The sequence below is a fragment of the Orcinus orca genome, chromosome 8 (genome assembly GCF_937001465.1).
Source record: "Orcinus orca chromosome 8, mOrcOrc1.1, whole genome shotgun sequence".
Taxonomy (NCBI): domain Eukaryota; kingdom Metazoa; phylum Chordata; class Mammalia; order Artiodactyla; family Delphinidae; genus Orcinus; species Orcinus orca.
In genome coordinates, this window is record NC_064566.1 from 85,330,334 (window position 1) to 85,455,546 (window position 125,213).

Consider the following 125,213-nt stretch of genomic DNA (forward strand, 5'->3'; position numbering starts at 1 on the left):
GATTTGAATAGGTACTTCACCAAAGAAGATACCAAGTGGCAGATAAGCATGTTAAAGATCTTCAATATCATAAGTCATTTAGGAAATGCAAACTAAAATCACAATGAGATGCTATTCACTATACATCCCCTAGAATTAAAACATTTGACAACACAAGGTGACATAAACCAAGTGGAGCTACTTAAGTTCATTGCTGGTGGAAATGCAAAATGGTACAGCCACTTTAGAAAAACAGATTCTTATAAACATTTGCTAAAATGACCATATTATCCAAGGCGATCTACAGATTCAGTGCAATCCCTACTGAATGACCAATGGCATTTTTCACAGTACTGGACCAAAAATTCTTTAAAGTTGTATGAAAACACAAATAGCCAAAATAATCTTGAGAACAGAGCTGGAGGAATCAGACTCCCTGACTTCAGACTATACTACAAATCTACAGTAATCAAAGCAGTATGGTACTGGCACAAAAAAAGAAATGTAGATCAATGGAACATGATAGAAAGCCCGGAAATAAACCCAGGCACATATGGTCAATTCATCTACAACAAAGGAGGCAAGAATATACAGTGGAGAAAAGGCAGTCTCTTCGATAACTGGTGCTGGGAAAACTGGACAGCTACATGTGAAGGAATGAAATTAGAACAGTCTCTAACACCAAATATAAAAATAAACTCAAACTGGATTAAAGACCTAAATGTAAGACCGGATAATATAAAACACCTAGAAGAAAACATAAGCAGAACACTCTTTGCTATAAATTGCAGCAATATTTTTTTGGATCCGTCTCCTAGAGTAATGGAAACAAAGCAAAAATAAACAAATGAGACCCAATTAAACTTAAAAGCTTTTGCACAGCAAAGGAAATCCTAACCGAAATGAAAAGACAACCTACAGAGTGGGAGAAGATATTTGCAAACATTGTAACTGACAATTTCCAAACTATATAAACAACTTATACAGCTCAATATAAAAAAAAACCCAATCAAAAAAAATGGGCAGAAGACCTACATAGACATTTCTCCAAAGAAGACATAAGGATGGCCAACAGGCACATGAAAAGATGCTCAACATTGCTACTTATTAGACAAATGCAAATCAAAGTCAAATAGGTATCACTTCACACCAGTCAGAATGGCCGTCATCAAAAAGTCTACAAATAACGAATGCTGAAGAGGGTGTGGAGAAAAGGAAGCCCTCCTACACCATTGGTGGGAATGTAAACTGGTACAGCCACTATGGAGAACAGTATGGAGGTTCCTTAAAAAACTTATTATAGAACTACCATATGACCCAGCAATCCCACTGCTGGGCATATATCTAAAGAAAACCATGGTTTGAAAGGATACTGCACCCCATTGTTCATTGCAGCACTGTTTTCAATAACCAAGACATGGAAGCAACCTAAATGTCCATCAACAGAGGAATGGATAAAGAAGATGTGATACATATATACAGTGGAATACTAGCCATAAAAAAGACAAAATAATGCCATTTGTGGCAACATGGATGGACCTATCATATTAAGTGAAATAAGTCAGACAGAAATAAATATTATGATATCACTTATATGTGAATTTTAAAATGACACAGATGAAATTATTTCCAAAACAGAAAGAGACTCAGACTTAGAAAACAAATTTATTTATTTACCAAAGGGGAAGGGGGAGGGATAAATTAGGAATTTGGGATTAACAGATACACACTACTACATATAAAATACACAACAGGGATCTACTGTATAGTACAGGAAACTATATTCAACATCTTGTAATAAACTATGGAAAAAGATCTGAAAATATATATATATATATATATATATATATATATCTGAATCACTTTGATGTACACCTGAAACGTAAAGCAAGTATAGTTCAATAAATAAATAGATATTTAAACATATTGTTTACCTCAGCAATTCCACTCTGAGTTATTTCCCAAGAGAAATGAAAATACGTATCCCCATAAAGACTTGTACATGAATGTTCATAGCAGCTTTATCCACAATGATCCCAAGCTGGAAAAAAACAATTGTCCATCAACCTGCTGAATGTTTAAAGAAATTGTGGTATAGCCATGTAATGGAACATTAGCCATTCTAAAAGCAATGAACTACTGAAATATGCAACAAGAATGAATTTCAAAAGCATAATTCTAAAGAAGCAAGACCAAGAAAGACTACATATAGTATCATTCCATTTATGTGACATTTTAGAAAAGGCAGAATTGTAGTGATTGAAAGGAGATCAGTCCCAGGGGAATGGCATGGGATGGGTGGATTGACTGCAAAGATGTACAGTTTGGGGGTGATGGAAATGCATGATACCTTGATTGTGGTGAAAACTGCATAACTATATATATATATATATATATATATATATATATATATATATATTTGTCAAACTGAGTACTTACAATAGGTGAATGTATATGTAAATTATATGAATAAATCTGATTTTTTTTCTTAAATATACATTAGGTCTCTGCTGAATTTTTTATGCTTGGGAGTATAAGCCTCTGGTCTGTTAGGATTGTAGACAGTTACAGTGTGATAAGTGTGATGATGGTTAGTAGTAGAGGGTTTTTATGGGAAGGTACAGTAATTCAGACTTGGAGGGTATGGTAGGCTTTGTTCCTTGACCTAACAGTCATCTCCAGTTTTCTATTCTTCCCACTGTGGAAGCTAAGAGAGAGATTTTTGCTTTTCTGGCTCCTTTAGCTAATGGTGCCCCTGTAACCCAGTTTTGTTCAAAGATGCCTAAGCTGAATGGCACCAGGGATTCTAGTAAGGCTTTTGCATTCTAATAAAAGGAGAACTTGCTACACTGCCCTTTTTCTTTTTTTAATGGAGAAAGGGCTCTGCCTGATAGAAATGCACAAATAAAGAATGCTTCAAATAAAGAAGAAAAACAATCAGACTGAGGGTTTTTTTTGCACCTAAGTATAATATTTTTATTTAAGTATGATTGTTAGAATACTACAGTTTCACAGAATACCGGGAATAATTTCTACATTTTCCATGGCTACTGTATTCAGTCTGATGTTCTATTTCTGTTTAATCCTCCTTACTTTTAATTGGCCTAGATTCTGTGCCAAGAATATACAAGTCATTCCAGCCAGAATAAACTATCTCTGATGGAATCAGGGCTTGAAGGGTTAAAGCTCAGAAAAGAAATTATAGTTTATAATTTTATATTTTTATATTTTTATATAGTTATAATTATATTCCATAAGTGGAATCAGGCCTTAGTCTAGTAAAAGTTGGTCCTTCATAAATATTGTCAAATGAAGTAACTTCTTGTGTTCCCATTTCCTCTTCCAATATATCTTTATAGTCATATTTTTTTTTCCTGTGCTTGCTCAAACCTGAAACCTAGAGAGGAATGACAAATATTTAGAAAGATGCAAGATATGACAGGATATAGACTTATTCAATATGCTACTGCATTCCAGGTAAGGTCTATTCCACATTCCTTCTCACCACTCTTAGAGCAGATATCTTTATATCCTATTTAACCGAAACTGAAATAAATGTCCCAAATTCTGAGGTCATCCTACTTTTCACTACCATATTTTATTGTCCATCTTTACAAAAGGTTCTGTAGGATCTGGGTTTGGGGTTTGACCTACTACTAGCTAGCTCTGTAATTTTTTTTTTTTTTTTTGCTAGCTCTGTAATTTGAAGCAAGTTATTTAACCTTTGTCTCAATGTCCTCATCTATAAAGGGGGTAGATGGGGATAATAATAGCACATGCCTCAGCATATTTTTGTGAGAACTAAGTGTGATGGTGCATGTAAAGAACTTGGCATTTAGTTAGTACTCCACAATTAACTATTAGCTAACAGTTCTTTATTCACAAATGAAGAGAAGCCATTTCTGTCCCTAGAGCTAAAGTTTCCAAATTCTGGATTTGATTTCCTCATGCTTCTTGAAGAAGTGGCACACATTCCCTCCTCTTTTCAATGCCAGCATCTTCAATATATCACCTTGTACTGCCTTCAGTTATGATGCAGATCTCCATTACTTAAAATAATTTTCACTTGCTCTTATGCTCCTTCCAATTACCATGCTGTATCTTTCCTTCTTTTCACAATAATCTTTTAGCTCAGTAATTTATATTATCTGCTTCCATTTTTGTACTTGTCATTCCTTTCAAGTACAAAATTCCTGCCATTGAGACTCTACTATGTTCTACACATTGGGAACTCAGTAGCAAACAAAACAAATAACTTCCTGCCCTCAAGTGACGACAGTTGCCTAAACCTGTTCTCCAGAAGGCCATCAACTGCATTAAACCCCTGAAGTGGAAACCACAGTGTGTTTGAGGACCAGGCTAGATGCCAGTGATGCCAGGTTGTGAGCCAGGGGGAGAGAGTGGGACATGATAAGGGTGGAAAGCTAGACCAGCCTCCAATAAAGATGTTAAAAAAAAAAAAAAAAAAAAAAAAAAGAGTATGGGTTCTAGAGCTACCTAGTCTCAATTCAAATCCTGGCCCTCACAGTAACTGACCTTGAGCAAGTAACTTGGCATCTCTTTGCTTGTCTGTAAAATGTAGGTAATAGAACCTGTCTCGTTGGGTTGTTCTGAAGATCAAATGAATCAATTTTATAAAACACTCTAAGACAGCACTTCCACATGGTAATTGCTAAAGAAGAGTTTGTTAAATAAGTGTTTTGTTTTAATTATGCTGATTTAAATTTGTAGATCACTGTCTGTTGTGTGGGGAATGGACTGGAGGAGTATAAGTTTAGAGACCATTGCAGAAGCTGCAGAGGGATGATGGCAACTTGACTGTGGTGGTGGCAATGAGTTGGAAATAAGTGGATAGGTTCAAGCTAATAATAGTTAACATTTATAGAGTATATACTATGTGCCAAGCACTATTCTATGCTCTTTACATATATTATCTCTTATTACCTCACAACAATATATGAGCTAGGTACTATTGTTATTTTCATTTTATAGATGAGGAAACTGACCAAGTAACTGGCCCAAGATCATACAGACAGTAAACAGTAGAGCCCAAAATCAAAACCAGGCAGTTATGAATCAGCACTCCATAATTATAACCTCTTTGTGTTACTGCCAATCACAGATGACAGTGGGACAGAACTCATACACTCAGATTATATGAAAACTATAATTAGGCTTTGGCTATGTTAGAATTATTGGTACTTCTGGAATAGCATTTATTTTGCCAAGTGAAGTTTGCTCATTAAAAATTATTACTGAGGGCTTCCCTGGTGGCGCAGTGGTTGAGAGTCCGCCTGCCGATGCAGGGGACAAGGGTTCGTGCCCCGGTCCGGGAGGATCCCGCATGCCGCGGAGCGGCTGGGCCCATGAGCCATGGCCGCTGAGCCTGCGCGTCCGGAGCCTGTGCTCCGCAACGGGAGAGGCCACAGCAGTGAGAGGCCCGCATACCGGAAAAAAAAAAAATTACTGAAACATGATATGCAACATTTTAAAAGGAGAATTCATTTTTTTAAAAAAAACATGTTATCCAACTCTAAATAAAATAGAAAATTTCCTTCTATTCCCAAATAACAATTTTATGTATAAAGGCAAAAATGACTTGGCAAATTTATTTATGTCTATATACTGTGCAGAGTGCTAAAGTGTTTGTTAGGTGCTTAGAAATGTGTACATGTCTGGAAAGTATTGTTTTTGTTTATAAGAATTTCCCATTATTGCTAAAAAAAACACCTACTTTTGAAGTTAGCTGAAGAGTTGCTTGTAGCAATTTCCTTCCAGTTGGCAATGTACCTAAGCACATTACATAGACATTCATTAAATTAAATTGATTTATTAGTAAGTAATAAATTGATTCATTAGTACATACTTAGACTACTTCTAAAATTCTACTTTATCTATGAAATCTTAGATTAATGGTGACAAATTCACTAGTCCAAATGTTTAATTTCATTTTTTTTTTTTTTTTTTTTAAGTATGAGGGCCTCTCACTGTTGTGGCCTCTCCCATTGCGGAGCACAGGCTCTGGACGCGCAGGCTCAGCGGCCATGGCTCACGGGCCCAGCCGCTCCGCGGCACGTGGGTGGGATCTTCCTGGACCGGGGCACAAACCCATGTCCCCTGCATCGCCAAGCCCAAATGTTTAATTTCTTGACTTTCCCACCTCCAAGTAGCTCTCATGCACCTAAGGCAACCCATAGGACAAGGAGTTGGAGGAGTTATGAAAATGGTGCCTACCATCTACCACGTTGGTGCCCTTTGGCCTCCCACCAGCACATGTCTCCTCATTTTATCCCGTTCCATTCCTGCTAGATCATATCCTCAACTGAGTGACAACTAAGATGTTAGTTAACTTCTAAATTAAAAGTACGAATGGAAAACTCTGAGAGGAAAAAAGTCATGGGAAAACTACAGCAACAAAACCTTCTCCTTGGTTCTGGATTGCCAGACCTACTGTCTCTGACGTATACATTTAAATCATTTGGTTTATGATCTTATTAGAGAAATGGTGCTGTCTTTGCTGTGTCCAGTAAACATGAGATCATATTCAAGCAGGGTACATGCAGTTGCCATTTCAGTTCCCTAAACAGAGACTGAAATAGGGAGACAGATGTAGCCCGAGAAGAGGTAGATAGGGAAGGACAAGTATGATGAACTAAGAAGATGAGAGAAAGCTCCGAGGCCCAGGTTTCCTGTGACTTATTGCATCACATTTTGGTCTCTGTATCCCCCTTTCCCAAGCCTCCTTTCTTACAACTGTACCCAAGAAATCAGGTAAGGAGTTGATCACAGCAGGTGCTAAAATGAAGCTGGCTGAGAAAGGAAGAGGAGGATTAAAATTGTCATGTAATTCAGAAAACACTGATTTTCATTTGAATTATTTTACTTTTGTTAACTTTGTATTCCTGAATTTTTTTGTTATGAGAAGGTATATATTATGCAATGGTGTTTAATTGTAATAAAATACTGTGTCTAAGTCAGCTCGTTCTTGTTACTGCTACCTCTTGTTACTCCAAGAACTTTATTCTGTGGCCTTAAATGAGATAGTGCTGGGTCACTGTTAAGTGAAAAGATGCAAGATAATAGCAGGTGGTTTAAACCCTTTCCAGGACCTCTTAGTTGACAGTTCAATCTGGCTTAACCTTAAATTTAGGCAGACTTTGTGCTTTCAGTGGTTGCTCAGGAGCACTATGAATAGTGGGTGTCAATAATTCTGCTTCCTTAGATTCATATACTGAAAGATTTTCATTCCACCTTCAAGTTACCAAGATAAAGGACCTTTGATCAATTGTATGCTAAACCCTGACAGTCTGGGGCAAAAACTTATGCCATATTTAAGGTTGATCACTGACCCTGCTTTACCTGAGATCAGGATATGAATTTATTCAATTGTTAAAAAAGAACTTCTCATCAGGGACATGACAGCAGTAGCCAATGAGAAATCAAAGCTTTACAAATAGAAGCAACAATCTGATTATAGCCTTATCATGCTGTTTATATAATAGAGCTGATCTAAGAAATTTTTGAAATTTTTTTTTAGATACTAGCAAAGTAAAGTATATGTGGACTCTACCGTGGATCCCTCAGGAGTATCAATTTAATACCTTAATGGCCTGGGGAAAGTCCCTAGCCAGAGTGGCAACATAACTACCTGTCTTAGAAATCAAAGGGGCAGCTTCAGACATAGAAACTACCCACTGAGAGCTCTCACCAACAGGGTTAATAGAACGTCAGGAAATTATTTAAGATACCCCAGCTGCTGATGACTTAATGGGTTATGTTAAATTTCACATGCAGTTTGAAAAATATGAAGATCCTAGAAGAGGAACATCCATCTCGCTAGAGAATACACCCCTGAAAATGCATCAGGCTGAATGCCAGCAGTAGGCAGAGTAGCCACTATGTGGCATTGTAGGTGACTCAGTAACAGCAATGCAGGCATTGCTTTATGTTCTAAGCACCTACAGCAATGTATCTCTGGATACTACAGAATCTGCAACAGTACTCATCAGTGTCCTTGAGTCCAAGAGTGAAGTTGGCTCTATCCAATCCATTCTTCAAAATTATAATAATATTGTACTCAATTGATATTGTTGCCCTGTGCATCTGAAGTTGTACATGGTTTCTTCCCAGGAGAGCATCCATCTGTCATAACAAGGGGCTAGCACAAAAGCCTTTGGGAAGAAACTGGTTTGTATCATTCAATATCAGTGTTCAACACATGTATGTCATTCTAATGGTCCAACTATCAAAAACTGTTTATAGATTTTGAAGGATACTCTCCAAGGAATTAGTGGCTACCAATTCTTCTGAAGGGAAAAATGACTTTGAAATTCTCATCAAATAAGGTATTATAAAGCCAGTTACAAATATCTAGACAACTACAAAGATCTAAGAGGGAAGTAGACTGTGGAGACCATAAATACACTGGGAAGAAGGTGCTGTCCTAATGTCTGCTCTCAGCTAGGGGAAGGTCTTTGCAAATTCTTGTCTTGCCTGAGATAATCAGTAGGCTGTGGTCAGTAATACTACTGAAATATTCCCAAATAATCATGCTGGATTCCATTTGAAATTTTTGTTGTCTAGAGATCAGTAGAAAAACTTGCTTTCTAACAATTCCAAGTGGGTGCCAAATTATGCTCAAGTCAGAGAACGAACTGATAGAGGTTGTACATAATTTGGAAACATGAGGTATCTGCATTTTTTATTTATTTATTTTATTTTTATTTATTTATTTACATCTTTATTGGAGTACAATTGCTTTACAATGTTGTGTTAGTTTCTGCTGTATAACAAAGTGAACCAGCTATATGTATACATATATCCTCATATCCCCTCCCTCTTGCACCTCCCTCCCACTCTCCCTATCCCCCCCTCAGGTGGTCACAAAGCACCTAGGTGATCTCCCTGTGCTACGCAGCTGCTTCCCACTAGCTATCTATTTTACATTTGGTAGTGTATATATGTCCATGCCACTCTCTCACTTCGTCCCAGCTTACCCTTCCCCCTCCCCGTATCCTCAAGTCCATTCTCTACGTCTGCGTCTTTATTTCTGTCCTGCCCCTAGGTTCATCAGAACCATTTTTTTAGATTCCATATATATGTGTTAGCATACAGTATTTGTTTTTCTCTTTCTGACTTACTTCACTCATATGACAGACTCTAGGTCCATCCACCTCACTGCAAATAACTCGATTTTGTATCTTTTTATGTCTAATATTCCATTGTATATATGTGCCACATCTTCTTTATCCATTCATCTGTCAATGGACACTTAGGTTGGTTCCAGGTCCTGGCTATTGTAAATAGTGCTGCAATAAACATTGGGGTACATGTTTCTTTTTTGAATTACGGTTTTCTCAGTAGTGGGATTGATGGGTCATATGGTTGTTCTATTTTCAGTTTTTTAAGGAACCTCCATACTGTTCTCCATAGTGGCTGTATCAATTTACATTCCCACCAACAGTGCAAGAGGGTTCCCTTTTCTCCACACCCTCTCCAGCATTTATTGTTTGTAGATTTTTTGGTGATGGCCATTCTGACCAGTGTGAGATGTTACCTCATTGTGGTTTTGATTTGCATTTCTCTAATAATTAGTGATGTTGAGCATCCTTTCATGTGTTTGTTGGCAATCTGTATATCTTCGTTGGAGAAATGTCTATTTAGGTCTCACCATATCAAAGCTAGATGTATTTATCCCATTACATATAGAGTATATGATACCAAAAAACCACTTCAAGTTTTCCTGGTTTATTCTGTTTTTATCCTTTTCTCCATGAAGGGAAGCCATTAGGAATCTTCTTCACCTACCAGAGAAGGGTGTTAGGGGATGATAGTGGGGAAAGTCTTGTGTAGACTGAGATGCTCATTTATTTCTTCCCTTTGAACTGAATTGTTTTATTCTTTTGTATTCCAGTAGTGATAGAATATAGGTTACTGGGTGTGGATTATTTTGTAATCTTTCACTGAAGCTAGCTGGCCCTTTGCTGAATTAGCCAACTGTATAAGGCAAAGGCAGAGCAGGATTTCAAAAGCTTTCCTGAGAGAATTCTCTATCCTGCCCTCATAAGCTCATTCAAAATGGACCTCCCCTACCTCTCTCTCCTTTCTTTACCATCTTAGGAAAGGAAAAAGTACAGCATTATGACTCCTTTCTTTGGATGTCATTTCTTGCATCATTATTACCATCTGTATGTATTCAGTGCCTCAGAAACCACAAATGTACTGTCTATAAGGAATCCCAGTACTATGCTCTGGACAAGATATTGGGGTTATTGAGTCATAAAATCTTTTCACTATTTATTAAAAAAATATTTTAGCACATCTACTATGGGTGATTAGCTCTTTATTCCTTCTTATCTTTCTTTTTTATTTTTATTTTAATTTATTCTTCCCATAATTATCTTTTTTTCTATTATTCTTATTTTCTCATTTTCCTTTTTTCTTAGTCATTCTTTCCCTTTTTTCTTTGTTTCTCTTATCTTTCCTTTTCTCATTGTTCTCTACTTCCTCTGGCCTCTTTTTTCTGGTCTATTTTTCAATGGTGGTCAACCTAATTTTTCCTATTTCATGTTTTTATCTCCCTCTTCCAAATGTCTTCCTTTTTCTTATGTTTCTTTACTTACACCATCTTTGTTTTATTTTTCCTTCCTCTTCATCCATGCAGTATTCACATTCTTTATTGTAGCTGAGTAAATAGTGAATATTTTTAAAGCTTTATTGAGATATAATTCACATCCCATAAAATTTGCCCATTTAAAGTGTACAATTCAATGGCTTTTTAGTGTATTCACAGAGTTGTGCATCCATCACCACAATCAATTTTAGGACATTTCATTACTCCAAAAAGAAACTTCATACCCCTTAGCCATCACTTCCCAATCCCCACAAATCTCTAAGCCCTAGGCAACCACTAATCTACTTTCTGTCTCCATATAATTTGCCTATTCTGGACATTTCATATAAATGGAGCCATACAATATGTGGTCCTTTGTTATTGGCTTCGTTTACTAAGAAGGTTCATCAGTGTTGTAGCACGATCAGCATTTCTTTTTATTGCCAAATAATATTCCATTGTATGGATATATCACATTTTAATCATCAGCTGATGAATAGATTGTTTTTAATTCTTTGTTATTATGAATAATGATATTATGAATATTCATGTACAAGTTTTTATGGACATGTGTTTTCATTTCTCTTGTGTATATACTGAGGAGTAGAAATGCTGGCTTGTATGGCAACTCTATGTTTAACCATTTGAGGAACTGCTGGATTGTTTTCCAAAATGGCTATACCATTGTACATTCCCACTAGCAGTATATAAAGGCTCCAATTTCACCACATCCTTGCCAACACTGGTACTATATGTCTTTTTAATTATAGCTATCTTTGTGGGTATGAAATAGGATCTTATTGTGGTTTTGATTTGCATTGCCCTGATGACTATATGAAGTATTTTAAAATTTCCATCACACAAAATAGCCTAAAAATGTTTTTCAAGGGCCGAAGTATGTCACTGAAAAATTATAATTTTTTAATGTCCCACACAGGAAGATTGGTGAATACAGGCTGAGGAAATTCTTTATATTATTAATTTCATGTTCTTAGCCTTGTTTCTATATCCCAAAGTAAGAAGTAAAGCAGACTTAGACTAAGGCATAAGAATAAAGTCTGTTAATAAAGAACACCCAAATATATTTTTTTTTCTACTTTTAGATCATCCCTTTTTTATCTTTCTCCCTCATTTCCTCTTATTTTCTTTCTAGACAGATAATAAATATTCAAGTTGTTTTTTTGAAGATTCAACATGGGAGTAGGAAATATTAGAAAGAAAAATATCTGATGTCTGCCCTCGCTCCCCAAGAATAGCAACATGTACTTACTCATCAAAGTTGAGTGTGTTTGTCCAGTTCAGCACTTCATCCACTTCCCATTCCATCACAGAATCTATTCCACCATCTTCGATAGCTCTTATTAGCCCTTTTGTTGCTGTGTGAATTAAACCTAGAGTTTCATGATTTGTTGACTTACCCTCCAGGTTTCCTGTGTAGTACCTACATAGAGGAAAGGAAGGGAGATATAAATCCTTTGAAATATGTGACTGCTAGTGGATGCAGTTAATCTGTATTATTGCTGTGAAACTATTTACAAAGTAAACCAAGTTTTCATCCAATTTAATTCAAATACTGCTAAGCCAAGTTGTATGTGATGGCATCGTCTGGAAAAAACAAAAGAACTTAATCGGCCACACTAACCAGAGAAGCCTCATTTCAAAATCACCTCTCAGTAAGTTGTACTGTTGTGATACAAAGAAAAGCTAAGTATTAAATCACTGAATCATAGAATTATAGAGTCAAAGGATCTTGGAGATAACTACCCCAATTGTTTCATAGGTGATGCAATAAATCCTGGAAGAGTAACCTTTACAAAGTCATGTGGCTAATGGCAGATAGGATGCAAGAAGGGAAGGGGAAAAAGGAATGAGAGTAAGAGGTAAAAGGAAGAGTGATATTAACATCTTCTTTTGTGTCAGGTACTTTTTATACATAATTTTTAATTCTCTTTAAAAAGATAGCTTTTTAGTTTTTTTGTCACAGTTATTTTTATTCCCATTTTATGAATGAGAAAATTGAGACTTGGAAAAGTTAAGAAATTGTTCAAGATCATGTAAGTAGTAAACATGTATACATCAGAACCAGTATTCAAATCTGACTCCAAGTCCAGACTCCTTTGGCACACTGTTCTATCTTATATTAATCTGAGCACATAAATGAATGCACCCACCAAACATGAGCTAAGTAGAGAGAAGTTAGTACCAGGAATATTAAAATATACTGGGGTTTTTGGTTTGTTTGTTTGTTTTCCATTTTAAGGTCTACATTGGTATTCCTTTCTAAAGGTTAACCTATTCTGAAATTTTGTATTAATTTATTAATTTGACACTCATTTATTGGAAGTGGCTTAGAGGTGGTGTAGAACAAGGACTGGTATCAAACTACCTGGCTTTGAATCTTGCTTCTGTAATTTACTAGCTATATAATCTTTGCCAAATAAGCTAGCCTTTCTGGGCATGTGTCCTCTTCCTTCAAATGGTGATCATAATACTACCACCTCTGCCTATGTTATCTTCTAGGAGTTTTATGGTTTTAGATCTTACATTTAGGTCTTCAATCCATTTTGAGTTCATTTTTGTGTATGGCATAAGGAAATGTTCTAATCTCATTCTTTTACTTGGAGCTGTCCAGTTTTCCCAGCACCACTTATTGAAAAGACTGTCTTTTCTCCATTGTACATTCTTGTCTCCTTTGTTGTGGGTTAATTGACTGTAAGTGTGTGGGTTTATTTCTGGGCACTCTATTCTGTTCCATCCATCTATGTGTCTGTTTTTGTGCTAGTACCATACTGTTTTGATTACTGTAGATTTGTAGTATAGTTTGAAGTCTGGGAGAGTGATACCTACAGCTCTGTTCTTCTTTCTCAAGATTGCTTTGGCAGTTAGGGGTCTTTTGTGGTTCCATATAAATTTAGGATTATTTGTCCTAGTTCTGGGGAAAATGTCTTGGGTATTTTGATAGAGATTGCATTAAATCTGTAGATTGCTTTGGGTAGTATGGTCACTTTAACAATACTAATTCTTCCAATCCAAGAACATGGTATATATTTCCATTTTTTTGGTATCATTTTCAAATTCCTTCATCAGTGTTTTACAGTTTTTAGAGTATAGGTCTTCACCTCCTTGGTTAAGTTTATCTCTAGGTATTTTATTCTTTTTGATGCAGTTTTATATTAGTTATAGCAGGTGTTTTGGATATGTCTCCTAAGGTAAAAGAAATAAAGTCAAAAATAAACAAATGGGGGCTTCCCTGGTGGTGCACTGGTTGAAAGTCCACCTGCCGATACAGGGGGCACGAGTTCGTGCCCCGGACTGGGAGGATCCCACATGCCGTGGAGTGGCTGGGTCCATGAGCCATGGCCACTGAGCCTGCGTGTCCAGAGCCTGTGCTCTGCAACGGGAGAGGCCACAGCAGTGAGAGGCCCACATAACGCAAAAAATAAAAATAAAAAAATAAAAAATAAATAAACAAATGGGACTTAATTAAACTTAAAATCTTTCCACAGCAAAGAAAACTATCAACAAAATGAAAAGGCAACCTACTGAATGGGAGAAAATATTTGCAAATGATATGACTGATAAGGGATTAATATCCAAAATATATAAACAGCTCATACAACTCAATATCAAAAAAACAAACAATGCAACTTAAAAAAAGAACAGAAGATCTGAATAGACATTCTTCCAAAGAAGACATACAGGTGGCTAACAGGCACATGAAAAGATGCTCAACATCGCTAATCATTCAAGAAATACAAATCAAAACCACGATGAGATATCACCTCACACCTGTCAGAATGTTGATCAAAAAGTCTACAAATAACAAATTTTGGTGAGGATGTGGAGAAAAGGGAACACTTGTACAAATGTAAACTGATGCAGCCACTATGGAAAACAATATAGAGGTTCCTCAGAAAACTAAAAATAGAACTACGATATGATCCAGCAATTCCACTGCTGGGTATATATAATCCAAGTAAAATGAAAACTCTAATTTGAAAAGATACATGCATCCCAATGTTCATAGCAGGGTTATTTACAATAGCCAAGATATGGAAGCAACTTAAGTGTCCAAAGTGAGAGAGTGGCATGGACATATATACATTACCAAACATAAAATAAATAGCTAGTGGGAAGCAGCCGCATAGCACAGGGAGATCAGCTCGGTGGTTTGTGACCACCTAGAGGGGTGGGATAGGGAGGGTGGGAGCGAGGGAGATGCAAGAGGGAAGAGATATGGGAACATATGTATATGTATAACTGATTCACTTTATTATAAAGCAGAAACTAACACACCATTGTAAAGCAATTGTACTCCAATAAAGATGTTAAAAAAACCAAACAAACAAATGAATGGATAAAGAAGATGTGGTATATATATATATATATATATATATATATATATATACAATGCAATATTAGCCATAAAAAAGAATGAAATTCAACTGTTTGCAAAAAGATGAATGGACCTAGAGAGTATTATGCTAAGTGAAATAAGTCAGACAGAGAAAGACAAATACTCTATGTTATCACTTATATGTGGAATCTAAAAACTAAAACAAGTGAATGTATATAACAAAAGAGAAACAGACCCACAGATATAGAGAACAAACTAGTAGGTTACCAGTGAGGAGAGGGAAGGGGGAGGGGCAACGTAGGGGTAGGGGATTAAGAGAGACAAACTACTATGTATAAAATAGATAAGCAACAAGGATATATCGTACAGCACAGGAAAATATAGCCATTGTTTTATAATAACATTAAATGGAGTATAATCTTTAAAAATATTGAATCACTATGTTGTACACTTGAAACTAATATAATATTGTAAATCAATTATACTTCAAAAAAATCCACTACTTCCTCCTAGCTTTCTTGAGAGGTTTAGAAGTGTAAATCCCTGTAAAGCATTTAGGACAAAGACTAGCACATAGTAAACATTCAATAAAAGAAGGCTTATATAATCCTGTGGCAAGAAATAGGACAGTGACAAGATATGTCCCTGCACTCATGAAGTTTCTGCTTTGTCAGACTTTAAATGGATATAATCCATGAGATTAAAAAAAAAGGAACAGCATCCAGGTTTCCAGCTCTAATCTTAGGTGTTTGTATATTTGGGAAGGTAAAACACGGAGGAATTCATAAAAAATGCATTCACCCCCAGCCTTCCAGCATTTTTGATTTCTAAATGCATTTTTGTTGTGGCATGAGAATTAATTAATAAATCTGGGCCACTGGGTACCATCATTCGTTCATTCATTCATTTAAAACATGGGTGTCTATTATGTTCAGGGAATAGAGAATATCTATTTTTGCTCTCATACTTTGCTGAAAGAGAATTATAAAACTTATTTCAATAATGTAATTCTGTTTTGAACTCTTTAAAAATTAGTCACTATTGAGTGGTCTATAATAGTCATAAAACAAGTTAGCAAGTACGAACAGAATTTCAAATACAATAGTGATCAGAAATAAAGATCGCTTTATAATACTCATAACTTGTTTTATAAATAGAGTGGTATTTTAAAAAGAAAACAAATACAATACAAAATTTGACTATAAATAATATTGCAATATATTCACTTTAAAATGTTCTCATATTTTTTCTAAACTAAAAAATTTAATGTTTAAATTTTTAAATTAAACTTTTTCTAAATATCATGACAGGGAGAGAAGTTTAAATGCAAAGACCTAGTAAGAACCAAGGTTGAAATTGGAAATGAGGTCAAGGAGAGCTAAGATCTGTAGGTACACAGGAAAGGAACAGATGTGAAAATCAGAATTCTTTTAGTAAGACAGAGGTTAAAAAAAATCAAGGTTTTGTTGATTTTGTTAACTGTTGATTCTCAGCAACAGTCAAATGGAAGGGTTTAAATGCCATCAATTACGAAAGCACACAAAGTAAAATTTCTCATTCATCCCCTGCAACCTTACAAAAAGGAAATGACACTCAGCCATAAGGATTAATGCATTCATTCATTCAGCAAGCAAGCAACATATATTCATTAAGCATCTACTGTGTCTGAGGCCCAGTGCTAATTAAGAAATAGAACAGAATCTCTGTTCTTTAGGCACTAAAAGTCCTAGTGGAGATGGCAGACAAATATACAGATAATTGCAAAAACATGACAATTGAGTATATAGAAGATCTATGGGGCACATCAAAAGGAAGTGCTTAACTATGTCTAGGTATGTCAGGGAAGGCTTCAGAAGGAGATATTTGAGCCAAGTATCAAAAGATGAAGATCTTGTTGCCATGTAGCTGGAGCCAGAAAAGAGCAACCTAAGGATAAAGAATATCATGTGGGATGTAGGTGATGGGGATTCCCTAACATGTTTCAGGTAAGGAAATGATTTATGTTTTAAAAAATCACCTCTGTCTTTATAGAGAGATGGAGAAGATATTAGAGACAAAGAGACCAATTAGGGCTTCCCTGCTGGCGCAGTGGTTGGGAGTCCGCCTGCCGATGTGGGGGACACGGGTTCGTGCCCCGGTCTGGGAGGGTCCCATGTGCCGCGGAGCGGCTGGGCCCGTGGGCCATGGCTGCTGGGCCTGTGCGTCCGGAGCCTGTGCTCCGTGACGGGAGAGGCCACAGCAGTGAGAGGCCCGCGTATCGCAAAAAAAAAAAAAAAAAAAAAAGAGACCAATTAGAAGGACTTGGCAGGTGAAGTAGAGTTGAGAATGATGAGATGCTACAGTGGGGAGTGAGAGAAATGTCAGACTTGGGAGATACTTTGGAAGCACAGTTAATAGAACCTAATGACAGATTACACGTAAGAGCTTATGAAAGGTAAGAAGGCTAGGACAACATCTACATTTCTGGCTTGGATGACTAGATAAGCTGAGGCCAGGAGGAATACTGAAAGGAAACCACTTTTATGATGCGAAAGATAAGAAATTCAGTTTTGGACCTGTTGAGTTTGAGATGGAAATGGCCATATAATTAGAAATACAGAGCTCAGTTATGGATGAGGATTGTTTTGAGAATAAATAAACATAGGAAAGAGAGAAGAAATAAAAAAGATTATTATTCATGTGCATTGGCTTATTACTAGATGGCTCCCAGCTGGTGCTATACCTGAGCTTCAGCAAGTCTTACCACCATTCTGTCAAAGCCAGCTGTTTCTAGGTAACGATGAGTGTATTTTGTTGTTCTGAGCCCATTACCACAATTCCTTTGCTGTACATGGGTCTCCTGGTTGTAGATAATGTTGTATGTAATAAAATGATGATGGATAAGGCATTCTATAATGAATGGTATTGCCATCCCTGTAACCCTGGCCACTTTGGGCAATCACTGAGTAGTGGCGGAAAATGCTGACATCCACGGGATGCATCATCTTATCCATCTGACTACTGACAGCTTTTTGCCTTATCTAAGCCCTTTGGAGGACATTCACAAGGACGCCAATATATTTAGTGCCCATTCTGAGTATATCTCTCCCCAGACCTAATCACGTTTTCCAACTTATTTCCAAGTCCCCAATCAGCTGAGAAACTTTTAGCTACTGCCCACAGTCAATAAGATCCCAACCCCCCTTGTATATGAAGTTGAGCTTCCTCCAGTTGTGCTCACTGGGAGAATATCCTTTCACCATTTTCTGGGCCAATTGAGGGATTGTAATCTAGTGACTATCTGGTTTTGGATGTTGCCAGCATCCTGTGCAGATCCACAGTGAATTAGACCTAATATACTCTCCCTCTGTTAACATGTCACAAGTGACTCCTCATGAAGCCAGAAGTATGGAGATGAACAGGAGTCAATGTAGCATAAGTAGGTGTTGAAGAAGTCTGGGCGACCTGCCCATACAGCTTACCTTTGGGCTTCTGGACCTTCTCAGACCCATTCTCATATATATACATCTACTTTATACTGAAATAATGCTGTATACTCTGTTTTACGGTTCAATGGATTAGATAAAATCCGGGTCAGTTCATAATCACATAGCACTTGGTATCCTACTGACAAGCTTCCAGTCTCTACCAGGACCCAGTAGCAAGCCTGGAACAAATTTTCAAATAATTTTTGACAGAGACGGGCACTACCTTCCTCCTAAACCCTAGAGGTGTGTGCTATGATCTTCCTATTAGGGCTCTTTAGAAGCTCCATACAGTTTTTCACTGTCTGCCAGAGACATTTCCAATACTGTTGGGACTGCTGGGCTATAAAGCCCAAGTGGTAGGGCAGCTTGACCACATTGTGAACCTGCTATCATGTTTTTTCTTACACCATGTCCCACTGGCACCTGCTAGCCTTATTAATTACCTAGTAAATGGGTTGGAGCAGCATGCTCAAATGTGGTATATTTTACCTCCCAAATCCAGAGAGTGTTGTGTGTCTTCAAGGTGCAAGGTACAGAATCTTGTCTCTCACTTTAGAAAGGATATCCCAAAATGTTTATAAGGTTCATCTATGTGACAGACCCTTAACTTTTTGCCGAGTTTATCTCCCTCCTTCTAGTGTGTATTTGTCCTGTTAAGTCATCTAGGGAGTTGTCATTTTCTACTCACCATGGTCAATCAGTATAAGGTCACCAGCGTAAAGGACAGGCATGATGTCTTATGGGAACTGAGATACCATGCCCCTGGGGACAAGAGCAAGAAAGCTGACATAGCTCTGAGAGAAAGATGTAAAGATACACTCTGTTATTTCCATGTAAATGCAAACTCTTCTCTTTTTGTTTACTGATCAGGATGGGAAAGAACACATTTGCCAGGTCAAAAGCAGTCTAACAGATGCTAGGGACAGTGTTGATTTGCTCCATTAAAGAAACCACATCTGGAGGAATCTTAGCTGCAATTTGTGTCACCACCTGACTTCTACCACTTCAAAGTTCCATTATTCCCAGTGAACTAAAGGAACCAATTCCATCACAATTTCCCCCACTGTCATCTTCAGTCTATAACCACCACAAATTCATCAAGAATTCTGCTGCTCCCCTAATTTCTTAATAACCTGATGAAGAGGATATCCTCTGGGTCGAACTGCGGTTATAGCCAGTGGGTGGCTAAACATATTGCACATAATAGGAACAAACATATGCATTCCCCAAGCCTTCAGAAATCCTTTTCTACAGTATACTAGAGAAGTTCAGGCATTTTGTAACTGTAGAGCTTTGGTTGAATTCAGGCTTTGATGAGCCACACTAACAGACCAAGCACCATTTCTGTTGTTGTTTTGGTTTGGTTTGGTTTTTTTTTGGCTGCACTGTGCTGCTTGCAGGATCTTAGTTCCCTGACCAGGGATAGAACCCATGCCCCCTGTGGTGGAAGCTCAGAGTCCTAACCACTGGATCTCCAGGGAAGTCCTTAAGCACCATTTATTTCTGGATACTCAAGCTAGCACATTAAATCCCTAATCTCAGGTGAGTGTGGCCATATCAATAAATTCAGCTCAATCAACTTCTGAACACCTTAGAATCCACATTCACACATGCTTCTGAGCTCCTGGCAATACGGATTGGTAAATTCTCGAAACTCTTTTGGTTTATAAATGTCATCTCCTCCTGGAGTAGATCTTGTTCCTCTCTGTCTGGACTGTCCTGAGATACGTCTCAGTGTGGACTGGAGGCATTGAGGAAATGGTTGTGGGGAAATCCTAAGGAGAATCAGCATAAGTGTGTGGGGCAACTGAGCCAGGTGCAGTCATTGAAAGGCCTTTATGCAGAGAAGGGCTGGTTTCCTCAAAACAGGGAGGAGGGTTTCCTCCATCAGCAGGAGAGTTTGAAGGCTCAAGGTTCTCAGCTTTGTCTATGTCTGCCCAAATATCCCCATCCCAGTTCTCAGCGTTCCACTTCTTCCCCACTAATGTCCTTAGCTAGCTTAGTGCACAAGACCTGTCTAGGTCTTTTGATTGCACTGCAAGCACTATGACTTTGTGACCTTTCAACTTGCCCTTGGATTGCCTCCAACTCACCCTGCAACCACAGGAGATGAAGGATTACTCCATAGAGATCTTCTGATTGTCTGATCATGTTCTTAAATTTTTTTTTTTAAACTTAGTGAGGTATAAGTGATATACAGTAGACTGTATTTAAGCTGTACAATTTGAACAGTTTTGACATAAGTATACACCTGTGAACCAATCACTATAATAAAAAAAACAAACAAATCCATCACCCCCCAAAGTTCCTTGTGCTACTTTGTTATCCTTCCCTCCCTCCTTTCCCCCACCCTCATCTCCAGACAATTACTCATCTGCTTTGTGTCATTCTAGATTTCTTTGTATTTTCTAGAATTTTATGTAAATGAAATCATATAATATGTACTCTTTCTTGACTGGTTGCTTTCATTCAGCATCATTATTTTGAGATTCATCCATGTTGTTATGTATGAACAATTCCTTCCTTTGTACTGCTGAGTAGTATTCCTTTGTATAGATATATCACAATTTGTTTATCCATCGACATTTGGGTTGATGGGTTGATGGGTTGTTTCTGGTTTTGGGCTATTAGGAATAAAGCAGCTATCAACTTGCATTACAACCTTTCTGTAGACATGTTTTTATTTCTCTTGGGTAAATATCTGAGTAGAATGGCTGGATTTAATAGTAGATGTGTGTAACTTGTAAAATTAAAAAAAACCTGTCAAACTGTTTTCCAAAGTGTGTGTACCAGTTTGCATTTGCTCCATATCCATGCCAATAATTGCTATGACAGACTGTTTTAGCCATTCTAGTGGTTGTGCAGTGGTATCTCATTACAGTTTTGTTTTGCACTTTCCTAATGACTAATGATGATAGTCATTAGTTCACTTGTGCTTTTTTGCTATCTGTATATTCATTGGTAGAGTGTTCAGATCTTTTGCCCATTTTAAAATTAGGTTGTATTCTTATCATTGAATTTTGAGGGTTTTTTTTACATATTCTAAATACAAGAATTTTACCATGTACATATTTTGCAAATGTTCTCTTCCTGTCTGTGACTTGCATTTTTATTTTTGCAAAAGTGTTTTCAGGAGAGCAAAAGCTTTTAACTTTGATGAAGTGCAATTTAACAATTTTTTCTTTTATACTTCATGCGTTCTGTGTCCTATTTAAGAAATCTTTGCCAAGTCACTAAGTGCCAAAGTCACTAAGATTTTCTTGTTTGCTTACTTTTGGATATTTTATGGTGTTAACTCTGATTTTTTTAAGGTCTCATAAAGTGTTTTTATTTTATGATATTTTTCAGATATATACATACTTTTCACATTATTTTCCATTATAGGTTATTATAAGATATTGAATATAGTTCCCTATATTATACAGTAAATCCTTGTTGCTTATCTATTTAATGTATACGAGTTTGTATCTGTTAATCCCATTTCCTAAATTATCCCTCTCCACACTTTCCCCTTTGGTAATCATAAGTTTGTTTTCTATGTCTGTAATTCTGATTCTGTTTTGTATATAGTTTCATTTGTATTATTTTTAGATGCCACATATAAGGGATATCATGTAATATTTGTCTTTTCTCTGTCTGACTTATTTCACTTAGTATGATATTCTCTAGGTCTATCCATGTTACTGCAAATGGCATTATTTTATTCTTTCTTATGGCTAATATTCCATTATATATGTATGTGTATATATATATATATATATATATATATATATATATATATATATATATATACACATCTTCTTAAACCAATCATCTGTTGATGGGCTTGGGTTGTTTCCATACCCTGGCTATTGTAAATAGTGGTGCTATGAACATTGGGGTACATGTATCTTTTCAAATTAATGTTTCTGTCTTTGCTGGATATATGCTCAGGAATGGGATTGCTGGATCATATGGTAGCTCCTTTTTAGTTTAAGGAACCTCCATACTGTTTTCCATAGTGGCTGTACCAATTTACATTCCCACCAACAGTGTAGAGGGTTTCCTTTTCTCCACACCCTCTCCAGCATCTATTATTTGTAGACTTTTTGGTGATTGCCATCCTGAAAGGTGTGAGGTGATACCTCATTGTGGTTTTGATTTGCATTTCTCTAATAATTAGCGATGTTGAGCATCTTTTCATGTGTCTGTTGGTCATCTGTATGTCTTCTTTGGAGAAATGTCTATTTAAGTCTTCTGCCCACTTTTTGACTGGGTTGTTTGTTTTTTTGATATTGAGTTGTATGCACTATGGTGTTAATTCTTATATTTAGATCTATGATCTTTTCCAGATGAATTTTATATATGATGCGAGATAAGGATCAAGATTCATTTCTCTGCATTTGAGTATCCAATTTGTTGAAAAGAATATCCTTTTCTGGGCTTCCCTGGTGGCGCAGTGGTTGGGAGTCCGCCTGCCGATGCAGGGGACACGGGTTCGTGCCCCGGTCCGGGAAGATCCCACATGGTGCAGAGCGGCTAGGCCTGTGAGCCATGGCCGCTGAGCCTGCGCGTCCGGAGCCTGTGCTCCACAGCGGGAGAGGCCACAACAGTGAGAGGCCCGCGTACTGCAAAATAAAATAAAATAAAATAAAGAATATCCTTTTCCAATTAAATTGCTGTGGCACCTGTGTTGAAACTCAATTAACAATATGTGTGTGGGTCTATTTCTCAACTGTCTATTCTGTTCCATTGATCTGTATGTCTATCTTAATGCCAATACCACAATGTCTTTTTTAAAAATAAATTATTTATTTTATTTATTTTTAGTTTTGGCTGTGTTGGGTCTTCGTTGCTGCACACGGGCTTTCTTTAGTTGCGGCGAACGGGGGCTACTCTTGTGGTGCACGGGCTTCTCATTGTGGTGGCTTCTCTTGTTACAGAGCACGGGCTCTAGGCGTGCAGTCTCAGTAGTTTTGGCACACAGGCTTAGTTTCTCCATGGCATACGGGATCTTCCTGGGCCAGGGGTCGAACCCATGTCCCATGCATTGACAGGCAAATTCGTAAACACTTCTCCACCAGGGACCCCCCACAGGGTCTTGATTACAGTGGCTTTATAATAAGTCTTAACATGAGGTAATGTAAATTCTCCAAATTTTTTTCCAAAATTATTTTGATTATTCTAGTTCCCTTGTATTTACATACAAATTTTCAAATCAACTTGTCAAATTCCACATAAAACCCTGCTGGAAATTTTGATTGTGATTACATTGACTGTATACATCAATTTGGAGAGAACTGACATCTTAACAATATTGAGTCTTCTGCTCCATTAATATCTTATGGCTATTTGTTTATTAAGTCTTCTCTAAGTTTTATCAGCAATATTTATTACTTTTCAGTGTACAGGTCATGTAGATTTTCCCCTCAATTTAGGCCTAGGTATTTCATATTTTCTGATGCTACTGTAAATGTTTTTGTTGTTTGTTGCAATGCAACTGGTTTCTGTACCTCACAGCCTTGATAAACTCACCTATTAGTTCCAGTAGCTTTTTAGTAGATTCCTTCGAATTCTGTACTTAGATGATCATGTCAACTGTGAACAAGGACTGTTTTAGTTCTTCCTTTCCAACCTCAGTGTCTCCCCCACCACTCTACCCTGCCACCCTTATTGCACTGACTAGGACTTCAATGCAATGTTGTAAAGAAGTGGTGAGTGCAGACATCCTTGCCTTGTTCCTGATCTTAGAGAGAAAGCATTCAGCCATTCACCATTAAGTATCATGTTGGATGCAGGCTTTTTATAGATGCCCTTCATCAAGTTGAGGAGGCTCTTATCTATTTCTAGTTTGCCAAGAGTTTTCATTACAAATGGTAATTTTGTAAGTAATTTCTCTGCATCTTTTGAGATGATCATATCCAGTTTTGTTTTTCAAGTCTGTTAATATGGTGGATTGCATTGATTGATTTCCAAATGTTAAACCAATATTGTATTCCTGGGATAAACTCCATTTGTTTATAATGTTATTTATTATCATGTATCTATGTTCATGAGAGATATTGGTTGTTATTTTCTTGTAATATCTTTTTTTCTCATAAGCCTTGAGTGGTTTTATATCCAATAACACTTGCCTCATAGAAAATGCTATAAATATTCCTGTAAGTACTTCTTTAGCTGCATCCCCCAATTTTAATATGTTGTATTTTCATTTTTTATTAAATCAAAAAAAAAAAAAAAAGTAAGTGTAGGGACTTCCCTGGTGGCGTAGTGGATAAGACGCTGCGTTCCCAATGCAGGGAGACTGCGTTCTATCCCTGGTTGGGGAACTAGATCCCACATTCATGCCACAACTAAGGAGCCCATGTGCCACAACTAAGACCCAGTGCAGCCAAATAAATAAATATTTTAAAAAAAGAGATTAAAGTAGTAGGAAGAAAAGTTCTTTATACTGCTGGTCCGTTCATGGTGATAGAACTCAGCTTTTGTCTGTCTGAAATGTTTTCTTCCATTTTTTTTTCATCTTTATTGGAGTACAATTGCTTTACAATGGTGTGTTAGTTTCTGCTTTATAACAAAGTGAATCAGTTATACATATATATATGTTCCCATATCTCTTCCCTCTTGCATCTCCCTCCCTCCCACCCTCCCTATCCCACCCCTCCAGGTGGTCACAAAGCACTGAGCTGATCTCCCTCTGCTATGCGGCTGCTTCCCACTAGCAATCTAATCTATGTTTGGTAGTGTATATATGTCCATGCCACTCTCTCACTTTGTCACAGCTTACCCTTCCCCCTCCCCATATCCTCAAGTCCATTCTCTAGTAGGTCTGTGTCTTTATTCTGGTCTTACCCCTAGGTACTTTATGACATTTTTTTTCCTTAGATTCCATATATATGTGTTAGCATACGGTATTTATCTTTCTCTTTTTGACTTACTTCACTCTGTATGACAGAGTCTAGGTCCATACACCTCACTACAAATAACTCAATTTCGTTTCTTTTTATGGCTGAGTTGTATATATGTGCCATTGTATATATGTGCCATGTCTTCTTTATCCATTCATTGGGTGATGGACACTTAGGTTGTTTCCATGTCTTGGCTATTGTAAATAGAGCTGCAATGAACATTTTGGTACATGACTCTTTTTGAATTATGGTTTTCTCAGGGTATATGCTCACTAGTGGGATTGCTGGGTCGTATGATAGTTCTATTTGTAGTTTTTTAAGGAACCTCCATACTGTTCTCCATAGTGGCTGTACCAATTCATATTCCCATCAGCAGTGCAAGAGTGTACCCTTTTCTCCACATCCTCTCCAGCATTTATTGTTTCTAGATTTTTTACTGATGGCCATTCTGACTGGTATGAGATGATATTTCATTGTAGTTTTGATTTGCATTTCTCTAATGATTAATGATGTTGAGCATTCTTTCATGTGTTTGTTGGCAATCTGTATATCTTCTTTGGAGAAATGTCTATTTAGGTCTTCTGCCCACTTTTGGATTGGGTTGTTTGTTTTTTTGTTATTGAGCTGCATGAGCTGCTTGTAAATTTTGGAGATTAATCTTTGGCAATTTTTTCATTTGCAAATATTTTCTCCCATTCTGAGGGCTGTCTTTTGGTCTTGTTTATGGTTTCCCTTGCTGTGCAAAAGCTTTGAAGTTTCATTAGGTCCAATTTGTTTATTTTTGCTTTTATTTCCATTTCTCTACGAGATGGGTCAAAAAGTATCTTGCTGTGATTTATGTCATAGAGTGTTTTGCTTATGTTTTCCTCTAAGAGTTTGATAGTTTCTGGCCTTACATTTAGGTCTAATCCATTTTGAACTTATTTTTGTGTATGGTGTTAGGGAATGTTCTAATCTCATACTTTTACATGTACCTGTCCAGTTTTCCCAGCACCACTTATTGAAGAGGCTGTCCTTTCTCCACTATACATTCCTGCCTCCTTTATCAAAGATAAGGTGACCATATGTGCGTGGGTTTATCTCTGGGCTTTCTATCCTGTTCCATTGATCTATCTTTCTGTTTTTGTGGCAGTACCATACTGTCTTGATTACTGTAGCTTTGTAGTATAGTCTGAAGTCAGGGAGCCTGAGTCCTCCAGCTCCGTTTTTCATTCTCAAGACTGCTTTGGCTATTCAGGGTCTTTTGTGTTTCCATACAAATTGTGAAATTTTTTGTTCTAGTTCTGTGAAAAATGCCAGTGGTAGTTTGATAGGGATTGCATTGAATCTGTAGATTGCTTTGGGTAGTAGAGTCATTTTCACAATGTTGATTCTTCCAATCCAAGAACATGGTATATCTCTCCATCTATTTGTATCATCTTTAATTTCTTTCATCAGTGTCTTATAATTTTCTGCATACAGGTCTTTTGTCTCCTTAGGTAGGTTTATTCCTAGATATTTTATTCTTTTTGTTACAGTGGTAAATGGGAGTGTTTTCTTGATTTCACTTTCAGATTTTTCATCATTAGTGTATAGGAATACCAGAGATTTCTGTGCATTAATTTTGTATCCTGCTACTTTACCAAATTCATTGATTAGCTCTAGTAGTTTTCTGGTAGCATCTTTAGGATTCTCTAGGTATGGTATCATGTCATCTGCAAACAGTGACAGCTTTACTTCTTCTTTTCCGATTTGGATCCCTTTTATTTCCTTTTCTTCTCTGATTATTGTGGCTAAAACTTCCAAAACTATGTTGAATAAGAGTGGTGAGGGACTTCCCTGGTGGTGCAGTTGTTGAGAGTCCCCCTGCCAATGCAGGGGACATGGGTTCTTGCCCCAGTCCAGAAAGATCCCACATGCCGCGGAGTGGCTGAGCCCATGCGCCATGGCCACTGAGCCTGAGCGTCCAGAGCCTGTGCTCCGCAGCGGGAGAGGCCACGACAGTGAGAGGCCCGTGTATCGCAAAAAATATATATATATAGAGAGAGAGAGTGGTGAGAGTGGGCAACCTTCTCTTGTTCCTGATCTTAGTGGAAATGCTTTCAGTTTTTCACCGTTGAGGACAATGTTGGCTGTGGGTTTGTCATATATGGCCTTTATTATGTTGAAGAAAGTTCTCTCTGCCTGCTTTCTGCAGGATTTTTATCATAAATGGGTGTTGAATTTTGTTGAAAGCTTGCTCTGAATCTATTGAGACAATCATATGGTTTTTTCCTTCAATTTGTTAATATTGTTTATCACATTGATTGATTTGTATATATTGAAGAATCCTTGCATTCCTGGAATAAACCCCACTTGATCATGGTGTATGATCCTTTTAATGTGCTGTTGGATTCTGTTTGGTAATATTTTGTTGAGGATTTTTGCAACTATGTTCATCAGTGATATTGGCCTGTAGTTTTCTTTCTTTGTGACATCCTTGTCTGGTTTTGGTATCAAGGTGATGGTGGCCTCATAGAATGAGTTTGGGAGTGTTGCTCCCTCTGCTATATTTTGGAAGAGTTTGAGAAAGATAGGTGTTAGCTCTTCTCTAAATGCTTGATAGAATTCGCCTGTGAAGCCATCTGGTCCTGGGCTTTTGTGTGTTGGAAGATTTTTAATCACAGTTTCAATTTCAGTGCTTGTGATTGGTCTGTTCATATTTTCTATTTCTTCCTGGTTCAGTCTCGGCAGTTGTGCATTTCTAAGAATTTGTCCATTTCTTCCAGTTTGTCCATTTTATTGGCATAGAGTAGCTTGTAGTAATCTCTCATGATCCTTTATATTTCTGCAGTGTCAGTTGTTAGTTCTCCTTTTTCATTTCTAATTCTGTTGATTTGAGTCTTCTCCCTTTTTTTCTTGATGAGTCTGGCTAATGGTTTTTCAATTTTGTTTATCTTCTCAAAGAACCAGGGTTTAGTTTTATTGATCTTTGCTATCGTTTCCTTCATTTCTTTTTCAATTATTTCTGATCTGATCTTTATGATTTCTTTCCTTCTGCTAACTTTGGGGTGTTTTTGTTCTTCTTTATCTAATTGCTTTAGGTGCAAGTTTAGGTTGTTTATTCGAGATATTTCCTGTTTCTTAAGGTAGGATTGTATTGCTATAAACTTCCCTCTTAGAACTGCTTTTGCTGCATCCCATAGGTATTGGGTCATCGTGTCTCCATTGTCATTTGTTTCTAGGTATTTTTTGATTTCCCCTTTGATTTCTGCAGTGATCACTTCCTTATTAAGTAGTGCATTGTTTAGCCTCCATGTGTTTGTATTTTGTTACAAATCTTTTCCTGTAATTGATATCTATTCTCATAGTGTTGTGGTTGGAAAAGATACTTGATACAATTTCAGTTTTCTTAAATTTACCAAGGCTTGATTTTTGACCCAAGATATGATCTATCCTGGAGAATGTTCCATGAGCACTTGAGAAAAATGTGTATTCTGTTGTTTTGGGATGGTATGTCCTATAAATATCAAATATCAAACAAGTCCATCTTGTTTAATGTATCATTTAAAGCTTGTGTTTCCTTATTTATTTTCATTTTGGATGATCTGTCTATTGGTGAAAGTGGGGTGTTAAAGTCCCCTACTATGAATGTGTAACTGTCGATTTCCCTTTTATGGCTGTTAGTATTTGCCTTATGTATTGAGGTGCTCCTATGTTGGGTGCATAAATATTTACAATTGTTATATCTTCTTCATGGATCGATCCCTTGATCAATTTGTAGTGTCCTTCTTTGTCTCTTCTAATAGTCTTTATTTTAAAGTCTATTTTGTCTGATATGAGAATTGCTATGCCAGCTTTCTTTTGGTTTCCACTTGCATGGAATATCTTCTTCCCTCCCCTCACTTTCAGTCTGTATGTGTCCCTAGGTCTGAAGTGGGTCTCTTGTAGACAGCATATATATGGGTCTTGTTTTTTTATCCATTCAGCCAGTCTGTATCTTTTGGTGGGAGCATTTAATCCATTTACATTTAAGGTAATTATCGATATGTATGTTCCTATTCCCATTTTCTTAATTGTTTTGGGTTTGTTATTGTAGGTCTTTTCCTTCTCTTGTGTTTCTTGCCTAGAGATGTTCCTTTAGCATTTGTTGTAAAGCTGGTTTGGTGGTGCTGAACTCTCTCACCTTTTGCTTGTCTGTAAAGGTTTTAATTTCTCCATCAAATCTGAATGAGATCCTTGCTGGGTAGAGTAATCTTGGTTGTAGGTTTTTCTCCTTCATCACGTTAAGTATGTCCTCCCAGTCCCTTCTGGCTTGCAGAGTTTCTGCTGAAAGATCAGCTGTTAACCTTATGGGGATTCCCTTGTGTGTTATATGTTGTTTTTCTCTTGCTGCTTTTAATATGTTTTCTTTGTATTTAATTTTTGACAGTTTGATTAATATGTGTCTTGGTGTGTTTCTCCTTGGATTTATCCTGTATGGGACTCTCTGTGCTTCCTGGACTTGATTAACTATTTCCTTTCCCATATTAGGGAAGTTTTCAACTATAATCTCTTCAAATATTTTCTCAGTCCCTTTCTTTTTCTCTTCTTCTTCTGGGACCCCTATAATTCGAATGTTCATTCGTTTAATGTTTTCCCAGAGGTCTCTGAGACTGTCCTCAGTTCTTTTCATTCTTTTTTCTTTATTCTGCTCTGCAGTAGTTATTTCCACTATTTTATCTTCCAGGTCACTTATCCGTTCTTCTGCCTCAGTTATTCTGCTATTGATCCCTTCTAGAGTATTTTTAATTTCACTTATTGTGTTGTTCATCGTCGCTTGTTTCCTCTTTAGTTCTTCTAGGTCCTTGTTAAATGTTTTTTGCATTTTCTCTATTCTCTTTCCAAGATTTTGGATCACCTTTACTATCATTTTTCTGAATTCTTTTTCAGGTAGACTGCCTATTTCCTCTTCATTTGTTAGGTCTGGTGGGTTTTATCTTGCTACTTCACCTGCTGTGTGTTTTTCTGTCTTGTCATTTTGCTTATCTTACTGTGTTTGGGGTCTCCTTTTTGCAGGCTGCAGGTTCATAGTTCCCGTTGTTTTTGGTGTCTGTTTCCAGTGGCTAAATTTGGTTCAGTGAGTTGTGTAGGCTTCCTGGTGGAGGAGACTAGTGCCTGTGTTCTGGTGGATGATGCTTGATCTTGTCTTTCTGGTGGGCAGGTCCATGTCTGATGGTGTGTTTTGGGGTGTCTGTGGCCTTATTATGATTTTAGGCAGCCTCTCTGCTAATGGGTGGGGTTGTGTTCCTGTCTTGCTAGTTGTTTGGCATAGCGTGTCCAAGCACCGTAGCTTGCTGGTCGTTGACTGAAGCTGGGTGTTGGTGTTGAGATGGAGATCTCTGGGAGATTTTTGCCATTTGATATTATGTGGAGCTGGGAGGTCTCTTGTGGACCAGTGTCCTGAAGTTGGCTCTCCCACCTCAGAGGCACAGCACTGACTCCTGGCTTCAGCACCAAGAGCCTTTCATCCACATGGCTCAGAATAAAAGGGAGAAAAAGCAGAAAGAAAGAAAGAAGGAGGATAAAATAAAGTAAGAGAAAATAAAATAGTTATTAAAATAAAAATTAAGAAATAATTATTAAGAAAAATTTTTTTTAAAAAGTAAAAACAAAACAAAACAAAGTGGATGGACAGAACCCTAGGACAAATGGTGAAAGCAAAGCTATACAGACAAAATCTCACACAGAAGCATACACATACACAGTCAGAAAAAGAGGAAAAGGGGAAAAAACAATATATCTTGCTCTCAAAGTCCACTTCCTCAATTTGGGATGATTCGCTGTCTATTCATGTATTCCACAGATGCAGGGTACATCAAGTTGATTGTGGAGCTTTAATCCACTGCTCCTGAGGCTGCTTGGAAAAATTTCCCTTCTATTCTTCACATAGCATCCGGGCCTCAGCTCTGGATTTGGCCCCGCCTCTGCGTGTAGGTCACCAGAGGGCGTCTGTTCTTCGCTCAGAAAGAATGGGGTTAAAGGAGCCACTGATTCGGGGGCTGTGGCTCACTCAGGCCACGGGGAGGAAGGCCCATGGAGTGCGCGGCGAGCTTGCGGCGGCAGAGGCCAGCAGGACATTGCACCAGCCTGAGGCACACCGTGTGTTCTCCAGGGGAACTTGTGCCTGGATCCCCGGACACTGGCAGTGGCAGGCTGCACAGGCTTCCCAGAAGGGGGGTGTGGATAGTGACTTGTGCTCGTACAGAGGCTTCTTGGTGGTGGCAGCAGCAGCCTTAGCGTCTCATGCCTGTCTCTGGGGTCTGCACTGTTAGCCGCAGCTCGCATCCACCTCTGGAACTCCTTTAAGCAGCGCTCTTAATCCCCTCTCCCCACGCACCAGGAAACAAAGAGGGAAGAAAAAGTCTCTTGCCTCTTCGGCAGGTCCAGACTTTCCCCCAGACTCCGTCCCGGCTAGCCGTGGTGCACTAACCCCTTCAGGCTGTGTTCACGCAGCCAGTCCTCTCCCTGCACTCCGACCAAAGCCCGAGCCTCAGCTCCCAGCCCCCAGCCACCCCGGCGGTTGAGCATACAAGCCTCTCGGGCTGGTGAGTGCCGGTCGGCAGCGATCCTCTGTACAGGAATCTCTCTGCTTTGCCCTCCGCACCCTGTTGCTGCGCTCTCCTCCGAGGCTTTGAAGCTTCCCCCCTCCACCACCCGCAGTCTCCGCCTGTGAAGGGGCTTCCTAGTGTGTGGAAACCTTTCCTCCTTCACAGCTCCCTCCCGCTGGTGCGGGTCCAGTCCCTATTCTTTTGTCTCTGTTTATTCTTTTTTCATTTGCCCTACCCAGGTACGTGGGGAGTTTCTTGCCTTTTGGGAGGTCTGAGGTCTTCTGCCAGCGTTCAGTGGGTGTTCTGTAGGAGTTGTTCCACGTGTAGATGTATTTCTGATGTATGTTTGGGGAGGAAGGTGATCTCTGCATTTTACTCTTCCGCAGTCTTCCCCCTCGTGTCTCTCCATTTTTATTTTTAAAAGATATTTTTGGTGAGTTAGCTGATATTATTTTTTCTTCTCAGGGATATATTTTCCTGCTTCTTTGAGTGCCTGGTAATCGATTACTATATGGTAGACATTGTAAATTTTATAGATTTTGACCACTTGAGTATATTGTGTTCCTTTAAATATTTGGGGGCTTTGTTCTTATACATTGTCAAGTAAACTTGGAAACAATTTGATTCTTTTGAGACTTGCTTCTAAGATTTGTTAGATGGGTCCAGAATGACTTTTAGTGTAATCTGTACAAGTCAGTTTCTTTAGGGGAGAAAGAAAGGTTGAGAATGGTATAGAGTGGGTCTAGTGGGTCATATTAAATTTATCTCATATATAAGAGTAAATGCTGATTTTCATATCTCATGTTCCAAAAGATTATGATTTCCTTGTGGTCAAAGAGAACCTGTCTTTTCCCGTTTATATCCCAGAAATTAACAGTGTCTAGCAGGCATTTATTATGTATTTGCTTTCTATGTATTTTAAAAAATATACTGTAATATTTCATCTTATTTTTAAAGTAACATGTAGTTACTTTAGTAGTGATAGCAGTCTAAAAAATGACTGTATACTTCTTTAGTAAGTCTAAGTATTTCATCAACTTACATTTGCTGCATCCATTCTATTTTTCTAATTTTTCTTTTCTTTTCTATATCTTGCCTTCTCTTTAATTTAGAGAAATGGAATTCACTTTCCTTTTTGTCTCCCACCATTACATTTTCAGTAGACTTCCAAAACTATTGAGAAATGAAAAATGAATACACAAAATATTGGATTACTGATTATGAAGTTATCTGACTATAGAAAAGAACTTCTATGTGTTCAGTAGGAATATGCCAAGATAGAAATAGAGGAGAGGATAGACCCTTTTAAGATATTTCTAATTAAGTGAATGGCACATTGAACCTTAAGAGGCATATGCCATAGGAAAATTAGTGTACTGAGGTACTATTTAATAAGTATTTGTTGAATGAATAAATGAATAGACATATTCTAAGAGTGTTTTAGTTTCTCATAAGAACAGATCTGACCAGTAGGTGCTATTGACTTTTGAAGACTCTAATCCTCAAGGAATATGGGCACACTCAAAGAATACAGAAATCTCACCATTGTGTCCCAAGACTTTGTGGTTTCTCCTGTTTGACACTTTATACTGATTGCCTGTTTTCCTATTTCCAATTCATTCTTCCTCCCTCACCACATACACATTAAATAACAAAGAGGAAAGTTTGTTACCCCCCACAGCACTCTGAACTTGCCTCTATTAAATCACATATTCACTGCACTGTACTGAAATATCCTGTTTACTTGACTTTCTCCTTAATTAAAAGCAAACTACTTGAGAGGAAGGACTATTCTTATGTACTATTGCTTCCCAAGCATCTAGTACAATGCCTGACATCTGGTTGGTATGCAATAAAGTTTGTTGAATGAATGAATGAATTCACACTTTGATCATTTTCACTTTTCATACTTAGTATATTCAGTATACTACATTCTACAATCTGTATACCAGAGACTGAGGATTTGAATGAAGATACTTGCAGCTATATAAACAAATATCCAGAGCTATAGAACCAGATAATGTTAACTTTAAAAATATAAGCTTACAAATATCCTTAGATAGAAATTATTTCCACAAAAAGATTAAACATGGTTGTCTATAGAAAAGTCCTAGAATCACATATATGCATTAGGAACTATATATATTTAAAATCATTCTGTTCATATGAGCACATGTTAAATTTTCCAACATCATGAAAACCCAAATGATCTCCCACTAGTGTCGGCTGTTACAAGCTCTATAGAGAAAATGGCATATTATTCTCAAGAACCCTCACCACTTGTTCAAGGATTAATATAGAATCAACAACATCTTCAGATTTGCTTTGTTATAAAGATGGGTAATAGCTGAATGCCACAGAGTATCTAAAGATAGCCTAGATTCAAAGATGACTATTAAAAGTAGAAGTAAATGTAAAAAAAAAAAAGATATATTGCTGTATCTTGAAGTATATTAGTAACCACAGAATAGTTAAGTAAATTTTATCAGTTAAATTAGTAGGATTCATTATTTTTAAAAATAATCTAAAAATTAATTTTCAGAAAGACAGATAGGTTTGTAAGCACATAATATTCAAAATTATTAATGTTTATCTTTTCTTACTTTATCAGAAACAGGCCTCCAGCCATTGTTCTCTGTACGACGATACCAGCCACTATAATCCTCTTCCTGAAGATTATCACTTTTAATATGAGATGTATGTTTTGCTGGAAGTTTTGTGTAATCTCTAGGGCTATTAGCACACAGATCTTCAATATGTCTGTGAGTGAAAATTTTATAGTATATTTCAGGTGGAAATTTAACCTATAGTTGGAAAAGTTCAAAGGACCATTTCAATTTAATTAGAAAAATGGTTTATGTTTTTTAAAATTACATCTTTTAAATTTCATGTAAATGTGCTTTAAAAGTACTAAGTAAGAATTTATCCATACTTACACCACCTAATCTGAATCGTACATTAATGCCAGCAGCAGCATCTAGAAGTTCTGCCTATAAAAAAAAAATTAGTCTTCAACATTCTGTATATATCAGTTCACAACTTCTCACTCTATAATGTTAAACAGTTGTTGAATATTGATTATTTATGAAATAGATGAAGTGAATAAACTTCAAATAGTTAATTTTAAATCAGAAAGTATCTTAGGATTTATTTTCTTATAGACACTCAATAAGTAAAACAGCTTACATTATAACTGGGAAAATGATACCAAACTATGTTTCCTTTCTATGTAATGTAAAAGTGTAAAAGTCAGGTGATTTGTTAGTCATAAAACAGAAGTTTTAAAAAAATTCCTCAAATATATGATTTTCATATTAAATATCTTCCAGGTAAATTCAGAGAAAAAAATGTGACTGGTGAATCTGAGTTAAACAACAGATGACCTTTCCTAGCTAGCTTTTATTAAATCAAAAATCCATGTTTAAATTTTGTAAGAATTGTATATAATTGGTCTTCTAAATTTTAGTGCCCCACACCAAATGGAAAGTAGAGAAAAAATTATTGGTTCCCAACCTGTCTCCTGATTATACTGAGTTAGATGAGAAAACAGATGTTACCCTAAATTGTTCAGCCTGAAAGACAACATTAGTTTTGCATAATTTTCTCCTGGCTAAAAATTACACACACACACACACACACACACACACACACACACACACACACACACACACACACACAACTCACGGTCCCTGACTTATGATGGTTTGACTTACAATTTTTCATTTTTATGATGGTGCAAAAGTGGTACATATTCAGTAGAAACCATACTACTAATTTTGAATTTTGATCTTTCCCCAGGCTAGTGATACACTGTATGATACTCACTCTGTCCTGTGATGCTGGGTAGCAGCAATGAGAGAGACAGAGAACACAAAATACTAATATCAGAAATGAAAGACGGGTCATCACTACTGATTCCGTGGACACTAAAATGATAATGAACAAATATTGTGAATAATGCTATGCTCACAAATTTGATAACCTAAGTAAAATGGATTGATTCCTTGAAAGATAAAACCTACCAAACCTCACATAAGGAGAAATAGACAATATGAATAGATTGATAGCTATTAAAGAAATTTAATGAATAATTCACCTTTCAAAGTAGAAAACACCAGACCCAGATTTGTCCACTGGTTAATTCTATCAAACATTTAAGGAAGACAGCATAGTGGAAATCACCCAAGCTGAACAGAGAAAAGAAAAAAGAATTTTAAAAATGAGGATAGCTTAGGAGACTTCTAGGACAACATGAAGCATACTAACATTTGCATTATAGGGGGTCCCAGAAGGAGAAAAAAGAGAGAAACCAGCAGAGAATTTATTTAAGGAAGTAATATTTGAAAACTTCCCTAACCTGGAGGAGGAAACAGTCATCCAGGTCCAGGAAGCATAGAGAGTCCAAAACAAGATAAACCCCAAGAGGTCCACAACAAGACACATTATAACTAAAATAGAAAAAATTAAGGATAAAAGAGAATCTTAAAAACAGCAAGGGAAAACCCACTAGTTACATGCAAGGGAACTCCCATAAGACTATCAGCTGACTTTTCAGCAGAAAATTTGCAGGCCATAAGGGTGTGGCAGAATATATTCAAAGTAATAAATGGAAAAAAACCTACAACCAAAATTACTCCACCTGGCAAGGCTATCATTCAGATTTGAAGTAGGTATAGAGGTTACAGACAAGCAAAGGTAAAAGAGCTCAGCACCACTAAACCAACTTTACAAGAAATGTTAGAGGGACTTCTCTAAGTGGAAAAGAAAAGACCACAACCAAAAATATAAAAATTATGAAAGGAAAAATCCAAACACACAGTAAAGCTAGTAGATCAACCATGTATAAATGCACAATAAAGGTAGTAGATCAACCATGTATATAAGACAAAAGTAGTAAAATATCTAAATTCACAATAAGGAGTTAAGGGATTCAAAAAACAAAAAGATGTAAAATATATCAAAACCATGAAACATGGTGGCAGAAGTACAAATGCAGGTTTGTTAGAATGCTTTCAAACTTAAGGGATCTTCAAATTAAAAAAACATACATGTAGACACACACACCTCATGGTAATCACAAACCAAAAACCTATAATAGATACACACACAAAAAAGGAGAAAGAAAGCCAAAAAAACATAAAGATAGCCATCAAATCACAAAGGAGGAGGGCAAAAGAAGAAAGGAAAAAAAAAAGAACTTCAAAAACTACCAGAAAACAGTGAACAAATGGTAATAAATATATATTTATCAATAATTACTTTAGGGACTTCCCTGGTGGTCCAGTGGTAAACAATCTGCCTTACAATGCAGGGGACTCTGGTTCGATCCCTGGTCAGGGAACTAAGATCCCACATGCCATGGGGCAACTAAGCATGCATGCCAAAACTACTGAGCTCATGCACCTCAACTAGAGAGCCTGCGTGCCACAAACTACAAAGCCCATGCACTCTGGAGCCCATGCATCACAGCTAGAAAAGAGAAAACTCTCACGCTACAACTAGAGAGAAACCCACATGCCTCAACGAAGATCCCACATGCTGCAACTAAGACCTGACTCAGCCAAAAAATAAAATTTTTTAAAATTTTAAAAATAATTACTTTAAATGTAAATGGAATATTACTCAGCCATAAAAAGAATGAAATTGGGTCATTTATAGAGATGTGGATGGGCCTAGAGTCTGTCATACAGAGTGAAGTAAGTCAGAAAGAGAAAAACAAATATTGTATATTAACACATATATGTGGAATCTAAAAAAATGGTACAGATGAACCTCTTTGTAGGGCAGCAATAGAGATGCAGACGTAGAGAATGGGCAGGTGGACATGGTGGGGAAGGGGAGGGTGGGATGAATTGGGAGATTAGGATTGACATATATACACTACTATGTGTAAAATAGCTAGCTAGTGGGAACCTGTTATCTTTCCCTGTTATAGCATGAGGAGGTCAGCTCAGTGCTCTGTGATGACCTAGATGGGTTGGATGGGGGGTGGGTGGGAAGGAGGTCCAAGAGGGAGGGCTATACATATAGCTGATTCACCTCGGTGTACAGCAGAAAATAACACAACATTGTAAAGCAGTTATACTTCAATTTAAAAAAATCTGTATAGGAGAGGAAATTTCCACCTCAAAGGTGGGGTAGTCCACAAACATAGGAAGATGCACAGAAGTTGGGCAGTAAAAAGTGGGAAAATAAAATGCCCACCTGTGAGAAAAAAAATATATATATATGGACACAGATATACACAACTCATGGTAATCACAAACCAAAAATAATATATACACACACAAAAAAAGGAGAAAGGAACCCAAAATAACATAACGATAGCCATCAAGTCACAAGGGAAGAGAGCAAAAGAAGAAAGGAGCGAAAAAGAACTACAAAAGCAAACAGCAAACGATGAACAAATGGTAATAAATACATATTTATTAATAATTACTTTAAATGTAAATAGACTAAATGCTCCAATTGAAAGATATATGGTGGCTGAATGGATACAAAAACAAGACTCTACAAGAGACCCACTTCAGATCTAGGGACACATACAGACTGAAAGTGAGGAGATGGAAAAGGTATTCCATTCAAATGGAAATCAAAAGAAAGCCAGGTAGCAATACTTAGACTAAATAGACTTTAAAACAAGGACTGTAACAAGAGACAAGGAAGGACAGTGCATAATGATGAAGAGATCCATCCAAAAAGAAGATAAAACAATTGTAGGAACACTTAAATATATAAAGCAAATAATAACAGACATAAAGGGAGAAATTGACAGTAACACAGTAACAGTAGGGGACTTTAACACCCCATTTACATCAAAGATAGATCATCCAGACAGAAGATCAATATGAAAACACTGACCTTAAATGACACATTAAACCAGATGGAGTTAATAGATACATAGAGTACATTCCATCCAAAAGTAGCTGAATACACATTCTTTTCAAGTGCATGTGGAACGTTCTCCAGGATAGATCACATGCTAGGCCACAAAACAATTGTCAATAAATTTAATAAGATTGAAATCATATCAAACATCTTTCCAATCACAACATTATGAGAAAAAACTGCAAAAAACACAAACATGGGAAGGCTAAAGAATATGCTACTAAACAACTAATGGATCAGTGAAGAAATCAAAGAGGAAATCAAAAAAATACCTAGAGACAAATGAGAATGAAAACACAATGACCCAAAACCTATGGGACACAGCAAAAGCAGCTCTAAGAGGGAAATTTATAGAGGTACAATCCTTCCCTAGAACATGAGAAAAATCTCAAACAATCTAACCTTACATCTAAAAGAACTAGAAAAAGAAGAACAAAACCCGAAGTTAATAGAAGGAAAGAAATCATAAAGATCAGAGAAGAAATTAATGAAATAAAGACCAAAAAATAAAAACATGAAAGATTAATGAAACTAAGAGGTGGTTCTTTGAAAAGATAAACAAAATTGATAAAACTTTATCCAGATTCATCAAGAAAAAAAGAGAAAGGGCTCAAATATATAAAATCAGAAATGAAAGAAGTTACAACTGATACCACTGAAACACAAAGGCTCATAAGAGATTACTACAAACAACTATGCACCAATAATATGGACAACTTAGAAGAAATAAATTCCCAGAAACATACAGTATCCCAAGAATGAATCAGGAAGAAATAGAAAATATGTACAGACCAATTACCAGTGATGAAATTGAATCAGTAATTTAAAAACCCCCAACAAACAAAAGTTCAGGGCCAGACAGCTTCACAGGTGAATTCTGCCAAACAGTTAGAGAAAGGTTATCTTTGATCATTCTCAAACTACTCCAAAATGAAAGAGAAGAGGATAGAATGCTTCCAAACTCATTCTATGAAGCCAATATCATTCTGATACTTAAACCAAACAAAGACACCACATAAAAAGAAAATTACAGGCCAATATCATTGATGAATACAGATGCAAAAATCCTCAACAAAATATTAGCAAACTGAATTCAACAATACATTAAAAGTATCATATATAATAGCTGTGTGACTTTGGGAAAATCATATAACCTCTTTATGTCTCGGTTTTATCAGCTGGAAAATAGTAATATCTAGCCCATAGATATTGCTTGGTGATAAATAAATGAGATAATGTCTGTGTGAAGCAATGGCACATAGTAGATACTCAGTAAAAAAAACAAAAAAGTATCATATACAATGATCAAGTGGAATTTATCCCAGGGATTCAAGAATAATTCAATACCTATGAATCAATCAATGTGATACACCACAGTGATATATTGGAGAATAAAATTCACATGATTATCTCAATAGATGCAGAAAAACTTTTGAAAAATTCAAATCAATTTATGATAGAAAAAATCTCAACAGAGTGGGTATAGAGGGAACATACCTCTACATAATAAAGGCCATATATGAAAAACTTACAGCCAATATCATACTCAACGGTGAAAAGCTGAAAGCATTTCCTCTAAGATCAGGAACAGGATAAGGATGCCCACTCTCACCACTTTCATTCAACATAGTATTGGAAGTCCTAGACGCAGCAATCAGATGAGAAAAAGAAATAATCCAAATTGGAAAGGAAGAAGTAAAACTTTCACTGTTTGTGGATGACATGATACTATACATAAAAAGTCCTAAAGACACCACCAAAAAACTATGAAAGCTAATTAAGGAATTAAGTAAATTTTCAGGATATAAAAATAATGTACAGAAATCTTTTGGGCTTCTATACACTAACAATGAACTATCAGAAAGAAAAATTAAGGAAACAATCCTACTTACAATTATACCAAAAAGCACAAAATATGTAGGATAAAATCTAACCAAGGAAGTAAAAGACCTGTACTTGGAAAACTATAAGACACTGATTTAAGAAACTGAATATGACACACATAAAAAATAGAAAGATATATTCTGCTCATGGAATTAATATTTCTAAAATGGGGAATTCCCTGGTGGTCCAGTGGTTAGGACTCAGTGCTTTCACTGCCAAAGGAACAGGTTCAATCCCTGGTCAGGGAACAAAGATCCCACAAGCTACGCACCCCCCCCCCAAAAAAATGGCCATATTATCCAAAGCAATCTACAGACTCAGTGCAATCTCTATCAAAATACCAATGGCATTTTTCACAGAACAAGCACAAATAATTTAAAAATGTGTATGGAAACACAAATGACCCTGAACAGTCAAAGCAATCTTGAGAAAAAAGAACAAAGCTGGGGGAATCATCCTCCCTGACTTCAGACTATACTACAAAGCTACAGTAATCAAAATAGTATGGTAGAGGCACAAAAACAGAGACATAGATCAATGGAACAGAATAGAGATCCCAGAAATAAATCCATGCACCTTTGGTCAATTAATCTATGACAAAGGAGTCAAGAACAAACAATGGAGAAAAGACAGTCCCTTCAATAAACGGTGCTGGGAAAACTGGACAGCCACATGTAAAATAATGAAATAAGAACATTCTCTAACACCATATACAAAAATAAAATGGATTAAAGACCTAAATGTAAGACCAAATACTATAAAACTCCTAGAGGAAAACATAGGCAGAACACTCTTTGACATAAATTGTAGCAGTATTTTTTTTTTGATCTGTCTCCTACAGCAAAGGAAACAAAAGCAAAAATAAATGGGACCTAGTTAAACTTAAAAGCTTTTGCACAGCAAAAGAAACCGTCAACAAAACAAAAAGACAATCTATGGAAGAAAATATTTGCAAATGATATGACTGAAAAAAGATATATCCAAAATATATACAGAGCTCATAAAACTCAAACAAGCAACCTAATTAAAAAGTGGGTATTTCCCCCACTTTTGGAAAATGAATAGACATTTTTCCAAAGACATACAGGTGGCTACCAGTCACATGAAAAGATGCTCAACACCGCTAGTCATTAGAGAAATGCAAATCAAATCCACAATGAGATATCATCTCACACCTGTCAGAATTGTTATCATCAAAAAGAACACAAATAACAAATGTTGGCAAGGCTGTGGAGAGAAGCAAACCCTTGCTCACTGTTGGTGGAATGTAAATTGGTACAGCTAATGTGGAAAACAGGATGGAAGTTTCTCAAAAAATTAAAAATAGAACTGCCATATGACCCAGCAATTCCACTCCTGAGTACATATCCAAAAAAACGAAAAACACTAGATTGAAAATATACATGCACCCCAATGTTCACAGCAGGATTATTTACAATAGCCAAGATATGGAAGCAACATGTATCCATCAACAGATGAATGAACAAAGAATATGTTTATATGTATATATACACAATAGAATCCTCAGCAGCCATTAAAAAATGCAATTTTTCCATTTGTAAAAACATGAATGGACCTAGAGAGTATTATGTTAAGTGAAATAAGTCAGACATAGAAAGACAAATACTCTATATTATCACTTATATGTGGAATCTAAAAAATAAAACAAATAAATGTATATAATAAAACAGAAACAGGTCCACAGATATAGGGAACAAACTAGTGATTACCAGTGAGGAGAGGTAAGGGGGAGGGGAAATATGGAGGAGGGGACTAAGTGGTACAAACTATTATGTACGAAATAAGCTTCAAAGATATATAGTACAACACAAGGAATATAGCCAACATTTAATAGTACCTATAAAAGGAGTATAACCTTTAAAAATTGTGAATCACTCTGTTGTACACCTGTAACTTGTATAACATTGTACATCACCTATACTTCAATTAAGGGAAAAAAAAACCCCATAATGTACCACCTCATACCTGTCAAAATGGCTTTTGTCAAAAAGATAACAAATAACAAGTGTTGGAGAGAATGTGGAGAAAAAAGTAACCCTTATGCACTATTGTTGGGAATGTAAATTGGTGCAGCCACTGTAGAAAACAGAATGGAGATTTCAAAAAATTAAAAATGGAATTAACATACGATCCAGTAATTCCACTACTAGGTATTAATCTGAAAAAATTAAAATACTAATTAGAAAAGATACATGCACCCCTATGTTCATTACAGCATTATTTATAATAGCCAAGATATGGAAGCAACCTAAGTGCCCATGATTAGGTGAATGGATAAAGAAGATGTGGTACATATATACAATGGAATATTACTCAGCCATAAAAAGAAGGAAATCTTGCAATTTGCAACAACATGGATGAATGTAGAGGATATTATGCTAAGTGAAACAAGTCAGACAGAAAGACAAATACTGTATCATTTCATTTATATGTGGAATCTAAAAAAAACACAAATGAACAAATAGAACAGAACAGAAAGAGAGTTGCAGATACAGAGAACAAATGAGTTGCTGCCAGAAGGGAGGGAGGTGGGAGAAGAGAGAATAGGTGAGGGAGATAAAGAGGTACAAAATTCCAGCTGCAAAATAAATGAGTCACACGTGTGAAATGTACAGTGTGGGCAAAATAATCAATAATTATGTAATATCTTTGTATAGTGATATCAAATCTACACTTAGGCTTCCCTGGTGGCACAGTGGTTAAGAATCCGCCTGCCAATGCAGGGGACATGGGTTTGAGCCTTGGTCCGGGAAGACCCCACATGCCATGGAGCAACTAAGCCCGTGCGCCACAACTACTGAGCCTGCACTCTAGAGCCCACGAGCCACGAATACTGAAGCCCACACACCTAGAGCCCATGCTCCATAACAAGAGAAACCACCACAATGAGAAGCCCGCACAACACAACCAAGACCCAACACAGCCATAAATAAATAAATCTATCTACACTTATAGTGGTGATCATTTTGAAATGTGTAGACATATTGAATCACTATATTGTGTAACAGGAAGTAACACAGTGTTGTAGGTCAATTATAATAAAATACAAACTCACAGAAAAAGAGATCAGATTTGCGGTTACCAGAGGCTGGGGGAGGGGGAGGGGGAGCTGGATGAAGGCAGAGAAAAGGTACAAACTTCCAGTTATAAGGTAAATAAATACTAGAGATGTAATGTAAAACATGATAAATATAATTAACACTGCTGTATATTATATATGATAGTTAAGAGAGCAAATCTTAAGAGTTCTCATTACAAGGAAAAAATACTTTTTTTCTATTTCTTTAGCTCTGTATCTGTATGAGAGGATGGATGTTCTTTAAACTTATTGTGGTAATCATTTCATCATGTATGTAAGGCAAAATCATTATACTGTACACATCATACAGTGCTGTATGAGAATTATATCTCAATAAAATTAGAAGAAAAAAAAGAACTACCATAAAATCCAGCAATACCCAAAGAAAATAAAAACACTAATTCAAAAAGATATTTGCCAACCCTATGTTCATTACAGAATTATTTACAATAGCCAAGATATGGAAACAACCTAAGTGTCCATGCATAGATGAATGGATAAAGAAGATGTGGTAATGGAATATTAGCCATAAAAAGAATGAATTCTTGCCGTTTTTAACAATATGGGTGGGTCTAGAGGGTATTATGCTAAGTTAAATAAGATAGAGAAAGACAAATAATGTATGATTTTACTTACATCTGGAATCTGAAAAACAAAACAAACGAACAAACCTAATAAAATAGAAACAGACTCATAGATACAGAGAACAAACTGGTGGTTGCCAGAGAGGATGAGGGGGTGGAGGGATGAGCAAAATAGGTGAGGGAAATTAAGAAGTACAAACTTCCAGTTATTAAATAAATAAGTCAGGGGATATAATGTACAACATAGGGAATATAGTCAATAATTTTAATAATTTTGTATGGTGACAAATGGTAACTAGACTTATCATGGTGATCATTTTGTAGTGTATAAAATATGGAATCACTGTGTTGCACTATGTTGCACACCCAAAACTAATAAACTAATATAAGTCAATTATACTTCAATTTAAAAAAATTGATGAGGAATAACTCCAAGTTAAGGCAAGTAGAAAAGGAACAGAAGGAGGGGACTTCATGGTGTTTCTTCTGTTTCTGTACAATTTTATTTTTGAAAAGAAGTCCCCAAGAAAAACCTTCAGCAAACTAGAATAGACAGGAACTTCCTCAACTTGATAAAGAACATCTACAAGAAACTTACAGATATCATACTTAATGGTGAGAAACTAGTCCCCTGACTATTCCTACTCAGCATCATACTGGAATCCTAGATAATTCAGTAAGATAAGAAAAGAAATGTGCAAAAATTGAGAACAGAAATAAGAAACTATCTTTGTTCACAGATAACATGAGTGTTTATATAAAATATCTCAGTGAACCAACAAAGAAACTCCTGGAACTAATAAGCAATTATAATAATGTTGGAGGATACAATGTTAACATAACAAAAGTCAACTGTGTACACCGGCAATGGACAATTGGAATTTGAAATTAAAAGCACAATGCTATTTACATTAGTGCCACAAAAGTAAAATACTTAGGTATAGATCTAAGAAAATATGTAAAAGTCTATATGAGGAAAACTACAACACTGTGATGAAAGAAATAAAAGAAGATCTAAATGAAAGAAGAGTTAGTCCATATACCTGGATAGGAAGACTCAATATTGTCAAGATGTCCATTCTTCCCAACTTGATTTACAGATTCAATGAAATCCCAATCAAATTCCCAGAAAGTTATTTTGTAGGAATGGACAAACCGATTTTAAATTTTACATGTAAAGGTAAAAGACCTAAAATAGTCAACATAATATTGAAGGAGAAGAACAAAGTTGGTGTTGTGACACTACCCAACTCGAGACTTTTTATTAAGCTGTAATAATCAAGACAGTGTAGGGGCTTCCCTGGTGGTGCACTGGTTAAGAATCCACCTGCCAATGCAGGGGACACGGGTTCGAGCCCTGGTCCAGGATGATCCCACATGCCGCGGAGCAGCTAAGCCTGTGAGCCACAACTACTGAGCCCGTGTGACACAACTACTGAAGCCCAAGTGCCTAAAGCCCATGCTCTACAACAAGATAAGCCACCATGAGGAGAAGCCTGTGCACCACACAAAGAGTAGCCCCACTCACTGCAATTACAGAAATCCCATGTGCAGCAACGAAGATCCAACACAGCCAAAAATAAATAAATAAATAGATAAATAAGTAAATAAATAAATTAAAAAGACAGTGTGGTATGGGTGAAAGAATAAATAAAAAGGCCATTGTAACAGAAGAAAGAGCCAGGAAATAGGCTCCCACATAAATATAGTTAACATATCATTGACAAAAGGGCAAAGGCAATTCAATGGAGAAAGGATGGTCTTTAATAAATGGTGATGGAACAAATGAACATCCCATGCAAAATTTAAGAAAAATGAATCTAGACACAAATTTTACACTTTCACAAAAATAAACTGAAATTGGTTCATAGATCTAAATGTAAAATTCAAAAATACAGACCTCCTGGAAGATAACATAGGAGTAAATCTAGGTGACCTTGGGTTTGTTGATGATTTTTAGATACAAAATCAAAAGCATAACTCATGAAGAAAAAATAATGGAAAGGATGGACTTCATTAAAATTAATGTTCTGTGATGAACACTGCTAAGAGAATGAAAAGAGAAGTCTCAGAAGGAAAAAAAATCTTTGCTGAATACACATCTGTTAAAAGACTGCTATCCAGAATATAGAAAGAACCCTTAAAACTAAACAATAAGAAGATGGACAGCTTAATTTAAAAAATGGGCAAAGATATGAAAAGCTACCTCACCAAAGAAGATAGAGAGATAGCCAATTAACAAATGAAAATATGTTCAACATATATGTCAAAAGGAAGGTGTAGATTAAAACATGAGATACCTCTAAATAATATGAGAATGGCTAACATCTAAACACTGACAACATCAAATGTTAGTTAGACTATGGAGCAATAGGAACTCTCATTCATTGCTGGTTGGAATGCAAAATGGTATAATTACTTTGGAAGATAGCTTGGCAGTTTCTTACAAAACTAAACATAGTCTTACCATATAATCCAGCAAAAGAGAATTTAAAAGTACAACAGCAAGAATATATGTCAGAAAGGGTAAAGGGATATAAGTACATTGTCTGGGAAGAGATAAAAATGCCAATCTTTATATGATTTTCATAATTCAAATATGCATGTTGCAATATCTTGTATAAGCATAAAAGAATGATAATAGAGAGGGGAAGTTTTAAGAATAAAAATAATAAGCCCAAAACAAGGCAGAGTATATATAAGTCCCAAAATATCAGTAAGTACATTAAATGTGAATACATTAAGTGCTCCAACAAAAGACACAGAGCATCATACTGGATAAAACTATTAACTAGCAATATACTGCCTAAGAAAGACACAGATAAAATATGGAGATTCACAATGTTGAAAGTAAAATAATGGGAAAAATACAACATACAAGCAATAATGAAAAATAGTGGTGTGGCTACATTAGTTTCAGAGATTTTGGACCATAAGACAAAGAGTATTACTAGAGATAAAGTGAGACACTTCAAAGTAATATAACGTTCAATTGACAAGAAAGATATAATGATCCAAAATTGGTTTTCAGTTAACACACAGCCTCAAATTATACAAACTACCAGAAAAATACACAAATCTTTGATGATAGAGGGGGATTTTATTTTATATAAATTGGAGTATTGTTGATTTACAATGTTGTGTTAGTTTAAGGTGTACAGTAAAGTGAATCAATTATCATATACATATATACACTATTTTTATATTCTTTTCCCATATAGATCATTAGAATACTGAATAGAATTCCCTATGCTATGCCATATGTCCTTATTAGTTATCTATTTTATATATAGTAGTGTGTATTTGTCAATCCCAATTTCCCAGTTTATCTGTCCCCCTGCCCCTTTCCTCCCTACTAACCATAAGTTTGTTTTCTGCATATGTGACTCTATTTCTGTTTTAGAAATGAGTTCTTTTGTGCCATACTTTTTAGATTCCACATATAAATGATAACATATGATATTTGTCTTTGTCTGACTTACTACACTCAGAATGACAATCTCTAGGTCCATCGATGTTGCTGCAAATGGCATTATTTCATTCTTTTTTATGGCTGAGTAATATTCCATTATATATATGAACCACATCTTCTTTATCCATCCCTCTGTCAATGGACATTTAGGTTGCTTCCATATCTTGGCTATTGTAAATAGTGCTGCAATGAAAACTGGGGTGCATGTATCTTTTAAAATTATGTTTTTCTCCAGACATATGTCTAGGAGTCCAATTGCTGGATCATTTTACCATAGTTCTATATTTAGTTTTTTAAGGAACCTCCATACTCTTCTCCACAACGGTTGTACCACTTTACATTCCACCAACAGTGTAGGATTGTTCCCTTCTCTCCACACCCTCTCCAGCATTTACTCTTTATAGATTTTTTGATGATGGCCATTCTGACTGGTGTGTGAGGTGATACCTCATTGTAGTATTGATTTGCATTTCTCTAATAATTGGTGATGCTGAGCATTTTTCATGTGGTTTTTGGCCATCTGTATGTCTTCTTTGGAGAAATGTCTGTTTTGACCTTCTGCCCATTTTTCAGTTGGGTTGTTAGTTTTTTTTGATATAGAGCTACATGAGCTGTTTGTATACTTTGGAGATTAACCCCATGTCAATCACATCGTCTGCAAATATTTTCTCCCATTCTCTGTGTTGTCTTTCTGCTTTGTTTATGGTTTCCTTTGTTGTGCAAAAGCATTTAAGTTTAATTAGGTCCCATTTGTATATTTTTGTTTTTATTTTTCTTACTCAAGGTGGTGGATTAAAAAAGATATTGCTGCGATTTATCTCAGAGAGTGTTCTGCCTGTGTGTTACTCTAGGAGTTTTATAGTGTCCAGCCTTACATTTAGGTCTTTGATCCATTTTGAGTTTATTTTATTGTATGGTGTTAGAGAGTGTTCTGGTTTCATTCTTTTACATGTAGCTGTCCAGTTTTCCCAGCACCACTTGTTGAAGAGACTGTCTTTTCTCTATTGTGTATTCTTGCCTCCTTTGTCATGGATTAATTGACCATAGGTGCATGGGTTTATCTCTGGACTTTCTCTATCCTGTTCCATTGATCTACATTTCTGTTTTTGTGCCAGTACCATACTGTTTTGATTACTGTAGCTTTGTAGGATAGTATGAAGTCAGGGAGCCTGATGCTTCCAGCTCTGTTTTTCTTTCTCAAGATTGCTTTGGCTATTTGGGGTCTTTTGTGTTTCCATACAAATTGTAAAATTTTTTGTCCTAACTCTGTGAAAAATGCCATCAGTAATTTGATAGGGATTGTATTGAATCTGTAGATTGCTTTGGGTAGTATAGTCACTTGCACAATACTGATTCTTCCAATCCAAAAACATGATATATCTCTGCATCTGTTTGTGTCATCTTTGATTTCTTTCATCAGCACCTTATAGTTTTTGAGTAGAGATCTTTTGCCTCCTTGGGTAGGTTTATTCCATAGGTATTTCATTATTTTTGATGTGATGGTAAGTGGGATTGTTTCCTTAATTTCTCTTTCTGATCTTTTGTTGTTAGTGTATAGGAATGCAAGTATTCTGTGTATTAATTTTGTACCCTGCAACTTTACCAAGTTCATTAATGAGCTCTAGTAGTTTTCTGGTAGCATCTCTAGGATTTTCTATGTATAGTATCATATCATCTGCAAACAGTGATAGTTTTACTTCTTCTTTTCCAATTTGGATTCCTTTTATTTCTTTTTCTTTTCTGATTGCCATGGCTAGACCTTCCAAAAACTATGTTGAATAAAAGTGGCAACAGTGGACATCCTTGTCTTGTTCCTGATCTTAAAGGAAATGCTTTCCATTTTACACCATTGAGAATGATGTTTGCTGTGGGTTTGTCGTATATGGCCTTTGTTATGTTGAGGTAGGTTCCCTCTATGCCCACTTTCTGGACAGTTTTTACCATAAATGGGTGTTGAATTTTGTCAAAAGCTTTTCCTGCTTCTATTGAGATGATCATATGATTTTTATTCTTTAGTTTGTTGATGTGGTGTATCACACTGATTGATTTGTGGATATTGAAAAATCCTTGCATCTCTGGGATAAATCTCACTTGATCATGGTGTATGATCCTTTTACTGTATTGTTGGATTTGGTTTGCTACTATTTTGTTGAGGATTTTTACACCTATGTTCATCAGTGATGGTGGCCTGTAATTTTCTTTTTTGTGTTGTACCTTTGTCTGGTTTTGGTATCAGGGTGAGTGATGGTGGCCTCATAGAATGAGCTTGGGAGTGTTCCTCTTCAGCAATTTCCTGGAAGAGTTTCAGAAAGATAGGCATTAACTCTTCTCTAAATGTTTGATAGAATATGCCTGTGAATCCATCTGGCCCTGGACTTTTGCTTGTTGGAAGTTTTAAAATCACAGTTTCGATATCAGTACTTGTGATTGGCCTGTTCATATTTCCTGGATCAGTCTTGGAAGGTTGAGACTTCTGGCCTGGCCCAACCACCAGGTGTAGGTGGCCACAAAGTCCACAGCAGCTAAAGCTAGACCTGCCTTGGCTGCAGGAGCACTCATCTGTTCTGATGTTCTGGAGATGCTGAGTTTACAAAGCCAGTCATGGGGGTGTAAATCCATGGTTTGCACAGCCGTGATGAGAGATTTCAGCACTTCTACCTTAGTTGCATGGCCCCTGGCACTCAGCTGTAATTTCAGTCCCACCACTGCATGTGAGCCACCTACAGGCATCTGCTTCCACAGCTGCCCTGGAGCACAGGAGCCCCCCACCCCCAATGGGGAGGAGGTACAGAGGAGGAGGTAGACAGGGGGCATGAGAGCCCACTCTGGTGGACACAGGATGGGAGCCCTTCCTAGTGCCCCAGGAGGCAGGAGCTGGTGCATGGGGAGATAGGCTGTAATTACTGTCCCACACTTTGTGCATCACTCAACAATGGAGCTTCTCTTCTATGGTGGCTGGGTTTATAATGGGAGATTTTAATGCACTTCTCTCAGTAACTGATAGTACAAGTAAGCAAAAATAATCAGTAAGCATATAAAAGGTCTGATCAATATAATTCACAAATTTGGTCTAATTGACATCTATGAACTGTGTTCAACAACTGCAGAATACATCTACTTTTCAAATACAGATACAATATTGCAAAAATAGATTACTAACAGAGGATTGAAAATCACAGTGTGACTAAGATAAAGATTGATTTCACAAAAGATAATAATTTCCAGATGTTTACAACTTTAAAAATGCAATTCTAAATTACCAGAAGAAATAAAAGTAGAAATTAAAAAATATTTTGTATTGAATTTGATGATGAAAATATGATATATCAAAATGTATATGCTAAAAACATACTGAAAATCAATAAATTTGGCTTCCTACTCAAAAAGTTGGAAAACAACAGCAAATACAATTCAAAGAAAATAAAAAGAAGGAAATAATTAACAGCAGAAAATGAAGAAGGAAATTCAATGAACAATAGAATGGAATGACAAAGCTCAAAGCTGGTTTCTTGGAAAGACTAATAAAAGTGGGAAACCCTGGGCTTCCCTGGTGGCGCAGTGGTTGAGAGTCCGCCTGCTGATGCAGGGGATGCTGGTTCGTGCCCCGGTCCAGGAAGATCCCACATGCCGTGAAGCAGCTGGGCCCGTGAGCCATGGCCGCTGAGCCTGCGCGTTCGGAGCCTGTGCTCCACAGCAGGAGAGGCCACAAGAGTGAGAGGCCCACGTACAGCAAAAAAAAAAAAAAAAAAAAAAAAAAAAGTGGGAAACCCTAGTAAGACTGGTCAAGAAAGAGAATATACAAATAATCAAAATCAGGAATTAAATAGAAACTACTATTGATTCTAAGATCATAAGATTAGAAAGATCATAAGAGAATATTAAGAACAACTTAATGCAAATACATTTGAAAGTTTAGATGAAATGGAACGCTTCCTAGAAAAATGCAGCTTATCAAAACTAGCACAACAATAAATACAAAATATGAGTAGACCTATAACTATAAACTGAATTTGTAATTTAAGATTTTCTCACAAAGAAAATTCTGGCACAGATGGCTTGACTGGTAAATCCTTCCCAACATTTAAGGAAGAAATAACACTTAGTGTTAAAAAAAAAAAGAAACCATTTCCTCCAAGATAAGGAACAAGACAAGGTTGCCCAATCTCACAACTATTATTCAGCATAGTTTTGGAAGTTTTAGCCACAGCAATCAGAGAAGAAAAAGAAATAAAAGGAATCCAAATCGTAAAAGAGGAAGTAAATCTGTCACTGTTTGCAGATGACATGATACTATACATAGAGAATCCTAAAGATGTTAACAGAAAACTACTAGAGCTAATCAATGAAACTGGTAAAGTAGCAGGATACAAAATTAGTGCACAGAAAGCTCCTGCATGCCTATACATCAATGATGAAAAATCTAAAAGAGAAATTAAGGAAACACCCCCATTTACCACTGCAACAAAAAGAATAAAATACCTAGCAATAAACCTACCTAAGGAAACAAAAGACCTGTATGCAGAAAACTATAAAACACTGATGAAAGAAATTAAAGATGATACAAGCAGATGGAAAGATATACCATGTTCTTGGATTGGAAGAATCAACATTGTGAAAATGACTATATGACCCAAAGCAATCTACAGATTCAATACAATACCTATCAAACTACCAACGGCATTTTTCATAGAACTAGAGCAAAAAATTTCACATTTTGTATGGAAACACAGAAGACCCTGAACAGCCAAAGCAATCTTGAGAAAGAAAAACACAGCTGGAGGAATTAGGCTCCCAGACTTCAGACTATACTACAAACCTAGAGTAATCAAGACAGCATGGCACTAGCACAAAAACAGAAATAGATATCAGTGGAACAGGATAGAAAGCCCAAAGATAAACCCACACACATATGGTCACCTTATCTTTGATAAAGGAGGTAAGAATATACAATGGAGACAAGACAGCCTCTTCAATAAGTGGTGCTGGGAAAACTAAACAGCTACATGTAAAAGGATGAAACTAGAACACTCCCTAACACCATAAACAAAAACTCAAAATGGATTAGACACCTAAATGTAAGACCAGACACTATAAAACTCTTAGAGGAAAACATAGGAAAAATACTCTTTGGCATAAATCACAGCAAGATCCTTTTTGACCCACCTCCTAGAGAGTTGGAAATAAAACCAAAAATAAACAAATGGGACCTAATGAAACTTAAAAGCTTTTGCACAGCAAAGGAAAACATGAACAAGATGAAAAAACTCTCAGAATGGGAGAAAATATTTGGAAATGAAGCAACTGACAAAGGATTAATCTCCAAAATTTACAAGCAGCTCATGAAGCACAATATCAAAAAACAAACAACCCAATCCAAAAATGGGCAGAAGACTTAACTAGACATTTCTCCAAAGAAGATATACAGATTGCCAACAAACACATGAAAGGATGCTCAACATCACTAATTATTAGAGAAATGCAAATCAAAATTACAATGAGGTATCACTTCACACCAGTCAGAATGGCCATCATCAAAAAATCTACAAACAATAAATGCTGGAGAGGGTGTGGAGAAAAGGGAACCCTCTTGCACTGTTGGTGGGAATGTAAATTGATACAGCCACTATGGAGAACCATATGGATGCTCCTTAAAAAACTAAAAATAGAACTATCATATGACCCAGCAATCCCACTACTGGGCATATACACTGAGAAAACCATAATTCAAAAAGAGTCATGTACCAAAATGCTCATTGCAGCTCTATTACAATAGCCAGGAAATGGAAGCAACCTAAGTGTCCGTTGACAGATGAATGGATAAAGATGTGGCACATATATACAATGGAATATTACTCAGCCATAAAAAGAAATGAAATTGTGTTATTTGTAGTGAGGTGGATGGACCTAGAATCTGTCATACAGAGTGAAGTAAGTCAGAAAGAGAAAAACAAATGCCATATGCTAACATATATATATGGAATCTAAAAAAAAAAAGGTTCTGAAGAACCTAGGGGCAGGACAGGAATAAAGACACAGATGTAGAGAATGGACTTGAGGATAGGGGGAGGGAGAACAATAAGCTGGGATGAAGTGAGAGAGTGGCATGGACATATATACACTACCAAATGTAAAATAGATAGCTAGTGCAAAGCAGCCGCATAGCACAGGTACATCAGCTCGGTGCTTTGTGACCAGCTAGAGGGGTGGGTTAGGGAGGGTTGGAGGAAGGCGCAAGAGGGAGGAGGTATGGGGTTATATGTATATGTATATACATATGTATATGTATATGTACATATGTATATGTATATGTATATGTATAGCTGATTCACTTTGTTATAAAGCAGAAACTAACACACCATTGTAAAGCAATTATACTCCAATAAAGGTGTTTAAAAAAAAAGAAAGAAAAGTAATGAAGAAGTAACATTTCCCCACTTTTGCAGGATTCCAACCAAATTTGATACCAAAATCTCACAGAGAAAATACAAGAATGTAAATCACATGGTCTGCATGAATATAGGTGCAAAAATTTAAGCAAAATAAAAGCAAAGTAAATTCAGTGATATTTACAAAGGACTTATCCTCTTGTTCTTAATATTATGATCAAAATGTGTGTATTTAGGAATGCTAAGTGGGTTTAACACTCAAATAAAAGAAATATGATATCTCAATTAAAGCAGAAAAATGTCTCAAAATTTAACATCCATTCTTGGAATGAAAGTAAAAGAAACAAAACTCTTTTAGTCCAATAAGAATAAAAGGAAACTTTCTTAATCGGATAAAAGCTGTTTTTAAAATAAAAAGCCTATAGCATGTGTTATATTTAATGATGAAATATTGAGCCCTTTCCCTTTGAAGTCAGGAATGAGATAGTGGTTGCCATTTCTACTCACCAATTAACTTAAGGTGCTATTAGTGCAGAAGGGCAAGAAAATGAAATAAAATTTATAACTTTTGGAAAAGGAAAAATAAAACTAATTATGTGAGGATGATATGCTTGTTTATGGAGAAAATCCAAAAGAATATATGTACAAATTATTAGAATTAATAAATAAGCATAACAATGTGTTTGGGGAGAAAGTCAATAAACAAAATTTATCATCTTCCTATATACCAGCAGCACAAATTGGAAAATAAATGTCTTCAAATTACCATTTATAGGAGCATGAAAAAGCAAGATATAAATCAAAGAAAAGATGTACAAGTCCTCTGTGCAGAAATTACAGAAGAGCTAACTAATGTTGCAGGTTGGGTTTTCTGAAAGGAGATGCTGATATGAAGTTTGGGCACTATGTGTTTATTAGGGATCACCACCTGTGAAAGGAAGGGGAAGGAAGAACTTGAACTGCAATACAGGCCCCACAAAGCCTTGGCCAATCTTGCAGGGAACTCTAGAATGAATATTGCCCAATCTCAGTCTGGTTTTATATCCACTTCCCCACCCCCACTCCCACACATTACTCACTCACTAGGTACAGACTGTCCTGGAAGCAGCTGACTGATTTAGGGTGATGCAGTTCTCTGCAGGAGACACTGGAGGTTGTCTGCTGATCACACTCCCTCCAACTGTGTAATAAGTCTTCTTATGAAGAGGAATCTGGGTGGCATATCTCCATATTTTCACACATATTCATGTATTGGAGTCTCAATATTGTTAAGATGTCAGTTTTCCTAAAATTGTTCTAAATATTCAATGCAATCCCAATAAAAATTCCAATAGATTTTTAAACATTTTTTAAAAATTGTGGTGAAACACACACAACTTAAATGTATCATTAGTGACATTTAGTACATTCACAATATTGTACTGACACTATTTCTAGAACATTTTCATCACTCCAAAAGGAAAACCTATACCAATTAAGCAGTCATTACCCATTCCCTCTCCCCACTAGCCCTTGGCAATCACTAATTGCTTTTTATCTTTTTTAAACAATATATATTTTCTATTTGTTTAGACATCCCCATGTATCTTCCTCCTCAGCCTCACCTTTTCCAGGATATGACTTTAAAGGTTGGAAGGTGGCCCAGCCCTGGGACTGCATGGAAGCAGATGAAACAAAGGCAAGCCTCTGCACAGGTTCCTCAAGGAACTGGCAGACAGGTCAAAATACACAAAAACTATTTTTGAGAAAAATGTCTGTATTTCACACCATGGCCCCAGCAAGCCACACCAGGAATGTGAACCTTTGTGGAATACTACTCAGCCATAAAAAATGAAATAATGCCATTTGCAGCAACATGGATGCACCTAGAGATTATCATATAAGTGTAGTCAGTCAGATAGATAGAGCCAAATATCATATGATATCACTTATTTGTGGAATCTAATAAAAAATCATACAAATGAACTTAGTTACAAAAAAGAAACATATTCACAGATCTCGAAATCAAACTTATGCATACCAAATGGGAAACATGCAGGGAAGTGATAAATTGGGAGATTGATATTAACATATACACACTACTGTATATGAGGTAACTAATAAGGACCTACTGTATAGCACAGGGAGCTCTACTCAATATTCTGTGGTGACCTACTTGGGGAAGGAATCCAAAAAAGAATAGATAAGTATATATATATATATGTGTGTGTATATACATATATATATACACACACACACATATATATGTAACTGAATTACTTTGCTGTACACCTGAAACTAACACAACACTGTAAATCAACTATACTTCAATAAAAATTAAAAAAAAATACAAAGGTAGAAATTAGACCAATGGAACAGAAACAGACAGATTCAGAAACAGACCCATATGTAAATTGTTACTTCATTTATGATAAAATGGCACTGCAGAATGGTGTATAATGGAGTGGATGTCTATATGGAAGAATATGAAAGTTGACTTCTCCCTCACACCATACACAAAAATTAATCCCAGTTGGATTGTAGATCTAAGTATGAAAGGCAAGTCAGTAAAGTTTATATAATATAAGAGTATTTTCATGACCTTGGGGTTGAGGTAGTTTATAAAAAAGCACCAATAATACAGAAAAAGATTGATAAATTGGACTACATTAAAATTAAGAACTTTGTTCATCAAACAATAGTCATGCTTCAAAATATTAACCTAGGAGCTGGGGAAAGTGGATAAAGTTGTAGATGAAAAAAATTGGCCATGAAATGCTAATTCTTGAAGCTGGGTGTGGAGTATATGGTGGCTTATTACTTTATTCTTTCCAGTTTTGTATATGTTTAAAATTTTAAATTAAAAAAATCATTGGAGGGACTTCCCTGGTGGTCCAACGGCTAAGACTCTGCACTCCCAATGCAGGGGACCTGGGTTCAATCCCTGGTCAGGGAACTAGATCCCACATGCATGCCACAACTAAGAGTTCACATGCTGCAAGTAAAGATCCTGCATGCTGCAACTAAATAGCCCCCATCCTGCAACTAAAGAGCCTGCATGCAGCAACGGAGATCCTGCACACGGCAACTAAGACCCAATGCAGCCTAAAGAAATACATAAATATTTTAAAAAATCATTGGAAAGACTTTATTCAGATAGTACAAGTCAAATCATTGAGTGAAAAATATCTGTAACACAGATAACTGAAAAAGGGCTTGTATAAAGAGTACATAAAGAACAGATAAAAATCAGTAAGAATAAGAGAGACAATACAGGTATAAAAGGCATGAAAAAAAAAAAGCTGTCAGAAGTTCATCGAATTTGGTAGAGGGAGAGCTGAGCTGTTCAGTGTGGTAGTAGCTATTTAAAGCAACAAGCAGAAAAGGAAAGAATGCCTTGACTTTGAAGGTAACAAACAGGAGTCTAAAGAGCCTAAAACCAGAGGAAGCAAAAACTCCCCTTTCAGGAGGATGTTGTCTCACTGTTGAGGGAATCCTTTACAAAGGCTCTGGCAGTTTTATGTGTATGTATGTGTTTGTGGGGGTGGTGGGGGGAGGGGAGAAATTGAGAGGGGAGGGTCAGAGTAAGCTGACTCGGAGTAAGGAAAGTGTCTTCAAGGTTTCCTGCATAAGGAGGTCTCATCAGAGATGCCTGAAGACTTCTGGCCATGGCCGCAGATGAAGAGACCTTGGAGGGGGACCTTCAAGATGGTGGAGGAGTAAGACGTGGAGATCACCTTCCTCCCCACAAATACATCAAAGATACATCTACATGTGGAACAGCTCTTACAGAACACCTACTGAACGCTGGCAGAAGACCTCAGACTTCCCAAAAGGCAAGAAACTCCCCACGTACCTGGGTAGGGCAAAAGAAAAAAGAAAAAACAGAGACAAAACAGTAGGGATGGGACCTGCACTTCTGGGAGGGAGCTGTGAAGGAGGAAAGGTTTCCACACACTAGGAAGCCCCTTCACTGGCAGAGACGGGGTGTGTGTGTGTGTCGGGGGGGGTAGTTTCAGAGCCATGGAGGAGAGTGCAGCAACAGGGGTGCAGAGGGAAGAGCAGAGAGATTCGCACAGAGGATCGGTGCCGACCAGCACTCACCAGCCTGAGAGGCTTGTCTGCTCACCTGCCGGGGCGGGCGGGGGCTGGGAGCTGAGGCTTGGGCTTCGGAGGTCAGATTCCAGGGAGAGGACTGGGGTTGGCTGTGTGAACACAGCCTGAAGGGGGCTCGTGCGCCACAGCTAGCTGGGAGGGAGTCTGGGAAAATGTCTGGACCTGCCGAAGAGGCAAGAAACCATGGTTTCGGGGTGCACGAGGAGAGAGGATTCAGATCACTACCTAAATGAGCTTCAGAGAGAGGCGCAAGCGTGGCTATCAGTGTGGATGCCAGAGACGGGCATGAAATGCTAAGGCTGCTGCTGTAGCCACAAAGAAGCCTGTGTGCAAGCACAGATCACTATCCACATCTTCCCCTCCTGGGAGCCTGTGCAGCCTGCCACTGCCAGGGTCCTGTGATCCAGGGACAACTTCCCCAGAAGAACACAGAGCATACCTCATGCTGTTGCAAAGTCATGCCAGCCTTTGCCACCGCAGGCTTGTCCTGCATTCCATACCCCTCCCTCCCCCAGGCCTGAGTGAGCCAGGGCCCCCTAATCAGACCTTCCTTTAACCCCATCCTGTCTGGGTGGGAAACAGACACCCTCAGGCGACCTACATGCAGACGCAGGACCAAATCCAAAGCTGAACCCCAGGATCTGTGTGAACAAAGAAGAGAAATGGAAATTTCTCACAGCAGCCTCAGGACCTGCAGATTAAATCTCCACAATCAGCTTGATGTACCCTGCATCTGTAGAATGCCTGAAGAGATAACAAATCATCCCAAAATTGAGGTGGTGGACTTTGGGAGCAACTGTAAACTTAGGGTTTACTTTCTGCATCTAATTTGTTTCTGGTTTTATGTTTATCTTAGTTTAGTATTTAGAGCTTATTATTATTGGTAGATTTGTTTATTGATTTGATTGCTCTCTTCTTTATATATATATATATGTATATATATTTTTCCTTTTCTCTTTTTTGTGAGTGTCTATGTGTGTGCTTCTTTGTTATATTGTCTGTATAGCTTTGCTTTTACCATTTGTCCTAGGCTTCTGTCAGGTTTTTTTTTTTGGTAGTTTTAGCACTTGTTATCATTGGTGGATTTGTTTTTTGGTTTGGTTGCTCTCTTCTTTCTTTCTTTCCTTCTTTTATTTTTATTACTTATTTTTTATTTTTAATAATTTTTTATTTTATAAAAATAAAATTAATAAAAATAAATAAATTTATTTTTATTCATCTTTTTCTTTCTTTGTTTCTTTCTTTCTTTCTTCCTTTCTTGTTTGCTTGCTTCTTGCTTTCTTGCTTTTTCCTCCCTTTACTTCTGAGCCGTGTGTCTGACAGAGTCTTGGTGCTCCAGCTGGGTGTCAGGCATGAGCCTCTGAGGTGGGAGAGGCGAGTTCAGGACATTGGTCCACCAGAGACCTCCCAGCCCCATGTAATATCAAACGGCCAACCACCCCTACCCCTCGCCGAGATCTCCATCCCAATGCTAAGACCCAGCTCCACTCAATGACCAGCAAGCTACAGTGCTGGACAACGTATGCCAAAAAACTAGCAAGACAAGAACAGAGTCCCACCCATTAGCAGAGAGGCTGCCTAAAATCATAAGTTTATATACACTCCAAAACACACCACCATATGTGGTCCTGCCCACCAAAAAGACAAGATACAGCCTCATCCACCAGAACACAGCCACTACTCCCCTCCACCAGGAAGCCTACACAACCCACTGAAACAAACTTAGCCACTGGGGGCAGACACCAAAAACAACAGGGACTATGAACATGCAGCCTGCAAAAAGGAGACCCCAAACACAGTAAGATAAGCAAAATAAGAAGACATAGAAAAACACAGCAGATGAAGGAACAAAATAAAAACCCACCAGACCAAACAAATGAAGAGGAAATAGGCAGTCTACCTGAAAAATAATTCAGAGTAATGATAGTAAAGATGACCCAAAATCTTGCAAATAGAATGGAGAAAATAAAAGAAACATTTAACAAGGACCTAGAAGAACTAAAGGGCAAACAAACAATGATGAACAACAAAATAAATGAAATTAAAAATTCTCAAGAAGGAATCAATAGCAGAATAACTGAGGCAGAAGAACAGATAAGTGACATGGAAGAAAAAAGAGTGGAAATAACTACCATAGAGCAGAATAAAGAAAAAAGAATGAAAAGAACTGAGGACAGTCTCAGAGACCTCTCAGACAACATTAAATGCACCAACATTTGAATTATAGGGGTCCCAGAAGAAGAAGAGGAAAAGAAAGGGAATGAGAAAATATTTGAAGAGATTATAGTTGAAAACTTCCCTAATATAGGAAAGGAAATAGTTAATCAAGTCCAGGAAGCACAGAGAGTCTTATACAGGATAAATCCAAGGAGAAACATGCCAAGACACATATTAATCAACCTATCAAAAATTAAATGCAAAGAAAAATTATTAACAGCAGCAAGGGAAAAGCAACAAATATCATACAAGGGAATCCCCATAAGGTTAACAGCTGATCTTTCAGCAGAAACTCTGCTGAAATCCAGAAGGGAAAGGCAGCACATATTTAAAGTGATGAAAGAGGAAGAACTACAACCAAGATTACTCTGCCCAGCAAGGACCTCATTCAGATTCGAAGGAGAAAATAAAACCTTCACAGACAAGCAAAAACTAAGAGGATTCAGCACCACAAAACCAGCTTTAGAACAAATGCTAAAGGAACTTCTCTCAGCAGGAAACACAAGATAAGGAAAAGACCTACAATAACAAACCCCAAACAATTAAGAAAATGGTAATAGATAATCAATAATTGGTAATAGATATCAATAGATATCTATTAGATATAATAAATAATCAAAATGGTAATAGATAATCAATGGTAATACATATCAATAATTACCTTAAATGTAAATGGATTAAATGCTCCAACCAAAAGACATAGACTAGCTGAATGGATACAAAAACAAGACCCATATATATGCTGTCTAGAAGAGACCCACTTCAGACCTAGGGACACATACAGAATGAAAGTAAGGGGATGGAAAAAGATTTCCATGCAAATGGAAATCAGAAGAAAGATGGAGTAGCAATTTTCATATCAGACAAAATAGACTTTAAAATAAAGACTATTACAAGAGACAAAGAAGGACACTACATAATGATTAAGGGATCAATCCAAGAAGAAGATATAACAATGGTAAATATTTATGCACCCATCATAGGAGCACTTCAATACATAAGGCAAATGCTAACAGCCATAAAAGGGGAAATCAACAGTAATACAATCATAGTAGGGGACTTTAACACTCCACTTTCACCAATGGACAGATCATCTAAAATGAAAATAAATAGGAAACACATGCTTTAAATGATACTTTAAACACAATGGACTTAATTAATATTTATAGGACATTCCATCCAAAAACAACAGATTACACTTTCTTCTCAAGTGTTCATGGAACATTCTCCAGGATAGATCATATCTTGGGTCACAGATCAAGCCTTGGTGAATTTAAGAAAATTGAAATCGTATCTTTCCTGATCACAATACTATAAGACTGGATATCAATTACAGGAAAAAATCTGTTAAAAAATACAAACACATGGAGGCTAAACAATACACTACTAAATAGCCAGGAGATCACTGAAGAAAAAGAGGAAATCAAAAAATACCTAGAAACAAATGACAATGAAAACATGATGACCCAAAACCTATGGGATGTAGCAAAAGCAGTTTTAAGAGGGAAGTTTATAGCAATACAATCCTACATCAAGAAATAAGAAACATCTCAAACAACCTAACCTTACACTCAAAGCAATTAGAGAAAGAAGAACAAAAAATCCCCAAAGTTAGCAGAAGGAAAGAAATCATAAAGGTCAGATCAGTAATAAATGAAAAAGAAATGAAGAAAACAATAGCAAAGATCAATAAAACTAAAAGCTTGTTCTTTGAGAAGATCAACAAAATTGATAAATGATTAGCCAGACTTATCAAGAAAAAAAGGGAGAAGACTGAAATCAATAGAATTAGAAATGAAAAAGGAGAAGTAACAACTGACACTGCAGAAATACAAAGGATCATGAGAGATTACTACAAGCAACTGTATGCCAATAAATTGGACAACATGGAAGAAATGGACAAATTCTTAGAAAAGCACAACCTTCCGAGACTGAAGCAGGAAGAAATAGAAAATATAAACAGACCAATCACAAGCACTGAAATTGAAACTGTGATTAAAAATCTTCCAACACACAAAAGCCCAGGACCAGATGGCTTCACAGGGGAATTCTATCAAACATTTATTGAACAGCTAACACCTATTATTCTCAAACCCTTCCAAGATATACCAAAGGGAGGAACACTCCCAAACTCATTCTATGAGGCCATCATCACCCTGATACCAAAGGCATACAAAGATGTTACAAAAAAAAAGAAAACTACAGGCCAATATCACTGGTGAACAAAATGCAAATGTCCTCAACAAAATACTAGCAAACAGAATCCAGAAGCACATTAAAAGGATCATACACTGTGATCAAGTTGGGTTTATCCCAGGAGTGCAAGAATTCTTCAATTACACAAATCAATCAGTGTGATACTCAATATTAACAAATTGAATGATAAAAAACCATATGATCATCTCAATAGATGCAGAAAAAGCTTTTGACAAAATTCAACACCCATTTATGATAAAAACCCTCCATAAAGTTGGCATAGAGGGAACTTACCTCAACATAATAAAGGCCATATATGACAAACCCACAGCCAACATCGTCCTCAAAGGTGAAAAACTGAAACCATTCCCACTAAGATCAGGAACAAGACAAGGTTGCCCACTCTCACCACTCTTATTCAGCATAGTTTTGGAATTTTTAGCCTCAGCAATCAGAGAAGAAAAAGAAATAAAAGGAAACCAAATCAGAAAAGAAGAAGTAAAACTGTCACTGTTTGCAGATGACATGATACTATACATAGAGAATCCTAAAAATGCTCCCAGAAAACTACTAGAGCTAATCAATGAATTTGGAAAGGTAGTAGGATACAAAATTAATGCACAGAAATCTCTTGCATTGCTAAACACTAATGATGAAAAATCTGAAAGAGAAATTAAGGAAACACTCACATTTACCATTGCAACAAAAAGAATAAAATACCTAGCAATAAACCTACCAAAGGAGACAAAAGATCTGTATGCAGAAAAATATAAGACACTGATGAGGAAATTAAAGATGATACAAACAGATGGAGAGATATACCATGTTCTTTGATTGGAAGAATCAACACTGTGAAAATGACTCTACTACACAAAGCAATCTACAGATTCAGTACAATCCCTATGAAACTACCAATGGCACATTTTACAGAACCAGAACAAAAATTTCACAATTTGTATGGAAACTTGTACAAAAGACCCAGAACAGCCAAAGCAATCTTGAGAAAGAAAAACACAGCTGGAAGAATCAGGCTCCTGGACTTCAGACTATACTTCAAAGCTACAGTCATGCAGAAAATATGGTACTGGCACAAAAACAGGAATATAGATCAATGGAACAGGATAGAAAGCCCAAGGATAAACACACACACATATGGTCACCTTATTTTTGATAAAGGAGGCAAGAATATACAATGGAGAAAAGACAGCCTCTTCAATAAGTGGTGCTGGGAAAACTGGACAGCTACGTGTAAAAGAATGAAATTAGAACACTCCCTAACACCATACACAAAAATAAACTCAAAATGGATTAAAGACCTAAATGTAAGGCCAGACACTATAAAACTCTTAGAGGAAAACATAGGCAGAACACTCTATGACATAAATCACTGCAAGATCGTTTTAACCCACCTCCTAGAGAAATGGAAATAAAAACAAAAATAAACAAATGGGACCTAATGAAACTTAAAAGCTTTTGCATGGCAAAGGAAACCATAAACAAGATGAAAAGACAACCCTCAGAATGGGAGAAAATATTTGCAAATGAAGCAATTGACAAAGGATTAATCTCCAAAATTTACAAGCAGCTCATGCAGCTCAATATCAAAAAAACAAACAACCGAATCCAGATGGGCAGAAGACCTAAACAGACATTTCTCCAAAGAAGATATAGATTGCCAACAAACACATGAAAGGATGCTCAGCATCACTAATCATTAGAGAAATGCAAATCAAAACTACAATGAGGTATCACTTCACACAAGTCAGTATGGCCATCATCAAAAAATCTACAAACAATAAATGCTGGAGAGGGTGTGGAGAAAAGGGTACCCTCTTGCACTGTTGGTGGGAATGTAAATTGATACAGCCACTATGGAAAACAGTATGGAGGTTCCTTATAAAACTAAAAATAGAACTACCATATGACCCAGCAATCGCAGTATTGGGCATATACCCTGAGAAAACCATAATTCAAAAAGAGTCATGTACCACAATGTTCATTGCAGATCTATTTACAGTAGCCAGGACATGGAAGCAACCTAAGTGTCCATCGACAGATGAATGGTTAAAGAGGATGTGACGCTTATATACAATGGAATATTACTCAGCTATAAAAAGAAACGAAATTGCATTATTTGTAGTGAGGTGGATGGACCTAGAGACTGTGATACAGAGTGAAGTAAGTCAGAAAGAGAAAAACAAATACAGTATGCTAACACATATATATGGAATATAAAAAAAAGGTTCTGAAGAACTAGGGGCAGGACAGGAATAAAGACGCAGACGTAGAGAATAGACTTGAGGACATGGGGAGATGTAAGTGTATGTTGGGACGAAGTGAGAGAGTGGCATGGTCATATATACACTATCTAATGTAAAATAGATAGCTAGTGGGAAGCAGCCGCATAGCACAGGGAGATCAGTTTGGTGCTTTGTGTCCACCTAGAGGGGTGGCATAGGGAGGGTGGGAGGGAGACGCAAGAGGGAGGATGTATGGGAATATATTTATATCTATAGCTGATTCACTGTTATACAGCAGAAACTAACACACCATTGTAAAGCAATTATACTCCAATAAAAATACGTTAAAAAAAAAGAGAGAGAGATCTAGGAGTGAAGGCTTTTGGGGCTAGGAAAATATGCCTAAATTCGTGGACAGAGAGGGTCCTGAGTCCTTGTCTGCAACTCCCTTCATTGACTGTAATGCACTGACTCTGTACCAAGTCTAGTGTGAGGTGAGGATAGCTTTCCCTTGTGAGTCCTGTCAGGTAAAGGCTTTGTAATTGCCTGTGGTCAGGCCTGAAAAATCACATATAGAATTTTAATCAGAAGCACAACTCCTCAAAAAGATGCTCAACTTCATTAGTAATCAGAGAAGTGCAAATTAAAAACTGACAATATTAAGTGTTGCTGAGGATGTAGAGCACCAAGAATTCCCAAAGGTTGCTGACAGTGAATATAAATTAATACAATAACTTTGGAAAATAGTTTGGCATATCCTTCCATCCAGCAATTCTGATTCTAGGTTGAATAGAAACCAAAAGAAATTTGTGGACCTGTTAACCAGGAGGCATGAGTAAGAATAGTTCCAAAAGCAGCCTTTATAATAGCCACAAACTAGAAAATGTCCAAATGTCAATCTATTGTAGAATGAATAAATAGCAGTATATTCATAAAATGGAATACTACCAACATTTTTATGAAATGAATGAAGTTTAGGTTCACAAACAATGTTGAATGAACAAAGCTAGATACAAAAGTATACTATAGGATTCTATTTATATATAGCTTTAAAACAGAAAACTAAAGTATAGTGGTAGGATTCAAAATAGGGTTTACCTTTTGGAAGAAGAGAGTCGGCAGTGATTTGCAGGGCACCCAAAGGTAATGGTTTGAAGTATGAAAACGTTGATCTGGGTGAATGTTACACAGGGGTTTGCTTGTGATGATTCAGTTGTTATAAATTTATGTTTTATGAACTTTCTATATGTGTGTAATATTTTAATTTAAAAAGTTAAAAAAAAGAAATACAAGCACATTGAATTTATAAAGTAGCCACACATTTTTAAGGGGGGAAAATATATTATATCAATAAATAATGTCCTTACCTCTTTAGGATTAATGTATTTCAGTATCTGACGTGGCTCCCCTTGTCTTCTTATATTAATCAAACGTTTAAAGTGTTGGAATACAGCGACATTCTAAAGGTTCAAACACATAAGATTTTATGGTCAAAACTGGGTTTTCTATCTCTAATTAGCTTTCTGCCTAATTAGGGCAAAATGAGTAAAAATCATAAAATAGGTTTTACATATGTAAACTAGATTTTAGAAATATTATCCAATCAAGGTTTGCTTTGATAAGTCAGGCAATATTGGTATTATTCTCACAAAGAGTTTTACCCTTAAATTTGTAATGGTATCACTAGCAACTATAAATAAAATATCCAAAATTTTGGTTGGGTCAATTTCGTATACTCCAGTGTAATCTAGGAGAAAGACAAAATACAGCCTAGTGGTTAAGAACACTGAGCGTGGCATAATATTGTCTGGGCTTAAGTGTTAGTAATTACTAGCTGTGTGATCCTGAACAAGTTGCTTAACCTCTATGATCAGTTTCTTATCTAAAATATGGGAATGACAGTACTATTTCATACAGCTATGGTTAGGAATAAATGAGCTAAAATTTGTAAAGCACTTAGAACAACTTCTGGCATAAAAAAGCACTCAATAAGTATTATCTATTATTGTCATTACAGAATCCTCCTCATTCCTGTGGTAATTCCACTGATTTACAAACCCTATCTACTTTTATTGTTAGTGCAAATTTAGTCAAACAACTGCAAGCAATTCTTCTATCTTGGAAAGCTATCTTTGGTAACCCTTTCCTACCTTATCCCTCCCAAAACCCTTAATAACTCTTGGTAAACATTCCCTGACCCCTCAGTTTGCTTATATTAAATCAAATCAAATAAATACAAGTTGAAGTAATCCATAATACTAATATGACAATTTGAAGTCCCATTGCAATTGCCTGTGGAAGATGGTGCAGCTCACCTCAACACAAATAATATTCTTTCTGAAAGGAAGATGTAATTTCTTAAGTAAAACCCCAAATTGAGTATCAAGAAAAATTTATGATGGTTTAAAATCTGAATAGTATCTTCTAAACTTGTAGATTATTGTATCAAACCACCCTCAAATTTAGTGACTTAAAGAAACAACTGCTTTCTGCGGGTTGACGGGGAACTTCTATTCTTACTTGGACTCATGTATTTGGCTGTAGTCAGTTGCCAGATCAGCTGGAGATGGGTGATTTAATATGGTCTCACACACATATACTGGGTCTTCAGCTTGGATTGTTGGAACCTCTGTGATGGCTGGGCTTCTCTCTCCATACAGACTTTCAGTTTAGAGTTTCTTCACAGCATGTACATTTCAAAGTACGAGAGAGAGAGAGAGAGAGAGAGAGAGAGAGAGGGAGAGAAAGAGATGGAGAGAGGGAGGGAGAAAGAGACAGAGAGAGACAGTAGAAATTGCAAGGCTTCTCAAGGCCTTGTCTTGGAAGTCACACAGCATCACTTAGTTTGAATTCTATTGGTCAAACTCAGGACCTAGCAGGCCTCAGGAGGTCAAGTGCAAAGTGTAACCCATAGGAAGTTCCGTATATAATATACAGCCTCACTCAGGGGTAGCTCTGAAGAGAAATACTTACAGGGGACAGAACTTCAAGCAGCATACCTGTTGTATATTATGCCTGGAAGAAAAGATGGCCAGAGGTACAGATCTACAGATGGGCAATAACTGGTGGCTTTGCTGGATGGTCAGGGATTTGGAAATAACCTGGTTAGAAAGCTTTTGCGGAAGAGGTCAGACCCCTCCAAATGGGCACCAAGTGTGAAGACATTTGTGTCCCATGTCAATTCTCATCAAAGAGCAATCTCAGTAGAGAAGAATATTAATAATCAAGTAAGCAAGATGACCCATTCTTTGGAGTCAGTCAGTCTATTTCCCTAGCCACTGCTCTCCTTGCCCAATGGGCTCATGAACAAAGTGGCCATGGCAACAGGAATGGAGGAGTGGAGGTTATTCGGGCTCAGCAAAATGGATTTTTATGCACTATATCTGGCTACAACTACTGCTGAGTGCCCACTGTGCCAAACCAGAGACCAACACTGAGCCCCTGATATGGCATCACTCCTTGAGGGAATTAGCCAGCTTCTTGTGGCACATTGATTAGTTGGAACACTTCCATTATGGAAGGGGTAACACTTGATTCTCATTGGAATTGATAATTTACACTCCTGGGTACAAAATATTTCTACAAATACCACTATCTGTGTACCTTCAAAATGTTTTATTCACTTGTCATTATATTCTGCATAGAATTGCTTCTGATCAGAGAACTTGCTTCAGAGCAAACGCAGCACATCAATGGGCCTATGCTCATGAAATTCACTGACATTACCTTGTTCCCCATCACCCTAAAGCACTTGGCCTGGTGGAATGGCATTTTGGAGACTCAGTTACAGTTAGAGTTCCACTGACAACACTTTTCAGGCTACAGTGATGTCCTTCATGTTATAGAATATGATCTGAATCTATGCCAGCCAGCATTTATGAGTTTGAAAATTAAAGGGTGGAAATGAAAGTGGCTCCCTCTCAATATTATCTCTAATAATCCACTAGTGAAAATTTTGCTTCCTTTCCTTGTACCTTTGGGTTCTGTGGATATAAAGGCCTTAGAACCCACAGGAGAAAGGCTTCCACCAAGGTACACACCAACAGTTACATTAAAACGGAAGCTGATACTGTCACCTGGCCATTTTGAGTTCCTTATGCCAGTGAACCACCACACCAAAAAAAATGAGGGGATCTTATAATTGGGAAAATAAAGAGTCTGTATAAGTCAAAGAGGGGACAGAAGAGTCAGCACCAGAGTGATGTGATGTGAGACATACTTGGTAGGTCATTGCTGGCTTTGAAAATGGAAGGAGACCATGAGCCAAGGAATGTGGGCAGCCACTAAAGGCTGGAAAAGACATGAAAACAAATTCTTCCCTAGAGCTTCCAGAAAGAATGCAGCATTGCTGACATCTTGATTTTAGCCCAGTGAGATCCATTTCAGATTTTGGCCTCCAGAATTGTATGATAATAATTTTTTGTTGTTTAAAGCTACTAAGGTTTTGGCAGTTGTTATAGCAGCAGTAGGAAATAAATATAAGTGCTTAACCTTGTATCTAGTATTTATATGACAAGATATCATAGGTGGAGTATGACTCAGCAGGAAGAGAAATAAAAATGATTGAAAGATAAATAAAATTACTTTGGGGAAGAGGATTAGTTTGTTTTAATCTATATGAGGGATAGTTGTATCACGTTAGGTGGAAGCATAATTTTAATATTGACATTATTTGGAAGTTAAATATGGTTAGAAGAAGTAAGTATGCTAGGGTAACAAGGCATGGACTCTGCTGGATTATTCTATTGTCAACTTATTCAAGCAGGACAAAAAATGAAAATGACACATAGGCACATCGAATTTAAACTGCTAAAAACAAAACATAGAGGCAATTTAAAAGCATCCAGACAATAAAAGACACATTACTTTCAGGGTTGAAAGAGTAAAACTGGTCCTTGATTTTTTTTTTAACAGAAACCATGGAATCCAGAATAGAATGGAATGTCATATTTAAGGTGCTAAGGGGGAAAAAAAAACACAGAACGTGACAACTTAGATTTCTATCATGTTGATAATATTCTTCAAAAACAAAAGTGAAATAAAGATGTTTTCAGACAAACAAAAGCTGAAAGAATTTTTCACAGGAGATCTGCCCTACGACAACTACTGTAGGGAATACCTTATGTTGCAGGAAAGTAATACCATAGGGAAACACAGAACTGTAGGGAGGAATGAAGGTCCCTGGAAGGTGTAAATATCTGGAGAAATAAAAATGAATACTGAACGTATGGACACCAAGGGGAGAATGTGGGGGGTGAGGTGGGATGAATTGGCAGATTGGGACTGACATATATACACTAATATGTATAAAACAGATAACTAATAAGAACCTGCTGTATAGCACAGGGAACTCTATTTCATTTCACTGTACAGTAGAAACTAACACAACATTGTAAAAAAACTATACCCCTATTAAAAAAAAAATAAATAAAAAATGAATACTGAAATTAAAGGAGACATAAATAAATGGAAAGACATACTGTGTTCATGGATTGGAAGACTTAATATTGGTAAGATGAAAATATTACCCAAAGTAATCTACAGATTCAGTGCAATCCCTATCAAAATTCCAATGTCACTTTTAAAAGACATATAAAAGTACATTCTAAAATTCATGTGGAATCTCAAGGGCCCCCAAATAGCCAGACACATCCTGATGTCAATACTTGCTACAAAACAGTTTGGCATTGGCATTAGGACAGACATAAGACCAATGGAATGAATAGAGAACCCCAAAATATACTCCTACATGTATAATTGACTTTGACAAGGGTGCCAAGATTATTAATGGGGAAAGGACAGTCTTTTCAACAAATGATGCTGGGAAAACTGGATATCCACATACAAAATAATGAAATTGGACATTAATGCAAAGTGGATCAAAGGCCTAAAAATGAGAGCTGCAACCTAAAACTCTTAGAAGAAAATAAAAGAGAAAAGCTTCATGACATTGAATTTGGCAATGATTTATTGGACATTACCCTGCAAGCACAGCAACTAAAGAAAAACAAGGATAGAGTGGACTATATCAAAATTTAAAACTTTTGCGTGGCAGAGGACACAGTCAAGAGGCTGAAAGGGCAATCCACAGAATGGAAGAAAATATTTGCAAAGCAGATATTCGATAAGGGGTTAATATCCAAAATATGTAAAGAACTCCCACATCACAACAATAAAAACAACAAATAACTCAATTCAAAAATGGGCAAAAGTCTCAAATACTCATTTCTCCAGAGAAATTTACGAATGGTCAATAAATACATAAAAAGATGCTCAACATCAATAGTCATAAAGGAAATCAAAATCAAAATCACAATGAGATACAACTTCACATCCATTAGGATAGCTATCATAAAAAAATAGAAAATAGGTTTTGGCAAGAGTGTAGAGAAATTGGAAACTGTGTGCATTGCTAGTGAAAATGTAAAATGGTGCTGCCACAATGGAAAACATTTTGATCATTCCTCAAAAATTTAAACATAGAATTGCAATATGATTCAGTACTTCCACTTCTAGATATGAACCCGAAAGAATTGAAAGAGGTACTCAAACAGATACTTATACAACAATTTTCATAGTAGCATTATTCACAATAGCCAAAATGTGTAAACAACCCAAGATCTGTTAAAAGGGAGTGGATAAACAAAATGTAGTATATAAATGCAATGGAATATTATTCAGCCTTTAAAAGGAATGAAATTCTGATGCATGCTATAAATTAGATGAAACTTGAAAACATTATACTAAATGAAATAGCAGAGACAAAAGGACAAATGTACTTATACAAACTACCTAGAATAGACAAATTCATGGATACAGAAAGTAAAATAGAGGTTACCATGGCCTAGGGGGCAGTGGAGGATGGAGAGTTATTGTTTAGTGGATACAGGAAGTTCTGTTTGAGATTATGAAAAAGTTCTAGAAGTGGATAGTGGAAATGGCTACACAACGTTGTAAATGTAATTAATGTCACTAAACTGTACACCTAAAAGTGGTTATTATGGTAAATTTTATGTTATGTATATTTACCACAACAAAAAGTAAATACTAATTGTTTAAGGCAATAAAAATAATGTCTTCTTATATTTAAAACAAAAATGTAAGTGAAAACTGACAACAAATAGCACAAAAGGGAAAGACGATAAAGGGAGTTAACCCATTTTAAGATTCTTGCATTGTTCTGGAAAGGGTAAAAGTACTAACTTAATGTAGGCATTAATTAGTCAAGGACGCATATTGTAAACTCTAAGTTACCCCATTAAGATAATATGTAACTGTTATGGTAATCTACTGCTGTGTAGCAAACTACCCCCAAAACTTAGTGATGTAAAACAACCACCATTTTATTATGCTCACAATTATGGGTTGCAAATTATGGTAGGGCAGAGTAGGGATGTCTGATCTCACTTCCACAGTGATTGAGACTTCATCTGAGATGGATTACAAAGCTGGGAATGGCTGGGATGACTCAAGTGGGGCCCTATGTCAGGGGCCTCAATTCTAGCTATCAGGCTTGTTTCTTGGTTCTTTTTCTGTTTTATCTGCTGGGGAAGGAATATTGAAAATGGCTTTTTCAGTTATGTATCTTGTAAGTGGGATGGAATAGCTGATAAATCTGGGGATGGCCAATCACCAATCTCTGTAGACAGCCTTTCCATTAGGCTAGCATGGCATGGCAGTTTCAGGGTTGTTGTACCTTGTGGCTGGCTTCATCTAGAATGAGCATTCCATGACACAGACATGGACACTGCAATGTTTCTTTTTTATGGCCACACCACATGGCTTGCAGGATCTTAGTTCCCTGACCAGGGATTGAAACTGGGCCGCCTGCAATTTTTTTTTTTTTTTTCTTTTTAAGCTGGGCACTGTCTTTATTTTTATTTTTTTAACATCTTTATTGGGGTATAATTGCTTTACAATAGTGTGTTAGTTTCTGCTTTATAACAAACTGAATCAGCTATACATATACATATATCCCCATATCTTCTCCCTCTTTCATCTCCCTCCCACCCTCCCTATCCCACCCCCAAGTTGTCACAAAGCACCGAGCTGATCTCTCTGTGCTATGTGGCTGCTTCTTACTAGCTATCTATTTTACATTTGGTAGTACATATAAGTCCATGCCAATCTCTCACTTGGTCCCAGCTTACCCTTCCCCCTCCTCATGTCCTCAAGTCCATTCTCTACATCTGCATCTTTACTCCTGTCCTGCCCCTAGGTTCTTCAGAACCACATATATATACATACATATATATGTGTATATATGTACATATATATGTGTATATATATATATGCATATATATATATATTTTTTAGATTCCATATATATGTGTAAGCACACAGTATTTGTTTTCTGCTTTCTGACTTAGTTCACTCTGTATGACAGACTCTAGGTCCATCCACATCACTACAAATAACTCAATTTTGTTTCTTTTTATGGCTAATATTCCATTGTATATATGTGCCACATCTTCATTATCCATTCATCTGTCGATGGACACTTAGGTTGCTTCCATGTCCTGGCTATTGTAAATAGAGCTGCAGAGAATATTGTGGTACATGACTCTTTTTGAATTATGGTTTTCTCAGGGTATATGCCCAGTAGTGGGATTGCTGGGTCATACAGTAGTTCTATTTTTAGTTTTTTAAGGAACCTCCATACTGTTCTCCATATTTATTACCTAAGCTTAGAGGTCCCAGTATGTCATGTTCTATTTTATTGGTTTTAGTGGTAAAGCAAGCCTATAATAGCCTAAATAAAAGGAAGAAGATTGCCCCTAACCTCTCAACAGAAAGAGTAGCAAATAATTTATGAACATCTTAAATCAATCAAAATAACCAAAAATTAATGCAGAAGAAAATAATGATATATTAAAATCATTTAAATAATACAAAGAAATGGGAAACAGGAAAAATATATGAAAAACAGATGATAAGTAGAAAAGCAACAGCAATATGGTAGACTTAAATTAAACAAATACCATAATTATAATAAATATAAATGATCTAACCATGCTAATTAAAAGACAATGATTATTTAAGACTAACCAAAATTAGATCCAGCTCTGTATTATTTACAAAGGATGCAAAAAGTTAGAAAGTAACAGAATAAGAAAATATACCATGCAAACACTAACCAAAATTAAACTAGGGTAACTTTATCAATACAAAATAAAATAGACTTTAAGGCAAAAATTTTGGAAAATATAAGAAACAATATTTCATATTGATTAGGTTCAACTCAACAATAAGGTGTAACCATCTTGAGCTGATATGTACCTAACAACATTACTTCAAAATATGTAAAGCTAACATTAACACAATTACCAGGAGTATAAATGAATCCCCAATCATAATGGAAAACTTTAACCTACTTTTCTCAAGCACTGATAGAACAAATAGGCAAAAAATTAGTAAGTCTCCTGCTATAGACTAAATATTTCTGTCTCTCCAAAATTCATATTGAAATTCTAACCCCCAAGGTGATGGTAGGAGGAGGCTGGACCTTTGGGAGATGATTAGGTCATGAGGGTAAAGCCCTCATGAATGGGATTAGTGCCCTTATAAAAAAGGGCTCAGTCAGATGAATGGATAAAGAATATGTGGTAAATACATACAATGGAATATTACTCAGTCATAAAAAGGAATGAAACTGGGTCATTTGTAGAGATGTGGATGGACCTAGAGACTGTCATATAGAGTGAAGTAAGTCAGAAAGAGAAAAACAAATATCATATATTAACGCATATATGTGGAATCTAGAAAAAATGGTACAGATGAACTGGTTTGCAAGCCAGAAATAGAGACACAGATGCAGAGAACAAATGTATGGACACAAAGCAGGGACAGCGGGGGGGCGGGGGTTGGTGGTGATGGGATAAATTGGGAGATTGGGATTGACATATATACACTAATTTGTATAAAGTAGGTAACTAATAAAACTAATTTAAAAGAAAAAAAAAGGGCTCAGAGAGATCACTCATCCCTTCCAACATGTGAGGACATAACAAGAACCAGGAAGCAGGTTCTCAACAGGTACCAAGTCTGCTAGTGCCTTGATTTTGGACTTCCTAGCCTCCAGAACTATAATAAATAAATTTCTGTTGTTTATAATCCACCCAGCCTATAATAGTTTGTTATGGCAGCCCGAACAGACTAAGACAGCTACAAAAGATTTGAAAAACATAATTAACTAACTTGACCTAACCAATAGAAGAATACATTTTTTTCTCAAGATCACATGGAACATTTATCAAAATAGAATTTTTCTGTACCAAGCAAGTTTTGAGTTATTAAAACCATTTAAAGTATGTTGTCTGGCTGCAGTGGAATTAAACCAGAAATCAATAATAAAAAGATAACTAGAAAATTCCTAAATATTTGGTCATTAATCAATGTGGCTCTAAATAACCCATGAGTCAAAAAATTACATTGGGGCTTCCCTGGTGGCGCAGTGGTTGAGAGTCTGCCTGCCAATGCAGGGGACACGGGTTCGTGCCCCGGTCCGGGAAGATCCCACATGCCGCGGAGCAGCTAGGCCTGAGCCTGCACGTCCAGAGCCTGTGCTCCACAACGGGAGAGGCCACAATAGTAAGAGGCCCGCATACCACAGAAAAAAAAAAAAATTACATTGAAAATTATGAAATATTCCAAGCTGAGGTAATAATTATATGACGTATCAAAACCTGTGTGGATAAATCTAAAGAAATGCTGAAGGGAGAACTTTAATAGGTCAAAATACATATACTATAAAAAGAATAAAAGTTGAAAATCTAAGATCTAATTTTCCATCCCAAGAACTTTGAAAAAGAACAGCAAATAAAAGCCCCAAAATGAAAGAAAAAACAACAAAGATAAGTTTGGAAATCAATGAAATAGAAAATAGAGTTAAAATAGAGAAAACCAACAAAGCCAAAGAACAGTTTTTTTTAAAAGATTAATAAAATTGATAAACTCCTAGAAATGCAGATGTAGAGAAATGAAGAGAAAACACTTATTAACAATACCACTACAAGTCTTACAGACATTAAAAGGATAATGAAAGGAGATTGTAAACAAATTTTGGCTAAAATAGATTTGACAATTTAAACAAAATGGACAAATTCCTTAATTTAAATCAAATCCACAACAAGATGTCACTTCAAGTCTGTTAGAATGATTATTATCAAAAAACCAAGAAATAACAAGTGCTGGCAAAGAAGTGGAGAAAAGGGAATGCTTCTGCATTGTTTGTATGAATGGAAATTGGTTCAGCCAGTATGAAAAATGGTATGGAGATTCCTCAAAAAATAAAAAGTAGAACTACCATGTGATCTAGCAACTCCACTTCTGGGTATTTGTTCGAAGAAAACAAAAACACTAATTCAAAAAGATATATGCACCCCCATGTTCATTGCAGCATTATTTTCAATAGTCAAGTATGGAAACAACCTAAGTGCTCATTGATGGATAAATGAATAAAGAAGATGTGGCATATATATACACGTACATATATGTGTGTATATATATATATATATATAACAGAATACTATTCAGCCATAAAAAATAACAAAATCTTTCCATTTGCAACTACATGGATGGAATTTGAGAACATTATGCTGAGTGAAATAAGTCAGAGAAAGACAAACACCATATGATCTTACTTATGCATGGAATTTAAACAACAACAACAATAAGCTCGTAGACAAAAAGAACAAAATGATTATTGCCAGAGGTGGGGGATGGGGGGTGGGAGAAATAAATGAAGGGGGTCAAAAGGTACAAACTTCCAGTTATAGCATAATTAAGTCATGGGGTGTAATGTAAAGCATGGTGAATTATAGTTAATTGTATTGTATTGAATATTTGAGAGTTGCTAAGAGAGTAAATCTTAAAAGTCTTCAACACAAGAAAAAAATTTTTTGTAACTATCTATGGTGACAGATGTTACCTGGACTTATTGTGGTGATTATTTCACAATATATACAAATTTTGAATGATTATGTTGCCCACTTGCAATTAATATAATGTTATATGTCAATTATACCTAAATAAAAACAAACAAAATGGACAAATTCCTTGAAAAAGTAATTTATCAAAATGGGTACAAGAAGAAGCACACATCTGAATAGTCCTGTATTATTAGAGAAATGGAACTCATAGTTAAAAACCTTTCTATATGGAAAACTCCTAGCACACATGGCTTTGCTAATGCGTTATTCCAAACATTTATAGAAAAAATAATACCAATCACACAAACTCTTAGAGATAATGAAAAAGAAGAAAAACTTCCCAATTCCTTTTAGGAGACCAGCATAATACTGATACAAAACCTGGCAAGGACATTACAACAAAGAAAAATTGAATTTAAAAATAAATATGCAGAAAATCCTAAGCCAATGCTTAGCAAATCAAATCCAGGATATACCAAAAGGGTAACAATCAGGATGAAGTGGAGTTTATTCCAGGAATACAAGGTTGGTTTGACATTTGAATGTCAATGAATGTAATTTACCACGTAAAGAGAATGAAGGAGACCATATGACCATTTAGGAGCAGCAAAAACATTTGATCAAATTCAATACCCAGAGTTTTCATAAAAACAAGAATAAAAATCTTAGCAAATGAGGAATTAAGTTAACTTCCTTAAACAGATAATGAGTTTCTACAAAAAAATACAGATAACAGCTTACAGTGGAATATTATATGCCTTCTCTCTGTGTTCAGGAAAAAGAAAAGAATGTCCATAATTCTTTTGAGTATTGTGCTGGAGGGTCTAGTCAGTGCAAAAAAGCAAGAACAAGAAATAACAAGTATAAAGTTTGCAAAGGAAAAATGAAAGTCATCATGCAAAGATGACATGATTATGTGGAAAATCTGAAAGATACTCAGCTATCAAAAACAATGAATTCATGCCATTTGCAGCAACATGGATGGATCTAGAGATTATCAAACTAAGCAAAATAAGTCAGAAAGAGAAAGACCAATACCATATGACATCACTTATATGTGGAATCTAAAATTCAATATAAATCAACATATCTACAAAACAGAAACAGACTCACCTATATAGAGAACAGACTTGTGGTTGCCAAGGGGGAGGTGGGGTAGGGGAGGAAAGGAATGGGAATTTGGGTTTAGCAGAGGCAAACTATCATATATAGGATGGATAAACAACAAGGTGCCACTGTATAGCACAGGGAACTATATTCAACATCCTGTGACAAACTATAATGGAAAAGAATATGAAAAAGAATATATATATGTATAACTGAGTCACTTTGCTGTATAGCAGAAATTAACACAACACTGTAAATCAATTATACTTCAATAAAATCTAAAAAAAATCTAAAAGGACCTATTAAAAAGCAATTAGAAATAATAAATGTATATTTAGTCAGTATATAAAAATAAATATTTATATAAACTAGAAATGAACAGTTAGAAAATAAGATTTAATAAATAACACCACTTACTTTAGCATAAAAAGCCAAATAACCTAGAAATCAAATGAAAGATGTATAAGACTTCTGCACTATAAACTACAAAACATTATGGAGAGGAATTAAAGAAGATATAAATAAATGAAGAGATACACCATGTTAAAAAAAACCCGTGAGCATAGTAAGATATTAGTTCTCCCCAAACTGATCAATTGATTTAATGCAATCCCAATTATAATGCCAACAAAATTTTTTTAGAAATTAAAACAAGTTGATTCCAATGTTTATACGGAAATGCAAAAGTCCTAAAATAGGTAAAATAATCTTGAAGAACAAAGTTAGAGGACTCTATTAACATATATCCACTCTTATTATAAAGCTACAGATTAAGACAATGTGGTGTTAACCCAAATATAGACAAAATAATCCAATGCAACAGAGTAGAAACTATAGAAACAGTTCACATATATGATTTCATGAGTTTACAAAGCACCACTGCAATTTATTGTGGAAAGATGGTATTTTTCAATAAAAGATACCTGGTCATTTGATTATCCATAAGGAAAAAAATGACCTTTGTCCCTGTTATCATACACAAACATTAGTTGGAGATGGATACCAGATCTCAATGTGAAACTAAACAACTAAGCCTCTAGAAGAAACATAAGGAAAATATCTTCTGACTTTGGGTTAAACAAATATTTCTAACTCCCCCGCATCTTTATTGAGACATAACTGACATATAACATTGTGCAAATTTAAGGTATACAACATGATGATTTGATCTACATATATAGTGAAATGATTACCACAAAAATTTAGTTAACACATCCTTCACCTCACATAATTACCATTTACTGTGTGAGTGGTAAGAATTTTAAGATCTACTCTCTTAGCAACTTTCAATTATTCAACACAATACTGTTAACTAGAGTCACCATGCTGTACATTACATTCCTAGAACATATTAATCTTATAACTGGAAGTTTGTACCCTTTGATGATCTCCGCTCATCCCTCCCCTACACCCCCACCGCCCCTTCTAGCAACAATGTACCCCCTATATCTAAGAGTCCAGGGTTTTTTTGGTTCCACATATAAATGAGAGCATACATTATACAGAATTCATCATTCTCTGCCTGACTTATTTCACTTAGCATAGTGCCCTCCAGATCCATTCATGTTGTTACAAATGGCAGGATTTCCTTCCTTCTCATGGTTGAATAATATTCCATTATAAATAATATTAATATGCTATACTAATATTAAATGTTTATATATAATATCTTCACATAATATAATATATAATATATAAAACATTATCACATTTTCTTTATCCATTCATCTGTCAACAGATACTTAGGTTGTTTCTGTGTCTTGGCTAGTGTAGATAGGCTGCAATGAACATGGGAGTGCAGCTGTCTCTTTGAGGTAGTGATTTCATCTCCTTCAGAAAAATATCCACAAGTGAAATTGCTGGATCATATGGTAGTTCTATTTTTTATTTTATTTTTTGAGTAATGTCCATGCTGCTTTCCATAGTGGTGGTACCAGTTTACATTCCCACCAAGAGTGTACAAGATTCCCTTTTATCCACATCCTCGCCGGCACTTATCTCTTGTCTTTTTGATGGAGTCTGCTGTTGGAATTCTTTAGCTCAGTTTTTTTATTATTCAGATCTAGGATGTCTTTTTGGCTTTTTGGAGGATAGCTTTTATTTCTTTGTTGAGCTTCTCACTTTGTTCATGTACTGTTTTCCCAATTTCATGTAGTTGTCTGTCTACATGTTCTTGTAGTTCCATGAACTTCCTCAAGAGGATTATTCTGAATTCTTTGTTAGACAGTTCACAGACCCATACTTTGAGTAAATTATTGGAGCTTTATTAGTTTCTTTTGGTGGTGTCATGTTTACTTTGGTATCTGTGCATCTGAGTAAGTGGTCTTTTCTTCCAGACTCTAGAGGTTCCCTTCAGCAGAGAAAGACCTTCATCAGTTAGCTCAGCTTGGGGTACTGGATGGGTCATCTGGTAGCATCCATGGGCAGGTGGAGGCTTGCTATTGGGGTGTCTATTTGGGTGAGGTCACTGCCCATGTTCTGAGGTGGGCATGATGGCTTACTTACTTTCAGGCAGGACTACTAGCTGGGCTCTGCAATCACCTCTGGTTAGGTGAAGTCATAGGCTGTGTTCCCTGGCAGGGAGGTGCCACTGGCTAGACTCTGCAACTAAGCAGGGCTGCAGGCTGGGCTCTGCAATCACTCCTGGTTGGGTGAGGCCTCAGGATGTGCTCCCTTACCAGATGGTGCTGCTGGCCAGACTTCATGTTCGGGCAAAGCTACAAGCAAGGCTTTGTGGTTGGATGCAGCCACAGGCTGTGTTCTGTGATCAGGTAGGGCCATAGGCTTTGCCCCAAAGTTGGGCAAGGCTGTAGGCTGGGTTTTGTGATGGAGTAAGCTGCTGGGTGTGCTCCTCTGTTGGAGGTGGTCACTGGCCAGGCTCTCTAGTTGGGCAGGGCCTCCAGGTATATCATGCAGTTGTGGGGGGTCTAGAGACTGTGCTCCTTGGTTGGATGGGGTCACTGTCCAGGGACCCTAGCTGGGTGGGACCATAGGCTATGCTCTGCAATTGGGTGGAGTCACTGGCTAGGCTCCCTTTAGCTACAGTTTTTTAAAAGGCCTTTTTAAAAATAAATTTATTTATTTATTTTTGGCTGCGTTGGGTTTTCGTTGCTGCGTGCGGGCTTTCTCTAGTTGCGGTGAGCAGGGGCTGCTCTTCCTTGCGGTGCGTGGGCTTCTTCTTGCAGAGGCTTCTCTTGTTGTGGAGCACCGGCTCTAGGCGTGCAGGCTCAGTAGTTGTGGCTCACGGGCTCTAGAGCGCAGGCTAGTAGTTGTGGCACATGGGCTTAGTTGTTCTGCGGCATGTGGGGTCTTCCCGGACCAGGGCTCAAACCCGTGTCCCCTGCATTGGAAGGTGGATTCTTAACCACTGCACAACCAGGGAAGTCCCTGGCTACAGTTTGTACTCAGTAATTAGGCAAAGCCATAGGCTTGGATCTGTTTCTGGGCTTCGTGACTGGCTAGGCTTCCTGGTTGGGCAGGACTGAAGACTATGCTCATAAATCGGGTGGGGCTGCGAATTTGCTTCCTTGCCTAAGTGGGGCCATAAAACAGTTTCTGTAGTCAGTAAAACCTGTTGGTTTGGGACCCATATCAGGTAGAACTGCCAACTGAGCTCCCTGGCCAGATGGGGCCACTGGCTCAGCTCTGCAGATGGGCAGAGCCTGGCTGAGATCTCTGCTCAGGTATTGCTGTAAGCGGTAATGCAAACTGCCAAGATCTGAGCACAGGTTGCTGTCAGCCATGCCCCTCTTTTCTCTGTCTCTATCAAATCCCCAGTGGTCGAGCCCTGCAGATTCCCCCAGTGATCCCCATGAGGCAAGACCTGAGTGCACCTCCCAGGAAACGTCCTGGAACACTGGGGGACCTGGACTTTTGACACCATCTTGATGACAGTACCTTCTACATAAACACTTCTTAAATGGACACAGACAGCACTAACCGTAAAGAACAAATGATAAACTGGATCTTATTAAAATTAAAGACTTATCAAAAACACCTTTAAGAGGGAAGTGAGGTACCCTGGAAGATGATATTTTATATTGCAATAAAGGATTTGTATTCAGGATATTTGAAAAACTCCTCCAAGTGAATATTGACAAGGGAGAGGTGATGGAACTTGGGGATTTGAATACTGCAAGATATGTGAAGAAAAGGATAGGGATATTTATATCCTCATCATATATAATAAGGAGTCAAGTGATCCTTTGTTAGCATGATGGAACAAGAAACAAAAGTCTTTAAAGCAGCAAGGTAAGAAACAGAGGAATTAAAACAATGACATGATACTGAGGGGGGAGATAAGCAGGGTTTTGGAGGATAAGTAAGGTAAATTCTTAATCATCTTTGCAGAAAGTCAACAGATCACTTCTAAAGTTGATAAGTAAAATATAATAAGCATATTATTTAGAAGCATGGAACTAGTGACTAGAAGATCTAAAACAAAAAGTTAGATAAAAGTGGTTGCTTTTAGAGTATGAAGGTGGAAGGTAGTGAGATGGGGTAAAGACTTGCTTTTTAGTGTAAGTTCTTTTACATTATTTTAAAGAAGTACACAAAGTACTTTGATAAAAATATCTTAAATTACAGAAAAAACTGCATTGACATTACTACGACTATGCAAATTATTCAATTACAGGGCCACATAATATGCTAAAACTATGCATCTTTATTTAGAAGTCACCCTCTGGGCCACTTGAAGTAGAATGTATCTAGAATCAAGATCAAATGTACTGAGTGAAGTAAGTCAGAAAGAGAAAAACAAATACCGTATGCTAACACATATATATGGAATCTAAAAAAAAAAGGTTCCGATGAACTTAGGGGCAGGACAGGAATAAAGACGCAGACTTAGAGAATGGACTTGAGGACATGGGGAGGGGGAAGGGTAAGCTGGGACGAAGTGAGAGTGGCATTGACATATATACACTACCAAATGTAAAATAGCTAGCTAGTGGGAAGTAACCACATAGCACAGGGAGATCAGCTCCATGCTTTGTGACCACCTAGAGGGGTGGGATGGGGGGTGGGATAGGGAGGGTGGGAAGGATATGCAAGAGGGAGGGGATATGGGGATATATGTATACGTATAGCTGAATCACTTTGCTATACAGCAGAAACTAACAACATTGTAAAGCAATTATACTCCAATAAAGATATTAAAAAAAATCAAATTATTCTCTTTACATAGAGGTTAGAAATATATTAATTTGCCTTATATTTGAACCATGACTTTCATGGTTAGTTGTTTTTCGGAGTTTCTAACCTCTTTTTATTTTTTATTTTATCTATTTTTTTGTGGAATCTAAAAAAAAAAAAGATACAAATGAATGTAGTTATCAAACAAAAACAGACTCAAAGACATAGAAAACAAACTTATGATTACCAAAGGGGAAGTGGGGGGAGGGATAAATTAAGAGCTTGGGATTAACTGATACACACACTACTCTAGATAAAATAGATAACCAACAAGGACCTACTGTATAGCATAGGGAACTATGCTCAATATCTTGTAATAAACTATAATGGAAAAGGATATATTTATATAACTGAAAAACTTTGCTGTACACCCAAAACCAACACAACATCATAAATCAACTACACTTCAACAAAAAATTTCAAAAAACATCTACCACTTCTGTGCAAAGTTTGAGGGTCCTTAGAGTTTGGTGTGCTGCCTGACAATTTACAAGGGTCTTGAAAATCTGCTAGTTTTTCTTTCTTTTTTTTTTTTTTTGAGGTACGCGGGCCTCTCACTGTTGTGTCCTCTCCTGTTGCGGAGCACAGGCTCCGGACGCGCAGGCTCAGCGGCCATGGCTCACGGGCCCAGCCGCTCCGCGGCATGTGGGATCTTCCCGGACCAGGGCACGAACCCGTGTGCCCTGCATCGGCAGCCAGATTCTCAACCACTGCGCCACCAGGGAAGCCCGAAAATCTGTTAGTTTTGAGTGAAACCTAAGAAAGAGAAGTCTCTCTGGATGGTCCAGGGCTTCAGTGCAAGTGATAACATTAGTTGGCCCTTTAGGGCTGAGTAAAAACAATGACAAATGGAATTGTGATGGTGGTTCATGATGATCTGTGAAACCTATACTACTGTATGAATCACAGAAGAAACATTCAGGGTTTGGGAGCAATGCTCTATCATCATTGGGTAAGTATTCTGTATGACACACTTTTTATCTTACATCTGGACTCTGCTGGATTCTAGTTATTTAACATGATCTTCCATAAAGTAAGTTTTGTGTTATTCTACCTGGCAAAGTACTCTGGCCAATTGAGATGCTGGCTGAACATCAGTGAACATAGTGAGCAGTAGGTGGGATCAGCTGCAGCAACAAGGAATGTAGTCTCTACACAAACTTTTCTCTTGATTTTTTAATTGTAATAGTTATTTTAATTAATTTATCTCCTCTTTCCCTTATATTTCTACCAATTTTATATTGGTAGTGTTTGTGGTGATAAAGGTAGCATTATTTCAAAGTTTTACAATATTTAAATGGAATACCAACAAAGAACAAAAGGGAATATCAACCCATAAAGTTCAGACATTTTGCCAGATTAAAAAAAATTTTTTAAAGATCTTTATTGGTGTATAATTGTTTCACAATACTGTGTTAGTTTCTGTTGCACAACAAAGCGAATCAGCCACATGCATACACATGTCCCCATATCCACTCCCTCTTGAGCTTCCCTCCCATCCTCCCTATCCCACCCCTCTAGGTCATCGCAAAGCACCAAGCCGATCTCCCTGTGCTATGCTGCTGCTTCCCCTGAGCCAACTATTTTACATTTGGTAGTGTGTATATGTGGATGCTACCCTCACTTCGCCCCAGCTTTGCCCTCCCACCCCATGTCCTCAAACCCATTTTCTATGTCTACCTCTTTATTCCTGCCCTGCAACTAGGTTCATGAGTACCATTTTTTTTTTTTTTAGATTCCATACATATGCGTTAGCATATGGTATTTGTTTTTCTCTTTCTGACTAACTTCACTCTGTATAACAGACACTAGGTCCATCCACCTCACTACAAATAACTCAATTTCATTTCTTTTTATGGCTGAATAATATTCCATTGTATATATGGGTCACATCTTCTTTATCCATTCATCTGTTGATGGACATTTAGGTTGGTTCCATGTCCTGGCTATTGTAAATAGTGCTGCAATGAACATTGTGGTACATGTCTCTTTTTTTTTCCTGCGGTACGCGGGCCTCTCACTGTTGTGGCCTCTCCTGTTGCGGAGCACAGGCTCCGGACGCACAGGACCAGCGGCCATGGCTCACGGGCCCAGCCGCTCCACGACATAAAGGATCTTCCAGGACCGGGGCACGAACCGGTGTCCCCTGCATCGGCAGGTGGACTCTCAACCACTGCGCCACCAGGGAAGTCCACATGTCTCTTTTTGAATTATGGTTTTCTCTGGGTATATGCCCAGTAGTGGGATTGCTGGGTCATATGGTAATTCTATTTTTAGTTTTATAAGGAACCTCCATACTGTTTTCCATAGTGGTTGTATCAATTTACATTCCCACCAACAGTGCAGGAGGGTTCCCTTTTCACCACACCCTTTCCAGCACTTATTGTTTCTAGATTTTTTGATAATGGCCATTCTGACTGGTGTGAGGTGATACCTCATTGTAGTTTTGGTTTGCATTTCTCTAATAATTAGTGATGTGGAGCATCTTTTCATGTGACTCTTGGCCATCTGTATGTCTTCCTTGGTGAAATGTCTATTTAGGTCTTCTGCCCATTTTTATCCTGGATTGTTTGTTTTTTAGATATTGAGTTCCATGAGCTGTTTGTATATTTTGGAGATTAATTCTTTGTCTGTTGTTTCATTTGCAAATATTTTCTCCCATTCTGAGGGCTGTATTTTCATCTTGTTTATGGTTTCCTTTGCTGTGCAAAAGCTTTTAAGTTTCATAGGTCCCATTTGTTTATTTTTGTTTTTATTTCCATTACTCTAGGAGGTGGGTCAAAAAAGATCTTGCTGTAGTTTATGTCAAAGAGTGTTTTTCCTATGTTTTCCTCTAAGAGTGTTATAGTGTCTGGTCTTACATTTAAGCCTTTAATCCATTTGGAGTTTATTTTTGTGTATGGTGTTAGGCAGTGTTCTAATTTCATTCTTTTACATGTAGCTCTCCAGTTTTCCTGGCACCACTTATTGAAGAAGCTGTCTTTTCTTCATTGTATGTTCTTGCCTCCTTTGTCATAGATTAGGTGCCCATATGTGCATGGATTTATCTTTGGGCATTCTATTCTGTACTGTTGATCTATATTTCTGTTTTTGTGCCATTACCATATGTTTTGATTACTGTAGCTCTGTGGTATAGTTTGAAGTCAGGGAGCCTGATTCCTCCAGCTCCGTTTTGCTTTCTCAAGATTGTTTGGTTTTGCGGGGTCTTTTGTGTTTCCATACGAATTTTAAAATTTTTTGTTCTAATTTTGTGAAGAATGCTGTTGGTAGTTTGATAGGGATTGCATTGAATCTGTAGATTGCTTTGGGTAGCATAGTCATTTTCACAATATTGATTCTTCCAATCCAAGTACATGGTATATTTCTCCATCTGTTTATGTCATCTTTGATTTCTTTCATCAGTGTTTTATAGTTTTCTGAGTATAAGTCTTTTGCCTCCTTAGGCAGGTTTATTCCTAAGTATTTTATTCTTTTTGTTGCAATGGTAAATGGGAGTGTTTCCTTAATTTCTCTTTCTGATTTTTCGTTGTTGGTGTATAGGAATGCCAGAGATTTCTGTGCATTAATTTTGTATCCTGCAAGCTTACCAAATTCAGTGATTAGTTCTAGTAGTTTTCTGGTGACAACTTTAGGATTTTCTACTGTCGATTTCTCCTTTCATGGTTGTTAGCATTTGCCTTATGTATTGAGGTGCTCCTATGTTGGGTGCATAAACATTTATAATTGTTATAGCTTCTACTTGGATTGATCCTTTGATCATTATGTACTGTCTCTCCTTATCTCTTGTAACAGTCTTTATTTTAAAGTCTATTTTATCTGATATGAGTGTTACTACTCCAGCTTTCTTTGGATTTCCATTTGCATGGAATATCTTTTTCCATCCCTTCACTTTCAGTCTGTATGTGTCCCTAGGTCTGAAGTGGGTCTCTTGTAGACAGCATATATATGGATCTTGCTCTTGTATCCATTCAGCCAGTCTGTGTCTTTTGGTTGGAGCATTTAATCCATTTACATTCAAGGTTATTATCGATATGTGTGTTCCTATTACCATTTTCTTAATTGTTTTGGGTTTGTTTTTGTGGGTCTTTTTCTTCTCTTGCATTTCCCACTTAGAGAAGTTCCTTTAGCATTTGTTGTAAAGTTATTTGGTGGTGCTGAATTCTCTTAGCTTTTGCTTGCCTGAAAAGCTTTTGACTTCTCCATTGAATCTGAATGAGATCCTGCTGGGTAGAGTAATCCTGGTTGTAGGTTTTTCTCTTTCATCACTTTAAGTATATCCTGCCACTCTCTCTGGCCTGCAGAGTTTCCACTGAAAAATCAGCTGATAACCTTATGGGGATTCTTTTGTATTTTATTTTTTGTTTTTCCCTTGCTGATTTTAATATATTTTCTTTGAATTTATTTTTTCTTAGTTTGATTAACATGTGCCTTGGTGTGTTTTTCCTAGGGTTTATCTTGTATGGGACTGTCTGTGCTTCCTGGACTTGGGTGACTATTTCCTTCCCATGTTAGGGTAGTTTTCAACTATAATCTCTTCAAATATTTTCTCAGACCCTTTCTTTTTCTCTTCTTCTTCTGGGACCCCTATAATTCGAATGTTGGTGTGTTTATTGTTGTCCCAGAGGTCTCTGAGACTGTCTTCAATTCTTTTCATTCTTTTTTCTTTATTCTGTTCCTTGGCAGTTATTTCCACTATTTTGTCTTCCAGCTCACTTATTCATTCTTCTGCCTCCGTTATTCTGTTATTGATCTTTCTAGTGTATTTTTCAGTTCAGTTATTGTGTTGTTCATCTCTGTTTGTTTGTTCTTTAGTTCTTGTAGATCTTTGTTAAACATTTCTTGTATTTTCTCAATCTGTGCCTCCATTCTATTTCTGAGATTCTGGATCATCTTTACTATCATTACACTGAATTCTTTTTCAGGTAGATTGCCTATTTCCTCTTCATTTATTTGGTCTTGTAGGTTTTTACCTTGCTCCTTCATCTGTGACATATTTTTTTGCCATCTCTCTCTCTCTTTTTTTTTTTTTAAATGAGTGGGATTGCATTCCTGTCTTACTAGTTGTTTGGCTGAGGTTTCCAACACTGGAGTTTGTAGGCTATTGTGTAGAGCTGGGTCTTGGTGCTGAGATGAGGAGCTCTGTGAGACCTCACTCCAGTGAATATTCTCTGGAGTCTGAGGTTCTCTGTTAGTCCAGTGGTTCAGACTTGGAACTCCCACCATAGGAGATTTGGCCCAGCTCCAGGCTCATGAACCAAGATCCTGCAAGCCACCTGGGGTGGCAAAAAAAAAAAAAAAAAAAAAAGCAACAACAAGGTAAAAAATAAAGTTAGACTAGGAAACTAACAGATATGTTAGGAAGAATATAAAAATAAAAATATAGATGAATCAGAAACCAGAAGGTACATTAGTACCACAATAATAAAAAAGAGGAGGGAAAAGGGAGGGGGGGCGAAGGCCTTGGCTGTGGAGCGGGGGGCTTAAGCAAGTGCAAGTTTTGGGTGGTGGGTGGGGCCAATGCTCAGGACCTACAGGACTGGAAAAGGCCCTGGGGGCTGTGGGGAGTGGGGCTTAGGTTCAAGGAACAGAAGGGGTCCAGGCACGGCAGGGGACCTCACCTGGGAGCCCAGCAGGCTTCCTGGGCTTGAGTGGGCCAGGCAATCGCTCTCTGGTCCTTTCCTGCTCTTCTCAGAGAGTCCCTCCTGCCTGCCTCTCCTGATCTCCCCAGCTTCTGGGGTGCTGATCCCGTCTGGACTCCACTTCTCCTCACCCCTTCAGTCCCCCTATGTCCTACTGGTTCACTTTGGGGTTCCTCCCATCTCCTTGGGTGTCAGAGTCTCCCACCAGTAGCTGGCAGTCACCCCAGTTGTGGGGAGATGTTAACTCCACATCTTCCCACACCACCATCTTGACTCCACCTCCCTCTAATGTCTTTTTAAATCCAGCTTCTCAGTCATACCTTCTATTGCGTGGTGTACTATTTAGTCTCCAGATACAACCTTCCTAGAGCCATTCAACATAATGATCTAAGCTAAATTGATTACCATTTTTATTTCCTTCAGATTCTGTTATTTCTTTTTCTTTTCTTTCTGTTTCTACATCATTGGTTTTCCTTAAATGTCAGGTGATTGTCCATTAGTAGTGACAAATGAAGGTCTGTGTCAATTTTTCTAGGGAGCTAGTGTAAGTATCCTGTGCTTTTGTGTTTTCCACTGTCTCTGGTTTTCCACTGTTCACACTCATGAATGGGAAGATTGCCTTGGGCCTTTGTGAAGTGGGTTAATGAACAGACTTTCTTAGAGGAAGTATGGTCAGGTAGCCAGCAATAACACAAGGCATCTCTCAAATACTAAAATTAAGAGGGTTTTACTGTGGAGTACCAAATCCATGCTAGAACTAGCTTTCCCAGATGGTTCACGTAAATTTTTTAAAGAGATAATCCTTCAGGGTTTGTTTCTTTTTGGTGGGGGGGATGCTGTGCTACTGCACAGCATATGAGATCTTATTTCTCTGACCAGGGATTGAACCTGCACCCCCTGCATTGGAAGCGCAGAGTCTTAACCACTGGGCTGCCAGGGAAGTCCCTTGTTTTTTTTTTTTAATTTTTACTTATGTTGTGTTATAGTTGATTTACAATGTTGTGTTAGTTTCAGGTGTACAGCAAAGTGGATCAGTTATACATATATCCATTCTTTTTCAGCTTCTGATTTGGGTTTTAAGAAGAGGACTGATCATCAGGGAAACCAGAAAATTCCATCTTGAAGCCCAGCAGAAATAAATGGTGGGCATTTCCCTGAGTCATAAATGGCACAGGGGCTCAGCAATCTACCACCATGTTCTTAACAGGAAACACTCCATTTGGCTGGGGAAAGGGTCCATCTGTCTCACAGATCCAAGAGTAGGTTAAAATTCTGAGCTAGAGAAAAGAACTAAGCCAATTGCAGGCAAGGATAAGGAAGTTACCAGATACACCTAGGGACAGCCACGTCTGAGAGCTTGCCAAGGTGTCACTGAAGTTAGAACATGGACTCACAGCAGAGAGCATTATTTTTGTGTGCTTCTTTCCAATTGTATTTCAAGTTCTTTCCAAAACAAGGCCCTGGGCTCGGTTCACTGCTGTCCTGTATTCATGCTTGGGTATTCATTCACCAACATTAAACCCCAGGATAGAAGATGTGATAAAACAGGACTCCTTTCTCCATGGAGTGAATCTTTGCTGGTTTCAGTGGTGGATGGTGGTCATCACAGAAGACACACAGGAAATTTTCCTTGGAACTGAGGTGGGATGAAAACTGCCTGCTGTGAACATCATCATCTTTTTCCTGACCTTTTACCTCCAGTTTCTGAAGATAAAGCAGAAAATAATCTTCCTTGAAGATAATGGGTAACAATTCCATAAAACAAAAACACATGCTTCCAATGCACTGTGCTTTCAGATATTCTGGGTTTAGTTCAGCTGCCAGATGAGTCGATTGATGCATTCACCTTGATAACCAGGTGAGCCCACTTCCTTGAGGAAGCCCCCTCTATTCTTGGTAGCACAATAGGCTACTTAGAGTTGCAAAGGGCACAAGAACCCTGAGATCACCTGAAAATCCTTCCCTGGGAAGGCAACTCCATGAATGAGGTCTTCCAAGCAAACGACACCAAACTTCCCCAGGTGCTCCCCAATCACTGTGTTGTCTGTCAGTGTGACGATTTTATTCTTGACCTTGGCTTGTCCACATTTAAAGATGAGTTCCTGAACAGACTTCAGATTTGCAAATCCCCAGGTCACATAAGTTTCCACTATATGAAGTGCTTTTATGGTTTAAGGGGTTACTTTCATAAAGACATCACTGAAAATCTTATTCAGGCCAGGTCTTGCAATGGTCCTCTGCACCAGTAAACTCACCCCATTAATCATTTGGATGTGTACAACAAAGACTAAGGAGTGTTTATCTGGCACTTCCAAGCCACGAGGTTTCACTTCTCGTCTGAGTCGCACCCTGTCACGTAGTTGCCACCAGGACTCATGTAGGAACCATTCTAGTTGCTTAAACTTGAGTTTTTCTCCTTTCCTCTGCTCCTTCCTTTGCAAAAGCACCTGCTTTGCCTGGGTGGCTTTGAGGGTCTGATAAGCCTTCCTCTTTTTCAGGAGATTTTCTGGAACCAAAGGGATCTTTTTTATTGGCTCTACCTCTGCCATCTTTCCAAAGCTGTGGGCTACTCTGGGTTTGTTTCTCTTATATGCACAATGGTAAATATCCATCTACCAGTAGATTTTTGACTAATGATAAATAACCACCTGCCTATAGCTTTGGGTCTTGAAGTGACAGTGGAGACAACTGGCACAGCTGTTCCATGTACAGACCTTCAATTAACCCTATTGTCTATAGTCATTCTCCTTTTAGCCTTTTTAAATTGCTAAATCCTAATTGACGTCCTTTCTAGGGTTCCAATGACAAACGAGCTATCTCATTAGTGCCCCTTTAAGGTATGTATAGGCAAGTCTTCTACATAGATATGTCCAACAGGATACTACCATTTATTTTTGGTATGAGATAAAATTTCCTATTTGCTCATGAACTCCCTTCTCTCTGTTATGGGTTAACTTTCTATACATTGTCACTTCAGTTGGGTTCTAGAAGGATAGAAAGTGAAAATGTGTGTTCAGTCTACCATCTTGTTAAAATACACACACACACGTTTGTTTATGTACATGGCTTCTCTACTGAAGCTCCTTAAACACAAGGATGTATTGTAAAATGCCTAGCACAGTGTCAGGAACATAACAGGTGTTCAAAGGTATGTGGCTGATTGGATTTGAATGTGGGAGAGAAGAATTACAAATGACAGAAAAGCTTAAGCCTAGATGACAAGTATGCTGTTAGAGACCAACAAAGGAATAGTAGATTTTAAAGGAAATTCTTTTTTTTTTAGTGTTGGAAATCAATAGTTGTGCCCCAGCATAGGCAAATAATGGAAATTATTTTTCAAGACATCATTAACTGATATAAAGGTACTTTTGTGTGCTAGAAAGAGAGCCATACCACTTCACACACAGAGTGTTGATGCTATCCTAGAGAAAAGAGAGAAGTCATTTCACCTCTTGGCTCTCACCTAACCCAGTAAATCAAATTGGAATATTTCTTATTGGATAAGGAGACTAATTCTACTCAGACTAGAGCATGGTGAAAAACTACTACATTAATCCAGATATACTTTACGTCCTCAAGAGTAGGTACTGAATAAATATTAAATGAGTGAATGTATCCCTAACACTTGCTCACAAACCTGATTCCAGAGTCAAGATATAAAATGTTTAGAGGTGAAAGCCAAATAAGCCAATTAGTGATACTTTTGCTCATAGTAGCCATTATCAAAGTGCCTGGCCCAGATCAGAAACTCAATAAATATTAGTGAGGTTAATAAGATAATTAATTAATGCTAATTTTTTGAAACTTAAAAAAAGTCTACTTATAAAGCAAAGGGTGGTATACAACTCTTTAATATACTAAAAGCTGTTGAATTGTATACTTTATTATTTTTTAAAGTCTTTATTGAATTTGTTACAATATTGCTTCTGTTCCATGTTTTGGTTTTTTGGCCACAAGGCACGTGGGATCTTAGTTCCCCAACCAGGGATCAAACCCACACCCCCTGCATTGGAAGGCAAAGTCTTAACCACTGGACCGCCAAGGAAGTCCCTGAATTGTATACTTTAAACAGGTGAACTATATCAATTACATCTCAATAAAGCTGCAAAAAACCGAAATAAACTCACAAGGAAACTTTTCCAGGCCTTCTGAATGACTCTGGCAGCTCTATCTCTCTTTGTAAATTCTGATTCCTGTTTCCAAGCCATGCAAAAGTCCTAAAAGAGAATAAGCAAAGGAGTATATTTTAAATTAATTTACATACTCCATTATGAAACTGTCACTAGAACTCAATGAAAATCAAATAGAAATTATAAAGGAAATAATGAAAATGATATTTGATATCAAAATAACTATAATAAAAATTAAAATTGACACCTATAATTGATAGCCTAATATGTTCCAATTTGTCTCTTTTTTATTGAAGTATAGTTGATTTACAATATTATATTATTTTCATTATTTTTAAAGATTATACTCCATTTAATGTTATTACAAAACAATGACTATATTTCCCTGTGCTGTACAATATCCTTGTTGCTTATCTATTTTATTCATAGTAGTTTGTATCTCTTAATCCCTTATTCCTATCTTGTCCCTCCCCTTTTCCCACTCTCCACTGGAAACCACTAGCTTGTTCTCTATATCTGTAGGACTGTTTCTGTTTTATTATATACATTCATTTGTTTTAGCTTTTAGATACTCTATGATAACATAGAGTATTTGTCTTTGTCTGACTTTTTCACTAAGCATAATACTCTCTAGGTCCATTCACATTGTTGCAAATGGCAGAATTTCATTCTTTTTTACAGCTGAGTAATATTCCATTGTATATATACATACCGCATCTTCTTTATCCATTCATCTGTTGATGGATACTTAGATTGCTTCAATATCTTGGCAATTGTACATAATGCTGCTATAAACATTGGGGTTAATATATCTTTTTGATTTGTGTTTTCATTTTCTTTGGATATATACCCAGCAGTGGAATTGCTGGATCATATAATAGTTCTATTTTTAGTTTTTTGAGGAAGCTCCATACTGTTTTCCACATTTGCTGCACGAATTTACACTCCCACCAACAGTGTATGAGGGTTCCCTTTTCTCCACATCTTTGTCAATGTTTGTTACTTGTAGACTTTTTGATGATATTCTGACAGATGTGAGGTAATATCTCATAATTTTGATTTGTATTTCTCTAATGACTAGCAATGCTGAACAGCTTTCCATGTGCCAGTTAGCCACCTGTATGTCTTCTCTGGAAAAATGTCTATTCGGGTCTTCTGCCCATTTTTAAATTGGATTTTTTTTTTTGATATTGAGCTGTATGTGCTGATTACATATTTTGATTATTACCCCTATTCTTCATACCATTTGCAAATATTTTCTCCCATTCTGTAGCTTGTCTTTCTGTTTTGTTGATGGTTTCTTTTGTTGTGTGAAAGCTTTTAAGTTTAAGTAGGTCCCAGTTGGGGTGTTTTTTGCTTTTATTTCTTTTGCCTTAGGAGAATGATCCAAGAAAATATTGTTATGATTTTATCTAAGTGTGTTCTGCAAATCTTCTCTTCTAGGAGTTTTATGGTTTCAGGTTTTACATTTAGGTCTTTAAACCACTTTGAGTTTTTGTATATGGTGTGAAGGAATGTTCTAATGTCATTGTTTTATATGTGGCTGTCCATTTTTCCCAAAACCACCTGCTGAAGAGACTGTCTTTTCTTCATGTATATTCTTGCCTCCTTTGTTGTAAATTAATTGACTGTAGGTGTGTGGGTTTATTTCTGGACTCTCTATTCTCTTCCATTGGTCCATATGTCTGTTTTTGTGCCAATACCATGCTGTTTTGATTACTGTATAGGATTATCTGAAGTCTGGAAGTGTTATGCCTCCAGCTTTCTTCTTTTTTCTCAGGATTGCTTTGGGAATTCAGGGAGTTTTGTGGTTCCATATAAATTTTATTTTATTTTAACTTTTTATTTTATATTGGAGTATAGTTTATTAACAATGTTGTGTTAGTTCCAGGTGTACAGCAAAGTGATTCAGTTATACGTATACATGTATCTATTCTTTCTAAAAAATTCTTTTCCCATTTAGGTAGTTACATAATATTGAGCAGAGTTCCCTGTGCTGTACAGTATGTCCCGGTTGGTTATCCATTTATTTTTTAAAAATTTATTTGGCTGAGTTGAGTCTTTGTTACTGTGCACAGGCTTTCTCTAGTTGTGGAAAGCGGGGGCTACTCTTCTTTGCGGTGCACGGGCTTCACGTTGCAGTGGCTTCTCTTGTTGCGGAGCATGGGCTCTAGGCGTGAGGGCTTCAGTAGTTGTGGCTTGCGGGCTCTAGAACATAGGCTCAGTAGTTGTGGTGCATGGGCTTAGTTGCTTTGCTGCATGTGGGATCTTCCTGGACCAGGGCTCAAACCCGTGTCCCCAATCTGCATTGGCAGGCAGATTCTTAACTACTGCACCACCAGGGAAGCCCGGTTATCCATTTTAACAATCAATCAATCCCAAACTCCCTAACTATCCCTCCCACCACCCCCCTCTGGTAACCATAAGTTCCTTCTCTAACTCTGAGAGTCTGTTTCTGTTTTGTAAATAAGTTCATTTGTATCATTTTTTTTAGATTCCACATATAAGTGATATCATACGATATTTGTCTTTGTCTGACCTACTTCACTCATTATGACAATCTCTAGGTTCATCCATGTTGCTGCAAATGGCATTATTTCATTCTTTTTAATGGCTGAGTAATATTCCATTGTATACATGTGTCACATCTTCTTTATTCATTCATCTGTTGATGGACATTTAGGTTGCTTCCATGTCTTGGCTATTATAAACAGTGCTGCAATGAACACTGGGGTGCATGTATCCTTTTGGACCATGTTCTTCTCCAGATATATGCCCAGGAGTGGGATTGCAGGATCATATGATAACTCCATTTTTAGTTTTTTATGGAACCTCCATACTGTTCTCCACAGTGGCTATACCAATTTACATTCCCACCAGCAGGGCTCCCTCTCTCCAGCGCTCTCCAGCATTTATTGTGTCTGGGTTTTTTGACGCTAGCAATTCTGACTGGTGTGGGGTGATTTCTCATTGCAGTTTTGATTTGCATTTGTTTAAATTATCAATGCTGAACATCTTTTCATGTGCCTCTTGGCCATCTGTATGTCTTCTTTGGAGAAATGTCTATTTAGGTCTTCTGCTCATTTTTTGATTGGGTTGTTTGTTTTTATATTAAGCTGCATGAGCTGTTTGTAAATTTTGGAGACTAACCTGTTGTAGGTCACGTTGTTTGCAAATATTTTCTCCCATTCTGCAGGTTGTCTTTTCATCTTGTTTATGGTTTTCTTTGCTGTGAAAAAGCTTTTGAGTTTAATTAGGTCCCATTTGTTTATTATTGTTTTTATTTCCATTACTCTGGAAGATGGATGGAAAAAGATATTGCTGCAATTTATTCAGAGAGTGTTCTGCCTATGTTTTCCTCTAAGAGTTTTATATTGTCCTGTCTTACACTTAGGTCTTTAATCCATTTGGAGTTTATTTTTGTGTATGGTGTTAGAGAGTGTTCTAATTTCATTTTTTTACTTGTAGCTGTCCAGTTTTGCCAGCACCATTTACTGAGACTGTCTTTCCTCCATTGCTTCATCTTACCTCCTTTGTTGTAGATTAATTGACCATAGGTGTGCGGGTTTCTTTCTGGGCTTTCTATCCTCTTCCATTGATCTATATTTCTATTTTTGTGCCAGTACCATACTGTTTTGATGACTATAACTTTGTAGTATGGTCTGAAGTCAGGGAGCCTGATTCCTCCAGCTCCATTTTTCTTTCTCAAGATTACTTTGGCTATTCAGGGTCTTTTGTGTCTCCATACAAATTTTAAGTTTTTTGCTCTAGTTCTGTGAAAAATGCCATTGGTAACTTGATTGGGATTTCATTGAATCTGTAGATTGCATTGGGTAGTACAGTTATTTTGACAGTATTGATTCTTCCAATCCAAGAACATGATATATCTTTCCATCTGCTTGTGTAGTCTTCGTTTTCTTTCATCAGCACCTTATAGTTTTCAGAGTACAGGGTTTTGTCTCCTTAGAGACATCTAGAGACTGTCATACAGAGTGAAGTAAGTCAGAAAGAGAAAAACATATATCATATATTAATGCATCTATGTGGAACCTAGAAAATGGTACAGATGAACCGGTTTGCAGAGCAGAAATTGAGAGACAGAAGTAGAGAACAAACGTATGGACACCAAGGGGGGAAGCAGTGGGAGGTGGGGGTTGTGGTGTGATGAATTGGGAGATTGGGATTGACATGTATACACTGATGTGTATAAAATGGATGACTAATAAGAAAATAAATAAATAAATAAATAAACATTTTTAAAAAATAAAAAAATAAAAGCTCCTGTTGACAGCTAAAAAAAAAAAATCACAGTTTCAATTTCAGTACTTGTGATTGGTCTGTTCATATTTTCTATTTCTTCTTGATTCAGTCTTGGGAGATTGTACCTTTATAAGAATTTGCCCATTTCTTTCAGGTTATCCATTTTATTGAAATATAGTTGCTTGAAGTATTTTCTTATTATCCCTTGTATTTCTGTGGTGTCAGTTGTAACTTCTCCTTTTTCATTTCTAATTTATTGATTTAAGTCATTTCCCTTTTTTTCTTGATGAATTTGGCTTAAGGTTTATCAATTTTGTCTATCTTTTCAAAGAACCAGCTTTTAGTTTCACTGATCTTTGCTATCTTTTCTTCATCTCTATTTCATTTATTTCTTCTCTGATCTTCATGATTTCTTTCCTTCTACTGACTTTAGATTTTGTTTGTTCTTCTTTCTCTAGTTGCTTTAGGTGTAAGGTTAGGTTGTTTACTTGAGATTTTTATTGTTTCCTGAGGTAAGATTGTATTGTTATAAACCTGCCTCTTAGAACTGCTTTTGCTGCATCCCATAGGTTTTTGCTCACTGTGCTTTTGTTTTCATTTGTCTCTAGGTATTTTTTGATTTCCTCTTTGATTTCCTCAGTGATCCATTGGCTGTTTAGTAGCATATTGTTTAGTCTCCATGTGTTTGTGTTTTTTACTTGTAGTTGATTTCTAATGTCATAGTGTTGTGGTCAGAAAAGATGCTTGATATGATTTCAATTTTCTTAAACTTACTGAGGCTCACTTTGTGGCCCAGCATGTAGTCAATCCTCGAGAATGTTCCATGTGCACATGAGAAGAATGTGTATTCTGCTACTTTTGATGGAATGCTCTATAAATATCAATTAAATCCATCAGGTCTAATGTGTCATTTAAGGCCTGTGTTTCCTTATTGATTTTCTATCTGGAAGATCTGTCCACTGATGAAAGAGAGGTGTTAAAGTCACCCACAATTATTGTGTTACTGTCTACTTCTCCCTTTATGGCCATTAGTATTTGCCCTATATATTGAGGTGCTCCTATGTTGGTTGCATATATATTCACAATTGTTATGTCTTCTTCTTGGATTGATCCCTTGATCATTATGTAGTGTCCTTCTTTGTCTCATTTATTACAGTCTTTATTTCAAAGTCTATTTTGTCTGATATGAATATTGATACTTCAGGTTTCTATTGATTTCCATTTACATGGAATACCTTTTTCCATCCCCTCACTTTTAGCCTGTATGTGTCCCTAGGTCTGAAGTGGGTCTCTTTAGACAGCATATATACACATCTTATTTTTGTAACCATTCAGCCAGTCTATGTCTTTTGGTTGGAGCATTTAATCCATTTACGTTTAAGGTAATTATTGATATGTATGTTCCTATTGTCATTTTCTTCATTGTTTCTTCATAGGTCTTTTTCTTCCCCTCCTCTTTTGTTCTCTTCTCTTGTGGTTTGATGACCAGCTTTAGTGCTGTGGTTTGGGTTGCTTTTTCTTTTTGTGTGTGTCTATCTATTGTAGTCTTTTGTTTTGCAGTTCCCATTAGGTTTTGATGTAGCAGTCTATATATGTACAAGGTTGTTTTAAGTTGCTGGTCTCTTTCACCTAGAGAAGTTCCTTTAACATTTGTTGCAAAGCTGGTCTAGTGGTGCTGAACTCTCTTAGCCTTTGCTTGTCTGTGAAGCTTTTGATTTCTCCATCACATCTGAATGAGAACTTTGCTGGGTAGAGTATTTTTTGTTGTGGGTTCTATCCTTTCATCACTTTAAATATATCATGCCACTGCCTTCTGGCCTGGAGAGGTTTTGCTGAGTAATCAGCTGATAACCTTACCAGTGTTCCTCTGTATGTTATTTTTCGTTTTTCCCTTGTTGCTTTTAATATTTTTTCTTTGTCTTTAATTTTTGTTAGTTTGATTACTATGTGTCTCAGCATGTTCCTCCTTGGGTTTATCCTGTCTGGGACTCTCTTCACTTCCTGGACTAGGGTGACTGTTCCCTTTCCCATGTTAGGGTAGTTTTCAACTATTATCTCTACAAATATTTTTTCAGGTTCTTTCTCTCTCTCTTCTCCTTTTGGGACCCCTATAAAGTGAATGTTAGTGCATTTAATATTGTCCCAGAGGTCTCTTATACTGTCTTCATTTTTTTCAGTCTTTTTTCTTTATTCTGATCTGTGGCAGTGATTTCCACCATTCTGTCTTCCAGGTCACTTATCTATTCTTCTGCCTCATGTATTCTGCTATTGATCCCTTCTAGTGTATTCATTTCAGTTATTGTATCGTTCATCTCTGTCTGTTTGTTCTTTAGTTCTTTAGGTCTTTGTTAAACATTCCTTGCATTTCCTGATCCTTGCCTCCATTCTTTTTCTGAGATCTTGGATCATCTTAACTATTATTATTCTGAATTCTTTTTCTGGTAGATTGGCTATCTCGACTTAAACTAGTTGTTTTCTGGAGGTCAGTTGTTTTCTGGGGTTTCATCTTGTTCCTTCATCTGGGACAAATTCCTCTGCCATCTCATTTTTTTAAAAATTATTTATTTAATTAATTTATTTTTGGCTGTGTTGGGTCTTTGTTGCTGTGCGTGGGCTTTCTTTAGTTGTGGCAAGTGGGGGTTATTCTTTGTTGTAGTGTGCAGGCTTCTCATTGTGGTGGCTTCTCTTGTTGTGGAGCACAGGCTCTAGGCACGCAGGCTTCAGTAGTTGCGGCATGCGGGCTCAGTAGCTGTGATTCACAGGCTCTAGAGTGCAGACTCAGTAGTTGTGGTGGGAAGTCCACAACTCCCACCATGTGGGAAGTCCCTGCCATCTCATTTTGACTAACTTTCTGTGATTGCATTTTCTGTTCCACAGGTTGCAGGATTGTAGTTCTTTTTTCTGCTCTCTGCCCTCTGGTAGATAAGGCTGTCTAAGAGGATTGTGCAGGTTTCCTGACGGGAGGGGCTGGTTCCTGGTCAGTGGTGGGTGGATCTGGGTCTTGTCCCTCTGGTGGGCAGGGCCATGCTCAGGGAGAGTTTAAGCCACTTGTCTGCTGATGGGTGGGGCTGTGTTCCTGCCCTGTTTGTTATTTGGCCTTAGGTGACCCAGCACTGGAGACTACAGGCTGTTTGGTGGGGCTAATGGTGGCCTCCAGGAGGGTTCATGCCAGTGGGGACTTCCCAGAACTGCTGCTGCCAGTGTTCTTTTTCCCTGCAGTGAGCCCCAGCTGCCCCCCACCTTTGCAGGAGACCCTCCAATACTTGCAGGTAGGTTTGGTCCAGTCTCTTATGGGTTCACTGCTTTTTTTCCCTGGATCCTGGTACACACAAGACTTTGTGTGCATCCTCCACGAATGGAGATTCTTTTTCCCCCAGCCTGTGGAAGTCCTGCAATCAAACCCCGCTGGCCTTCATAGCCAGATTCTCTGGGGACTCCTCCTCCTGTTGCCGGACCCCCAGGCTGGGAAGCCTGATGTGGGGCTCAAAACTTTCACTCCTGTGGGATAACTTCTGTGGTATAATTGTTTTCCAGTTTCTGGGTCACTCACCAGTGGGTATGGGATATGATTTTATCACAATTGTGCCCATCCTACCATCTCACTGTGGCTTCTTTTTTGTCTTAGGGTATCTTTTTTGGTGTGTTCCATCATTTTTTGGCGATGGTTGTTCAGCAGTTAGTTGTGATTTTGGTGTTTTCATAAGAAGGGGGTGAGCTTACATCCTTCTACTCCACCATCTTGAGCTCTCAACATCTCCATATAAATTTTAGGATTATCCTAGTTCTATGAAAAATGTCATGGGTATTTTGACAGGAATTGCATTAAATCTGTATATTGCCTTGGGTAGTATGGCCATTTTAACAATATTAATTCCTCTAATCCAAAGCCATGGTATATGTTTCCATTTCTTTGACTAATCTTCAGTTTCCTTCATCAGTGTTTTATAGTTTTTGGATATAGGTTTTTCACCTCCTTGGTTTATGTTTATTCTTCAGTTTTTTTGTTTTTTTTTTGGATGCAGTTTTATTTTTTTATTTTTGGCAGCATTGGGTCTTTGGTGCTGTGCATGGGCTTTCTCTGGTTGCTTTGAGCAGGGGCTGCTCTTCATTGCAGTACATGGGTTTCTCATTGTGTTGGCTTCTCTTGTTGCAGAGCATGGGCTTGCAGGCGTCAGCAGTTGTGGCACGTGGGCTCAGTAATGGTGGCTCGTGGGCTCTAGAGTGCAGGTTCAGTAGTTGTGGTACACAGGCTTATTTGCTCCGTGGCATGTGGGACCTTCCTGGACCAGGGATCGAACCTGTGTCCCCTGCATTGGCAGGTGGATTCTTAACCACTGTGCCACCAGGGAAGTCCCTGGATGCAATTTTAAATGGATTTTTTTCCTTTCTTTTTCTGATATTTCATTACTAGTATATAGAAACACAACAGATTTCTGTATGCTAATCTTGTATTCTGCAACCTTGCTGAATTCATTTATTATTCTAATATTTTTTGCGTGGAGATTTTAGGGTTTTCTATGTCATCGGCAAACAGTGACAGTTTTGGGGAGACCTTCAAGATGGCAGAAGAGTAAGACGTGGAGATCACCTTCCTCCCCACAAATAAATCAGATATACATCGACACATGGAACAACTCCTACAAAACACCTACTGAACGCTGGCAGAAGACCTCAGACTTCCCAAAAGGCAAGAAACTCCCCACGTACATGGGTGGGGCAAAAGAAAAAAGAAAAAACTGAGACAAAAGAATAGGGACGGGATCTGCACCACCGGGAGGGAGCTGTGAAGGCAGAAACGTTTCCACACACTAGGAAGCCCCTTCACTGGCGGAGACGGGGGTGGGGGTGGGGGTGGGGGTGGGGGTGGGGTGGGTGGCGGGGGCGGGGGAAGCTTCGGAGCCACAGAGGAGAGCGCAGCACCAGGCGTGCAGAGGACAAAGCGGAGAGATTCCCACACCGAGGATTGGCGCCAACCAGCACTCAACAGCCTGAGAGGCTTGTCTGCTTACCTGCTGGCCGGGACGGTTGGGGGCTGGGAGCTGAAGCTCGGGTTTCGGAGGTCAGACCCCAGGGAAGCGACTGGGGTTGTCAGCGTGAACACAGCCTGAAGGGGGCTCGTGTGCCACAGCTAGCTGGGAGGGAGTCTGGGAAAAAGTCTGGACCTGCCTAAGAGGCAAGAGACCATTGTTTCAGGGTGCGCGAGGAGAGGGGATTCAGAGCACCGCCTAAACGAGCTTCAGAGACGGGCGTGAACCGCGGCTATCAGCGCGGACACCAGAGATGGGCATGAGATGTTAAGACTGCTGCTGCAGCCACCAAAAAGCCTATGTGCAAGCACAGGTAACTATCCACACCTCCCCTCCTGGGAGCCTGTGCAGCCTGCCACTACCAGGGTCCCGTGAACCAGGGACGAATTTCCCGGGACAACACAGGGCATGCCTCAGGCTGTTGCAATATAATGCTGGCCTCTGCCACAGCAGGCTCTCCCTGCATTCCATACCCCTCCCTCTCCCCGGCCTGAGTGAGCCAGAGCCCCTTAATCAGCTGCACTTTAACCCCGTCCTGTCTGAGCGAGGAACAGACGCCCTCAGGCGACCTACATGCAGTGGCGGGGCCACATCCAAAGCTGAACCCCAGGAGATGTGTGAACAAAGAAGAGAAACGAAAATCTCTCCCAGCAGCCTCAGGAGCTGCAGATTAAATCTCCACAATCAACTTGTACCCTGCATCTGTGGAATACCTGAATAGAAAATGAATTATCCCAAAATTGAGGTGGTGGACTTTGGGAGCAACATTATATATTTTTTCCTTTTTCTCTTTTTGTGAGTATGTATGTATATGCTTCTTTGTGTGATTTTGTCTGTATAGCTTTGCTTTTATCATTTGTCCTAGGGTTCTGTCTGCTTTTTTTTTTTTTTAAGTATAATTTTTGGTGCTTGTTATCATTGCTGGATTCGTTTTTTGGTTGGTTGCTGTCTTCTTTCTGTTTTTTGCTACTTTTTAATATGTTTTATTTTTAATAATGATGTTTTATTTTAATAACTTTATTTTATTTACTTTACATTTTTCCTTCTTTCTTTCTTTCTCTTTCTTTCTTTCGTTTTTCTCCCTTTTCATCTGAGGCGTGTGGCTCTGACAGGGTCTTGGTGCTCCTTCCAGGTGTCAGGCCTCTGCCTCTGAGGTGTGAGAGCTGAGTTCAGGACATTAGTCCACCAGAGACTTCACAGATCCACATAATATCAAATGGCAAAAGCTCTCCCAGAGATCTCCATCACAATGCTAAGACCCAGCTCCACTCAATGACCAGCAAGCTACAGTGCTGCACACCCTATGCCAAACAACTAGCAAGACAGGAACACAACACAACCCATTAGCAGAGAGGCTGCTTAAAATCATAATAAGTTTACAGACAACACAAAGCACACCACCGGATGCTGTCCTGCCCACAAGAAAGACAAGATCCAGCCTCATCCACCAGAACACAGCCACTACTCCCCTCCACCAGGAAGCCTACACAACCCACTGAAACAACCTTAGCAATTGGGGGCAGACACCAAAAACAATGGGAACTACGAACCAGCAGCCTGCAAAAAGGAGACCCCAAACACAGTAAGTTAAGCAAAATGAGAAGCCAGAGAAAAACAAGGCAGATGAAGGAACAAAGTAAAAATGCACCAGACCAAACAAATGAAGAGGAAATAGGCAGTCTACCTGAAAAACAATTCGGAGTAATGATAACAAGGATGATCCAAAATCTTGCAAATAGAATGGAGAAAATACAAGAAACGTTTAACAAGGAATTAGAAGAACTAAAGAGCAAACAAACAATGAAGAACAACACAATAAATGAAATTAAAAATTCTCGAGAAGGAATCAATAGCACAATAACTGAGGCAGAAGAATGGATAAGTGACGTGGAAGGAAAAGGAGTGGAAATAACGACCACAGAGCAGAATAAAGTAAAAAGAATGAAAATAACTGAGGACAGTCTCAGAAACCTCTGGGACAATATTAAATGCACCAACATTCAAATTATAGGGGTCCAGAGAAGAAGAGAAAAAGAAAAGGAATGAGAAAATATTTGACGAGATTATAGTTGAAAACGTCCTGAATATGGGAAAGGAAATAGTTAATCAAATCCAGGAAGCATAGAGAGTCCTATACAGGATAAATCCAAGGAGAAACAAACCAACACACATATTAATCGAACTATCAAAAATTAAATACAAAGAAAAAATATTAACAGCAGCGAAGCAAAAGCAACAAATATCATACAAGGGAATCCCCATAAGGTTAACAGGTGATCTTTCAGCAGAAACTCTGCAATCCAGAAGGGAATGGCAGGACATATTTAAAGTGATGAAAGGGAAAAACCTACAACCAAGATTACTCTGCCCAGCAAGGATCTCATTCAGATTTGATGGAGAAATTAAAACCTTTACAGACAAGCAAAAGCTAAGAGAATTCAGCACCACCAAACCAGCTTTAGAACAAATGCTAAAGGAACTTCTCTCAGCAGGAAACACAAGATAAGGAAAAGACCTACAATAACAAACCCAAAACAATTAAGAAAATGGTAATAGGAACATACATATCAATAATTACCTTAAATGAAAATGGATTAAATCCTCCAACCAAAAGATATAGACTAGCTGAATGGATACAAAAACAAGACCCATATATATGCTGTCTAGAAGAGACCCATTTCAGACCTAGGGACACATACTGAATGAAAGTGAGGGGATGGAAAAAGATTTCCATACAAATGGAAATCAGAAGAAAGCTGGAGTAGCAACACTCATATCAGACAAAACAGACTTTAAAATAAAGACTATTACAAGAGATAAAGAAGGACACTACATAATGATCAAGGGATCAATCCAAGAAGATATAACAATTGTAAATATTTATGCACCCAACATAGGAGCACCTCAATACATAAGGCAAATGCTAACAGCCATAAAAGGGGAAATTAACATTAACACAATCATAGTAGGGGATTTTAACACTCCACTTTCACCAATGGACAGATCATCTAAAATGAAAATAAATAAGGAAACACAAGCTTTAAATGATACATAAACACGATGGACTTAATTAAAATTTATAGGACATTCCATCCAAATACAACAGAATACACTTTCTTCTCAAGTGCTCATGGAACATTCTCCAGGATAGATCATATCTTGGGTCACAGATCAAGCCTTGGTAAATTTAAGAAAATTGAAATCGTATCAAGTATCTTTTCCGATCACAAGGCTATGAGACTAGATATCAATTACAGGAAAATATCTGTAAAAAATACAAACACATGGAGACTAAACAATACACTACTAAATAGCCAGGAGATCACTGAAGAAATCAAAGAGGAAATCAAAAAATACCTAGAAACAAATGACAATGAAAACACGACGACCCAAAACCTATGGGATGCAGCAAAATCAGTTTTAAGAGGGAAGTTTATAGCAATACAATCCTACATCAAGAAACAAGAAATATCTCAAATAAACAACCTAACCTTACACCCAAAGCAGAGAAAGAATAAAAACCCCTCAAAGTTAGCAGAAGGAAAGAAATCATAAGGATCAGATCAGAAATAAATGAAAAAGAAATGAAGGAAACAATAGCAAAGATCAATAAAACTAAAACCTTATTCTTTGAGAAGATCAACAAAATTGATAAATGATTAGCCAGACTTATCAAGAAAAAAAGGGAGAAGACTCAAATCAATAGAATTAGAAATGAAAAAGGAGAGGTAACAACTGACACTGAAGAAATACGAAGGATCATGAGACATTACTACAAGCAACTATATGTCAATAAATTGGACAACCTGGAAGAAATGGACAAATTCTTAGAAAAGCACAGCCTTCTCAGACTGAAGCAGGAAGAACTAGAAAATATAAACAGACCAATCACAAGCACTGAAATTGAGACTGTGATTAAAATTCTTCCAACACACAAAAGCCCAGGACCAGATGGCTTCACAGGGGAATTCTATCAAACATTTAGAGAAAAGCTAACACATATTCTTCTCAAACTCTTCCAAAATATAGCAGAGGGAGGAACACTCCCAAACTCATTCTACAAGGCCACCATCACCCTGATACCAAAACCATACAAAGATGTCACAAAGAAAAACTACAGGCCCATATCACTGATGAACATAGATTCAAAAATCCTCAACAAAATACTAGCAAGCAGAATCCAACAGCAAATTAAAAGGATCCTACACCATGATCAAGTGGGGTTTATCCCAGGAATGCAAGGATTCTTCAATTTACACAAATCAATCAATGTGATACACCATGTTAACAAATTGAAGGAGAACAACCATATGATCATCTCAATACATGCAGAGAAAGCTTTTGACAAAATTCAACACCGATTTATGATAAAAAAAAAAAAACCCTCCAGAAAGTAGGCATGGAGGGAACTTACCTCAACATAATAAGGGCCATATATGACAAATCCACAGCCAACATTGTTCTCAATGATTAAAAACTGAAAGCATTTCCACTAAGATCAGGAACAAGACAAGGTTGCCCCTCTCACCACTATTATTTAACAAGTTTTGGAAGTCCTAGCCACGGCAATCAGAGAAGAAAAAGAAATAAAAGGAATCCAAGTTGGAAAAGAAGAAGTAAAGCTGTCACTGTTTGCAGATGACATGATACTATACAAAGAGAATCCAAAAGATGCTACCAGAAAACTACTAGCGATCAATGAATTTGGTAAAGTAGCAGGATACTAAATTAATGCACAGCAATCTCTTGCATTTCTATACACTAATGATGAAAAATCTGAAAGAGAAATTAAGAAAACACTCCGATTTACCATTGCAACAAAAAGAATAAAATACCCAGCAATAAACCTACCTAAGGAGACAAAAGACCTGTATGCAGAAAAGTAGAAGACACTGGTGAAAGAAAATAAAGGTGATACAAACAGATGGAGAGATATATCATGTTCTTGGATTGGAAGAATCAATATTGTGAAAATGACTATACTACCCAAAGCAATCTACAGATTCACTGCAATCCCTATCAAACTACCAATGACATTTTTCACAGAAGTAGAACAAAACGTTTCACAATTTGTATGAAAACACAAAGACCCTGGATAACCAAAGAAATATTGAGAAAGAAAAATGGAGCTGGAGGAATCAGGCTCCTGGACTTCAGAGTATACTACAATGCTACAGTAATCAAAACAGTATGGTACTGGCACAAAAACAGAAATACAGATCAATGGAACAGGATAGAAAGCCCAGAGATAAACCCACACACATATGGTCACCTTATTTTTGATAAAGGAGGCAAGAATATTCAATAGAGAAAAGACAGCCTCTTCAATAAGTGGTGATAGGAAAACTGGACAGCTACCTGTAAAAGAATGAATTTAGAACACTCCCTAACACCATACACAAAAATAAACTGAAAATGGATTAAGGACCTAAATGTAAGGCCAGACACTATAAAACTCTTAGAGGAAAACATAGGCAGAATATTCTATGACATAAATCATAGCAAGATCGTTTTTGACCCACCTCCTGTAGAAATGGAAATAAAACCAAGAATAAACAAATGGGACCTAATGAAACTTAAAAGCTTTCGCACAGCAAAGGAATCCATAATCAAAACAAAAAGACAACCCTCAGAATGGAGAAAATATGTGCAATTGAAGTAACTGACAAAAGATTAATCTCCAAAATTTACAAGCAGCTCATGCAGCTCAATATCAAAACACAAACAACCGAATCCAAAAATGGGCAAAAGAACTAAATAGACATTTCTCTAAAGAAGATGTACAGATTGCCAACAAACATATGAAAGAATGCTTAACATCACTAATCATTAGAGAAATGCAAATGAAAACTACAATGAGGTATCACCTCACAACAGTCAGAATGGCCATCATCAAAAAATCTCAACAATAAATACTAGAGAGGGTGTGGAGAAAACAGAACCCTCTTGCACTGTTGGTGGCAATGTTAACTGATACTGCTACTATGAAGAACAGCATGGAGGTTTCTTATAAAACTAAAAATAGAACCACAATATGACCCAGCAACCCCAGTACTGGGCATATACCCTGAGAAAACCATAATTCAAAAAGAGTCATGTACAACAGTGTTCACTGCATCTCTATTTACAATAGCCAGAACATGGAATCAACCTAAGTGTCCATTGACAGGTGAATGGATGAAGAAGATGTGGCACATATATACAATGGAATATTACTCAGCCATAAAAAGAAATGAAACTGAGTTATTTGTAGTGAGGTGGATGGACCAAGAGCCTGTCATTCAGAGTGAAGTAAGTCAGAAAGAGAAAAACAAATACCGTATGCTAACACATATACATGGAATCTAAAAAAAAAAAGAAATAGGTTCTGAAGAACATAGGAGCAGGAGAGGAATAAAGACGGAGATGTAGAGAATGGACTTGAGGACATGGGGAAGGGGAAGGGTAAGCTGGGACGAAGTGAGAGAGTGTCATGGACTTTTATATACTACCAAATGTAAAATAGGTAGCTAGTGGGAAGCAGCTGCATACCACAGGGAGACCAACTTGGTGCTTTGTGACCACTTATAGGGGTGGGATAGCGAGGCTGGGAGGGTGACACAGAGGGAGGAGATATGGAGATATATGTATATGTATAGCTGATTCACTTTGTTATAAAGCAGAAACTAACACATCATTGTAAGGCAATTATACTCCAATAAAGATGTTAAAAAAAAAAGAAACAGTGACAGTTTTACCTCTTCCCTACTTTTAATTTCTTTTTCTTGTCTGATTGTTGTGGCTAGGACTTCAGTACTATGTTAGATAGTAGTGGTAAGAGTGCGCACCCTTGTCTGATTCTTGAATTTAGTGGGAAGGCTTTCAGCTTTTCACCATTGAGTATGGTGCCTGCTGTGGGTTTGATGCAACTGACCTTTATTATGTTGATATATCTTCTCTCTATACCCACTTTGATGAGAGTTTTTATCATGAGTGGATGTTGAATTTTGTCAAATGCTTTTTTTGCATCTAGTAAAAAGACTGAATCAGTAATAAAAGATCTCCTGACAAATAAAATCTCATCACCTGATGGCTTCACTAGTGAATTTTAGCAAACTTTGAAAGAAGAAGAAATACCAATCCTTCTCAAGCTTTTCCTCTTCAAAAAATTGAAGAGGAGGGTACACTTCCTAACTCATTCTATGAGGTCAGCTTTATCCTGATACCAAAGCCAGACAAAGACACTACAGGAAGAGAAAACTACAGACCAATATCCCTATGAACATTGATGCAAAAATCCTCCAAAATACTAGCAAACAGAATACAGCAGCATATTAAAATTATTATCACATTGAACAAGCTGGATCTTTTCTTGGAATGCAAGGATGGTTCAAGATACAAAAATCAATCAATGCTCTCAACAAATCCAGTACAGAGGGGAACATATCTCAACATTATAAAGGTCATCCAAGCCCACAGCTAACATCACACTCAACAGTTAAATGCTGATAGCATTTCATTAAAGATCAGGAACAAAACGAGCGTGCCCACAGTCACCAGTTTTACTCAACATAGTATTGAATGTCCTAGCCAGAGCATTTAAGAAAGAAAAAGAAATGAAAGGTATCCAATTGGAGAGGAAGAAGTAACACTGTCCCTTCACATAGATGACATGATATTATATATAGAAAACCCTAAAGACTCCACCAAAAAACTGTTAGAGCTAATAAACGAATTCAGTAAAGCTGTAGGATGCAAAGCAAACATACAAAATCTGTTGCATTTCTATACACTAATAATGAACTATCAGAGAAATTAAGAAAACAGTTCCATTTACAATTGCATCAAAAAGAATAGAATATCTAAGAATAAATTTAACCAATGTGGAGACTTCCCTGGTGGTCCATGGACTAAGACACTGCACTCCCAATGTAGGGGGTCCAGGTTCAATTCCTGGTCAGGGACCTAGATCTCATATACCTCAACTAAGAGTTCACATGTCACAGCTAAAGATGCCACATGCCTCAACTAAGACCTGGCACAGCCAAATAAATAAATAAATATTTTAAAAGTTTAACCAAGGATGTGAATGACCTGTGTATTGAAAATTACAAGACATTAATGAAAGACATTAAAGACAGAAATAAATGGAAAACCATTCCATGCTCATGTATTAAAAGAATTAATATTATTAAAATGTCAATACTTCCTAAAGCAATCTACAGATTCAATGTAATCCCTATCAAAATTCCAATGGCATTTTTCACAGAAATAGAACAAACAATCCTAAAATTTGTATGGAACCATGAAAGACTCCTATTAGCCAAAGCAATCTTGAGAAAGAAGAACAAAGCTGGAGGCATCATGTTCCCTGATTTTGAATTATATTTAAAAGCTATAATAATTAAAACAGCATGGTACTGGCATAAAAAACCAGAAACACAGATCAATGGAATAGAATAGACAGTATAGAAAAAAACCCACACATATATAATCAATTAATTTATGACAAAGGAGACAAGAATATACAATGGGGGAAGAAGAGTCTTTTCAATAAGTGGTGCAGGGAAAATTGGACAGCAACATGCAAAAGAATCAAACTGGACCACTATGTTACACCATACAGAAAAATTAACTCAAAATGGATTAAAAATTTGAACATAGGACCTGAATCATAAAACTCCTGGAAGAAAACAAAGGTGATAAGCTCCTTGACATAGGTTTTGGCAATGACTTTTTAATATGACACCAAAAGCAAAAGCAACAATGCAAAAATAAATAAGTGGGACTATATTAAACTAAAATCTTCTGCACAGCAAAGGAAACCATCAACAAAATGAAAAGGCAAACTACTGAATGGGAGAAAATATTTGCAAATCATATATCTGATAAGGGGCTAAAATCCTAAATATGTTAAAAAACTCATACAATGCAATAGAAAACAAACAATCCAATTTAAAAATGGGCAGAAGATATGAATAGACATTCTCCCAAAGAAGACATACAGATGGCCAACATGAAAGAGATGTTCTACATCCTTAATCATCAGGGAAATGTAAATCAAAACCACAATGAGATATCACCTTACACCAGTTAGAATGGCTATTATAAAAAAGACTAGAAATAACAAGTGTTGGTGAGGATGTGGAGAAAAGGGAACCCTTATGCACTGCTGATAGGGATGTAAATTTGTGCAGCCACTATGGAAAACAGTGTGAAGTTTCCTGAAAAAATTAAAAATATAACTACCATATGATCCAGCAATGTTACTTCTAGATATTTACCTGAAGAAAATGAAAACACTAACTCGAAAAGATATATATACCCCATGTTCATTGCAGCATTATTTACAATAGCCAAACAGTTCAGTGGTATATGGAAACAAGCTGAGTGTCCCATAGATTGATGAATGGATAAAGAAGATGTGGAATATATACAAAATGGAATATAAATCAGCCATAAAGTAATAAGAAAATTTTGCTATTTGTGACAACATGTACAGACCTCAGGGCATTATGCTAAGTGAAATAAGTCAGACAGAGAAGGATAAATACCTTATGATCTCTCTTATATATGAAATATATATATTAAAAAAAAAGAAAAACAGAAAAATAAGTAAATAGAAAACCAAGCTTATAGATACAGAGAACAGACTGGTAACCTCCAGAGGTGGAGAGACAGTGGAGGGTGGGTGAAATAGGTTAATCATTTTTGGGTTTTTCTTTTTTTTAGCTTAGATAAATTGAATTTTTTTAAAAAAAGAAATGTATGAATTTTCACTTAGAGCTTTGGATTATCCTATCTGATAGTTGTCATATGACAAGATGTAATCTCTGAGTCTTCAATTAGTAGAAAAATATACAAATCAGAAAGTAATGTAATGGAAGTCTTAAGATGAAGTCCTATAATGTCTGCCTCAAGCAGGATCTGAATTAACATGTGATGCAGGGACTGTGTCTACTACTAGGCATACTCTTAGGATCTCAACTAGTATTGACCTGACCACACCTCAGATATTAAGTATTGTATTTCCTGTAGGCTACTGAAGCTTTATTAATTTCATTTATTTATCTATTTTCCTCTTATATTGTGTTAAAAAATCAATCAATATAATATAAAACATTAACAGAAGTAAGGAAAAAACCTACATGATTACCTCAATTGATGCAGGAAATGCATTTGATAAAATTTAGCACTCTTTTATGATAATAACACTCAATAAACTTGGAATAGAAGGAAACTAGCTCAACATAAAAGTCATAAATGAAAATTCCACAGTGTACATTATACTCAATGGTGAAAGACTGAAAGCTTTTACTCTGAAATCAGGAATAAGGCAAGGATATCCACTTTTGCCACTTCTATTCAACATAATACTCAAAATTCTAGTCAGAGTAATTTGTCAAGAGAGAGAAATACAAGGCACCAAACTGGAAAGGAAGAAGTAAAATTATCTCTGTTCACAGATAACGTCATCTTATATGTACAAAACCTTAACGATTCCACCATAAAAACCCCAAAACCCAAAAAACAAAAAGCCCTTTTAGAACTAGTAAATGAATTCAGCAAAGTAGCAGGATACAAAATCAGCACATAAAAATCAGTTGCATTTCTAGACACTAACAATGAACAATCTAGAAAGGAAATTACAATAGCAGTTCTATTTACAATAGCATCAAATAGAATAAAATACTTAGGAATTAACTTTACCAAGGAAGTGAAAGATCTGTCCATTGAAAATTACAAAACATTGCTGAATGAAATTAAAGAAGACAAATAAATGGAAATACATCCCATGTTCATAGATTGGAAAACTTAACTTTGTTAAGATGTCAAAACTACCCAAAACAATCTACAGATTCAGTGCAACCTCTATCAAAATCCTAATGACATTTTTTTGCAGAAATGGAAAAACCCATCCTAAAATTTATATGGAACCTCAAGCGACCAAGAATAGTCAAAACAATCTGGAAAAAGAAAAAGCTGGAGAACTCACACTTTCTGATTTCAAAACTTACAGCAAACTACAGTATTCAAAACAATGTGGCACTGGCATAAGGACAAACATTAGATGAATGGAATAGGATAGAGAACCCAAAAATATACTCTCCTATATATGGTGAAATGATTTTTATTGAGGATGCCAAGATAATTCAATGGAGAAAAAGACAGTCTTTTCAATAAATGGTGCTGAGAAAATGGAATATTTACATGCAAAAGAATGAAATTTGACCCTTATCAATCATCATACACAAAATTTAACTCAAAATGGATCAAAAACAAATGTAAGACCTAAAACCATAAACCTTTTCAAAGAAAACATAGGGCAAAATCTTCATGACATTGCATTTGGCAATGCACCAAAGGCACAAGACAACGGATGAAAAAAAAACAGACAAAGTGAACTTCATGAAAGTTAAGCATTCTGTGCATCAAAAGACAGCATTAACAGAGTAAAAAAGCAAATCAGAGAATGGGAGAAAATATTTTCAAATCATATATCTGACAAAGGATTAATATCCATAATACTTGGAGAACTCCTAAAACTCAACAACAACCACAACAAAAACAAAAAACAATCAAGCTGATTTTAAAATGTGAAAGGACTTGAATAGACATTGCTCCAAAGAAGACATACAAATGGCCAATAATCATATGAAAGGATGCTCAACATCATTAATCATTAGGGAAATGCAAATCAAAACCGCAGTGAGATAACATCTCATGCCCATTATGATATTACTACAAAAAAGTGTTGGTAAGGATGTGGAGAACCTGGAACCCTTGTGCACTGCTAGCGGCAATAAGAAATGGTACAACCACTATGGAAAAAAATATGGTGATTCCTCAAAAAACTAAAAATAGAATTACCATATGATCTAGTAATTCACATCTGGGTATTTCCCTGGAAGAATTGAAAGTAGGGTCTCTAAGAGAGATCTCTATACACCCATGTTCATAGTAGCATTTTTAACAATAGCTAAATGTGGGAAACCATGTATCCATTAAAAATGAATGGATAAACAAAATGTAATATATACATACAATGGAATATTATTCTTCCATTAAAAGGAGGGAAATCGGACATATGATATAACATAGATGAACCTTGAGGACATTATGCTAATTGAAAGAAAAACAGTCGCAAAAAAAAAAACCAGATAGTGTATGATTCCCTTTATATGAAGTACTTATAGTAGTCAAAATCATAGAGACAGAGAGAATGGTGGTGCTGGGAGTTTGGAACGGGTATGGAGGGTTATTGTTTAATGGGTATAGAATTTCAAGATGAAAAGAGTTCTGGAGATGGATGGTGGCAATAGTTGCACAACATTATGAGTGTATTTAATACCACTGAACTGTACACTTAATAATGGTTAAGATGATAAATTTCATCTTACGTGTATTTTACTACACAAATAAACTGGAGTAAGCTAAATTCTTATTTATGCTGCTTAAACATTTATTATCCTAAAAAGGATCTCATCCAAAATTGAATGATTGAGTAGGTCAAATAATTAAACTTTTCCAATATTGTCCCAGTTCTATCAGAAAAGTGTAATGCAAGAATTTTGTTTATTTAGGTTATATAAATTAATACAGGAATTATATTCATTTTCCAGTATACATAATGAGAGGAAATACAAGGTATACATAAGATTTGCAAGTAACCTGTTGTTTTGGTAGTTTTCTTACACATAATCAGGGAAGGAATCCTACTGAACTGAAAGACTGAAGATGTATTTTAGTTTTAGTTCACAGCGCTACTTAACATAACCAAGGACAAATAGCTTAACATCTTTTGGCTTCCATTTCATTGTTTGTAAAATAAAAGCACTGTAATAAATTAACTCCAAAGAGACTTTCAATTTCACAAGTCTCTGAGTTTACCTTATAAAGGACACAAGGCTCCAATGGTCAAAAAAAAGAAAAGGGGAAAAAAGGCCCTATACTGAACACAGAGAGAAACATGGATTTTACTTAATCTCAGAGTTATTAATACTTCATTGTATAAACGTCACTCATTACATTTGCAGTAGTAGCATGGTTCTGAGATGCTTTATCATAGTCCAAACTAAGTGAATATAGTTCTACTTAAAATTAAAAAATTCTGAACCGTTACTTGTAAAATGCTAAATTTAAAAGGACTTACAAATCCCAAAGTCCTGAAGTATTTAGGACTGTATATATAACACACATCTACTAATATGTGCATTATATTTAGAGAGACAGAGACCAAACAGAAAAACTGTCTAAAAGATATGTCATTTATAAGGAAAAATGAAAGAAAAACCTATTTACATATTTTATTTAAATTGTTTTTCTCTTTTGATGTTTAAACTTACATGGAGGCTTAAAACTAAAGAAGTTTTCTTCCTAACTGTGTATATTGCTGAGTTTTAAAAATTGGAACTTTTAAGAGTAAGGAGAAAATGCTCTATGAGAAAAATGCTCTGTGACTTTTTTATTTCTCTTCAAATAGGTTTAATAATATAGGAGGCATGCGGATATAGGTTAAATCTTTGGGTCTGAAGTAAGACAGACCAGTGTTTAAATCATATTCTACCTCATACCTAATTGTGTGATCTTATAAAAGTTATTTAACTTATTCCAACTTCAGTTTCCTCATCTGTAAAATATGGGGAGGCATAGTACCCACTTCATAGAATTGTGGGGATTAAATCAGATGATACAGGTAAAGCATTTAGTACAATTTCTGGTCCATCATAACCATTCAATATATTGTATCTATTATTATAATATAAACTATTTTCAAATATAAGAATTATTCACATGCATTATTCTGGATAAAAAAACATGACTGAACATTATAAGCATTCTCATAACTTATAAATAACTATTAGCATAAATAATAGTAGGAATGATATTTGGTACTTAAAAGATTTGTTAATTTCTTTGTAAATAGTGTGATAATCAGTTTTAATAATTTTTAAGGACACTGTCATACTTCTATCATTAAAAGGGATAAACACAGAAGAAAACCTTGCTATCTGAGATTTATCATAAATAAAAATCGTATCAAAATTTTAATTTTCAAATGTGAGGAAAAAATAGGAAAATAATTATACTGAATTTTGAAACATGGTGGTCACTTCAATTCATTATTTTTCTGTAATTCATGTTCTTTTGCATTGTTCAACATACAGAACACTGTTACCTGGTTATTCACAAATAACCATAGAAACAGGGCAATATTTAAACAGCATTAGAAAAATAGATAAATATCATTCCCTATTTAACATTTCATTTCTGCTTAAAATCCAAAATTATTCATAGCATTGCCTAGATTTATCTACTCTAAAAGTTATTATGTAAATAATACACATATACATTCTTGTAGTAAAAATTTCAAACAATATAGTACTATAGAGTAAAAAGCGAAAATACCCCATTCCCCATTTCTTCTAGTCCAGTCCTCTGTTCAAAGGTTATCTTTATCTCTATTAATAGGTATGTGATTCTTCCAGCTCTTTTCTTATATATTTAAATTTGGACTATATATATGTACATATACATATACACACACATACCATAGATTGTTTATTTGCATTAATGTGATGAAATGATACATATTTTCTGCTTTCTTTACTTAACAATATATGTTGGAGATTTTCCATGTTAATACATATAGATCTTCCTCATTCTTTTTATAGTTGCACAGTATTTCTAAGTATAGATATGTCATAATTTATTTACTCTTTATTATTGGACATTCAAATTGTTTCTATTTTTTTTGCTATTACAATTACAAAATGAATATCCTTATACATATATTTTTGTACATGTGCAATTATTTCTGTTGGATGGACTTTTATAAGTGGAAATGTTATGAGAAAAGGTATGCATATATATATTTGTATTGACTCTCTCTGAAAGGGGATATAAGAAAACTGCTGATTGTCTCTGGGGAGGGACCAGGGGGACTAAGGGACTGGATTTAGGAATGAAAAGGAGATTTTATTTTGGTATATTCTTTTATACTGTGTGATTTTGTTTCTATGATGTGTATGTAGCTCAGATATACATAACTTCACAAAAAAAGAGTGAGCTGTGACAAAGCAAGAGAGAGGCATGGACATACATATACTACTAAACGTAAGGTAGATAGCTAGCGGGAAGCAGCCGCATAGCACAGGGAGATCAGCTCGGTGCTTTGTGACCGCCTGGAATTGTGGGATAGGGAGGATGGGAGGGAGGGAGACGCAAGAGGGAAGAGATATGGGAACATATGTATATGTATAACTGATTCACTCTGTTATAAAGCAGAAACGAACACACCATTGTAAAGCAATTATACCCCAATAAAGATGTTAAAAAAAAAAAGAGTATGCACACTAAAATTTTGACACAGCCAATTGTCCTCAAAAATGTTAATCAGTTTACACCTATAAGCATTCTATGAGAGTGCATAACTTCTAGATTTTACAAAAGTGAGAAACTAAACATAAATGGGACATTTTTGTCCCATTGGAACAAAATGGGACATATTTATTGTGGGTCTTTAATATGCTTTCTAATAATCAACTTTATGTGAGTTTTACCCCTGTTATCAATGCTTAGTGATTGAAGGTATAAAGCAACGTATGTGAGAGTGTGTGTGTGTGTGTGTGTGTGTGTGTGTGTGTATGTGTGTGTGTATGATAGCACAAGATACCATTAGTGTTGATTCATGCAAATTACATAATTTTCCCCAAAACATTCTCAATTGTAGGCCAAGAGTAAGTGATCAATAAATAATATTTGCTGCTGACTGAATAGAAAATTGGTTAAATAAATTATGATGCTTTCATAAAATAGAATCCTGTGAGAATATTAAAAGTGATGCTGTAAATGTACACATTGACATGGAAAATGTTTCATATTACAATGTTCAATTTTCAAAGAGCAGTTTATTAAACAGTTATCTGTAATAAGCTATTTGTCTTAGCTTCTCCCTCCCCTATTCAAATAGATAAGTCTTGTATATATATAACTATGTACATACAAATATGAATGTTAACCGTGCTGATAGAATTGAGGAATTTAAAATATGTTTTTTTCGCTTATGTCTATAATGAACATGTACTACCTGAATAATAATAACAGTTTTAAAAAATTAATTTGTTACCAGCAGGAGAACAATTCACTGCAGGCTTAACTTGAAAAGTGAGCAGAAATAGGGTGTGGGAGGGATAGGGCATAAGGGGTTGGAGCGAATCTCCTGTAGGTGGATATCTAAAAGCTATACTACTTTGAGTGTGGTCCACAGACCTATGCCAGTCTCTGAACTACATGTTACCAGAAGAGATAAGTAAAGAAACTGATAGTAGTTTGAAGCTTTTATAGCAATTTTATACTGTTGTGGTGCACACACACACACACACACACATGATAAGTGGGTTTGTAGATCTGTTATTTTTTTTCTTTCTCTAGTAATTCATTTTTATTTTACAAAAGCAATGGTCTGCAACACATTGGAAATAACATTTTAAAAAGTTTCTTCACCACTGAAGATTGATCTAAAGTTTAGTCTTGGAATCAGGGCCAGGAGTTACATTTAGTTACATACAGTTCATGTAGGGTCAATAGCATTTGCTTAACATTCTAGAAACTGGAATCTACCAATAACTGATGCCTCTGTACATATATCAGACACCACTCATAAGGATCTTAATCTTGGTTAATGATCTTGTTATTAGTATTGCTTTAGTCCTCTTGTTTAGACTGAGTTTAGTATGATGAATGTTGGGGATTAGAGGCAGATTTTAACCTTTCATTAATATAATGCACCAATTAAAAGAGTTTTAAATAAATATTTATTGGAGGGAATAATACAATAAGTGACAAAGGAGGCTAAAAATTCTACATATTATATTAATTCTTTGTTGTTTAAGCAGAAACTTGAATGAAGTGGAATGAGCCATTTACATACACAAAGAGCTTTTTAGGCAGACAGAACAGCAAGTGTGAAGGCAATGAAATAGGAAACTGGAACAGGAAGAAGGCCAGTGTGACTGTAGCCAACTATAGAGAAAAAGAGTGATAGGAGATAAAAGCAGAGAGGTAGTGGCAACACAGATTACATAGTGCTTTCCATGGTAAAAAGTTAGAATTTTATTGTAACTGTGATCGGAAGCTGCTGGAGGGTTATACCAGAGGAGTAACATAATCTGACTTGTGTATTTTAAGTGTCACCCTGAAAGGGGGCAAAAAAAAGAAAAAAAAACCCAAAACTAAACTATTGCTATGGCTCAGTATGAATAAGTATACAACCATAACCATGTTAATATTAATATTAATCCTCCCAAAATGTATGATACAACAACAGTAATACCCCATAATTATATACCCTATGATAATGCCACCCCCAATAATATGAATTTGGATACAACATGATTGGTGACTGGTTCTTGACTCCAAAGCAGGCTTACCCTGGATATTTAATTAGAGTTGACCCTTGAACATGGGTTTGTACTGCATGGGTACATTTACATGCAAAGTTTTCAATAAATATATTGGAAAAAATTTTGGGAGATTTGTAACAGTTTGAAAAAACTTATAAGGTGAACTGCATAGCCAAGGAATATCAAAAAATAAAGAGGTATGTCATGACGGCATAAAATATATGTAGATACTAGTCTATTTTATCATTTGCTAGTGTAAAATATACACGAATCTATTATAAAAAGTTAAAATTTATCAAAACTTAATGCACACACAGACTGAACATGGTGCCATTTGCAGTTGAGAGAATAGTAAACAAATGTAAAGATGCAGTATTAAACATACCTGCATAAAATTAATTGTAGAACATACCATACCAGTGTAGTAATTTCATAGCCACCTCTTGTTGCTATTGCAGTGAGCTCAAGTGTTGAATCTGCTTAAAATGCTGTGTGACACTAATCATCTCCATGTGAGCAGTTCACCTCTCCAGTGAATTGCATATCACAGTGAAAAGTGATCTCTTGCAGTTCTCACCTATTTTTCACCATGTTTAATGTAAACCCTGAATAACACCATGGGACCCATACAAAGAGCTGCTAGTGATGCTGGAAGTGTTCCAAGACACAGAGTTCATGACATTACAAGATAAAGTTGAATTGCTTAATATGTACTGTAGATTGAGGTCTGCAGCTGCAGTTGCCTGCCATTTTGAGATAAATGAATCCAGTGTAAGGACCACTGTAAAAAAAAAAAAAAAAGGAAAGGAAAGGAAATTCATGAAGCTGTCACTGCAGCTATGCCATCAGATATGAAAACCTTGCACTTTTTGCTGAAATACCTTTTTGTCTTATATTGAAAATGTAGCTTTTATGTGGGTGAAGGATTGCTATAAGAAAGCCATACCTATAGACTCTAATATGATTCAAGAAAAAGTGAAGTCATTATATGACAACTTAAAGCAAAAGGAAGGTGAAGGATCTAAAGCTGAAGAATTTAATGCCAGCAAAGAGTGGTTTGATAATTTTAGAAAATGGTTTGGCTTTAAAAAATGTAAAGATAATAGAAGAAGCAGCTTCTGCCAACTAAGAGGCAGCAGACAAGTTCAGATGCCCACTGAAGAGAAAGGAAAGGCTATCTCCCTGAACAGGTTCTAAATGCATATGAAAGTGACCTATTCTGGAAAAAAAAGTGCCACAAAGGACATTTATTAGTAAGGAAGAGAAGTGAGTACTGGGATTCAAGGCAAGAAGGGATAGGCTAACTCTACTGTTTTGTACAAATGCAGTTGGGTTTATGATCAGGACTGCCCTTATTTATAAACTTGCTAACCCTTAATAATTGAAGGGAAAAGATAAATGCCAGCTGCCAGTCTGTACAAGAAGACCCAGACAACCAGTACACTTTTACTGAATTGATTCCATCAATGCTTTGTCTCTGAAGTCAGGAAGTACCTTGCCAATAAGGGACTGCCTTTTAAAGTTCTTTTGATATTGGACAATGCCCCTGGTCACTCAGAACTCCATGAGTTTATCACTGAATGCATCGATGTGGTCTACTTGACCTGAAAACACAACGTCTTTAATTCAGCCTCCAGACCAGGGTGTCAATAAGGACCTTGAAGACTCATTACACATGGTACTCTATGGAAAGGATTGTCAACCTCTATCAGAGAACCTCAATAGAGAGACCAACGTGGAAGTCTAGAAGGATTACACCATAAAAGATACCATCGTTGTTATACAAAAAGCAACGAAAGCCATCAAGCCTGAAACAATAAATTCCTGCTGGAGAAAACTGTGTCCAGATGTTGTGCATGACCTCACAGGATTTATTACAGAGCTATTCAAGAAAATCATGAAAGGGATTGTGGATATGGCAAAAAAGGTAGGGGGTAAAGGGTTGCACGATATGGATCTTGGCGACATTCAAGGGCTAATAGACACCACATCAGAGGAATTAGAAGGCGACTTGATGGAGATGAGTGCTTCTGAACCAGTTCCAGGTGATAAGGAAGAAAATGTAAAAGAAGCAGTGCCAGAAAACAAATTGACATTTAGGCAATCTGGCAGAAGAGTTCTTATTATTCAAGACTGCTTTTGACTTCTTTTACAACATGGACTCTTCTATGCTCGGCACTGAAACTAAAGTAAACAGTGGAAGAAGGATTAGAACCATGTAGAAACATTTTTAGAGAAATGAAAAAGCAAAAAGTCAGACAGAAATTATGACCTATTTCTGTAAAGTTACACTGAGTATGCTGGCCTCTCCTACCTCCCTTTTCACCTCCTATATTTCTTCTGCTTCTGCCACCCTGGGACAGCAAAGACCAATCCCTCCTCTTACTCAGCCTACTCAACGTGAAGATGATGAGGATGAAGATCTTTATGATTATACCTTTCCACTTAATAAATAGTAAATAATAATCATGCTGTATAGTTAATAAACTTATCTGTTATGTATGTGTGTGAGTGTCTTCACGTGAAAATCTAGTAACCATTACAGTGTGCCTCATTCTCCCTGTAATTGGAGAAACTGAATATGTCTATCATCACAGGTAAGTGGTTTAAAAATGTTAACAATGTTTCCAGTGCTGTACTATGAATATGACTAGCACTGTACAACATAAAAATTTTATAATTCTTTCATTAGTATATAGGCCAGGCTACTGTGAAGCAATCGTATCAATTGCACTAGGCTACCATAAAGCAATCATATTTCTGCCCCTTCATTATCAATGTATGAATCATTATACCTGTAGATTAATATGATTTTTTTCACATTATCTTCATTTTTGATGTCTAGTGTTAGTAATACATAAAATGTCTATGGGGCTTTGTACCATATAAGACAATAATGTTGAAGGTATGACAGAAGGACAATTCATCATGTAAACAGATGATGTAAACTCATGGCACCAACAAATAAAGTATAGTACTGTAAATGTATTTTCTCTTCCTTATGATTTTCTTAATAACATTCTTTTCTCTAGCTTACTTTATTATAAGAATACAGTATATAATACATATAACATACAAAATATGTGTTAATCATCTGTTTATGTTATCAGTAAGGTTACTGTAGTTAAGTTTTGGGAGAGTTAAAAGTTGTATTCGAATTTTCAACTGCAGGGGGTGGTCAGCAACCCTAATCCCACGTTGTTCAGGGTCAACTGGGCTTTGTAATAACTCATCCTTATATTGAATGCAATTAAATTTTTGGAACCTACTTAGCGTTATGACATGATTTTTTTTTTTAAATTAGGAAGATGAGGGTAGAGGATCAGTGTGTATATGTACATATGGTTGGTGTAAGAGAGCTAAATTCTCATTTTATATTTTAAGAGGCTACCAGAAAACAGCCAAATCTAAAAGAAATCAAGACACACTACTATATATAAAATAGATAACTAGCAAGAACCTATTGTATAGCAAAGGGAACTCTACTCAGTACTCTGTAATGATGTATATGGGAAAAGAATCTAAAAGAGTGGATATATGTATATGTATAACTGATTCACTTTGATTCACTTTATTAGCAGAAACTAACACAACATTGTAAATCAACTATACTTCAAAAAAAATTAATTTAAAAAATAAGAGAAAAAAGAAATCAAGAATAAGTAGAATAACATGTTATTTAAAATATGGCTGTAGAAACCAAAAGAAGTGCATGTGCAATGAAGATAAAAGAGTAGGGATAAAGAATGACCAAGGGGTATTTTAGTACAAACAGCCAAGGAAGGCCTCTCTAATTAGGAGACACTACTTTTCATGATGCAAAGAGAGAACCATGGGAAAATGGTAGAAGAGGGTTGCAGGCACAGGGAACAAAAGATAAAAATGTCTTGAGATAAGGAGCTTGGTGTGTTGAAGTGGTAGAAAGGAAGAAAACTGTGCCATTGGAGCGCAGAGAAGAGACAGAAGAGTGGGAGGTAAGGTAAAAGAAATAGGCAGGAGCGACTATAATTATATGGGAAATTGACTGGCATGGTTTGGCAATGTACTAAGCTGACTTTAGTTCAGTAGAGCCAAATTTTAAATTTTTGAGAATTTTGTGAGTTAGTTTTTAAACAGTCATTATTTTAAAATTAAATTATTTAAGTTTACAATTAAATAAAATAAAGGTAATACACACTCAAAACTCATCACTTACTAATTACTTTACTATTGAAGGGGATCAGAATATACCACCCCAAAATATGCTACTTTGGCATAAGGATTATTTTGAGCTTAAGGCAATTGAGAAATAGCATATGTAGGAAAAGCTCTCTATCCTCCTTTTATCTGCCTAAAAGCAGGACATACATTTCCCTGTGTGAAGGTGTTCCTCCTCTTCTCTCCCATACCAGGAGGAGAAAAATAACCATTATCACTGGAGACAAAATAACCATTATCACTGGCACTGAGATGGGTCTGCACAAACCAGCCTTACTTAAATAACCCTTACCCTCCATGAGCTTTCCCCAAATATTTACCCTCCCACAATTTACCACCTCTAAAAACCCAAATCTCTTTCCCTTTGTCTTGTCACTTCACAAATTTATCAACTTTGTTAAAATAATATACAAGCTCCAAGGGCTAAGCACCCCTTTGGGTTTTCACTTCCTTTCCTGTATATATGTAAAATTAAAATATTAACATCAAATAAAATTTGTATGTCTTTTCTCCTGTTAATCTGTATTTTGTCGGTTTAATTTGCAGGCTCCAAGCACCAAACCTGAGAGTACAGAAAAAAATTTTTCCTCTCTTACACTATTTTTTACTACTATTTATTTTCTTGCGGTTATTTATTTTTATAGCAGGGTTCCTCAACAGTGACCCATTGACATTCTGGGCTGGGTTCTTTGTTGTGAGGGTTGTTCTGTGCACAATAGGATGTTTAGCAGAATCCCTGCCTTATACTCACCAGATGCAGTAGCACAGTTGTGACAATCGAAAATATCTCCAGACATTGCCAAATGTCCCCTGGGGAACAAAGTCACCCAAGGTTGAGAACTACTGGTCTCTGCATATTATCTACTGGTATCTGTATGGTGGAAACTATATCATGGTGCATGACCACACATACCTTTCCAGTTCCTGAGGCATGTTGGTAGCTTGAAATTGGCCAGTGTGGGAGTATTTATATTATAGAAATTGACAAATGTTACAAATCAGGGCTTGTTGTTTTGCTGGTTGTCCAGATTTAAGATAGTAGCATTTGAAAATGTTAACTTGCAGACTAATTCCACATGTCACCATTACACTATGAATAGCACAAAATAGTGATGAAATATTTTTCAGTATTCAAAATTATTACCTGACTGAGAAATGAATCACATTACTGAGGAATGATAAAGTCCCACACATTTGAAGAAAGAGAAGTGCTCAATTGTGGAGAGTCAAGTAAATGGAGGATAAAGAATTAGATTTGGCCAACTAAAGTTGCTTATTGGAGCAGCAAGGAAGAAAGCCTGTGTCGAGGAAGTGGGAACGCTGAGACAGTGAATATGTAAATGATTCTTTGGAGTGCTGTCAGGGAGCAGAGATAAGGGGTATTTGCTGGAAGGTGGGAATGGATTCAAGAAATTTTTTAAAATATGGGAG

The 125,213-nt window shown here is 36.8% G+C and overlaps 1 protein-coding gene and 1 pseudogene across 1 annotated transcript; both read right to left on the reverse strand.

Moving 5' to 3' along the window:
- Positions 1 to 2,318: 2,318 nt before the first annotated feature.
- C8H11orf65 (chromosome 8 C11orf65 homolog) lies at positions 2,319 to 103,135 on the reverse strand. The gene is given in 10 exon segments (XM_033410167.2): positions 2,319 to 3,352; positions 3,354 to 3,376; positions 5,714 to 5,769; positions 11,862 to 12,032; positions 32,893 to 33,023; positions 34,454 to 34,654; positions 34,787 to 34,840; positions 66,280 to 66,372; positions 92,912 to 93,001; positions 102,184 to 103,135. Coding segments are annotated over 9 exon segments (939 nt in total). The 5' UTR covers positions 92,993 to 93,001; positions 102,184 to 103,135; the 3' UTR covers positions 2,319 to 3,223.
- LOC125965264 (60S ribosomal protein L7-like 1) lies at positions 85,449 to 91,358 on the reverse strand (annotated as a pseudogene).
- Positions 103,136 to 125,213: the final 22,078 nt, after the last annotated feature.